The 144,179-nt window shown below is 47.0% G+C and overlaps 1 protein-coding gene and 1 non-coding gene across 2 annotated transcripts; both read left to right on the top strand.

Moving 5' to 3' along the window:
• The first annotated feature begins 33,892 nt into the window (after positions 1–33,892).
• On the top strand, positions 33,893–132,911 carry LOC146207443 (uncharacterized). Its single transcript, XM_084576814.1, has 21 exons — positions 33,893–34,260; positions 89,317–89,512; positions 105,529–106,003; positions 107,279–107,305; positions 107,883–107,995; positions 112,011–112,081; positions 114,124–114,293; positions 115,109–116,962; positions 118,082–118,336; positions 122,563–122,673; positions 123,216–123,308; positions 123,502–123,615; positions 123,958–124,150; positions 124,471–124,563; positions 125,305–125,375; positions 126,534–126,708; positions 127,534–127,710; positions 129,119–129,234; positions 130,012–130,151; positions 130,965–131,118; positions 132,763–132,911. Exons 1-21 carry the CDS (start codon positions 33,893–33,895, stop codon positions 132,909–132,911), a joined length of 5,115 nt encoding a protein of 1,704 aa, XP_084432940.1.
• Positions 63,795–63,867, top strand: TRNAR-UCG (transfer RNA arginine (anticodon UCG)). Its single transcript has one exon. It is a non-coding gene; the product is annotated as a tRNA-Arg (tRNA).
• Positions 132,912–144,179: the final 11,268 nt, after the last annotated feature.

Genomic DNA, 144,179 nt, shown 5'->3' with positions numbered 1-144,179 from the left:
CACTTGGTGGCCTGCCATGCCTGGTATTGCTGCTCTCCCCTTAGAAACAAAGCATAACAAGTCTTCCATTGCTTGTTCTCCGCGTTACACGTCTATATGTACCCATCCCCTTTAAGGCTCTACAGTAAATATTATTTATTTTTCAAAACATGAAATATCGCTCAACTGAAAATAAAGATACCATTGCACACAAATGCATTTCTTCATCATTCAGTATTCAAATAGATACCTAAGGCTTAGAGCTTATTTCATTCGTATTTTTATGCTCATATTTATGCTCTGCCTATATACAGCAGGTAAATAAAGGAAAGGGCGAAAAATATATAAAAAAAAAAAACCACGCACAAGCTGTAGAGGCGTGTTAGCCGCATTTTTCACTTTCTGGTCTTATAAGTGAGGCCAACTGTAGCGCCCCCTTTCCATTGTCTTCACGAGCACATACATGACGACCACGAATTCTGCTTTTATTCTAAAGTCTAAACTTTATTATATCTTTGTTGTGTCGCGTCTGTCGTATTCTTCACTGCACAATGCGCAAAAAATAAAATAAAATAAAGAAATCGAGACAGGAACAACCCCCCCCCCCCCCCCCCCCTTTTTTTTTTATGCCTTGCTCGCATCCACCTGCTAAGCTCTGTCAGCAAGCCGTAACTGCACAACATTCCTATTCTCACTGACTTCTTGCACGGCGAAGGCGCTGTAGTAGAGCGCGAAGGCACATAGCTTCGCAAGGACTGCGCGACCCCATGAGACGCCCCGTGTACGCGACGCCAACCTTACGCCCGCTGACAGAGTGAGCATACAGTATAATGAAATGAGCAAAGAACGTAAGGACGCGAGGGGAGGCAGCTCACTTGGCGAGACTGCGAAGCATGCGTCTCGATCACGAAGTAACGGTGTCCGAGCTGACTGAGTACAACGGGTAAAATAGGCGACCGGGCAAAAAAGAAACAGAGAAAGATATCAAGAGATTTTGTGTGCGTTTTGATTTCGTCGTTGCATAGCGGGCAACGGCGGGCGGTGATTCGTGAACCAAGACGGCGCACATAACAACCACGCCCTTTCCAGGCACGGCCGCACATTCTCCGTCGCAAGCCCATCTCCCCCTTTCCCTCCGTTCGCCCAACGGGGACGGGCCTCCACGGAGCACACAAGAGCAAAGCCGAGATAAACGACTCGAAGGAACAGCGCGAATGTTCTGTCTGGGTACACACATCCACATGCGCGAGTGGTCTCCTGGGCTTTTGTGCGGCGCTGCGTCCGGCGAAAGGGAGGCACCGGGTCGAATATTCATGAAATGGCGATCACTCTCCGCTGCGACCGAACCTTTCGTATCGCGAACACGATCGAGAATTGGCGCTCTCTGCCCACTGGGCCAGCGCTGTTCAGGTAGCAGACGATTTGCGCAACAACAGTGTGTGGGGTGGTGTGTGCAACTGCTGGTTACGCGGCTAATGTCGCTTTGTTTTCCCACGCCACTCTCGGCCGAACAGAAGCGAACGTATACTTGCTTTCTTTCAGGCGTGGCAGTTGTTACCAGCCTTCTATTAGGAAAAACTAACTTGCTTAGCTGCGCTGAAACGGGTTAGCGCATTGTTTATTACACGCTCGCAGTCGAGAACGGCGACAAGCAGACGATATTCTCATTTCTTTTTCCATCTCCCTTTATTTAGATAACTATCCCTTAGGTCATTGCGCGGCTGAGGTGTCGGCCTAAAATGAGGGAGGCCATGGGCCCTTCCTGTCTTTATATGATTTCCCTTCTGTCAAACAACATACGCGAATTAATTCACTTGAAGCCCCTACACTACGTCACCTCTTCCCATCTTAATTTTTTCACTCCCTTCTTCCTGTATTCCTTCAAGGCGTAGTTGACCGTCTCTGCTGAGAGGTGCAACAATTACTGCGTCTTACCTTTTCCCAAGGTCAAATTGTCTTTAATCTGGGGGACCGAAATCGGTCACTGCAGTCTTCTGGAGCTACGCCAATGGACCAGTACATTCACTACACGAATCATAAGTATCGTCGTTAGTTCATCATCATCATCAGGCTGACTATACCTACTGCAGGGCGAAGGCCTCTCCCATATTCCTCCAATTAACCCGGTCCTGTGCTAGCTGCATCCACTTGACCCCTACGAACGTCTTAACCTCATCAGCCCACTAACTTTCTGCCGCACCCTGCGCTTTCCTTTCCTTGGAATCCAGTTTAGTTTCGTGGTTAGTTATGACCTCTTATACAATGAGCGTGTTGTTGCTAATGCGTTAGCAAAATAAAGGTTTATAAATTATGGATTTAATTCACCGTTTGCACACTACGCATTATTGTCTCGCAAGGCTTGAAACGTGTACCTCTGAGCAATGGAGCTTCAGGCATGGTTACCGGCACTGTTAAGGTGTTGCCTAAGCTAGGTCGACTTGCAGTTGACTGTCATTCAGGCAAGGCAGTGAAAAGTATGTGACATTCACACGAACTACGCGTCATTGATTCGAATTGCGCTGTTTACTACTTTGCACCATCACTCGCCGAACGGCGCTATATGCGATAACGGAACGGTTCGTTTGGACTTAAATAAAAATAAAAGCATTGCGAACGTCAGAAGAACTCGTTTAACATCTATGCAGTCCTATCATACCGTAATGAGGCTCCTACTAGGGTTGGTTTGATCCCATTGGAATACAGCTAAAGAATGACCGCAGTCTGCAGTACCGAATAGCGAAACTATGCAATACATGACCAAAACATTTGGTTAAGCTTGTAAGCTTTAAAGGCTGTCAGTTAAAAAAAGGAAAAACTAGAGGAAGAGAGAGAGAGCGACGAGACAGAGAGGTGGGAAGGTCAAGCAGAAGGTAGCGATCAGCTACTCTGCACTGAGGGGAAAGGATGCAGGATCTATAAATGGTAAGATAAAAGAACTAAATTAAGGATGAAGTACAGGAATGGTGTATTATAAGGACTTTGTGTACGGCAGTCATACATCTTCAAGAAACGGAACAGTGCAAGAAACCCATTAATAGAAATATCAAGAAATGTCGATAACGCTAAGGGTCAAAACACAGGACATTGATGATTGCGCGGCAGTGCCCTTTATTGCTATTGCCCTTAATTATGTCGACGCTTCTTGAGCAGTGCAAAGATGCCAGAAAATCTGATCATGGTTTTTGATGCGTGCCCTCTTAACGGCGAGGAATCGATATTTTGGTTATATGAGACGGGAATGATAAGGAACTAATAAAAGGAAATAAAAAAGAAATAGAACATTATTAAAAAGATGCGGGTAAATCTATAGCATGTGCACAGGGCAGCAAAGCGCCCTGTGTAAGAGGGTAAGGTGATGATGTCGCGTTCTTTTACAGATCGCCGTGCTATATCTACGCTACTGACACGAAAACTACTTTGGGATAGCGCGAAAGAAGAGAGGGATCAAAAAAAAAAGGTCACCCTTATTCACGACAAGCTAAAAGTGGATAAAGATATGTTTTTCTGGGATAAATCACAAAATAAACGCGTTAAGATAGTGTACCAGGATAAGAGAGTAGATCAGCAGGACAAAGCATGACGAGAAGTGCAAGATCAGAACAAACGTTTGCGCATAATAAACATCAACGCGCGTAGTTTAGTTAATAAGACAGACATGTTCGAATTAGAGCTATTACATTATGATCCGCACGTTGCAGTAATTACTGAGACATGGCTTCACAGTGATGTGAATGATGAGGACGTTTTCCCTCCATCTTATACTGTATTTCGAAAAGACAGGGAATCTAGGGGTGGTGGAGTGGCTGTCCTAATTAAGAAACAAATTGAAGCTGTTTTGCAAGATGAAGTACATGATATTGAATGCCTGTGTGTGAAACTCTCCTGTTGGGGACAAAACTTTGTTTTATATGCTGTTTATAGACCCCCTAGTTCTGGAACTGACTACCTAACTAAACTAGAAAATCATCTCTTACAGTACCAAAACAGTAAAATTTTATTGATGGGTGACTTCAACTTGCCAGGTGTGGATTGGGAACTCCTTGAGTGTATCGGTGCTTGCACAAAGCAAGCCAGCATATTGTTTAAAATAATGCTTACCCACAACCTGACGCAAATAGTTCATGAACCAACCCGTATTGTCGGTCCCACATATTCATTGTTAGATTTGCTGTTCGTCCGTCGCGACATCGTGAATTTTACGGTTTCTGTGGAACAAGGCCTGTCTGACCACCACTTGGTTAGTGCTTCCTTTCCCCTAGTACGGCAAACAAAAAAGAAACACTTATCTTCACGTTACTTTAAAGATTATTCGCGTGCCAATGACGCGTCTATCATTGAACATCTCGAAACTTCCCTTGTTGATTTCGATGACGCCGATGTCTGCGCACTCTGGGACAGTTTCAAAAAAATCTGTTCGCATTGTATCAATACTTTTGTACCTAACAGGCACAAAAAAGAAAGAAAGGAAACGCCATGGATGACACGCAGTATAGTTCAAATGAGGCGAAGGGTAAAACGGTACAAGAAAAAACGCGCAGATCCTGATGTGCTAAAGGAATTACTGGACAATCTAGCACGTGCCTTACGTGATTCAAAAGATTATTTCTTCAACACATCCCTTCAAAACTTTATAAAAACCGAGCCAAGTAAGTTTTGGAATTACATTAGTGAAAAAAAGAAAGCAGTCACACAAATATTGGTGGACAACACTACGGTATGTGATCCAAAAGCTATTACTGAACATTTTAATAGTTATTTTCAAAGCGTATTTTCTGCCCCGAGCACAGGTACCGACAATAGCCGAGTGTATTACCCCGCCGAAGTGAATTTTATTACTTATCCTGGTGTCCTTTCAATGTTGCTGAACTTGAAAACCAAAACGTCATGTGGCCCTGACAACATTCCAAACGCATTTCTGCGACGCTATGCCGAAACTCTGGCTCAATTCCTCGTAATAATTTTTCGCGCTTCAATGTCATTGGGTAAAATACCCGATGACTGGAAGACAGCCCGAATTGTTCCCGTTTATAAAAAAGGAGACCGTCTTCTCTTGCAGAACTACCGTCCAATATCATTGACGTCCCCATGCTGTAAACTATTAGAACATATAGTTGCACATTGTATGAACGAATTTTTAGAAAAAAATCGCGTGCTATCTAGCTTCCAGCACGGGTTCAGAAAAGGACTCTCGACGGTAACACAGCTAATTACAGTAATAAATTCATTTGCTTCCTCTATAGATAATAAAGGCCAAATCGATGCAATATTTTTGGATTTTAGCAAGGCATTTGACAAAGTTCCTCATGATAAACTAATTTTTAAAATGAAAGAAATTGGCATTCCTGATATTTTAGTAACATGGATTAATGCATACTTAAAAGACCGCAAACAGTTTGTTGAAGTGGGGAGACAACGTTCGGGCTCTCTCCCAGTTTCATCCGGTGTTCCCCAAGGAAGCGTTCTGGGCCCTCTGCTTTTCCTTTTGTATGTCAATGATATTGTTGAAGTTGTTAACCCACCAGTGCAAATTCGATTGTTTGCTGACGATTGTATTCTATACAGAGAAGTTACAAATAGGGAAGATCAATGTGACCTGGACAGTGCCTTGAACAACGTTTCCGAATGGTGCGACCGATGGGACATGATTCTGAATGCTGATAAAAGTGTTTATATGCCGATAACTCGAAAAACCATACGTCATAGCTACACATATAAATTAGGCTCTCTCCCTCTTCAACAAGTATCCAACTACAAATACCTAGGAGTAACCATAAGTAGCAATCTATCGTGGAACTTGCACATAAACAATATCTGCTCTGCTGCATTCAGAAAATTGTGCTGCTTAAGACATAAACTAAAAAATGCTCCTTCTAACATTAAGCTACTTTGTTATTCTTCATTAATTAGACCTAAACTCGAATATGCATGCATAGTATGGGACCCGTATACTAAATCTAACGTAAAAAATCTGGAAAGAATACAGAGAAGAGCTGTCAGGTTTATTTTTAAAAAATATGCAAGGTCTGACTCCCCAACCACTTTAATGGAGACAAATAAAATTGAACTACTTGAACATCGAAGAAGAAAGCTTAGATTAAAGTTTATTTATGAGTTATTACATAACAAACTCGGTTTGGATCCATCATCATACTTAACGCCGGCGACAACCAGACAAACTCGTCAACACCATCCCAGACCCCTAACCCCTATATTCGCTAGAACAGACACTTACAAATTTTCGTTCTTTCCACGCACAATAACAGATTGGAATCAGCTAGTTAATCCACTGTCCCTTGAGTTTTAACCAATTGCTGCTATACTGTGTTGTCTTTTTTTTTTTTTTTTTGAAGTGTTGCGTTTTCTTTTGTACCTTGATTGACTTGTTCACCCACCCTGCTTGGACTCAGTGTCCGCAGTATTTTGTAAATAAAATAAATATCGAACGTATATACACACACGGTGACGTAATTCGTCGCGAAAAGATGTCGCGTTTGCATGCGCGCGCAGCCCGGCGTATTTTTCGCCCAGCTTCTCTTTCCCTGTCTCTACGACTCTTTTCCATCTTCCTCCTCCGACTGGCGTGCCGTTGTCATTGCACGTGTCTTCATGTGTTTTACTTGATTTTCCACGCTCAGGGCGTCAGTATGCAAAATTGCGCACACAGTCTCCAGCCGAGTGCTGCGGTTATCCAAGGATGACCGCTAAAGCCCCTTTAGTGAAGCGCGCTTCATGCGCGCCAAGCTGCGAGAACAAAAGCCCTTGGCGACCGTGTAATCCAGCTGCTTCTCTGAGGACCTCACACAGCTGGCGTCAGCTAGCCAGCGCCCGCATCCACGACGTCATGTACGCATGCTATATAGGTACGCTTCTGGTCAACCAGCGTCATGTCTGACGTATATACTGTTATCCTAACTCATGGAAGCTTCGGCTTGTCACGAGCCGTTCTTTCTTTTCAATTTGATACATCTGTGGTGCACGTGACGTCAGATGAAGCTTCCGCACTTCTTTAGTGAAGTGCCCAGATAGAGTTTAGAGTGAGTCCATCCGCACGCCACGCTTTGTACTGGGCACGAGCTTACGCATCCGCCGTTTTGCGCTACACCGCTCACGCGTGATTCAAATACCCCCCCCCCCCCCCCCTTCCCCCCTTGCACGCAGACGGTTTCGCCGTGAAACAAACGGCGGCTTTGCGAAATATATTCAGTACACGCACGCGGCACTCTTGCACGCATGTGTGCACATAGGCGATGAGATGGGACGAAGATCTCCCAGGCGATCACGCACTTCTTCAAGCTTTGCGAATATTACTTAGGCCGTGTTTCGAAATCCGATGGACGGGAACGCACCACGCGGTGCCTCAAAAACGGAAAGGTGACGTCTTATCGCCGTTTTTCGCCAATGTGCAATATCAACAAACACTATGTGGACACCGTGTTGGCGTTATGCCACTGGCACATAAGCAACTGTTTTTGAGGCAATTCACATTCGTCAATTGAGCTAAAAAGCTCCCTGTACTTTTTTTTTATATGTATAACATCATTTGATACTCTCCTTTTAAAGGGAAAACGCCTGCCATTATGAAATACCCGAACAGTCATTGGTTGGCGAATAGTCATTGGTGTTGTGGTTGGCGTTGCCTAGGGGAGGCAAGTCAGCTGCTCAATCAATATCGATAAGGGGTAATCAGAGAAAGCAAAGAAAAACACAACTGCACGCTGCCGCCTGGACCTGAACCCAACCTCCACATATCGCGTGCAGTATTCTATCAAATGAGCTATACGCTTGTGGTTCTCTAGCTTTCTACTTTCTAGTGTATTTGATAGCTTTGAGAGTGTCCGCCAGCGCCTATCGAAATTGCTTGCCGTTACAACGCATGTACCTTGTTAGGTATAGAGGATACGAGTTTTATGAGTTTTATACTTGCTGTTCAAAGCTCGATGTTCTTCGGCTAAAATGAGCGATAACCTAATGTAGAAATAACGAGCGCGCAAGCGCACATGTTTGTGATATTAAACGTGCATTAGCGAACAAGCACCGCTTGTGGCACGCACATAGCTTGCTGTTAATTACACCGACAGCATGCGCTTTAGATAAAGCGCTCACGTAGCGTGATTTATGAGCAAAGGTGTCGTGACTCCCGTGCGCGTGAAACCATGTGGTTGGCGTCATTCCCAAATATTTCAAGCAGCATTCAAATGCGCGCCAGCACGCGTTTGTGAAAACAGGAAGGATGAAATTCTGTTCCAAGTGTCGCTTTGACCATGCATCTTTTAAATGTCGCGATGTCTCTGTCACCTGGCTTTTTACATGTGCTCGGTGCTTATGCTGCCTTTAAATATAGATCGACAAAACTGTAAAGTTCCGCGCGGTTAGTCTGATGAGAATCATTAATAACCGCCTATTAGCACGACCAGTTACACCTCTTCCAATTAAAGGTCAAATGTCTCCGGAAAAAAGATCAAATGTCTCCGGAAAAAAAAGGTCAAATGTCTCCGAAAAAAAAAGGTCAACTCTTCGAACGAGCCAAAGCGAAACAAGGAAGCTGCGAGCGGAAAATATCGAGCGTGCTTAGGCAGCTCCATAGACCGTTAACTAATAGAGCCCATAGATGCGCGTTGCAAAGTTGGCAGCATTCCCGATATACCCGGCCGCCTTCAAACTGACGAGCTATTAAAACGACCAAGTGCGTTGTGTGCAGTGGTTGCGTGGCGTTACTCAAATCAAATCAAATTTATTTCACATCCATACATGATGTAGGCGGCACAGACAAAAAGCCGAGAAACAATCGGCTTGACAACGGTCTGTGCCCCTTTCGAAGTTTGCGTATACCTAGTAATGTAAAAAAATGTTGACAGCAGCAATCGAACATGATTACACAACGTTATACAATGGCAAACATTTATCAAGTGATGAAAATTAAACCAGCATTTTATTACATGGGTAATAGTATTAATTGTACAAACTCAAAAACTGAGAGAAGACATCAGAGACCAAGTGAATTTAACAACGATGGTAATGAGTAGGATAGTAGATGAGTACCATAATTCGTGCGTGCGCGTGGTACGAACTAGGTTGCAGTATGACGAGTGTTGTGCTGTTTTATGTTTTCGTGCAGAGTTGAAAGGTGTTCAATGAAGTGGCCTCCTCGCTTTTTTTCTGTGTGGTATTGCTGCAAGAAAAATTCATTGTAAAGCAATTTTACAGGGCAGATTCGAAGTTTCTTGAGAAGGGGTTCGGTGTGTGCATCATATTCAGAGTTGCAAATAGCACTCACAGCTTTTTTTTTTTTTTTTGTAATAAAGAAAGTTTAGTGATATGTGACATCGTAGCATTTCCCCAGACTAGGTGGCAATATTTTAGGTGTGAAAAAAAAAGAGGGAGTTATAAATTAACAACTTAATGGAAACTCTTGGTTATGGTCCGCCGAAAACATTAAACGCAGCTTATTTAGCCGAATGGGAAGAGTGGAAATGTTTAAAAAAAATTATTCATTAAAAATGCTTATGTTTAATTTTTGCTCGACAGTGCGCACTGCCAAGAAACCTTCACCGGCCCGCCGTCACTCCTTTGCAATTCGCTCCTGCGTGACAGCCGATGTTGAAGACCGCGCTAAATTACGTTTGCTCAGCTTCCTCGGAACACTTATAGCTACAAATTACAGTTTACTCAGTGCCCGCGGTTTAAACTTACTCTGAGGCGCTGCTAAATGCCAACAAAATAAATGATACTTTGTTAATGTCACAGGTTCCATCTCGGCCGCGACGGCTGTATTTCGATGGAGGCAAAATACAAAACCGCCGGTGCGTTGCGATGCTCAATAGAATCCCAGCGTGCGTTACAGAACCCAGGTCGGTCTAAATTAATCCGGAGATCTTCACTACGGCATCCCTGAGTTAAAACATTTCCCAAAATTGCTTCATTAGCTGGTTTCCTTTCAAGAAGGAGAAAAGAGAAAACGACGCGCTTGAAAGGATGTCACTAAAAAGTAAGAAAAAATGATAAGACGCAGAATGGCGACTTTCAAGCAGCAGAATCCACATCCCAATATTAGTACTGTGTTAGCGATGTAATACAGTATCATATTGGGCCAATGGTTAGTGTCACCTGGGTTGTAATTGACCGAGCATCTGAAGCGTTGCTTGCGCCCTTCTATAGCGTGGAGCGCGCTATCACAGTGCTGAATGTGATGCGCAAATAAACCGCAGATAAGATTTAGAAGTTAAAGCCTCTACAGCGTTTCCTTCACGTTAGAACATTTCAACAGTTATCGTTTTACCTTCCTGCCGGGATATCATGCATACCTGTACCGCACACATGACGCGCACTTACATCCTCAGGCAGGCCCGCCACAGGAGTAAGGGGGAATAGCGAGCCAAAGCGTGCGTTACCTCAGAGGCCCGGTAGTGAAACCAACGTACGTACGTCAATGTAAAAGCGCACTCAGCGGTGGCACTGACATAAGTCCCAAAAATACCACTGCACAACTTATTAGCAAACCAACTGAACGCTAGGCGGCACGTACTGAGAAAGCGTTATCCCGTCCTTTCTCTGCACGAGACGAATTAACGAAGCCTGAAGTACGCGATGCATGCGCGACTGCATGATCGCAAATAGAGGCATCGTCACACGGCCGTCCGACTGAATGGCTGCGCGTACGGCACACACCAACGACACGAGGTTTACAAACGAAAGCCTACTATGACGTCACTCTTGCTGCGAACAGCGTCATCACGCGGGCGTCTCGCTGTTTTTTGACCGGCATATTGTTTCGGCGCTGCGTCCACACGTGTCAGCGTGTGTGCGCTGTTTTTCCTTCCGTCACGCGCCGTCGTGATGTTGAGATCGCTTTGGAAGGGAGAACTCAGGCGGTCAAGTAAGGCAGAAAACGGCGGCGATGACGATATGTGCTCAGCGAGATGTTTTCGTTGATGTCAGGAGTACTTCCGTGCCAGCTTGCGAATATGCATTCGCATGGTGGTGGGACATTTCAGAGAGAGAGAGAGAGGTAGCTTTATTGAAAGCAGGTGTGAAATGTTCGCCCCGGGTGAGCAGCCTCCACAGTCCAGGAAGCATTGGACCCGAGCCATATCCCTATCCGGTCGACGAGGCTACGCTTGTCATCCAGACTGGGGCTTAGCAGTTGGGTCTCCCAACAAAGTCTCTGGTAGTTATGGTACCATGTGGTCATTTGCATCCCCATATCATACGTTTCAGGGTGTTTGGCACATTACAGAATGTGCCTTCTAATTGATATGTGGTGGGCGATGTCTTGTGTCTAGTAAGGTGCCGTGGACGTGAATTTGTTTTTATTTTTCGGAGGGCTACCCAGCCATGGTGGCGCAGTGGTTACGGTGCTCGACTACTGCGGCCAAGGAAGCGGGATCGAATCCTGGCCTGGGCGACCGCTTTCCGACGGAGGCGAAAGGCAAGGCGCCCGTGTGCTGTGCGATGTCAGTGCACGTTAAAGAACCCCAGGTGGTCAAAATTTCCGGAGTCCTCCACTACGGCGTCTTCATAGCCTGAGTCGCTTTGGGACGTTAAACATCACAAACCACCAACCAACAATTTTTCAGAGGGCGATTGCTTCTTCTCTGGTTAGTTTCGGTTGAGGTGGGAAACATTTTCTGTCAAGTCTGTAACGCAGGAGGATATCAGGGTACTTCTTGGGCACATCCTGGGTTGTCAGAAATCTCTCTGGAAGTTGTGCCCGGTTAGCGTATCCTCGAGATGAGTCATCGATGCCTTGTGTCCCGGGATCCACATGCTATCAGCGTCTAGGGGGTGGCGTGCTGCGGTGCGAGGAAGCATTTGAAGTGCTACGCTGGAAATTCTTCCCTTTTTTTAATTCCAGACTGCGCATCGCTGAAGATTATGGCATGTTCATTATACACCGAGAGAGCTAATTAACGCGATTGCAGCCTCTTCTGGTGCGTCAGTGTCAATTGTTAGAATAGTTTCAGATATCGTTTCTGTAAATGTGAAATCCATGACACTAATAAGGGAGTAGGGTTGCCTTCCCCGGTATCTTGCTGCTTCACTGTATCTGGTTTCGAGATCTGTTACGTGCGCTTTGCTGAGGAACTCTTGCCTCGCATCGGTTTTTGTAGTAAGTAAGACGTATATTTCCGGGAGGAGGGCTACGGTGATATATGAACTGATCTCATCCGGGGTCCGCTGCTTTGTACACTTTGGTCCTACGTTGTATTCCAATTTCTTGAGGGTTGCACGTCCTGATTCAGTTAGTTTTAAGCGTTCCAATTGGCTGACTTTGTGGGCCTCGGCAAGCTCTTCCAAAGGCGTTGTGTAGAGGCACGCTTAGATATACCAATGGCAATTTTAATGGCTTTCCTGATGAGAGTGTTGAGTTTTTCAACTTCTGCTTTCTTCAAATTCAAATACAATGTTCCGTATGTTATTCGGCTAATGAGGAGAGCCGGGATGATGTGTACGGTACCTTGTTCTTCACACCATGCCTTCTATTAGTCACGCGGCGCACCAGGTGTGCCACTTGAGTAACAATAACCTGGAGTTTTGGGAGCATTGCCGACCCGAACCACCTTTCAGGATGTTTAGATCAAGAATGTGGATAGATTCGACTTGAAGGATACAGGTTCCTTCAAGAAATATTACCGGACCAAGAATTTCACCTTTCGGGGGTTTTCCTCGAGTTCGGGCTTTAAGAACCAGGAATACAGGTTTCTTTGATGCGCAAGTGAGTCCGTAGTCTTTCAAGTAGTTGGTGCAGTCGACATCTTCTTGGAGGGCGTCTTGTTGCTGTCCTGTGTAGCCGCCTACAACCCAAATTGTGTATCGTCGGCGTGCCGTATGTCGTTGATTCTATCAAGAGCCTTCTGGAGCTTCAGCATAGCGATATTAAGCAAGAAGGGCGATATAACTGAACTTTGAGGGATGTCTTTGTCCGCTGCCTAGAGTTTGTCCGTCTTGATGTTCCCTAGGCTTATATGGAGGCCGTACGATTCGTCAAGAATGCTTGGACGTAGTTGTATGTTCGCTCCTCGTAATTGGTGTCATGCAAGTTGCGAACTGTGGCATGTGCGACGTTGTCAAACGCCCCCTTAATATTCATTGCAAGAATGGTGCTCTTGCTAGTTTTGTCAGTGTGGTCAGTAAGATCATCTTTGAGTTGAGATAGGGTGTCTTGCGCTGACAGGTGTTGTCTGAAGCCGCATAGTGTATTGGGGATGTGTCCTTGATCTTCCAAGTGACTTGTGAGACGTTTCAGGACCATGTGCTCGAAGAGCTTCCCTGCGTATGAGGTGAAGGATATAGGTCGCATGTTCCGGAGTCATGGTGGTTTATTGGGCTTTGGAATCATGATCACACCAGCATGTTTCCACGCTTCTGGTATCTATCTCCCAGCTGTTTTTAATCTGTTCAAGGAGGTAAGTCTTTGGCTGGAACTTCTATTTTGTTAATTATTCGGTCCTTCCCAGTAAAAAACTACAGAAAATTTTCTGGTGTTGCGACAGAATTTCTGTGCGGTTTTTGACGGGAAATTTGTTGTGACAACAGAAATTTCTGTTGTTACAACAGAAAGGTGCAACAGAACTACAGACAACAGAAATATACCATAGAAAATCTACAGAACTGCAGAAACGTACTACAGAACTACAGAAAAATCTGATGGTTACGACAGAACTACAGGATATTTTGTCGTATTTTCGACACAGTTCTGTAGTTTTTTTCGACTGGTGTAGCATTCAGGACAACTTGACCAAGGATGCCAGTAGTTCCGTCATCGCAAAAGGCCAATCCAGAGCCTCATTTCGGCATTCTCGGTATGTTGGGTGAATAATGTGGTTTGGTTCGTAGGTAACGAACTGCCATTGGTGAATCGCTTCTTTTCCTTATTCAGGATTTGTTGCTCTATGTCATTGTGGGCATGTAATATTATAGCCAGATATTATTTTTAATTTCCCGCGATAGATACATGCATGGCACGTTTATCTAAATTACTCCGTCGTCGTCGGTGTCGACGTCAGCGCATATGTGGTAGACATGATTTGGTGTTTGCAGTGATCTATGACATTTGCGGGTGGGCCTAAAGCAAACTACTGTATATTGTGCCATAGTGTATATATTTATTTTTATTTTTACCTACCCTTTCCTTTCTCCCTATCGCTCACCTCTGATTTCCTCTACCCCTTCCTCGCTATCCCTTTATTTCTGCCGCCCCAGTTCAGGTGCTTCAGATATCAGATACCGGGGCTGGCAAACATCTTTTCCTTGTGTCAAAAATACCTGTGTCACCTGTGTCAAAAATACGACAAAATATTCTGTAGTTCTGTCGTAAACGTCAGATTTTTCTGTAGTTATGTAGTTTTTCTGTAGTATGTTTCTGTTGTCTGTAGTTCTGTAGTACTTTTCTGTTGTAACTACAGAAATTTCTGATGTTACTACAGAATGTTCTGTTGTCACAACAGGTTTTCCGTCAAAAACCGCACAGAAATTCTGTCGTAACATCAGAAAGATTTCTGTAGTGTTTTCCGACTGTTAATAAATAACCACTACAATAAGACGGCAGCGCAGAAGAGCGCGAACGATACAAACCGACGAGAAGGTGGGGCTGAGCAGTTCTCCTGTCCCGCCATTCATCCTTAAAAGTTGCCGTAGGGTGCCAAGTGCCATTAAACATCTAAAGTTTCGTTCTAGCATGGTTAGGCAATTCCGGAGGCAGCTTGTCGCTGCTAAAGGGAAGCAGGCAGCAAAATGACGGACTAACCAAGAACAAGTAAAACAAAAATCAGCGAGGAAAAGGAAACGGAAGCGAAAAAGATGAATAAACGCACATAGTAAGCCTGGACAAGAAAAAAAAGGCAACTAAAAACAGGAAACTATTTTCCGCGGAGAGACTGTTGTTGAGAGAATGTAGGCGCGCACGCACGCATCGTACTACTCCAAGTAAAGGCATCAAGCCAAAATTAGACGACAGGATTACCTCTAAACAGATCTTGCGTGTATTACAGCTGTGTCCTCCTCCTCCTCCTCCTAGCCGGAAGACTTCATGCTTCAGAGACGTCGCACGTCGTGTGCTGTTATGTACTGACCGATGTCAGATCACTAAGGCAAAGAAAAAAAAGGGTACAGTGGAAATGGCTCCCAGTTCTTACGCTTTCGGAAGCTTGATTGAAAGGCGTGGAGAATGACGTCATGCAAGAGTGCAGTAGGACGAGACAACGAGGATGTCCTGTCTTCTCAGGGCGAGCTGCGAGCAATACAGAGCGCTCGCCTGCAACCGGTCGGGTCTAGAAATGTATGCAAAATCGCGTGTCTTGCTAGGGGTTGTGTGAACTCGAAACGCTCCCAAAAGCCTCAGCCGTGCCACGCGGTGACATAAAGGTGAGGTATCGTTGGGGTACGGATGGCGCGTGCATGCCACCCTTTCTATCTGTGGAGCAACGTGGGATAAAAAGTGACGGCTAGCTTGCCACAAGCTCCTTCTATTTCGCGACAGGTTTCCGGGCTTCCTGTTGTAAACGGCTGTCCTGAGCTGAGATTGAGACGTTGCAAGACGCGCGCACAGACGCTACTAAGCTCCATCGCCGGCCGCACCGAAAGATTTATTTGTCTTTTTTTTTTTTTTTAATTGAGGAGCTTGTAGCAGGCTGCAAGGAATGGAAGACCTAAAAGCGATGTCGAGGAAAAGCGAGTCAAATCTAGCCAAGCTAGCAAAAGAGTGAAAGGAGTGAAATGAAGCTGCAGTCCGGTTTGCAAAGGTGAGTTATTGTTGCTTCAATCTCTTTTGTCCCTCCAGCGTAATAGATACGTGCGTTGACAGGGATTAAAATGGCTTCGTTTTCCGGTGCAGTAGCCAGCTTCAGCTTAGAAATAATTCTTTATACATATTAGCAGACCTTGCACATCCAGCTTTACGATGAACCAGTGCGTATACAAAAATACACTTAAAAAGCGCCTCGCAACGTTCGGTCATATATGCGTTGCTTCCACACTAACAGCACAAGGACGCGAAGTTTATACTGAATTAGCACCCCCTCCGACCGGAAACCACCGAAACCACAGAGGAACGGTAGCAAGATCCGCAGAGCTGTCCTTTAAGCTAAATACATCAATTTATAAAGTGCACAAATTAAGTGCTAGGGCACTTAGTTCGAATTTGGCCTAACCACGCTAAATCGTCCTTTAAAATTTCCGTCAACTAAGGGGCGAAATCGCGAAATTGACATCAAAACCAGTGCCAGACTGATACCGAAACTTTTTTTTTTTTTTGTTTTTTTTAGGGATGGCGTCTACTAAACGCTAGCTGATTCGAAGGCATGCTATCCGACCGTCTCCCTCGTCCCTCCTTCTACCTTTCTTTTCTCCCCCGGAGCTCCTGGCAACATATGCGAAGTAAACGTGCTCACTTCGTGCCCTACTTTGCTATCAGTGGCGGAAAATATTTTTACTCTTGTTTTCCACCTTTTTTTTTTCTTTTTTTTTTCTCTGCCGCGTTTTCCTCAAACAACCTTCACCGCTTGCCCACCCCGCCTAGGCGATAGCTGGCAGCCGGCAGCAGATGCATAGCACGGCCACCGAGTGGTCAATCTTCAGCCTTCATGTCGTCTCAGTTCTGTTTCCTTCAGACTATATCTTCTTTTGTCATTACTTTTTTTATCGAACGCGTCCGACGCTGTCAGGGTGACCGGGGGAATGTGCAAGCCAGAGTGAAGCCTTGGAACGCCCCCCATTAAACGGTCCTTGAAAACGAGCCGTTCCTCGGCGCTCTGCAGCGGCTAATTGCTTTCCATATTTATGCTGCCCAGACGGTCGCTAAGTATACTGACCGTACGGGCCGCGTTGCCTCTGACGTCGAAGTGGCGATTCCGTCGCCTCGGGGCGGTCCGAAGCCGCCGGCCTATTGACGCTCAATGCCAGAGCTCAGCGGCCGTCGCGAAGCGAAGTCGATCAACGTTAATTCGTTGCCGAGCTTGACGGGTCTCATCAAAACACACACACACACACACACACACACACACACACACACACACACACACACACACACACACACACACACACACACACACACACACACACACACACACACACACACACACACACACACACACACACACACACACACACGCACACGCACGCACGCACGCACGCACACGCACACACACACACACACACACACACACACACACACACACACACACACACACACACACACACACACACACACACACACACACACACACACACACACACACACGGTTCTGACGCATTATTTGTACCGTCACCTGGGGCTTCAGGAACTTTCCGGTATCAATTTAGAAGTCACCTTGCTTTCTGATTCAAATACAAGGTCATATATACATGTATACATAGTACATACTGGTGATCGAAATTTATACACTCCCAGTTTATAGCCTTCCCCAAGCTCACTGTCGTGTAGGAATGTCCGGCTGCAAGGCTATACGCGTGCCCAGAACTGCTGAAAACTGAAGCGAAATGCGACATAAGCAGCCTTTTACAGATTGTTAGTGTCCCAGATAAACACAAGGCGCCCGTTTACAGTGCGATGTCAGTGCACGTTAAAGAACTTCGAGTGGTCGATATAATTGTGGAGTCGTTCAGTACGGTGTCTATATAGCCCGAGTCGCTTTGTGACGTTGAAGCTGACAAACCGAACCGAACTAAATACCAGAGTGTCTGATACTGCTTCGTATAGCGCAACGTCCAACGATGTTGCGTTGCGTGAATAGGATGCATGGACACCTAAAATAGGACAATGCCGTTGCAAACATTGAACGGAGCTCCTGGAAAGGCGAGGGCATACATGTTCACGTCAAAATCAAAGTAGGGAGCACATAGTGTCAAATAACCCTGATTCACCAATCAGAGCACGAACCGAACATTTACGCCTTGCTGTGAGTTGTGTACAATTTTTACGGGAGAAAACAAATGCCTATATGCATTGATTTCTAATATCCCCACCGTGGTGGCAGTGGTTATTGTATTGTATTGGTTTTAATGGCGCATAAGCAGCTAAGGCTATGATGCGCCAAGCACAAAGTTGGAATTTCTGTTTCTTTTATTACGCTTCATTTATTCTACAGTTTGTGTAAGAGGTTTTCTTCCTGTAGAAAACTCAAAACACAAGACAAATCAACAAGTCCATTCTCCTAAAATTCCATCTCCATCTTCCTCCCTTCCCTTACGGTGCGGTTTAGGTGTCCACGGAATAAGTGTGACAGATACCTCGCCTTTCCTTTCCTGCGAACCAATTATTCTTCTTTATTACGGACATTCCGGACGGGAAAAACCATGTCTGAAATTTATAATTGTGAATATATCACCAAGGATGCGGGATCAAATCCGGCCTCGGCGGCCGCTTTTCGATGGCGGCGGAAAGCAAGGCGCCCGTGTGCTGCGCGATGTCAGTGCACGCTAAAGAACCCCAGGTGGTGAAAATTTTTGGATTCCTCCACTACGGCGTCTCTCATAGCTTGAGTCGCTTTGGGACGTTAAGCCCTACAAAGCAAACAAGCATTTTTAGCACCGTTGCGAAGACGTTAGTTGAAAAACAACGGAAAGGAGCTGCTTCTTCCCCGTCGTATTTTAGAAAGCTCAAAGGTGGCTTTTATGTTTTATAAATATGTATATTGCGCACTATAGGATTGCGGACCGAGTACGGCTTAATAAGACATCCGAAACCCATATAGCTTGAGAAAAATGAGCGACTCGAAAACTTGGGCATGTGCGCGGGACCTTGGACAGACAGTTTCGTCTCACTTGTGTTGTTCTATGCAGTTTACACCTGAATAAATAAAATAAATTGGCTTGACGCTTATAAAATATATATGTTCTCCACATCTGAACCTCATTTCATCCACCCTGCCATATCAGACACTCACGCCGTCCTCTTCTTTTATATTATATTATATTATATTATATTATATATATATATATATATATATATATATATATATATTTATTATGTATTTTAGCTTTACTGCATGTTTGCAAATATTCATTGGGTACAATTCCTTGATAGGGTCAAAAACTCACCTCCATGTAGTTTTCCGTATACAGTAAAATTACAGGGTATCTTAGGATAACTCTTAAGAGGTGAACGATGAAAGCCTAGTGGTAGTAGTAGTAGCAACAGCCGCAATCATTAGTAGTCATTTCAGTCATTACTACTTATTACTAAGCATTTTAGTCATTCATAATCAGTTGTAGCCATTAGACGTCGCCGTTAGACATATTAAAAATTACAAGTCATTAGTGGTTATTTTAGTCATTACTACTCATTATGAATTATTTTAGTCATTTCTAATTAATTGTAGTCGTTGCAAGTTGTGTTAGACATATTGGTCATTAAAAGTCTCTAGCAGTGGTTTTAGTCATTCCTATTCATTAAATCACCTTAGCATTTAGCAATTAGCATCTTTAGTCATTCCCAATCAATTGTAGTCGTTACAAGTTGTCTTTAGACATATTGGTCATTACAAGTTATTGCTAGTCATTGCAAGTAATTAGTAGGTCATTTTAGTCATTACTACTTACTAATAACCATTTTAGTCATTCCTAATCAATTGTAGTCGCTACAAGTCATCGTTAGACACATTGGTCATTACAAGTCATTAGTATGCATTATTAGTCATTACAACATCCGCCAATATTTATAACCTCTCTTAATCACTCACTATAACAATAAATAATTTTCCTTCATTAATCTGTCTTCATACGGCGGACATTTCCTGATGGCGCGTCCGGTGGTCACTTCTTGCCGACGCACCGTGAGCCTAACAGGCTTTCTCCTTAAAAATCAGTTGCGACAGGGCTGCTGTTCGGTTACTAGCGTTTCGCCTTATTGCAGTCACTTGTATGTCACATCGGTGTCACTTGGACCGGACAAAGCCGAGAACAGATGCAATAAAAAACAAAACCAGGAAACTGCGTTCATGGAACCGATCCAAAGCGTTGCCCAAGCGACACTGAATACTCTACGATCAGTAATAGCTTCACTGGGCGGACACAAGGCTATCTGTCACCGGCCAGTGGATGCGTAATCTAAGAAGGAAGAGTCCACGCGGACACTTCTCACGGATTCAAAATTCATCCATACCACGAAGGGAGTACCCCAGACCCATTCTCCTCCCCCCTTCCCTTCTTCTATTTTTTTTTTTTTGTCACCGCTTCCGGTTGCTGCTTTGTCCTTGGCTAAGTTGTCTCGTACAGTGCATTTACGAAAAGCCTGCCTTGGCTTCCATTAGGGGTCGATATATGCGTCGCAGCGGGCAGCGAGGGAGTGGCGGCGGCCAAGGCGCTCGAACTTCGGGCAATACAGCACTTTAATCAGCCGCAGCGCAACAGCCCCAGCCACCATGTTGAGCACAGAATACGTACGTACACGTACGTACGGTATGTGTGTACCCCATGCTGCAAAATGGACGCGTGAGACAAGGCCAGGCCTAGAGACGCTGAGAGATGGCCTTCGATTTCGACACAGGTGAGAGAGTAGGAGGTAAGAAATGATACCGACGTGAAGGCAGCTAGCGTGATAAAAAGATAATAATAAAAGTATATGCCTCGAGTAGGGTCTCGAGAGCAGGGTGTGTTCGCTCTGCGGGAGAGAGCGAAGAAAGAAAACGGAAGGGCGAGAGAGAAAAAGAATGAGAGAGGAGATCGACGCCAGAACCAATTAGCCGTAAACTGTCGCTCCTCGTTGTCCAGGTCATTTTTCGTAGTACTTTTTTTGTATGTATTAAGACCTGGCCGAGAAGGTTGACAACATGTTCTTGCTGTGCCCCTTGCCCTGCATGAATAGCGGGGCGTATGCCCTGGCGGAGTCCACCAACCTCCGCTCGGTTCGCTTCTCTGTTGCGTCGTCGCGAAGAACGAGCTGGGCGTGCTTTGCGGGTTTCAATGCTTAGCGAAGTGCATGAGCAGAGGTCATAATAAATGACTCGGCCTCTGAAATGGAAATCATACTGGGTGGGAAACACGGCATTACAAAAATGTCGCTGATTCCTCTACTCACACTGTACCATATATACCGATGAGCTGTTCTATCAAAAACTTTGGAATCGCAGAGTGCGTCGCCTACTCTCCACATTTGGTTGATCCCTTAACCGAGGCATGTGAGGCTTTTGATGACCTTTAGTCACCTCACCTGAAATGATGCCCATCGTTCGCGCCATACAAGCCTTTAAACAACTCCCGTGTAAATAGAACTACAGCACATCCTTTCAATCAGCCCTCCGTTCCATTAAGAATTTCACCCTTCCCTTTGACCACCATGATGATGTCGGCGGTGTCCTTTTTACAATGTCACCCGCCATGGTCACAATAGTCATTCATTCTCTACAGTCTGGTCATTTAGAGATTATCCGAACTGAACATGCCTCATCAGGCTGCCCGCGATTTCTACAACCGGATTCCGGTAATCCTATGGGTCAGCCTGCTTACGAGTGGCGACTTGAAACCAGCACCTTCGGGATGATTTCACCCGTCTTCCGGCGCTGCATCATTTCCTACCTGTAACTGGATATCGTGTCATCCGCAAAGTGCTAGCAAATGTTCTCGCCTCCCCTGCTCCTCTCTTCCCCTAACGCTTTCGCCTAGAACCGTCTTGTCCGAACTGTCCCCCCCATTTATGCTAAACTGGTGCAATCATTATTTTTTTTTTTTTTGCCTCGTCGATATTCAGTCACACCAATTACACTGACCCATCCCCTTGTCTCTTGACGTGCTTGGCTGGAGTCCTCCTCACCGGAGCATCAGCTGGCGTGATCGAACAAGAGGCCGACTTCATTGGTGCTTAATTTTGCAGCCGATTAAAAATTTATTGCAATTACTAGAGACGTTGAAAATATATTTATCCATACGCTAGGCTGGGGGACCCTGGGTTCGAACCTGGCCGCGGCGGCCGCGTTTCGATTGAATTGTAACGCAAGGCGCCCGTGCGCAGTGTGGTGTCACTGCATGTTAAAAAACTCCTAGGTGCACGTGGTTGAAAGTATCTGGAGTCATCACGCTATAACAGCGTTTTTAAATTACAAATTCACTGCTGGGATGCTTTGGTAGAAAAAAGAAAAGAAACGCCACTTTCGTATAGTATTCAATTATACTCTCTTCCCAGCACTGGCCAAGACAAAACAAAACGTACTTCTTGGCATTCATGTGGGGTATATATAAAGGAAAGCTGCAAAAAGTTTCTTGCCAGGCGACTGCATGTGAAACTGTATACGACGGCCAGCGCCACCGAAACGGCCAAACTTTCTTGTGTTCTCCGCTAAAAACTCAGCGCAGAGGCGGCGAGTTCTTACGTTATGCTTGACGCCGGAAACGAAAACGAAAGTACGCTCAAGAGCAGCGTGCTTACGTAAACTTCCCGTAAAAACGCCACGTAACAAAGGCCACTGGGGACAGAGAGCAGGGGAGAGAGGAATGGGTAAAGAAAACGCGGTAGAAAACGAGTCGGTAAGTATAAGACAGAAAAGACAAAGCCTGCAATCGCGGAGGCCGAGTCGGCGAAGACACTTTCTCCGGACAGTTCAGTGCAGCGCCAGGAAAGCTACGCAACGTTCAGTGTACACGCCGCGGTCAACTGCCAGTCTGTTGTTCAGAGCTTAAAGACAATGCGTCCCCTAGGGTATGTTGAATTAGGGGCCAATCAGTAATTTACTAGTTTCGGATGCGAAAGAAAAAGACCGGCGTGGTGGGACCCTTGATTTTTTTTACTACTTGGAGATACACTTCTCGCAGTTTGAGTTGATTGAAAATGTAACTTTCAGCCCATTCAGCGCAGGTCGAACCCTCGACCATTACGAGCCAAACACCAAGCTACCACGGCGTGTATTGGAGGCTGTTTTACGGTATAAATATTAAAAGCATTGAGGCTGAAGTTCGACTTTGAGAAAGAGAAAGAGGCCGTAGTGAGATTTCGACTACCTGAACTTACTGAACGTGAACTGACATCGCTTAGTATTATCCATTTTCGGATAAGAACGTCAAGTGAGAGGTCGCTCCCACTTCTGACATTATCTGAGCGGTACAGCTCGTTCTTACTGGCGAATAATACAGGGAGTGAACTGCTTATTTTAATGAAGTTGTCTGTAAGACTGTACATAAAAGAGGAAGAGAGAGAACTGTTGCTAAGCAGTGTTGTTCCGTAGGTGCGCTTATTTCTTTGTAAATAAACATCTTTTCCGCAGGTGCACTCGCGTGTGTGAGGGCAAGGATGGTGAACCAACAGTCAGCGCTACATGTTGGCTATCCTTTTCATAGTTCCCGCTTACTGCGCTGTTTGACATCTATTCCAGCATAGAAGACTCCAACAATAGCTCTAGGCGGTACAATTAAGCCATGGACTCAATAGGGGCTGCGTTGGCAATGTTGACCCTATATAGGAGTGGTGGATTGCCAACAAACTCCAGTATTGGACCGTGGATTGTGCTGTGATGAATAAATAAAAAATAAAGAAGCTACGCCTTCTCCGCTCCCAAATGCACAGTTCCTGTGTGCGTCGGATATCGCAAACACGAGGCGTACTGGAAGAGTAGAGCTCGACAAAACGGGAGAAAAAGAAAGGCTTTTGAAAAAAGCCTTCGAGCTTAGCTTTGTTCGTACGACAGCAAAGAGAAGAAAGGAACAAATCGCTGCTAAAACAGCCGTGGCATCAGCGCAGGATATGACCAGTATATGCCGAAGGAATAAAAACAAAAGTACGGGAAAAAATGAGAGAAAGAAATATTTAAATCCATGCTCGCAGTACGGCATATTACTGCATGGGCTGTAGCTCCGGCGGCGAATAGGGCGAAGGCTAAACGAAGGGAACGCATGCGTCCCAGTTCTTTTTATCCTTTTTCTTCGCCTCGTTTCGTGTAGTTTTTCAGAAGCGCGGTAGCATTCGAAGCGAGTCGCGCAATGAGGGAAATAGAGAGGAAGGAAAAGAACAAGTACGACATACTGCCGAAGCAGACAATCCACGCAACTGACCTATACGTGTAACGAGCGCGGCCTAAGACAATCGTTTTCTTATCGCCTTATCCACTCTCCTCTCGAGGTTTAGTGGATTCGTCGGTAAGCTAGAGCATCACTGGACTTTTTCGGAGATGTATTATTACCGCGCAAATTCTTGCGGCGCCTCTGCCTTCGCAAGAGGAGGATAGGTAAGCAGTGAAAGGATAATAAACACACTTGGGCCGTTCGTTGCTTTCGGTGGGCCGTTCGTGTGACGCCACAGCGCGCACGCAAGCGGGCGCGTCGTACAATTTGCGCGTGGCGCCTGTGAGCAAAAGCGTGCCGCGAAAAAAAAAAAAAGAATGGTTAGTGGATTTCACAACGCATTTTACGCCGACTTTCGCGCGTTCGTGCGCTCCTTCTCAGAGTTCATTTTGTTGCACCTGACCTGAATTTGTACTGTATTTTTCTCTCCTCCTTATTTGCCTTGAGAAGGCAGACCGCCTGCATCTGCAGCGAGTTGAAGGGCGAGCATAAAGTACATTGCACGTTTCGGATTCAGGTTAATTTCCCGTGCATTATAAGCGTCACTACCAAGCACGGCCGTTATGCACACCTATGATATTTGTTATAAAGAAATACTGCTCACACCAGGATCGGAAAAAATGTGCGAAACACGAGAGAAGTCGTCATACAAATAGGTCTTCTGTAGCACCAATCTTTCGCTCAAGACTTTCACGTAAGGTGACCTAAATAGTACCAAGCGAAGGGAAGCTAACTAGTGACAGGATAGCGTTCGTCACCGTCCCGGCATGCAGGCGTATGTGCGGGCACGGCTGCGTTGCCAAGCCCACACTGTCCCATTGGCCTTATAACAGGAGTGTCCGCGGACCTTGCATAGTATGCAAACTCGTTCTGACCAGCAGTCGTGACATTTCGGAATGCGGTTGAGCTTCCGATGAGCGATTACCGTGGTCGTCTTTCGCTGGCCTTCCGTCGTTCTTTCCAGGAATGAGGCAAGAGGTCTGCCTGCACAAGGGATCGACGAGATGTCGTCTGGCAGTGGGTAAGATAGAGACGTTTTCTTATTTTGCTTTGACATCTTGGCTACATAAATATAATCCCTATTTAAATATCCAGGGACACAATCATAAGTGGTATCGGCCTTCGTGAAAAATCACACGAGAAAGAAAGTATAGCCGTGCACGAAGAGCCATCTCTGTATCTTTAGTTAAAGTACTACGTGAAACGGCCATAAATCCAAGGAGACGAGCGGCGTATTCCATGATATGTTATCGTGGTGATGTCAAATATGTGGCTATTGATGCGTTCAGCAATGTATGGCTTAGCACATTGGCAACATATGCATTTCCTTCTTTAATAATCAATCAATCAATCAATCAATCAATCAATCAATCAATCAATCAACTCATCGATCAGTTAGTCAGTCGCCCAATAAATCAATCAAACAAAATATTAGGCAATGAATCTATATTTTGAGTAGAAGAAATTTAACTGAAAGCAGTTATTGTGGTTCTTCACAAATTCGCGGGCAAAAAGGGACACGGTCCGATATGTGCACAATTGTTTGATAACTTATAGGAGAAAAGCCCGAGCACCGTGGCTCACACGCGCGAACATTTCTTATACGATAATTGGGCATCTAAGCATTTTACTTGACAATTTACTTCAGAAAACACTATAGAAAACCACTTTACTTCGGAACTCCAAGTTAATTTATGGTATAATAACATTATTTGTCGAACTGGTTTCGTGACAATTTCTTACATTTTCTCTGCGGAGCAGTTCCCTTCGTAACGGTGGGCTATATTTCCTTCTTTCTTATTTTTATCTCCTTCGTGTATTTGGCTGCCACATAGGCTGGCAGATCCGGTGACAGCTGATCCTGCTGTTGCTTGAGCTAACCACAATTAATAAAATATTAAATGTGTAGAATCGCTGTGTCTCGGCTGATGTTTCCTTGTGTCTGGTTAGCCAAACGGGCACGGACTGACATTTCATCCTCCAGCATTGGAATCTACGCTTTGATATCATCATTGAATGTAACAACTATTTGGCATATTTGACAACGACATATATCCATCTCATGAAGGCATATACGACAGCGCTGAAATAATTTGGCTAATCTTAGGCAAATCACACGCTGAGTTCTCAAAGCCACTTGAGCCTCATAGAGGTGCTGGAGTAACCAGCATATTGGCATCGTAGAAGCCGGCCTGTCATACCTGCTGAAAGAATGGGCGCAGGCCAATGACGAAACGTTCTTACGTTCAACCAGTTTGCATAGTTGCGCGCTCTGGTCTGCTAGCCAGCAAATGTGAGATGGAGCAGCATGCTGCCCGCTGCCGAGCATGCAACTAAAAAACGAAGGCACAATGGACACGCAGAGTAGAACGGTTACGCATGACTGGCTGATGACTGCATGTATTCGACGCCCATACTGCGCCCGACGTAGCCCTTTCTTCGTACCTTTCAGCTTGCCGCACAGCGGTGCCGGTAGAAGATGGAAGCCAATTAGGCCAAAAAAAAAACTGCTCCGTTAACGCACAGCATTTGCATGGCACGTTTCAAGCGAGACTGTGGCTCCATAACTACAGTGAATGGAGAATATATAGTCTACGGTATCGGCAAATTAACGTCCAAAGTTTTGCCGCCGTATGTATATTGGGTGATTTCTCCCATTCACAACCGTTTACTTTAAGACCTATAAGAGTTACGTATATGCGGTTTTCACAGGTGTACGTTATAGCAAGGCGTACACCACGTACGCGATATAGCTTAATGAGTACACGTTTCTTTTAAACCAAAGTTACTAATCACCTTTTCATTTTTTATTTTAAAGGAAAATATTCAATGGCGAAATTGAAGGCTGTCAGCATAAAGCCTTGTGTGAGCCTCGTTTTTAAATATTCTTAATCGAAAGTGCGGTAGTGTGGAAACTGTGCAGAAAACAGTAAAAGAATACGTAAAAGAAAGAGCAAAATGAGGTATGAAAGTTGGGTTTAGACATTCAAGTAGTGACAGAATTAAGAACATTTCAGAGTTTTTCTTCAGGTCCACTGCCTTAAAGGTGCATAATATATGCCGCTGCTAAGAAAGGAACGAGGAAAATGGCGCTTTGTGCAGCTTATTGTTAATTACATTGAGCAAAAGCTGCCATATTTAAACTAGCAACTTGGCTAGGTACAGACAGGGAAAGCCCCATCAATTGTCTCCCTCTCTGTGGACTCGTTAACCTTGTCGTGAGAAAAGAGAGAGGGAGGAAAAGAAGAGACAAATCGTCTGCGCGATTAAAGGCACATAATTAAGTTCGACGTTTACAAATGAACGTAATGCATAGTTTCAAATGAACCACACGGTCATCACAGTGCACAGAGAACGCGTCCAAAAGTATGTCTCGGTGAAGGGCCTGGTAAGACTACTCCCAGAACTAGCAATGTGTGTTACCGACAAACACATACGTTCCTGGTTTAGACGGGTCTGTCCTTTCGTGACTGCATCCTGTTTGGTTGCTCTTAGTTATGGTCTGCGTGCCCGAATATCATGCGCAATCCACCTTAGCAATGAACTATTACCCCATAACCGCAGGGTGCTCCAGACCGTTGCAGCCAAGGGGCGTTCTCAAAGACGGTCTTCGGCGCGCCGCCGTGCGAACGAGGCGATGGCCAGCGTGAGAAGCCGATGCCGGAACGTTCGTCAGCCGATCACGCGACACGAAGTGAAGAAACGGTCGCAGTGAAAACGCGCGCGTGCTCCTCGCCGTCTATACGGACCTGGCGCACGCAGTCTTCCGTGCACCCTTTTGCAAGAACAGTCAGCACGGACGCGGATGGGTGAAAACGGTCTGGTGCCTCTGCGGCAGTTCTCGAGCAGGTGTTGCCACCGCACGCGGGCCAGCGTCATGGTATGAGTGTTCGTGTGTGCGGTCGCACTTCTGGGGCGGCGAGAGCGTAGACAGCAGCAGCTTTGACCTCAAAACGAAGCGGCGAGAGCGAACCATATAGCAGCAGGCGCGGAACACGCCGAAACGCGATCAGAACAGGGGTGAGACTGCGGACAGTTCGCCGAGAAAGGTGGCGTGTATTTGACCAAACCGTTCAAGGATGAGCGGAAAGTGAAAACGAATTGCCTATATGCTTCGTGTCGAACCATGTACACATTCTTACAACTCGATACGATATAGCAGCGTATGATGGCGACATCGACCGTAAGCGCAAACTGTCTCTCACGCGTTGCCCAGGCGAGCATATAGAGAGTAGTGGAAATACGAAGCGAGAATCTGTAGCAAGAACATTGTAACTTGGCAAGCAGCCTGAACGCAAAACTTTCAAAAAGAGATGTGTACGTGTCACCTGAGCTTGCCCCGCCAACATCAAGTGACACTATAGAATCAGCCTGATTCCGTCCCGGTATGCGATGGCGACATTCCGTGTAAGTCGATAAACATTCGTGACGTGTTACTTGCAACAATGCACAGTCATTCATCACAGTGATGAAATCATGTTTCTTGCGGATTCTACTTTTTTTTTCATGTATTAATCTTCCCAAAAGCCAGAGCCGCGGTGAAAAAAGTTGTGAAACGAGCGTCGCCGATTATTAGCCAGTCGCACGCCGCCGCCGTTCGAGTCCAGCCACACAAGTGGTAACCCTGAGTTCCTGTAGTTACTTCAGTCTGCAGAAGCATCGGTTCAGACAAAATCCTTAAAGCGAATGTAACGTTGCCATTCGAGGATATAGGCCATAGGGCAGTTAAAAATGCGAAAAAGACGGGCACATCCTGAGGCAGGCAACAGACGAAGCAGAAAAAATAACCATTCAACGGTTCGCGATATTTGCTCACTCTGTCTGCATTTCTTTTCCTTTTCCACGTTCGGAGAAAAGAAAAAAGAAGAGAGAGAGAGAGAAGAAAGTATTCTGCGAGGCAAAATCATTTCCGAACGAGGGAGAACAGCGAAGCTCCGACCGAAAGAACACGCGATTCTTCGCAGAGCTTTCCCATGCTGGTTTCCCAGCCACTGGAAAGCAATAAATCAGATGGAGTCAGACGATGCCGAACAGTGCGGCCGGGATGCTCGCAAAGGGCAAGCTTTTACTGCGCAAATGATCAATCCCAGACCTCAGTGAAGAGCGGCTGAAGGCTTTATCTTGTACAACCGAAGCACATTGGATTCTAATTATCATCGTTCTGGGGTGAGCACCTCGCACCTTTTGTCGAAATAATCCAGCTATATAAAGAGCCGGCGTCAGCTGATAAAGGGCAAGCGCCGGACGTTGATTGCTCCAGGTGATGATTCTTGGCGGTTCGGCGCTTCTACTACAGATTCAATAATATTTAACGTCTTTGTAACCGGATAACTAAATTGATTGCTGCTTCAGCCAGGCCTTGAGGATAAAGGAAAGGACGCATGCACCATGGCTGCCTTGGTTTGGTTTGTAGGGTTTAGCGTCCCAAAGCGACTCAGCTGAGTTGCTTTGTTTGAGGGAGGGCTCCAGGCAATTTCGACCACCTCGATTTTTTTAATGTGTGCTGACATCACACAACACATCGATGCCTCTGCGTTTAGCCTATGTCGAAACGCGGATCCCACGGCCAGGATTGAACCCGGGTCTCCAGCTGCAGTAGTCGAACTCCCTTACCACGGAGTCACCACGGCTGGCATGGGCTAAGGTCGGTACTTCGGATAGGACGCCGTTCTTGGACCGTCAACCACCATGCAGAATTTAGTAAGGACTATATCACGTACAGTGAACGTCCTGTGTCTGGTTTGGGGAAATAGCAAGGCTGTTCAAGGGCGCGTGGTCCAATGTTTCCAGGAGCAATGACGATGGGTGAGTGCCCTGTCTCTAGCAGCGGTGTGGATTCGGCTGCTCCAAATCAGGTGTTCAGTCATGGCGGGTAACATGGCATGCTAAGCACAGACTGTGGTTTCGTCCGGCTTGAAAAATTCGAGCACGAAGGGTAGGATTTAGGGTGGTATCGATAAGAAGGCGCTGAATCGTCTGTTGTACTGGGTCAGATGTAAAGGAAAGGGCGGTAGCTCTTTGGTTGAGGCGTTACGGTGGTCTAGTTTTGATTTCAGGGTTATTTCTCCAGAATCGCTGTTAGTGGTGCCTCCCAAGCGGCCGGGTGGTCAACCATGGACAAGAGATGCGCGCATTTCACGGCGGGCCCACATTACCCACGACGGCAGCACGCGCATCAGTGATACCCGGTTGATGCGTAGTGCCGTTTTATCTCACGTTGAAAAAATTCTTGCGATGCAATGATGTGAAGCGGAACATTTGAATTTCTCTCAAAGATCCAATTTATAGTTTTTTTCTTCGTCGAACTTGAAAGAAAATAAATATGATCGTGCATCTAAACGGCAACTGCGTAGAAAAAGAGTAAAATATGCTTCTTAGCCACATTATGGGAGTGATTGCATAATAAAATCAAAATGTTGACGACAAATACACAGCCCATACAAAAATCTCCTCTTGGAATCTTTCGACCTGAACAATGTGGACTACCAAGTCGGCAAACATCTGTGCATGCAGTAATTGCATCGCAAAACTATGTTCAGCTGGCCTATGCGGTTGCTCACAGTTACGTATGTCCACCCTCTCTCAGAAGTTCGGAGCCCAAAGTGTTTGCATCTGAGCCACACCAAGTGGTTCATCGTGCATCCCAGCAGTTTCAAATATACTGAAGGTAAGAATACTTCTGGGTCGATCTGGCCCCGTCTAAAGGATAGGTCTTCCATAAATGCATGCAGCTGGGCTCTGTGCGTTTGACAACGGCAGTGCCTAACAAAGCTCACAAATCTTGACCAAAGATCACAGAGTTCGTCAGAGAAAGCGAGGCTTTGTCCTAGTCATGCTCATCGATGCCCTGGAGGTTTTGTCTGTTTAAAGCATCCTCATGCATCCTCAACATCATCCTCCGCCTGCATGGTGCCTGGTTCTAGACAGACAGGGCATAATGCCCGTCCATTCCGTGCGCTCTTCGTGATGCAGGGTAGCCGTCGCCGTGGTCCGGGGAGCGTGCGCCCGCGGTGGCCGAGCCACGCCGGTGGAACCGGTCCGATTCCTTTGCTGCGCCACGCAACGAGGCAACAGCGGAGCCACTGCCCGCCCAGCCCGCGCATTTGGCGATCATTCGCACGGCCTCCAAGTGCAGCACTGAGCAAAGCCAAAGGCCCCTTCCGTATCCGTCTCCTCGGGCGACAGGGGCAGTGCGAGGTCTGAGACAATTCGTTGAGCTCTCTGGTATGTTGGGTTGGGACAGTGCCGGGAGGCATATGCCGTCCCGTGTAGTACCTTGTTGAATTGACAATCACGAACAGGCTGAACGCCTCTAAGTGTGGCTTGGTATTTGAGCCAGGGTAGGAGAGGAATACGCTTGCATTAGACTGATTGGATGCCGAAGAGAGGAAGTGGTAATCAGGGGTCGGAGGGGTCAGATGGAGAGATAAGGTCTGGAGACTTGCTGGAATAGGGCAGCCCCGGACAGGCGTAGGATATGGGTGATTTTAGACCATTTCGAGAACGCTGTTTCACTGCTGCAGTCATAAACTCTAAAGGAGGTTATAACAGCCAGGACGCAGAACGATAACAGTATTTGAGTCAATACAGACACGTTGCTGAGCCAAATCATATAGCACACATGGGTGATAGATTGTGCGTAAAAATAAAGTGATTGTTTAATTTTCGGCCATGACCAGGATCTTTCATGGCATCATGACCCGGATGCATTTGTTCAGCTTTCAAGTACGGCACTGCCTATCGCAGACCTTAGCTTGATCGCCAGACGGCTGGAAGTTTTCTCATTTTTTACCATAATAATCAAGTCAACACATATATCATTAACATATGCATATCCCCTTGACTTCCAGAAGTTACTGTACTAAATTCCGATACACATGATAGTACCCCTGTTTTGACCTCTGAGTCAGGGGCATAGATTTCACTCACCTGCAAACAGTTGATAACGGGTTACAGAATTCCCAGACAGGCCCCAGGCAGCACAAACATGGCCCAATATTAGCATTTCGGTGGAGGTGGTGAAGTCCGGCTCTGTGAAGTGCCCGACATAACCAACGTAGTGCCAATATTTGTTCCATATTTTGTTTAGCCTGGGACGTAAGAATTAGAAGCCATGCAGTTAGAAGTATACAATCACCAGTACAATTTAAACTACTGCAGATGCATATATAGCAGATGTACTCCGGTTCACCGGATGCCAGCTGTACACACTCAGGGGCACCAACTGCGGATCACTCACCGTGAAGGAGCAGAACATGGCATCAATGAAATTACGCGATCTGTAAGGAAGGAAGACGACGTGTGTTTTCTTCGGCTTTCTCTTTGCTCCCCATGTGCAGCTGCGGTTCGACCGAAGCTGTTTAAGATACCGGCTTAAGTGTCCTGCATATATACTGACGAGCGTGCTACAGTGAACATTGCATGTAGAAGCTCTCCCATATGCCTCTAACAATGAACAGTGTTTTATGTCCCTTGCCTACCTTAGTCAACAGAGGCATGCAAAGGACTTCCTATTTACGTATTTAAAAGATTTTGAACATCTCGGCAAGCTCCAATTCTACATTGCATGTCACCTTCACACAATTTTTTACTCTGTGAGCTCTGGAAACCCATTTGTCGGACTATGCATCTCATCACTTCACGTTATAAGTACATTACTCGCGACGATTCACCTTGGTACGCATTTAATGGCCGCATTCTATCTGCGTCCCTCCTTTATTTCTTTTATTTTAGAAACCTTCCTCATTCCGTCTCTCTCCCCAATTCCCTTTCCTAACCAGAGTAGCATGTTAATGAATTCTAAACGTCGGTCAAGTTCTCTGTTTTTCACTAAACGGTTTCTCTCCCTCTCTCTCTCTCTCTCTCTCTCTCTGACCTTTCTTGAGATTCAGCCTCCTTAGTTTAGGTGTTTCATTCACGCGAAGTCCTGTGGTCCAAGAACGGTTGGAGATTGCCGTCGCATGCTCTGTAAATTTGCGTGGTTGCTCTTTTTCGATAACGAGCGAAGCCATCGTGTGCTTTCTCGCAGTTGTCAGCCAGGACTATATAGCATGGAGATATAAATTAATGCTCGCTTTGCTCTCCATTTTTCTGTTACGTGTCAGAGCTCTCCCATATTTGCCATGTCCGATATTAGAATGTGTTTATATGCAGAAACATTTAAAACCGTTCCGAATGATACAGCTTCAAAGCAAATTTTAAGAAATCATGCACGGCATCGTGTACGCATATTGAGCTGGAGAGGTTAGCGATGCCAGCGTTTATTACAGACGACTCTGTGCAAAATTGGCGGAAATAAAAATGAAGCATACAACCCGGGTGCAGATCGGGTTTAAAAGCCGCGTGGTTTGCGTTTCGCGTGCTTGAGGCATTACTATTGCGAAAATTCGAAGTGCAAAGGAAATACCCAGGTTCGCCAAAGGAAAAAAAGAAATAAAAAAAGCCCCTCGCATCTGTTCTTCGAACTGCTTGCTTTTTGAGCGCTTGGCTTATTTTTACTATCTAGTCCACGATTAGTTTTTATGACCATCTCACTCACAGCGGTGGCTCAGCAGCTATAGCGCTCAGCTGTTAAACACGAGTTTTTTGTATTTGGACACAGTCGCATCAACTGCGCTCTAATCATGCTACACACAGAAGGAAAACAGACTCCTTGTGTAGTGACTCTTTGGTGCACTCAATGGGACTTAAGCAGTCGAAATTTATCCGTAGCTCTCCGCTGAGACGTGCCGTGCGTGCCGCACAGCCCCCAGTTCAATGCTGATATGCATAAGCTCTGAACTTCTGAAGAGGTGTGGGACGCAAGAAGACTTCAACCAACCTAACCACCTTTTCTGCCGTTCCCTGTTCTTTGGGCATTAGAATAGGCAGCCAGTGAAAGAGGAGATCGTGTAAGCACCAGCCACCATCACCGGTGCGATCAGCGTGCGGGCGCATGGGTGAGCACGGAGCAGGCACCCTCTCTCTCCGGCGGGGCTCGCCGGCGGCGTCGGATGCCGTCACCTGGCCAAGGTTGGCCTGGGCGGCCGGGCGAGGCCTCCAGCAGGGCTGCCTCGGACAAGACGCCTTCTCCTCTCTCGGCGAAGCCAGGAAGGTGCGCTCCCTCGCCTCGGAGCAGGAAGACTCGGAGCAGCAGCGGCCAGGCAGGAACAGCCGCTCCCCGCTCGGACCGGACAGGGCAGGACTCGCCCCTCGCACAGCGCTGGAAGAGCGCGCGCGCGCGGCCGCCAATACGCTCGCTTCCGCCGCCGCGGCCACTTTCGTCGCTTCCCCGCAAGGCTCCAAGACGCCGCAGGTCGCACCGTACAGACCGGCGCTGCTGATTCGCTGCAGTTTGGCGTTGGAACCACTAGCCAGCAGAGCTGCAGGAGGGGTGTTTCAAGAAGAAACTCCTGAGGACGGGAACCTCCATCCCGCTCGCGGGACTGTCCTCAGGATCCCCCCCCCCCCCTTTTTTTTTGTTTTTCTACTGGAAAGAAGCCCTTAATCTGACGGAAGACCATCTGTGGCTCACTTAAAAGCTGCCCATTTTTACTTTGTTTTTATTTTTGTTCTCTGCACCGCCACCAAGTCGACGGTCACTCCTGAGCCTTCTTTCGGGCTTGTGAAAGCTCACCGCAATCGACTGGGTCAAGTCCAGGAACGGCAGGACACTACACAGCTGTGAGGCCCTTCACCAAGTTTCCGCACGGGATACGTTCAAGCTCGACAACGTCCATCGTTCGGAATAGTCCCCACTTGGACCTCCTGGTAGTGGACATCCATCTGTCCTGCTCCAACATCCTTCGTATGTCTTCTGGAGCGCGTTGAGTCTGCTGCGGCTTTTCGACAGTGTAGGCTTCAGCTGTAAGCCAACTTTCTGCGAACTCTCTTCTGAAACTCCCCTCTCTGTTGCTTTGTGTCGTGTGTATTCAGTGCCACAGACCTGGTACAGGATAAACAGCTTTCTTTTTCAAGTGTCAACGTTGTTTTCATTTTTTTTTGTCTGCTTTCAGTGTGCGTTTGCAGACTTCTGTCAGTGGCACAGACTTCCAGACGAGCCTATTGCTGCTAGAACATTTAAGCGTTGTGGAGCTACAGTGCTGCAAGAATTTTTTTGTGACCACATAGTGTTAGTAACGGAAGACAGATTCGAGTGTGTTTCCAAGAAACCTGCCTTTAAAAGCCTGTGAAGAGCTTCAACACCAAACTGTCGTGCCTGTGAACGTTTTATTCTGTTTTTCTTCGGTGCCAAGGAAACTCAACTCCTTTCCACAAAGCAATATTCATTGTGGATTTTCTACGTTTTCAGTGACTCTGTGCGCGCACTGAATACTCTGGTCTTCGTGTACGTGTCAAGGAGAAGCTGAGTGTACACGTCACGTGTTTCACTGTCACTCCAGGCCCTGTGTTCCGACCCCTGTGAGGTCCTCCGAATGTGCCCACGCGCACCCGATCGTTCTTGAAAAAAAAGAGAGCGTTAATGCGGCTCGTCAATGAAGTCGGTCATTGTCATGGATTACTGCTGAGGAATAACATATCACCATGAGGACTGAACCGGACATCGAAAAGGTGAGTCATTCCTTTTGTACCTAATAGGCCAATGCATATTTAAGATTGCTCGGAGACGAAGAAAAAACAGAGCGGGAGGGGGGCGGTGATGGGTGAATGAATATTGCAGGAGTTGCGAGCCTTGATGTCTCCCTGGAATTTTTTACTCCAAAATTAGACTATACGTCTTATGTTTGCAGGTGCGTATACAGTCAGATATGCAGTTTGTCATAATGTACTCGATACGTCACTTGAAGAATGTAGGAAATGGTCTGCCACGGGCTATATATGTCACTCTGGACCTGATAACGAGGTCCAGAGTTCGTATATATACCGGGCCGAGATGGCCGCATTTTGTGATATGCAAATAAAATGAGCTCTTTTGTACATATACTTTGGGTACGATTAAAGAACCCCGAGGGCAGTGAAAATTATTCCCTAGTCCTACACTATCTACAGTGCATGGCAGATGACAGCTGATCTTCGGCGCGTGAGAATTCATTATTTTAGTGTTAACTTCGGAGACGACGTAAAAATGCAATGATAACGACTCGTTTTTCAAGCAAGTGCATAGAATGACTTTTCAGAATTCATTCGCACGTGCTCGTGTGCGAAGCACTTTTCATGAAAGTTGTGATGGCCACTTATTAATTATAACTGTTTATGAGGTAAGGAAAAGGTTCGTAACCCTCTCACTTCTCGGTGGGCAAGTGCTTCAACCGCACCGTGAGGCAAGAGCAAAGAGGGGATTAAAAAAAAAAAAGATCGTAAAAATAGAAATAGGTGTCGCAATGAAAGGTTGTGGGCTAATTTCGACTACCTGGAATTATTTGATTCTGACCGATATTGTGCAGCAAGTGGACATCTTTTGTATTTCGCCTCCGTCGTTTCGATCGCGCGAAGTCGAGCATATATCTGAACTCGCTTCAACCGCGCCCAGCCCGTAAACGGCCTTCCGTGACTGCCGACCTCGATCGGTGTTTTTTGGAGAAGAAACGAGTGGCGGAAACTTCGGTAACATACACCGCTCATATATTCGAGTACACAGTGTGGGAATACATATGGTTCCAAGGTGGACCATGCACACATATATGGACAGCTACGGGAAGTGTCCAACGCCGACCACCTATGCATGCACAGCGCGATCCTGTAAGCACAGGATGCCGCATACCCCTTTTCGCTTATGTAATAATCGACAGCGAAAGCAGCCGCTTCACCAGCTGGCTCGACAACGCTTTCCGCATTCGTGACGGGAACGTTTCCGAGACCCGCGCGAGTGCCCGAACGTCGTCGCGGCGTCTGGACGGACGGGTCAGACACAAGGAAGCGTATCGCTCGTTTGCTTTTCTCGTTGATTTGCTATTGTTTGCTTTTCATCTGAATGTCCTTCCGTCGTATGAGGTTTGGGAGCGAAGCTTTTTCGTATTCCTGGACGCTGGCGAGGGTGGACTCGTTTAGGTGACCGTGATAGGCTCAAGAACATGTCACACAAGCAGACGGACTGGACTTCTCTTACAGTAGCGGCAGCGCGTCGTTGATCAGGGAGAGTTGCACATACAAGGGCCATCACACTAATCAGGAACACGAGGTCGTGGAACTGCTGCTCGCGCAACGCCATGCGGTGGACGCATCGTGCGGCTGGCATCATGTCACTGCGTCTGAACTGTTCATATTGTATATGCTTTCTGCAAAGCGTCCGAGTCTTTTGCTGAAAGACATGCAATGATCACGCACTAAAGCATTGCTGCTAACTGTTTTACTCCATTTAGCTCTCAGCACTAACCATCAGAGACAGCCTACGCTTTGTATTTACGCTGATTTGTGCTATGATTTGTGCTCACACTGTGCAGTAAGTGATTACACGGAAGTTGTCTAACGAAGTTACGCGATACGTTGCGCGTTCCTACACTAAATTGGCACGACTTTTGACATTTTTATACATCTATTAAGCGGATCCCCTCCAGCTCAATTATTATATTCCTCTTTTTGCAACCACGTTATTTACACTATGTTGTTTTTGGCTATTTTGCTCATCTATACGCTCATGTATACCCTGGGAGTAACGCCGTGTAAGCCAACTGCTTCAGTTAGCTTGCTACAGAACGCAATACGTTAATTAACTTCCTAATTTTCCTTTCGGGGGTTATATTGTATTTGCAGAAGTGTAGCCCATCCTCCAAACAGTATAGCTGCAAAAAAGAAAAATATATATTTTCTTAGAAAAAAATGTAGCGCGCGTTGCAAAGGACTGCTAATGTCACTCTGATAGACCGCTTCAAACAGTAGCACAGCGCCTGTGACGTAGATCGCTACACCGAGAGATTTCGTCACTCTGTTGATATCACCTGAGAACCAGACGGGTGCCCATTGCGCGCACTCTTTGCGCTTGCATTCCGACTTCAAACTGTGAACTAAACCGGGCGCGCCGCTGGTGCTGTTATTAGGTGAAACCGCCTATCAGGGCCACGTTTGTGGGGTTTGTAACGCACGCTACAATTATTTTAAAGAAAGTCCTTTCTTTTTTTTTGTGGAGGACACGCTCATATTCTACAAGTAAAACGTACACCCTGAAATTAAAATTAAAAAGTTTATTATTGTAATCAATTAACTAGCGAATTACATGAAGCCTTCTGCGTCTTGCCTGGCGTCCGCCGTAGCCCCAAATGTAGGCCCAGGGCAAAAATTAGTGTAAGGTCAGTTACCCCCCCCCCCTCCCCCCGTCTCCCCTTTTTTTTTAAACCTTCCAAAGAAAGAAACACCGGTATATGGCTACACTAATCCTACCGAATGCTTTCGCTGTGAAAAAAGAAAAAAAAGAAAAGAAAGAATAGACTGAAATGAGTAATTACGTGCCATCAATTTAGAGAACAACAACATTAACGTTTGTAGTGCACAATTTTCCCTGTTTCAATGCTTTGTGGAATTAATGGAATTTGTGCACGGGAGCTGTGCACAGCGGAAAGAACAAATTATTGTTTCACAGGCATAGCGGCTAAACCAATCTCCAGAGAGGCTGCGAAACCAGCCACGAACACATTGTGCCAATAGAATTCGCCCCTACATGCGACTAATATTCCATGAAACTGCTTCAGCGATCGCCCGATTTCCAGTCAGAGGTGTCATCAGTACCTATCTATAGCACACTGTAACGAGTACAGATTTTTTGCTACACCTCTTGAGAAAGAAAGAAAGAAAGAAAGAAAGAAAGAAAGAAAGAAAGAAAGAAAGAAAGAAAGAAAGAAAGAAAGAAAGAAAGAAAGAAAAGTTAAGCGGGGATCCAGGCACTGGCAGCGGGCACTGGTGGCGAGCAAGACCGTAGCGGTGGTGGCTTAACTTGTAGACAGCTAGTCCGCCAAAGCACTTCCTCTTTCACAGCGATCTGTAGGCATAATCGGAACTTCTTTACAGAAAGAAAGAACAGAATTACGACTGAGTATCGCCCTGTCCGTCATATCCTGTTCGTCCCCCCGTACCTCCCGACCAATTCGATTGAGGCCACTCTTAAGTGTGCCGACCTTGGCCCCACTTACAGTAGTAGTCAAGTGGCAAGCACACAACGACGAAACAAGCCCTCGTTTAGTGTAAAACCAAATAACTGCCTCTCTAACCGCGCACGCGCCAACATAGTTTGGGCCGTCCGACAGTTTCTCTCTAGAGAAAGGAGAAACCTTGGCGAGCCAAGCGAGCCGCCTAATGAGCTGTCAACCCTTCCTCGTTTCTTCATTCCTTTCCTTCTACGTCGCTTTCGCACCGGCTGTCACTCTCTCCTAGCGCTACGCTGCAGTTCTGACAATGCTAGCGCCCACGTGTTCGCGCACGCGATGTTCCCGTCCCCTCATTACGAATAACCTCAATCCTCAAAGAGGCTACGGTGCTGGCACAGTCGTAACAGCTGACGACACACGCGGCACGCTTGCGGTGTCGACTCGCTTTGCTCGGCGGCAATTTATTATAGCTCGCCCTCTCCATACTTTCTCCGCCATTACTTCCCCATCCTCCTCCCCATTTTACCTTTGTTATTCGTGTCTTAATTCAGAAAACAAAGGAAGCCACGCTGGCTGCCAGTTTGTAATGGCTCTGGGAAAGGAAAGAGTTGCTCGTCGCCAAGGTAGATGTCTGTTCTGTTGTTTGTTTCTATCAGAGCTCTTTCCGAATTAATTAAATAGCGTCGCGCAATGAGGTCAAGTTATCTGAAAGGCGTTGTCCCTGTTTGTGCCGCTCCTGTCCATTTAAAGGCTGCACTGATGAAAGGACCACACATGCACGTCGCGTCACATTCTGTTCAGAATTAAACGCTATGTTCTCGTTCGTTATTTATTAGAGGCGGCGCCATTAACAGAGTGATATAGGATAATTTGTTTCTCTGCGATAATGACAGGCTCGGTACGGAGATTTTCAAGGCTCACAATCACATTTTTAGCGCAACCAATAAGACAACTTGTGGTCACGAGTACACAGATCGGGTAAACTTAATTGCTCTACAGACACACCAGAAAGGGAAGCATCGTGACTCTACAAGTCGGTCAAGCACTACTGCGGTATGCTATAGACATACCAGAAAAGCGAGGCCTCGTGTCTTTGAAGCGTAACTTCTCACTTCACATCGAAATCGTCTCTAAAAAAAGAAAAAAAGATAAGCAAAGCAAGCAAAGGGGGGGTGCGTGGCTTCATGGGAACCGGCATGAACAAGCCAAGCTCTCCTGTAGACGTTCCCTTTCTCGCATATCTGTTGCTTCCGCAAGTGCAGAAATCTTCCATCTGACTGCTGCAGCTCAGTACTACCCAGTAAAATACTCCATTTTATGACTAGCCTTCGGAACTGCCACGTGACATTTCCTCGTGAGTTTCTTTTTCTTTTTTCTTTCTTTCGCGGCGTGATTCGTCCAGTACACTTCTTCATTTCGATGGAGAGCTAAAACTAATTTTTGTTCTTGAGTGCTAACCTAGTGTTTCCTTTTCTCAATGCTTGAGTCTGCATGTTCAGCACTGGCATGAGCTACTGTTACAGGGACTTTTTACCATTCAAAAAGAAAAAAAAAAGAAAAGAAAAACAAGAGCCACAGATACGCTCTATCTTAACTAATAAAATTTGTCAGCGATGAAGACCATTACGTGTCTGTCAGCATTTGCGCCTTGTCTCGTACACGATGGATTACACCTGAGTGTGTGGCAGTAGCACCACTTTGAGAATGTTGATAATATTGGGCGAAGGGGGGGGGGGGGGGGGGGGTGATGCGGAGGTGTACTGGTGGATTTCACGACCATATGACATCGATTCAGCTTACACCTCTTGACATATCATGAACCACTCTTAAAATGACGTATAATTCTGTTCTACTATTTAAGACTCCAGTTGAACCTGAAACATTCCTCGACCTTTTAGGTCGCACTCTGCGATTATTCGAGCACTTTGTCATGCGAATGACAGCTGAGGGTAGCACACTTTGACATCCGCCCAGAAACAACACGCCGAACAAAGCGTCGCAGCTCAGGGTTCCGAGAAAGTTGAATGTGGTTACTCCCACAGCACTGCACGCTTGGGTCAGGCTTGCACTCGTGAGGCGCACCTTTGTAGGGGTTTCTCTTAGTGGTATGGCTTGGTACCACCGCTTCACTCCACACAAGCATGCCAGCACCTGGGAGTTCATATTTAGATTCCACTTCTTTTTCAGCGCCTTGTGTAAACCTTTCGGCACATGCTAATCAGGCTGGCGGACTCATATCATTATTACGAGCGTGTTCCCACCTTATCAAGCGTCTGGAGCTCAGAGCGCATGAGAAGAGTGGAGCATTTAATTTCTGACATGCCCCATTTTTTTTTTTTTTCAGAAAGAATATTGCCGCATGCTTCTCTGAAAAGAGGACAAAGAAGAACAGAGGACAAAGAGGACGAAACTGAGTGTAGCGCGTGAAACTGTTCCAATCAGTGATCGCTGCCTTGTACTCGTTACATTTTCTTTACATTGTCGCAGCATGCAGAACACGAGCTAATTACCCGTCGCTCATGCTAGGCGAAAAAAAAAAAGGGGGGGAGGGGGGGGGGGGGACTACAGCTGGAAACTAATCGGGCCACATTTGCTAACTGTTACATCGAAGTACCCCTTCCCTCACTGAAGTGCCAGATGAGAATTAAAAGGGCAACGGCACGTGGCGGAAAAGCCGATGAAGAGGTAACGATGAGTAAGACTTCCGAAGCCTTTCCTTCCGATTATTCCACACCACTCTGTGTCGAAGGACACTGTTTCCTCGTCGACCTCCGACAGGAGACGCTCGAGCGAAATGCAAGGTTCGGGTCGCGAAAAGAGGCGGTGCGACTCTTGTCTTGAATGCCTGTCCATCAGGGAATCTCTTCTCCCGTGGCACGAGTCAGATTTCCGCCCGCTTGGCTGCTCTCGGCCCTCGGATGTCGGAAGGTCTGGCATGACGCAAGAGAATTTGCATCCTGGAGGAACAGCGTTCACCCCTTGCTAAAAAGACGCTTGCGCACGTGCTCGCCCGTGCGCGCAGTCTCCAGTCAGCCCCCCCGTTTACAACCGACACGCTCGCCTTGGAGGGGGCGGGCCCGCGCGCTACAATGTAGGCCGCGCTCACCCGCTGTGTCAGGTCGCGAAACAACGGCAGAAGCGGAAAGACGTACGCCGCCGCGGCGCTCGTACCTCTCGCTGTCTTGTTCCCACCCGAGTTCGCTTTCTCTCGCGAGCTTTCCCCAAGACCTGATTAGAGATAGCCGCTATGGGCGCTTTCATTTCGGTTGTTCCTGGACTGCATGTTCTGTAATCGATTCAGCCTCGCTCTAACATCTGCCAGCTGCCCTGTTTCGCTGGCTGGGAAGGCGATGGCACTCGAAGAGACGTTAATCCCGGGTTCAAGCCCCGGACCTGAACACCGATATATGGTCGTATAACTTGTCGTGCTAAAAACGATTCATTGTCTACTTGTTATTGTTTCGTCGTTCTTTATCGCAGGTACTATATGACCTCGTAACAAATAACTTAAACCTAAATGATGCGTAATTTAAGTGGTGTAAACATATTCCTTTTCAACTGCGAAGATTTAAGAAATCTGCTAGCATTTGTTTCCGCGTTTATGCTCGCTGTTACTGTTCCTGGCACAAATATCAGGGGAGCTTTCTATAGCCGGTATACAGTAGCCCCGCTGAAACAGTTCCTGGATGATGTCCGGCTTGTCTGCTCGGGGCTTTTGATTCGAACCACTCACACGCGGGCAACCACTGCTCTCGGCAACAGCGCTTTATCTTAATTCAACACAGTATATCTCATTTATCGGCCACGCTTACCAATCGCGGACGCTTGCTGCAGGTATCAGCTTTCGATACACCGCGAGCTTATTGAGGTCTTCATAGCTGTACGTTGCGGCGCACGTCTTCGGTGCATCTGATGATGATGATGATGATGACCTGAGACAAAGTGGCACATACCCACGGCGGGCGATTGCCCAGGGTGCATTGTAGTTTGTAAATAATTATGTTCAAGGACTGGAGTATTCAGATAAATATGGATCGGTGCATCTAAAACGAGTGTAGCGTTTCTATCTTCCTTTTTATCGCTGATTCCACCCCTTACGTAATATACTCCCACTAAGCGTCTTTAAGTAAACGGAATGAAAAACGTATACGAGGTTTTCTGTACGCACATTTTTTTTTTTTTTTTTTTCAAAAGCATCGAGTCCTTGATTATTTTCTACTTCTTCTTCTTCTTCTTCTTGAGTGCAAAATCGGCATCTGCGCAGAATCTTCTGGTTAGACTTCCCTCTCTCCCTTTCTACATCGACAACAAATTTCCTCTTCACCTGTCGCGGCGCTTCATCCTCCAGACAAGCGGGTCAAGTAGTTTAGCCCTAATCGAACGCGCGCTCGAACTTAGAAAGAGAAAAAACATCATTCGGAGAAGAAGCGACACTTTTCTCAGGCGCAGTGTCGAACCCAGAAAAGTGCTCGTGTGGGGCGTGTTCGTACGCCTGCATTTCGCATCACGCGACCTTCTCCGCACCCAGGCGATACTCTTTTACACGCGCATGCGACGGACGGGTCGGGAGGCTCTCATCATCCCACGATAGACGTCACGGGCCGCGGCGCCGGCCGTCTTCGAGTACACACTTGGGCGAAACGCAAGGACTCGCGTGCGGCTGCGGCGTCTCTTATGCAGGCCGTGCCGAGTGAGGCCCTAATGCGGTTGAGACAAGATGCGAAGCCGGGCCAAGGTTGAGCGATGAAAAGCAGGGGGGACGCGAGCTCCGCCCGAGTCGTTTCGGTGGCGGCTGCCGCCGAAGTGTGTGAGACTAGGCGCTGCAGTGATTTCTCATCTTTAAAAGGTTCTCCGAAGGAAGGGAGGATCGAAGGGTCACGCGTGTACGGCTTCACTTCATATGCAGCATCGACAATCGTCGCTCAACGCGCGCAAGACATTAAGGAGATAGGCTGCTATGTGCCAGGGCTAACACGAGGCCATCACTTTGTCCCGTACTCGAGGTATACGTGGCGACATGCATTTGTGGTGGTGTACTAATTACACTTGATATACACGCTTGTGCACTGCCGAAGCGAACGTGCACGTGCAGTGTGTCGAAGGCAGCCAACCAGTCGAAGGCAGCGTAGGGAGCTGTCATGGTTACCACGATTTTTGCTCGCGCGCGCAAATCACGTGGACAACACTCTTGGTGACACTGCGCGGGGCTGTTATAACACTACCACTTACTACTCTGCTCAGTTCAATAGTGACCAGCTCTGTACCTCATGCTTCCATGTTCTTGAGGTAATGAGCACAATAGCCGTCCACAGTCCGCCGGCTATACAGCAGAAAATCTGGATGATTTCGCCACGCCGGTGTATGATGTCATAAAGCATGTATGGCGACATGAATTCTATAATGTGTCATGAATGAAATATAACGTCCCTCCAGCTTAGATGCTGGTGATTCAGTGATTATGGAATGTAGTATGCCTGAGCACTTTAGAAAGTAACCTACTGTGAATGTGTAGAGTCTGTGCAAGCATTACACATAGCCACGACTCATAGTCATAGTCATGACTTATAACCAAAGTGATGACTCATAGTCCTTACACACCGTATCATTACTCAGCACATTATAAATGTATATAACATAATTTAAGTTACAGCGTTTGTACAACACGCATAGTCACGACTTACAGTTATAGTGATGACTAATAGCCCTTACGCAACGTAGCATGTATCAGCACTTTACAAAGAAACTCAATGTAAACTAACGGAATGCTATCGCGTTCTCACCCATAAGCAATCTTCTATCTCTCTGCCGAATTATTTTTCTTTCTTTCTTTTTTTGTCAGGGCCACAAACTTATTTACATTACCTCATCTTGAAGGCCGCAACAATGAATGACATATTTTGTCCCATTTGCAAACTGAGGTGTGAAATTCGCGGACATTCGTGCTGAAGTGCCGAAGCACCGTTATGGCCATTCCACACACTCGCACCCTCTATATGCTAACCGAAAAGCGTCCTTCGGCACCGACCAACGCGCCAGCAAACACAGCGCAGCTGAACAATCGAACATATACTGAAGCGCCGTCACGCTATAGGCTGTAGAAACAAATGAACCCGCGACCAATCTGTCGCTCCGGAGAAAGTTTTCCCATGCAGGGAGCCACAGCCTCCGACGCCGCGTGTTTGCTCTGGCACGTGCGGTTCCACGTCACTACCTTTCCAGATCTCGAGGACCACTCTACGAGGGTGGAAGATGTTTGTAGTGGACAGAGTGTTTGCTCGTCGCCGACGGCTAGCGCTGTGTCAAGCAGCTCAATTTGCGCAGAGGTGCGAGCGGTGGTTACCAAGTGGTTGCCGTTCACGTACGACCGCTTCCTGATCGTTCTGCTGAGAACATTTCTCTTCCTCGTTTAGATTCTTGCTTGTTTTGTCTTTCTTCAGGAAAAAAAAAAACACGAACGTATTTGTAAATATTCCGACACGTGAACTTTGTATAGCTTAAAAATCGTCCACCACGTTATTGTATGTTTTGGCTTTGGCTCTCCTAAAACCTGAGTAGATTATTATATTGCAACTTCCATTTCGACTGCAAAGGGAAACAGGAGATCCGCGGACGTGGGCGAAGCAGTCAGGCAAGGTTAATGGCTTTATAGCGAAACTATAATAGCTCACGCAGCGCCTGTAAAAGCACTACAAGCAGGGCGCATGGTTGTGACGTCATGTGAGTATTGAATTCGCTTGGGGAGAGGCGTTGAACGAACTTCGCATATACGAAGCATCGTAGCTGGCTACGCTTATGCATGTCCTTGCTACCGTCCGATATTGGTTCCGAGTGAACACTTCTTTCGCTCTCTCCATAATGTGTGTAGAGCACGTTGCAGAACCATGATATGCACTCTTCGCCATCTTGGTATGGAATACGATTCACGATCTTCTTCGTGCGTGCCTTTGGCAAGTAAAATGTGAAGATGGTCCACCAAACTTCCCTGTGATCGGTTCCTGTAGGTCACACCTAAAGCTGTGTGTGTGTTATGGCTAACTTGAACTGTCATGACGAAAAACAAAATGCAAGTAGTTCATGCCAGCTGCCACATTACGGAACCGCCACAGCAACCCTCTTAGCGCTGCGTATGCAGCATCAGTAATGCCCCTACTTCAAGCCATGATTTTTTTTCTTCTTTGCGCTACGTTATATTATGATTGAGTCCGCACGGATATCGGACGCAACAAAATGAACATCCTGGTGATTTGCAAAATTACATCACCTATACGCTTTAGCATCGTCGCTGAATTTCTCTGATTTGCTAGTCAACCTGCGTCAGCTAACCGCTGTGACCAAAAAACCAGAAACCGTATAGTGAGCCGATATTGCACGTTACAAAAATTGCTGCAGTCCTCGCAGCAATTTTCCCCAACCATCTGATATATCGATCGCTTAAGCTCAGAGAGAAACATGCATTGGAAGTTAAGGTGCTCGCATTTATTTAAAATATACTATGAACGCAATGGTTGACGCGTGGGCAAAAAAGAAAAAAAAATCGTATTCATTATCGTTCAAGGGACTCAGAAACTTCGAACGAATTATACGCGTGCAGAAATGCTGCGATCCAGAAATGCTTCACTGACTCGACTCTTTTTTTTTGTATTTTTTTTTTCTCATGGCACACGCGCGCGCTTTCTCTTTCATGGTTATATAACGTCCTTGGCGTTCGAAGCCGAGGCATACATTCTATATGCCCACGCGTTCCACGGCTGTTATTTCGGCTTCACCGTCAAGAAACGTGGCAGTGAAAACTACTGCTGCCACTCTGACAGCAGCGGCTACGTAATTCTCGCACTCGGCAATTTAGGCCCATACTCAGCACCTGGGCGGCCAATAAAAAATGGCCGATAAATGAGAGCGTGGAAATTGGCCCCCACCATTACCACCTGTGTGTAAGGTGAGAACATTCCAGAAAGAAGAAGAAAAACAAAGACGGGCTACTGCCAACTAGTCTGCGTCAGAAGCAAAGAACAAGGGCTGTATAAACAGCAGGTTACGCGTTCGTGATACGAAGCCAACTGCACAACGTAAAAGTAAAGGAGGCCTCATGCAGGCGCTGTACGAGTGGCGCCGCTGAAACGGAGTGGCGAGAAACTGAAACTGTCATGGCGGGCGTTATAAAGTGCGTGGCCGCTTTTTTCTGGCGCGAACAATGGGAGCCGTTAGAGATAAAGTCAATATCAGGCGTTTTTTTAGGTCAAGTATGCTTTACATTAGCACGCGTTTTACCTGAAAGTAAAAGTAAAGAGGACCAGCTTACCCTATACATAATGTTATCTCTCGTGTGAAACATGTGTACTTTATGACCTCTTCAAGTTAGGCTCTGTTTTATTTGAATAAGTAGCGCTCACAGACAGCGTGCGCTGGGCATGGACGGAACTAGTTATCTCGCATCAAATCACTTAGTTTGCTGTGGAGAAACAAAGAACGACTCCACGCCCGCGAACGGTTTGCGAGAGTACGTACGTAGCGTTTTAGAACGCTTCTGAATTCTGAACTTTTTCTGAATCCACTAAAAAACGCATTCAGCTGTCCCAAAGCTGTGTTAATGTAGTACCTTTCATTATTAGACAGTAATATGTATGGCGAAAGAAATTTCATAGCCGAAGTTATCGCAAAGCACGGCGTCTTTTTCACCAGTTTCAATTTATCCCCCCCCTCCACCTTTTTTTTTATAATAATGATAATCTTTGAAAAATTCAAGAACAGTAAACACAACAGGGGCAGTATGGGATAACAATTCCATTCAACTGCTTCTGCTTTTTTGAAAATCACTTACCAAAATTCTGTTGGATAAGAAAAATAAATTGAGGACACTTAGTTTCATATTCAATAAGAGTATTGCGCGATAACTTCAATGGTTCGCCTGCAGCTCCCCTTGCGAATAGTCGTTCGCCTACACGTCGTCTGCTACTCACTTAATCACTGATCAATTAATCTGTACCTCTATTATCTCACGCATACTCATTAGCATACAGTCGTAAGATAGCACACTATGTGAGAGACAATTCGACATAAACCTTCGCTTTAACCAAGCCTTACAAGAGTGCCTATGTGGCCAACGGCTATCATGTCTGACTCGGAATCCAAAGAGTCCCGGAGGGTTCGATCCCATCGTCACCTTTCCAAAAGTTGACACTTCCTTTTAACTCGGGCACGTCACGTGGTCTCATGACGCCACACAACCCGCCGACCAATCAACGTCCGGCCATGTCACCTGCCAACTATACCGCTTTCTAGAAGCATATGCCCTGATTTTTCATCATAACGTCGACACCAGATTTTCTGGAGAACAATGCATGTAACGGTTCCGCGTTAAAAACGCTCTCAATCTACGAATCAGTCTACGAATCAGTCTACATCACCGGCTGATCAGTGTGCGCAAGTACCAAGAAACACTCGCGTCTATACAATAAACGAAAGGAGAGACGTAACAGAAACATTGTGCTCTCCTTCATCACCCCCAAAGGGAAGGGCGAAAGTTTCTGGCTCATCTCCTTTTCATATTTTTTTTTTGTTCAGTCATTATTGCCTCTGCACATCTCTTGGCCGAATTGAGGTACACAAAGAAGCATGCCCACTCGTTTCGGGTTAATTTTTAGCGGCGACCGTTAGATTAAGGCAGTCAGAGGCATACACACAACACCGGTGAGGACGACATCGCCCGTGCGCCTAGTCCGAGGATTACTGCATCTGGATGAACGAAAGCGCGAGCATTCTCCTCTCCCGGCTGCACCGTACATGGCACGTGCTCGCGGACAACGTCCACTTCACCGACGGAGGCGGACACATCAGGAAGACGGCTTCCTGGCGCAAGAGGTCAAGAAAAAGGGCCGTAATGAGACGCTCCAACCGCAGCCGTGCTGCATCGGCAGCCTTGCATGCGTTCGCCGTCATATAATCTGCCGCATATCACTTCCCTTTATTTTTATGTTTAACGCTATACAGACGTCTGCGGGACCGTACTCGCAAACCACCGAAAAAGAGCTGGATAAATAAAATAAATGAAATAGACAAGAAATGGAGCGTGAGCGAGTGGACTGGGGTGGAATAACGGTGAAAGTGGATGGCCGGCCGACAAGAGACCCATATGCCCCCCTCACGGTCTCGCGAGCACTTCCTCGACGTGTCGACGACGCGAGCAAAAAAGGACTCGTCAATGTCCACCCCGCATACGCGTGTATAATACGTGCATACGAGGCGAGCCAATGCGTGTTGCGACCTCGTCTTCTGCGTGGCGCTTCTTTTCCATCGTGTGCGTAAATGTGGGGCAGACTGGCGTGTTTCGCACAATGTGGGCGGCAACGAGACGCCACCGAGGAAGCAGCCATGTAGACTCTCTGGCGGGACGAGCGCGGTACGGCGCGTATAAGTGTTTTCTTTTTTTTTTTTTTTTTTTTTGACAGTCGTTTCCCTAAACGCTTCCTCCTATATGAACATCCATATATATGCCTTTCTTGAGTGAATAAAAAAAAATAACATAACGACAACCCCCTTCCCCCACCGCCGCCGCCACCATCTTGGCGGCATAGACCTTGTATGTGGGCCAAGCAATTGTTGAGACTTAATTTACTGAATGGGATATATTGAGCAGACGGGAAATGTTTAAAGCTCCGTCTTAAGTGTTGGCGGATGGCACTTGTTTGCTTTTGTTAAGAAGGGCAAGAAATTCGAACAGAAAAGCAGTTGTCCGCAAAAACAATAACACCCTATCGATAACTGTAGGTTCAGGAGGATTTTTTTTATTTCACCCATGGATCACTTGCACAGGTTTAAAACATGCCACAAGAAATCATTGCGTCAAAGAAAACTTCAAATGTCTAGTCTTTATGTCCTCATTCTTGAGACATTTTTGAGAGGGGCCAAGCATCAGCTACTGTACTTAACCCGTAATTTTTACTTATTCTCTCTGACAATAGGACGCAATAGCCCGCAACCGTATCAAGCTCATCTCAAAGAATGCACCGTCCGCTTTGATGCCAAGACACTATTTCTCGCGAACGCGATACAGTCGACTGTACAGTCGAAACATAGCCGACGGGAACTTAAAATTTGCTCGAATTAACGGGAACCTTGATAGTATTCTTGATGAAGAAGGGGCCAAAACATCCGTTTTAGGAAACCAGAAGTTCAGAATAAAGCAATTGCGAGTTAATATTCCATTCTCTTTCAGAATAAGCATATTTCAGACTTAGATGTTTCTCGTGAGGTACGCAGAGAGGATGATCGAAACCCGTGCTATTAGACTGCTAAGAATCACACTATACTAGGATCACCAAAGCTTAGCATCGGAATTGCGTATGCCGTCGCTCTGATTGGCTAAGCTGTTTCGTGACGTCACAACGCTCCCATCACTGCAGAGCAGCGAGGAATTCGATGACGTAGGTATCAGGTCGACGGTCCCGCAGCGGAGCATGACTTGCAGCTCGCCGTAAAACGAAAGTTTGTGCTCAACTACTGCACTGACTACTAGGCCGTCTTGACGTGCTTGATGCTTCAATAAATTGATGATTATAGAGACTGAATAATCATTTCAATTTCTGCTAAGCAACAGAAAAACAAAATTAAACATGCATGAGCCAAATCATGAAGCTTGCTATTGTTTCTTCATAATCATCTCCTTTTGTAAAACAAAGAAAGAAAGAAAGAAAGAAAGAAAGAAAGAAAGAAAGAAAGAGAATTTGAAAAAAGAAAGAAAGAAAGAAAGAAAGAAAGAAAGAAAGAAAGAAAGAAAGAAAGAAAGAAAGAAAGAAAGAAAGAAAGAAAGAAAGAAAGAAAGAAAGAAAGAAAGAAAGAAAGAAAGAAAGAAAGAAAGAAAGAAAGGAAGAAAGAAAGAGAATTTGAAAAAAGAAAGGAAGTTCCTTTATTTTCTTTTTTTTTTTTTTTGCTACTACTTCTTCCTTTTGATTCAGGTTCGCCATTGTGATGCGAGCTCGAAGAATGTGACCCACGTGTGTGACCTAAGGTCATTTAAGTGCCAGAACTACGAGGCATGAACGACAGTCCGTAATTCGCCACCACCGGCATGGCAGACAGTCCACTTGCACTTCCTATTTTCCTTCCAATCACCTGCCGTCAGATGTTTCACCCTTTCGTTCTCTCCCGTGAATCGGACGACCTCGCTTGCCACCTGGTCAGAGAAAGTGAGCCGTCGAGGGTACAGAGCAATTCGCGACCCGGTGAAGAACTTCCGCCGTACGCCGGAGCAGTTAGCTGACACTGCTTCGCATCTTGTGCGTTGACGGGACCTTCAGCTTCAGTGCACAGTGCGGCAGAAACAGCGGCAAATAACTAAAGAAAAAGAAAAACGTTGTAAAATATAACCGGCAACATATGTAAGCAGCATTACTACAAGCTTGCTCTCGAGCAGCAACTGTAAAGCAGGCTTCACACACTAAGAATTTTGCGCCAGCAAACAAAGAAGCAAAAACAAAGCGAAAAAAAAAATAGATACAAAATTGAGATAGCATATTTTCTACTTAAATCTTGCCACTATGAAGCAACTGTGAGCAAGCATCTCTCTGAAACACAATGCCCTGTCATCGAAGAGTGATGGCCGGAAGGCTAAAACATAGTGTTCAGAACTGAGGTTGGGAGAAGCGGTGAGGGTGAGTAGCATATAACTCCGGTATGTCTTAGCTCACTCCAATCATATGTCTGGACAGAAAGGAGACAGGAGGTGCGCCTATATCGGAGCACGAAGTGTATCTATGTGGCCAACAAGAGGTCATCGTCGACGGCGCCTCAAAACGAGTGCAAAAGTTTTACAGAGTGTGAATGATCCCGGGTAGGAAACGTCTCTAACCACATGCCTGGAAGAGAGCGACTTAATTCGCAGGCGTCAGCGCACACGTCATTCCGAGGGCGCGTACGCTATTTCTGGCGCAACCGCGAAGTAGTGCCGGGCTCTGTACAGCTTTCTTAGCGCCCGCAACGGACTTCCCTTCCAGCGATGGGAGTCACGGTACAATATCTTCCGTTGTGCAGCCATGCGCGGTGGCTGGCTGACGTACCAGACGTTTCTGACACTGACAGGCCCTATAACATGTCGAGACGTCCAGTAAGCAAGCTCACATCGTGTGGCTATATAAGAGTCGCTGACGTCGAGTTGGGAGATCACCGCAAAGATGCGCCCAGGCTGTAGTGACGCTTCTTACGGTGTACCCGCATATATACAGATGACACTCGTCATATTTTGTCCGCGCCTTGAAAGGAAAGGCTACGAGAGGGGAATCTCCAAAGCGTATGGATCTTGTTACAGATAAACATTACCATGCTTATCTCTTGTTGCATTATTTCTAATACGACCTAGACCAGAACCATTACTTAGAAGCGTTTTTTTGTCTCTGCCGTTCTCGCAGATAGGAGAATCGGTGCTTATATAGCGATCTGTGGGATAGCATTTTATTGTCACCCTCTGCATGGAATAGACGCAGCGATTAGAATCTATAGTTCAATGACATCGCCGGTCATCTGACAATATTTCGTCAGATAAATGTGTGGATCGACGCTTAGCGAGGTGCGACGTGCAAAAAATGGCATTAGTAATTTCAAAAGTTATGGCCTCGTCCCTCTGCCGGTATCATCACCAACAACATTATCATCTCTTCACAGGCGAATTATGAGCTTGCTTGTTCGGCCATCAATCCATTGCCAAGAAAATATAGCAAACAGCTCCTCGGAACATCTCCAGCGTCTCTTACACCCTATGCGTTCAACGACGCATCCAAGCATATTGTTTCACGGCCATTGTTGGTAGCGAAATTTGATCGCCACGACGTGTTGTTATTTGTACCGCCGAGCCTGGAACTAATTCACACATTTTAGGATATGCAAAGCTGTTCAAAATTGGGCTAATTGTTTACACTTACATGGTATTGCTTCTTCACGCTTTCCAAGGAGACTTAAACTCAACGCAATATCAATAAAACGACACAAGACACGGCAATGTTTTCTCTGCCTTGCTACACTGATTCTATCTAGGGTTCTTTGAAAAGCCCAAAGCAAGGAATTTTGTAGGGGAAAGCCATATTATGCAAAACACCAATTTTTCTTTGAAAAGACGTCAGAAAAAAAAAAATTATTTCCGTGGGACCCGCCTTCTTTACTCTTTATGAGTGACCCAAATATCTGCCCCTGCACCCTTCACTATAAACCATATTCGAACTTGAAAACACTCGCAAGATTTCACAGAGAGGACACGATATACTGCAAGAAAAAAAAATCAAAGTAAAGAGCACGAGTTGAAAAACACAGGCCGGAAATTGCTTGAGCCGATGCAATAGCCTCATGTCTTGCACCTTTTCCCATTGGTCATACGGTCACTGAACTCATTCCTCCACGGACACTCACGTAGCCACCGTCGGTGTCAACAAAGTGTCAAAAAATATGCAAACCTTTATACTGTGGCCGATCTGTTCCTTTTAAGTGCTGGGGCATCACGCTCGCAAAATGCAAACACTAAGAAGAGATTTGGGTGAACTGATATCTCGGAAAAGATTGGTGCAGGCTGCCGCATGCAAAGACGACCCCAGCGAAGCCTGAGTGTAAAAGCGAAAGTTGGGAAACCTCGAGTTGCCACTAGCATCTTAAGTGTATATAAAGCACTGAAGCCGAACGTCCTTAAAAGTCTACTCACGTACCGCGCGTGTAGAAGACGACGTCTGCCGATGCGTAGGTCACTATAGAGACGCCGCGACCTCTTCAGTGGTAGTCCGGTCAATGACGTGGCCAAGAAGACGTGCTACCTCCACTGCGTCGGCCAATCGAGTGTCTTCATTTATGCCTCGCGCGTAAACGACATCCATCCCTCATTTGTAGGAAAATTTCGCTTAAACCGATAACTTTTCGAACTAGTGTGAGGATCATACAAGCGCAAAAATAGGAGCAGAAAAAGACAGCATCAAATAACAGGACGTAGCTTTTGTAATAAAACTTCCAGAACGATGGTACATTTCAGTAATGTCCCCGTCGGAGCAAAATGACGTCGCCTCATGTGCTATTAACAGCTCTCGCTGTAGGTTAGCTAAAATAGTAGTCGCCTTACCAGGATGATGTGATGCTCAGCACGCCCATCATGACGTAGATATCAGAGACTTAATATATTAACTCCATGTGCCATGATGGAAGAGATAGATAATGAGAACTCTACATGTGCGTAAAGGGCTTTACGCGTATGGAGCCCCTAACTAAAGCCTCTTCGCGCATCGTAAAGCCCCTGCGTGCATGCGCGCGCTCATGAAGCATGCATACATTACATACAGACACAAACTGAAAACAACCCCTGCCCACGATCGCACACTCGAGCACACATGATCACGTTTTAGCTATGAGAAAGAAGGCAAGATAGAAAAAAAAAAAAAAGGAAACCTGGCAGCAGCACTCCCTCTACTTCTCTTTCGCCGATGGCGGCTATCAGTCAGTCACGTGTGAAGAAGCCCGAAAACGGGACGTTCCGTGGCGCGCAAGAGGCCATCTGAAAAAAAAAAAAAAAAAAAAAAAAAATGGCAGCCAATTAAAAGACGGAACTAGAATGAAAATAAAAGCGAGGATTCTGGGAGACGCCGTGAAAGACTTGGCCACCATAAACCAGTTCTTTGCAGCCTTCCGATATGGTATCTCGAAGAAAAGGAGACGGCTCCGCGCCCCGTAAACGAAGCCTGCTGACTTTTTTTTTTGTCTTTCGCACTGGTGCTTTACGAGATTTGTTGCATATCCCACACCCTAGGCTAAGTTAAGTTCGGCTTGTCTGTTTGTTGGCGTTGCGCCAAACCCGTGCAAGTTTGAGGCACCGTCCACCACTGTCCTAAGGGTTGCTGTTGTCGAAACAAATTTTTCGAAAGCTTCTCGAACGCGCTTTGAAAGTAAAAAAGGAAAAAAATACAGCGAAAGAAATTTGGCAGCTAGGCGACACAACGAGGCAGCGGATTTTACGTTGTCGTTAGAGCCTGTCACAAGTGCAAAATCAAGCGATAATTTCGAATACTGTCGCTGACAGAGATTACGTAGCGAAAACTGAATGGAGACTGTCGGCTCCTTTAAATTCTATAATAACGAGCCCCTCATTTCTCCTTCAATTGTCTGCTTAATGTGTGTGTGTGTGTGTGTGTGTGTGTGTGTGTGTGTGTGTGTGTGTGTGTGTGTGTGTGTGTGTGTGTGTGTGTGTGTGTGTGTGTGTGTGTGTGTGCGTGCGTGCGTGCGTGCGTGCGTGCGTGCGTGCGTGCGTGCGTGCGTGCGTGCGTGCGTGCGTGCGTGCGTGCGTGCGTGTGTGTGTGTGTGTGTGTGTGTGTGTGTGTGTGTGTGTGTGTGTGTGTGTGTGTGTGTGTGTGTGTGTGTGTGTGTGTGTGTGTGTGTGTGTGTGTGTGTGTGTGTGTGTGTTCAAGTTTTACACATCTACATATCTACGTTGTAACGAACGAGCACGAATGTTCTCAAACGTGCAGTGCGGACCAAGCAATGTTGGCTTGAGTGGCATTCTAACGACAAATAGTTCCGCTGAAGACAGAGTTTTTGCAAGTTATGAGGCATTGCTATTAGCAGTGGCCCAGCGCAAGCACGAGTCATTTAAGTTATTGTTTCACAAAATGTATGTACTGTGCAGGCAATTGAATTTGTAGTCATCTCATTGCTTTGTGCAGACTAAGTGTGGGCAGACGGACTTCAGAAGTGTGTGGGAATGTTCGAGTGATATTTCTGGTCAAGCATGGGCTTCCTTAGGCAGAAGCAGAGTGTTAAAGCTATTAGCAATGCGCATAATGTACGCGAGGTTTTCTTTTGTACTGCGCACGGAGAGCCCCTGCACTATCATAGATGGCGTTACCGAGCTAGGCCACGCATCCGTCATCAGTTCCAGTAATGCAAATTACAGGTCAGAATGCATGCGAATTAATGGGCGCTGGCTAAATAAGCTCATGAAACAAGTGATAAACTGTATGCATTTCCCGCAAGAACGGTCACGAGACATAGCTATGAGTACGAGCCCAACCACGGCCGCTCAATGGAAGCGCACTTGGTGCGGCCCGTCGCGTCGCGCCTCAATGGCTGGGGAAGCGCGTATTGGGAGAAGTTACAGTTTCCGCCGTCATTCTGCGTGGGGGCGCCACCACTCCAGGACAAGGCGCCGCCAGCACGGACGAGCAGACGACGCGGAAGGAGCGCGCTGGCTGGGTTGGCGCGTGTTATCGTTTTGACTACTCAGCATAACCGCGTGGTTCTGATAGTTCTGCATGCGTGCCATTGGTGCCTGTGTCAACAGCGTCCTAAGCGTATGCAGCACCATGCCAGGCAACTGCTGTGTGCCGCTGTGCACCACGAAAGCAAGAAGAGATCGGTTACCATGGGTTCCCGTGCGATTCACAACGTCGAGCAGCATGGCTGAAAAACATATCTCGGGAAGGTTAGGACGGAAAAGGAAGCCGGTGGGAGCCGAGTGACAAGTCACTGGTATACTCACTGCACTTCACAGATGACGATTACAGGAAGAACATAAAACTGAAGATCCTGCTTCCTTCAGCTGTCCCCTCCGTGTTCCCGAACTGCCCACATTACAAGTTAGGTTACTCACGCGGGCTCATGTTGAGCCAAACAACCTTGAAAAAATTAATGTGCGCAGGTCAATAGCTTTATTTTCCCCACTTGTTATAGCTACACTTCATTTCCTACTGGACAACCCCCCGTGTCATCCTGAAGCATGTGTGTTTCAAGATAGCTGCGCCACGATCGCTTTTATGACGATGATATCAAAATGGTATGCCTTGCCCAACATCGCATAAGTGAAGCCATAGAGACACCAAGAGGAGCCGCTCTATTTGTCAGATGACGAGTGACTCTCTTGGTTAGAGTTGGACTTTGCCATATCGAAGACATTCATGTCCAAGGAGGTACGTCGAAGCAAAGGCTAACCAAGCAAACGTACGAAGCAACAATCATGACAACCAGATCCACAGTGGCGCAAAATAAGTACCTTCTTGATCACATCAAGTATCTTGCAATGTCTTCTGTGTGCCTTACAAGTGCATTTCATTGCGTTTAATCGAATCTTATTTTCAGCTTCCGATACGCCCTAAAGCAGGCCCTCAACAGCAGGCCTGTAGTATCGGTTTTTAGCAGCCTAAGGCAATTCAAAGGCGGGAACGACAGAGGTGACGCAAGGGCTGCAGTTTTCACCTCGGAGAAAATGCTGAAGGTACAACTAGCGAAAAAAAAAAATATATCGACTGAGATACACATTTTGCCATGGTTTATGCAGGTTGGCATCTTGCAAGCATCAGTCTGCAAATGCATCTATCAACAATAGACAGCTATAAAACTTGGCATTCGTGATTATGAAAGTCGTACCTTGCCAACTGCCATATCACGTCTGCTGCCAGAGAGTTTTCGAGTCAGCTTGGATTCATTCATGTGTGGTGTGAACCAGCAGCTGACATAGAGTTAGCACCGATTGAATTTTTGGCTGGTTACCTTGCACGTCCATTTGAAGAGAAAGTATGAATAGTTTTACAGAATCTCATGAAACATTTTTATTTATTCTGTTTTCAGTGCCTGCCCGTGTTTTCATTATTTATATATTACCAAAGTTTAAATAACTTCTAGTGCTTACTTTAGAATGTCAATAATTTTATTTTATTAGTCCCCATCCATTTATTAACTTTGTGCCTTGAGATTCCTGCAAAACCCTGGACTTATCAAAATTCTTGATGATGGACGCCTATGGTATCTGAAAATCACCATGCACCTTTGTTAGCAAGGTGATGAAGTTCCTGCAGGTCATAAGAAGCAGCAAGCTATGCAACATGTTAATTTCATCCCTTCTTCCCTATTTTGTGCAATTTCCAGAGTTGATTTGCGAAAGAAAAGACCGAAGTCACACTAAGGACCTAACTAAACTAATGCGACCACTGCTGACCAACTGGATAGGCAACATCAACCAGACAGAGGAAAAAATCACGCTTGCACATAAACCTTTTTCGAGAAAAGTTCTTCGCTTGTAAAATAAGCTTGCGTGTCTTCTGTGCATCACGCGGCTTCATAATCAAACGAGAAAAAAATTGCCAGAGCCTGCGGGCGTGTCGTTGAACTGGCTGTCTTGTGTTGTTTCTTTTGCAACAGTTTGTGTTAGCTAGCATGTTTTGGTGGTGGTACCCACTTGAATATTATTTCCAGTGAAAACGGAGGAACAGGCTGAACAATAATGTTGAACGCTACGTCCAGAAAAGTCCACGCTGAATAAATGGCCCCAAACCATGTCCCGATTTCAAGGTTGCAATATCTAATACGTTATTACAGTGGTTGAAACGCAACTAAATGGGTGCGCACTCAGCGAAGCACACGATTGCCCCGTTCTCGTTGTAAACGGAAGACCACGAATGACTTGGAAAAGCCTAGTGATGATGACTTGCCGCTATCACCTCAATAGCAAACTTGCACATAGCATCACATACTGAGTGAAACGCCGCTCATAATCCTAAATTGAGCAAGCGCCGACCACGCGGACGCCGAAACGAAAGCACAGCCACGGCCGCTGCGCGCAGCTCTCCGCCCGAACTCGTCCCGGTGCGGTGGCGCCGCAGCGGTGGCGATGAGAACTAGGCGCAATACGGCTCTTCTGGGCGACGCGACGGGCCGCACCCAAGTGCGCCTCCATTGAGCGGCCGTGGCCCAACTTCCCCCGGTGTCATTGAAAGGACTGGTATTTTGAGCAGCGTAAGTGTACACGACGTGACTTTTAGTGCCACACGCCGCCGACTGCGGGAACAGCAGAGCATGCCAACGACAAGACGAGACGACGACCTGAAGCCGGACCCTCGCCGCCGTAGAGATAGAGGAACGACCGCCGGACACGCGGGCGTACCCGGGCTGCTTCTGCTGCTGACCATCCACTGAAAGAGACGGAGAGCGAAAGAGAACAAGTACCCTGAGCAACGCAGCCAGGATAAACGAAGTAAAAAAAATAGAGGTGTAGCGAAGGGACCCCTGGGAGAAGGAAGGCGGGAGAGCAGCCAGGAGGTGAATCTCCGGGTCCAGATTGGAACGTGATGACGCCGACGCGGCATCGGCGCTTATAGGAAGCGCAGCGCACGCGGCACGGAGAAGCCGGAGGAGAGACGATGATGATACGGCGGAGATGAGGAGACGGGCAAGAGGACGCGGAATAATAACGAGGAGAAGCCACGTGCGACAGCGAGCGTCTTCCTAGCATCCCTCTCCGTCTCTTCTTCCCAGGCATCGGGCACGTTTCTCTGGTTCGGCAGAGAAGGGCGGTGGCCTTGAAGAGGACGTTCGCATCCGGTGAACGTCCGTTGCCTATCGTCTTTTCTCCTCACCATCTTACGTTTCCCCTCGCTCGTCGGGATCATCCTCCGCTGCACCGGGCTTCTTTTTCTCTTCCTGCTGGACTCGTCTTCGTGCAGACGTCTGGTTGAGCGTGCGTGCGCGGAATCGGGGAGATGGGCCTCGGCCTAACGTATAACGAAGCGGCGGAACAGCGCAACGGCCCCCACCGTGCAAGGCTGCTTTCCTTGCCTTTATCGCGTCGTGTACATTCGGTCCTTGCCATTGGCCTTTCACTCCTGAGTGCGGGGAAGACAGAAACAAACCGGCACTGTAGTATATACCTGCATGCGGGGCTTCGGTGAAGTCCCGGTTACTCACCTCCTGAGCGCTGCCATTTTGTTTTTCTTTTCCTGAACTTGGAGTAGTAGTTGGATTCGGATGTTGGCGAGCACGCGGACCTGTTTTGTTTCTCAATGGAAAGGAAAACATTTTCCACGAGTGTCTTATCTCAGCTGCCCATCCTAATCGCGCCTTCTCATGGAGCTCCTCGGTGTCGGAGTTCAGCCCGTGAGACATTCTTATCTTTTTAAATGCATAAAACTTATTTCAACGATTTACACACTAGATTTCCGAGGATCCAATACTGTGTCGAATTTAGCGGCAAATTTGTCCAGCCGCACTGCTAAGCTCATCTGCATGAGCGTGGCTCTCGCCATAAGCGTACCGGTAAAGACATGCAGCTAGTTGTTCTGTTCGAAGCCCAATCACGCCAGTCGTAGCCGAAATCGGGAAACATTGATTGCACACTGATCACAACATAGATAGCACAAGCGATCAGCAGACCAGCCTGCTGATGTCGACATTCCAGATCTATATATGGTATAAAATGGGATTATAAAAACGCAGCGTGGAGTGTGCTTTGTTTATAACAGTGCACAACTGTATAGATATGCATTTTTTTATTTTTTGCAAAAGTATTAGTTAGCGTTTCTCGCCTCTGCTTCACCTTAGGAAGAAGACAACCACAACTATATCAACACTTAAACAGGCTTTATCTCTCATCCCCCCCCCCCCCCCTTCCCCTCCCGGTTCAGCATGCCCTTTTCTGGAAATAAAATTCTTCATTCGCAGGACAGCATAAAAGGGTACCATTTTTAAATTGAGGATGCCACATCATTTTTTCCCCACGCCAAATCCTTCTATGCTACAGTTGGCATGGCATACTGCTGCACCTCGCGCTAAGCGTGAGTGTATTGCATTCGCTGCCGCATCTTTCTCCAAGAGTGCGAGCAGGGAGGCTTCGTTATAATGACGTCGAAATGGCCGACGCTAAGTCTAACTCGACGTTCCGAGCAGTTCACATTGCGAACCGATCAAGCGTCCTGGCAGCACGAGGTCCCCGTCAATCCAGTGCATCGCACGCTATGTCCACGGTGCACACCAAGGACTGCGATCGCTGTTGCAAGTGTCCCGCCGGACATTGCCTTGGTTCCGGCGTCGGATGATCAAAACATCACGACGCGTCCTGCTGTTGCATGCACCCCGAGCACCGGAAGATTGTGATGGATCGACAGTCAATTTTCAAAGAGGGAGCGTCCGCTCGTTGCGCTTGGACGAGGTCGGTGGTCAACCTTGCGTGGCTACACGACATACCGCAGTTGACGGGGCGCTCTTCGTAATCCTCTGCATACTATGATGCTTGCTCTTCATTTTCTCGTGTCTTGCGGTCTCTCCCCTTTTCTCCTTTCTATTCTTTTTATTTACGTACGTGGAAGGCAACGTACCACATGGTGTAAATGATTCCTTCGTTAAGTTATAGCTTTATTGAATAACTCATTTCAATGCCACTTCATCAGCGAATCGATGCTCAGCAGACGTTGACCGCCAGCAGTAAGAAAAGGCAGCTAAGATGAATACAGACACATTGCAATCACCCACGTTCTCAACGGTCACCAGCAAAATTCGTCCCTTGTGCAGAGTGCTGCTTTAAACATGACTGTCAGTGAGCTTTAATTGCTGAGGTTGCTCAGGGCGTGCCCATGTGGGCGTACCAATGTGCCCCCAGAAGCAAGTATAGAAAAAAAAAATCCGCACCTTGCCAGCACTGCGTTATACTGGAGGAAAAAAGAAATTGGAGGCTGACTAAACAATCTGGATTTAAATTTCAGACAACAAATTCAGATAGGGCGAAGGATATGTGCAGGAGCAATCTAAGAGGCGTGGAAAAGAGCAGACCGGGAACAAACGCGATTTCAGGCTGTCCCAACTGGAACCACTTAAATAGATTAAGATGGGTACAGACACAGCATGAAATTTGAAGGAAGATAATCGATCTCAAAATGATTTACCGGGTTTGTTGTCGGTCTTTCGTCGGGAACGAAACAGCTCACATGAAAACACAGAAAAATAGGGAGACACACCGCTAGCGATGACTTTCCCCAGTGCGCTATATACTTGGAAACAAGTTATATGTACGCACATATATTCATGCATACCCACTGGCTTTTGATATTTCAACCGTCTCGATAATGGCGCGAAATGTTAGAACTGAGGCGCATAGCTGCGATCCCTGCGGGCATACCAGAGGTGCCATTTCACTTCATTTCATGCTCTAGACGTGTTGTTTAAGCCTTTCGTCGAAGCATATGTGCCAGTCTGTCCTATGAATCTCCCGGAGCGGTTTTTATGCTTTATTGGGTGTTTTCACAACTTTCCTCAACGTACCTGGTGTAGGAAAAAAACAGGTTAGTCCACCTTGGCTTAATATGCGTATACTTTAACCGGCGGGAAAATCGTGGGTATATGGCACCACAACCACCTTTCTTTTTCCTTTTTCTATTGCATGTACAGGAACATATTCCTACTAGTACGTTCAGTTTAAAGCTCGGACATACGGACACTAACAAATACACAGGGTTACCAGCTTTACAGGGTCACTAGACTGTGATGTGATGCTTTTCTTTAAGGCGGAAGCCTTATATCTCTTCTTCAAGATTACGTCATGTACAGAAAGAAACTAGCCGGAGGTGTCCCCTGGAATAATACTACCACTACCACTACTACTACTACTACTACTACTACTACTACTAATAATAATAATAATAATAATAATAATGATAATAGCTTCGCATGGAAGGAAAGGTACAGTATCTCTCTCACTTGTTGTGTGGACTGGTGGCGAGATAGTTTTACTTGGTCAAAGATGCCCTTGCACCCCCCCCCCCCAAAAAAAAAAAAAACAGAAAAAAAAAACAGTCCATCATTGAGAAAGGATTAATTATTTCTAAGCGAGATGCACAAGAGGACATTTTTTTCTTGGTTCCCTTCCACATCCTATTTAACACACCAATCTTGAACTGCTAAAAGTTATTATATTCAGCTTCGTATAATTAATTGGTTTACAGGAATGGAAAGACGCAATATCTGTCACTTTTTTTCTGTTGACTTCTGAACCGAGCGCCGTAAAGGAAGGGAGGAAGGTGGGAGTGAAAGTGCAAATAGAAGAGGTTTCCTATAGTTAAAACGCCTCAATAAACTAAATGTAGTGCCATTTTTTCTCTCCTCTTCTGGCGCTGCCATTCCTCCTCTCACGTTACGACCGTGGCTCCAATGCTCCACCAGAGCATTTCAGCTCGCATTTTCTCGCAACGTGTTCACGGTACATATTACTCGCTGCTAAAACATCAATACAGAATGTTGACAGGGATTTTCCGCCAAAACAGTTTCCCACACGTACACGATTTCGGCGTTGGTTCGACTCGCCTTCACCTCACTGCGTCTGTCGTTCGGCATCCGTTGGCCGATCTGAGTGGCATGCTTAAAAAAAAAAAAAAAAAAAAAAGAAAAAAAAAAAAAAAAGTGTAACTAGGCGGCAGACGGGAACAATTCAGCAACACTCTGGGTATGGCTTCTTTGCAGCTTCGACTGGCTTGTGAGCTGCCGGTAAACTTGAGAAGCGTGGCAGCAGTTGTCTTTTATGTGTTTTCAACTTCAGCTGCTGATCTATGCGCTGAAGCCCAGGACTTCTATTTTTCTTAATCCAAACGTGAAATCGCGCTATAGATTGTAGTACGTGCACTGGGCTTGTATGCACAAGTACGTACTACATATCAAAATGTTATTCAGGCAGACGGGAAGGTCGACAAGCAGCGGAAGAGTGCCAGACGTGACGCTCCAAAGCGCGCCGGATCGAACATCAAGCAGCAGGCAATAACTATTTTATTTCGTTGCCTTCTTCCCAAAAATAACCAAAACGCGTCGTCAGTCTACGACTGGGCGCTGCTGTCAGAGCAGTCCCTGTCAGAGCCAGCATATGCATCCTTAAATTGATACTTCCTGTGTCTAACACTGAGCTTTAAGACTGCAGAGGATAACGGCAAAAATTTACAGTAATTTTGAAGCACTGCGATGAGCAAAGAGGGCATGAAAACTAGAAGAAAAAACAACGCTCGCTCGTCTCAAAACATGAGCGAGATCAACAAAACGTGTTTCTATGCATCAACTCTCGCTCCCGTCCGCGTGGCCTAATGGATAAGGCGTCTGACTTCGGATCAGAAGATTGCAGGTTCGAGTCCTGTCGCGGACGATTGTTTTTTTTTTCTTTGTTTCCAATTTTCTTTTTTTAAATATATATTAGGGTAGACGGCGGCATTTCTATTACTGGGATCCGAAGCCAGTATCAAAATCAGTGTCGCGTGACGTAGTGAGAGAAGTCACGGAAGGAGCTCAGAATCGGTACCATGCAGCCAGCTGTCGTACGAAGCGGGGTCCGTCTAAAATTACGTCGTACAATCAAGGTTTTTGATACATTATCTCCGTGGTGATTCTGCCAGGGCAGCACAAATTTGTTGTAAAATGCGGGTCGTCGCATGACCGGGGGACGTATAATCGAGGTTCCACTGTCTCGTTAAATCTCGTTCGGTGCCCGGGTGCTAAGCTCTCCATTCTATTTCAACCCTGAGGTGACCTCAGGGCCGCCACAACGGAAGCTAAAGCATTTCACACTTAAAAGACAACGTGCCACTGAACCATTTGCTCTCAAAACACAGAGCACTTTTCAGATTAAAATCAGAGCACTTTTCCTCCACTATACTGTCCACTACCTTGACCCACCTAACCCAAGTCTCGGGAGTCGTCCAAACAGGACATCTTGTTTCACACTGGCAAATGACTTGTCAATCGGCAGCCCCCCCGACAGCCCTGTCTTGAACATCTGCCCCATCGCCTAATGAATTGTTTGCATACAGAAAGGGGTTCAGGGAGTTGCCAGCAGATAAACTTGGCAGCCTTCAGAGAGTGGCCACCCTGTTTCCGCCGGTAGTGGAAGCGGTACTCCTCTATGCTTCGCCGTAGCTTGTCTTCCAGCCTGGCAATACACTCGCCCTGCTTCTTCAAGATGAATACGGAAGCACAACTTTCGGCATCATGAAGAGAGTTTAGATCGTAAACAAAGTTGTGATGCGCAATTCCATCAAATTTAGTTTCAGTCCAAAGTTTAGGGGAATCCCCCAAGGTGGAGTAGAATTTGTAACAAGGGAGTGATTACGCATTGACATCCACCTAAGCGCAGTTATACGGCTACCAAGGAAAGCTAAACAGCTTCCTTAGAATCTTGATAGTTAAAGTAAAATCGTCCTGGTTCGTGGTTCGAACCCGGGACCACCGCCTTCCCAGGGAAGTCGCTCAACGAACTGAGATACGGTGGCTAGATCTAGGCACCATAACTGAGCTAACCAGCTTTTCTTTGTAGCTCTATGGCTGCGCTTACATGGATGTCAGTGAGCATAATCCCTTCCTTATTACAACCGTTAGTTTCATGACTTCATAGTTTCAGATAAAAGAGCTTTCTGGAGACTAGCGCCTCTATCGGTCCGTTGTGTACAGAAGGCTAGGTTCGTGGAGATGAGAGGCAAGAATAAAAGGAATAGAAAAATTCAGAGACCAAACCATCTGAGACGCAAAACAGACAAAAAACAAACAAACAAAAACAAACAACTTAAAAACCACCGTTTTAGCAATTACGTACATCCAAAAAGCAGCAGTTACTTTTTGCCGACCATAAATGCTAGTTGGAATCATGTCCCCCTAGCTGCGTTCTTGGAGTTCGCGGCTTTATAACGCACAATACATAGGGCGCCTTTTATTTTATTTTTTATTTTTCTGTACCGTTTTGTAATTTTGAGCACATCTTGCTAATTTGCTTTCCCATGATGATTCGCGTTTCACTTATAACCGTTTTTGCTACACAGCCGCCCATGCCTTGGCCCCACATAACATTGAAATTAAAATAAAAGTGGTCTTGAAGAAGAGAAAGAGCACAAGAAAGAGCGTAACGCCTTCACTGGCGGGTATAATCGATCCACTTATTTAGAAAGGGAATTAATTAATTTTTCATCGGGCACGACGTATATGCCCATTCGGCGTTGTGCCTCCGCTCCTCCATTTTACCGTCAGCATGCTCTAACCAGCCCGTATTCACCCTCTTCGGGAATTCATTTCGATTACACCGGGCACTATCTATCCCTCTCTTTACCTCTGCTATTCTGTTTTACCCTCAAGATGTAGCGACCAGCCCGCATTCGCGCTCTTCTTGAAAACGCACTTTTACGACATTCTTGGAAATTATTTGCCTGCGTTAATTTTTCGTCGGCCTATGCCAAAATCTCTTTTCCAATAGATCTCGAAAATCACCAATGCTGTTCATACAGACAATGTGTGAGAAAGAAAAGCTTATTATTATTATTATTATTATTATTATTATTATTATTATTATTATTATTATTATTATTATTATTATTATTATTATTATTATTATTGCAGTGTATTCGTATCTGTTGTACCTGTGCTTATATTACCAGATGTGAGATTGATAGTTCCAATACTTTCCGTTGTGTTTATTTTAGTGAATTTTTACTCATGTTTATACATTGTATACTAGCTATTCCACTCACTAATGCATTGTATTGTGTGCCATAAGGGCACAATAAAGGAAATGAAAAAAAAAATGAAACTGTGCCCTTCTCAATGGACTGCATAGAGATCACAGGCCAATTTACAGCAAGTTCAACTGTGGCGCGAGCGACAGCCTGGGAGTGTAAACCAACTGCCTAATGAAAGTGCGCCGCTGGACAATGCGGTCGTCGTGGGCGCGAAATATCGTCATCATCGAAACGCGATTCGACAGGTGTGTTTGGCGCCTGGTACATTTCTCTTCGCCCTTTCGCTTTCTCTGTTATTCAATCTCCCTATTCTCTCTATCTCTTGAACTGGTTTTCGCAACGAATATAGCGGAGCAACTTAAACGCAAGATTCCACTTGAAGGCAGGAGGGTGCAGCAGCTCTGGTGTTGCAAAAAAAGAAAAAGAAAAAAGAAACCTAACTTATTCCCGATGTTGATTAGGAGCTTCAACTATAAACGACTAGAAAAACTAATTTAATATGAAAACAGCTCATTTATCTCATTATAGTACCTTCATTCACATGGCACATTCTGCGATGTTGGTGGTAACCGGCGTTCAATATCTGATTTACAGTTGACGCGGACCGTCCCCTCCTCTTAAGTAAACATTTGCCGCGAACAAACCGAACTATACCCCGAGTCCACGCACAAAATACATTGGCATGGACAGAAGCACGGCATGAATCATCCGCATAAAGGCAGGGAACATATCAAATAGAGTTTGCTTTCGCAGTCAGTAACAGTAACAGCCGTAAGTCAGTAACGGTGCATAATATCAGTAACACAAACGAGAAGGGGTGGCAACTGATTCTAATAATACCATGTCGTATATAAAAAAAGAACAAAACAAATCAAGCTTCGGCCTGCCGATATGCTGGCCAGCTACAGGCGAAGCATCTTGAGTGCGAAATGTGCAACAACCTTTTAGACTCGGCGCCCTTCCTTTCGGCAGCTGCGGCAGTGCAGTCTCCCACGACACAGGCGGCCACTGCGTTTCACGGAGGTGCTCTGTAGCTAACGCGGAAAATAAACAACGCTACTTAATCAGGGCACCCGGTCGGCTTCGCAGTGTTCCGCTAACCGCTCCTGCACGTCCTCGGTGAATACAGATCGTAACCCGCGGCTGGCAGGCAGGATAGGCACGGCTTCCGCTGCCATCACGGCTAACGGCTTGCAACGAATACAAATCACCGTCGCCCCGTGCTCTCGAGCAAGAGAGAGTCGACAGTCCATCCTCTCGCGAGGCCATGCCGCGAATGGTAAAAAGCCTAACTGCCGTTGTGCACATTACGGTCGTCAGAGGGGGCGACGCCCAGTCAGAGCACGCACCGCCGTATACCAGGCGATCATTCTCCCGCCTACTATCCGTGCGGTCGCTGGGCGACTGGCGCTTTGAGTTTGCGTTTATGCCCGGCGCCGTCGTAGGCGAATCGCTTTTGTTGGTCTTGCTATTTTATTTCACTTATTCTTTGCTTTCTGCTGCCCGCTGCAGTTACGAAGAAGGACAGTGGGAGTCGGAGGGAGGGGTGGACGTTGTCAGGGACGCCCCTAGATCCACCGCGGACGTCGGGACGTAGGATGCTAGCCATTTTCGCTATCGCCATGGCTAGCGCACCTAGCGCCCTCACACGAGCGACGTGACTCCAACAGGGGACCACGACATTCCATTCCGTCGGCTTGCATGTTCGTTCTAGGGTTGCGTCAACTGGCTTGGCCGCAGCGTGCTCGCTCGCGACCGGACTTTTCAAAACCGAGAGGTACGACCGGTATCGTTGTTGTGGGAGGCATTAGGCATTGTTGAAAACGGATTGAATGCGTGCGAGCGCGCGTGTGTTTGTGGTCACCACGAGCGCCGCCCGTCTCTTGAAGTGACCCGCATGGTGGTGTAAGCTGTGTAGGAGCAAGCTGTTCGCTGCCAGTGAGTGGGTAATAACAAAACGTGGCGTTGCGTGCAAGGGTGATTGGCAAATCGGCGGTGTTATTCGGCAGTCTCCTCTGTAGGACGAAGATGGGCCGTGGTCGTGTGGCGGCGCCGCTTCGTACATTCACTGACGTGCATGCCGGCTACGCCTGCGGTCGGCTCTGCGACCTACACGCGGAGATAGCCGTGCAACGTCGAGGATGCCATATCTCGTCGAAGTGAGTCTCATTGTGCTGTGGAAATCAAGAGAGTGAGAAAGAGGTCGTGGAAATGATTCGCCATGAACGCATTCGCAGTGTGGTTGCGGGTTTTGCGTGCCCTTAGAAACGGATCCGTGACAGCGGATGCACAGGAGGCAGCGCCGTGTTTTATTTTGGGTGCTGTCCGAATTGAAGTGCCGAAAGACCCTATAGTGTTCGATGTCCAAGCGTACTTGTATGCAGCTACGAATGCGAGGAGTGACCCACATGAGATACCCCCCTGTTTCTATTTCCTTACCGTCTTTTGTAAAGGCCGCATTGTTGAGAAACTTAATTCTGTGCGTAGAACCTCGGTGAGTATAGCGTGAGGCAACAAAACACTGCGGGAACATTGCCCGCTTTCCTTTGAAGGGCATCAACGCGATATTTATAACAGAAACTGTTTCTCTGCTTGTTTCGTTCGCTCAGTGAATCAGTGTCACTGTCACCCATTCAGCCAGGTTTTAGAAAAACGCGCAGCAAATAATCTAGCCGCCCAAACCCTTGTTGCCAACGGCTGCTTCACCCGCCAGAGCCCATGCCTTGCAACGGCATGCGTCGATTTGAATTCGAGTTAACGGCGATGCCCACGGCGAGTTTAGTCAATAAATTTTTGTTGGTATTGTACACGCAGTGCCCTTAGTCTTATTTGAGGAGAATTTGCTACGGTCGCTTGGCGCATTTCCTGAGAAAAATAACTGCATATAATCCACCATATCTGGCTTATATCCTCACATCACTTAAATCACTAAGCATAAACAAAAACCAAGCCACGCTTTTGAAAGTTACCTTTACCTTTTTACCCTTTGTTGTGCGCTGTTAAGCAGGAGAAGCCGAGTATTGTTGACGTGATAAGAAATCAGTGTATTCTTCGTTCGAACGCTCAGGCAATCACGAATTAAAATAAAAAAAAAATAATTTCGGAATGAAAAAAGCGTATAGTACGACTTTCAGGTCTTTGTCGTTTTAGAGCGTTACGTTTTAGTTCGTTCCTAGCCTTACGAGGCTGGGACGGTAGGTCAACGCCGCTTGCGGCGGGCACTAGCCAGCCGCCGAACTTTTATCTGTTGTAGGCCGTCATTGCACCTGCCACCACTTAGGTGGTGGATGACGGCTGTTGTTGGCCGGCGCGCGTCTTTCTCTCCCTTTTCTGTTTCTTTCTTCTCTATATTCTCTTCTGTCCACACGAGGCAGCGGAGGTGCCCCGCCGGGGTGGTGCAGTGGTAAGACGCCCGACTACTGTGCCGGAGTACCCGGGTTCGAACCCGACCTCGGCGGCTGCGCTTCGATGGAGGCGAAACGAAGTGGCGTCCGTGTGCTGTGCGATGTCAGCGCACGTTAAAGATCAACAGGTGGTCGAAATTACTCCGTAGCCCTCCACTACGGCTCCTCTTTCTCTCTTTCCACTTTCACTCCCACCTTCCTACCTTCCCTTACGGCGCGGTAGCGGTGTCCACAAAAAACAAGTGAGACAGTTACCGCGCCTTTCCTTTCCTATAAATAAATCAGTAAGGCAGCGGAGGTGACTGTGCCGGAGTACCCGGGTTCGAACCAGACCTCGGCGGCTGCGTTTCGATGGAGGCGAAACGAAGAGGCGTCCGTGTGCTGTGCGATGTCAGCGCACGTTAAAATATCCCCAGGTGGTCGAAATTACCTCGTAGCCCTCCACTACGGCTCCTCTTTCTCTCTTTCCACTTCCTCCATTCCCTTACGGCGGGGTTGAGGTGTCCACAGAAAACAAGTGAGACAGTTACCGCGCCTTTCCCTTCCTATAAATCAATCAGGCAGCGGAGGTGACTCAGCTACAGAGCCAGTAGTAGGCCCGTGTATTTTCTTTTCCTTCTTCCTACAGCCACAACAACAACAACAGCATCACATTAATTGTATCCGATCAGCTCATGCGTTTGAACGTAAGCAAGTGGCGTGAAAAAAGCACAACGGTAACGCCCACAAAATTATTGTTTTCCCGCTGTGTGGCTCTGCGATCGACGCGGGTCGTCCAGAACGATCGACACTGGGTTGCCTTTCGCGTAAGCAAGACGCCATGCATGAGGAGCCGAACAAGTATTTAGTGCTTTCACTTGCAGTGGCTACAGATGCCTCCTACAAATACATGCTGTGTTGCTTTTATTTTAGTGGGAAGGTAATTGTTGTTGCGTTTTTTTTTTTTTGCTATGTATATAGCTGTAATATGAAAGGGAATACGTTATCACCTGTTACTTTATACCCATAAGTTATGCGAAAGCAGATAAACATCCGAAATTAACCGTTTAGTATACAGCCACAGAACCGCAATCAGCGCGATCAATGCCCCTCCCCTCTTTCTCGTTGTGACATCATGAATCGATGCACGTCGTTCTACTAGCAATGAAATGTTACGCGCTATAGCATCGATTTTTGCCAACGCTCTTAATTGTTTGGTTGATTATTTGAGGCATTGGACCAATGCGCCTGTCTTGTGTGTATCGCTAACGGTCTAGTCAAGATGCCTGTTGCTCTTTGGCTTTATAACGGGCAAAAGTTGCCACCACGAAACGGAGGTACTCCGAGCGAGCTCGGTGTGGCGTGCTCATTACCATCGAAGACGAGCGAAACGAAAAGGAAGTCGCGCATTCCCTATTGCTTATAGGCGGAACCCCGCGCTCCGATATCTGAGAGAGTCATAAAGGTAATGCTGCCCTGCAATCATCGCCCCATCGTACGGACAACTATAAGTGGGCCAATGGTAATCTGCGCAAGCCACGAGGAAGAGGACGTGCAATCTGCGGCGCACGCGAGACTTTCCTTAATATAGTTGCACTCCAAACCAAAGATGCATGATGGAACGCTTTGCTTTGCTTCTGGAATGCGCAACAGGTGACGTAATTTATCTTGCAGGAGGATGCTCGCAGACTAGTTGAAGCATAGCTGCCGGACAGTCAGCGCTGAAAGACAACACTTCATAAAATCAAGTTAAATAATATTCCCGTCTTGTCCGTTGGTGGTGGTGGTGGTGGTGGGGGTAGTGGTTGATTTATTATTATTTTTTTTTTTAAATAATCAAAAAGAAGGAAAAGAGTATTGCCGGCCGCGGCAACTGCTATCTAACAAACTGAAGCACTTGAGCTGCGGCCGGCGGGAAGGAAAAGGGGATAGGGAGAGGATAGCAAGGGGAAGTAGAGAGGGGAGCGATAGGAAGAAAGGACAGGGGAGTTTTGTACATTATTTACAAAGTAAAGACGGTCAACGAGTTCGCATCGCTCGCGCGCAAGTGTCCGAGCACTGCCCACAAATGCCTGCGCGCATTTGTGGACAGTGCTCGGACACTTGCGCGCGAGCGATGCGAACTCGCTGACCGTCTTTACTTTGTAAGAAGTTGTATTTTTCAAGCAGTCTTCGCGTGCGTTACACGCGCTCCTTGTGCGTGGGAGCAATCTGCTGGAGCAGGGGTAGTGTCTTATCTCAGCAGATTCTTTCTTTCTTTCTTTCTTTCTTTCTTTCTTTCTTTCTTTCTTTCTTTCTTTCTTTCTTTCTTTCTTTCTTTCTTTCTTTCTTTCTTTCTTTCTTTCTTTCTTTCTTTCTTTCTTTCTTTCTTTCTTTCTTTCTTTCTTTCTTTCTTTCTTTCTTTCTTTCTTTCTTTCTTTCTTTCTTTCTTTCTTTATTACAGAAAGCCGGAGCGAAAGCTAAAAGCTACAGAGCCTGACAAAGGCTTCCGCTCCGGATGACGTTCAGCGTGCAGTTTGAAAAACGTATACAACGTTTTTCTCGAAACGTATTCTCTCAGAATATTCAAACATCCCATCTGTTGCGGTCCTGCATTGGACTCCTTGGCAGACGACGCTGTAACTGGCAAGCACTCTGTGCGCATGCGCGCGTGCTCTCATCCGTTTCGTCTCCGTGATCCTACATGAGACCCTGAACGACTGTCTGGTCAACGCTCCCTTCATATTACTTAAAAAAAAAAAAAAGAAACTGGAGACTTGAAAAGAACTAAACTTTGTGCTTTGAGAAGCCTTGAAATTCCTTTACTGCTCTATAATCAAAGGAAAACGCACACAAACAGCTTCAGGCGATCTCGCTATAGTCTGTTGCAAAGTAGGTACTCTATAGGTATACACAGAGTCTGTGTTGGCACGTGTCCGGGCACATAATTATACTGGCAGGAAAGTAATCATGTCGCCACTAAAGCGATAACAGGGTCCCGCCCTGCAATGCGTACAGGAAAAGTAACACGTGCGCTTCCCAAGGAGCGTATTTATAGCAGCGCGACGCCGGAATTTGGAGCGGACGACACTGTATCGATGCATAATTGCGTACGTGGTAGCTTAGGGGGTGCAGGAAGTGCGTATACACAGGCTTCCGCCAGGTTGGGATTTTCTTGCTACTGCAACAGCTGCATCTGCTACACAAAGCCGCGCCCAAGCGCATTTCTCGCAGCGATTTGTGCGTGCTTAAGACAGAACGAACAGGAATATAGCCAACCAACACAAAATGGAAAGCTGTGCTACTTCCGGGTCCAAGGGGTCCTCAGTGAGTTGCACAGAGGATAATTTGGCGCTTGTGTGTCAGTAAAACAAGACAAAGAAAAAACAACTCCGCAAGATATTTATGCGCTTCATCTGGAACGAAGTGAGGGTGATATACTTTGCTAATCCCCCATTCTTCTCCCAAGAACACCTTATCTTAACTTAAATTTTATGACTACCCGCGGAATTCTCTTGTTCATTACCATGCGATCCTGGTAACATGTCATTTGCATTGGTCAGATATATATGATCGGGTAATCCCGGAGCGGTGACGTCACTGACACTTTTGTTATGCGGTTACGGCAAAAACATATCCCTACCCGCCCCACTTATTTATTCCAATAGAAAAATCTGAGGATTGGCAAATAACGTCTATACATTTGTAGACATATACAGGCTTTTTTTAATTTTGAGCAAGCTCAAAGATGGGCTTTTAAGTTTTAGATGCGTCGTGGCCGTCCGTCCCGCCACTGCATTCGGTACACATCATCGTTGAAATTGGGCGCAGTACAGCCCAACGTTACTATAAAGAAAAAAAGTGGTACAGCCTCTTTACACACACACACACACACACACACACACACACACACACACACACACACACACACACACACACACACACACACACACACACACACACACACACACACACACACACACACACACACACACACACACACACACACACACACACACACACACACACACACACACACACACACACACACACACACACACACACACACACACACACACACACACACACACACACACACACACACACACACACACACACACACTGTAGTAACGTTGGACTGTACTGTGCGCAGTTTCACCGATCAGACTGGTCAGCCTGCTTCGGCTCTGTTGTGTTGTTCTACGCAGTTCACGCCTGAATAAAGAAAGTAACTTGACTCGACACTTATAAAATCTAAGTTCTCCATATATATGAACCTCATTTAATCGACCCTTCCATATCATACAATCACGCCGTCCTCCTCGTATTGGTCTTCTTCGTAATTCTCTTCACCGACTATAGAAGCCGGAATGTGGTCGCATCTAGTCACTGTAAAGTTGCAGGAAATGGCAGTCCGTTCGATTCAGGTTGTGCCCTACTAGCAGTCTGCTCCGGTCTTGACTGAAAAAATATCACAGGCACAAAATGGGACACACTAGAGTGATATGACGGACTCATGTGATCAAGACAGCTTCGGGACCTGTCAGCAGCTAGCCATGATATCGCTACAATTAGTTGAAATTTGACGTTTACGACAAAGCTGTGCAACACAGCTAGTCGCGCGCAAAACCTTCGGCAGCCGTACGACACATACACGCCACACATTCCAACCGCATGCAAGTTAGACCGCGCTATACAAGCTCATTCTACAACAATAACAAGGGGGTATGGTACAGCTTGAATGAAAAGGCCACCCGGACAGATGCCTACAGCGCGCGACAGCGTCCTGAAAAGTGCGTCGCAAGCTCTAATAAACATAGCGCGTCGACTAGGCCAACCCGATTCGCCCCGACTACTCTAGCTATCCACGCCGACTCGCTTCAGTTGTCCCCAAGTCTGCATGGTTGTTCCCGCTCGAACAAAGGGCACTCATTCGGCCCCGATCTGTGCCTCAAGTTGGTCTCTCCTTCGACGAAAGAGAAAGCCGCGTTGTGCTCTCGCGGACCGGACATTGCGCGGCGAGGGATATCGGACATGGCGCTGCGTGAAAATCGGGCCGGCGTTGTCCGCGACTGCGAGAGAAACCGTTATTATGCGCGCAGTGACCCGGCGCGCCTTCGAGCGCTCTTAATTGCTGCCACGGCAAACTCGGCGGCGGCGTACATCTCTCCTTCCTCCCTAGTTCGAGATCGGGCGCTGCTCAAATTACCGCATTAGTGCAGATTCAAGCACACCGAGAGTATCTTTTAGGCGCGTAAACATTTCCGCCTCCTTCCATCCTCGTTACCTACTCACGTTTCGAAGCCTTTTCTTCTTTTACTGTGATGGCAGTAAAGTACCATATCGCAAACCGCAGCAGTCCGTGGCTCAAGAGAAAGGGACTCGGAGGAGTAAAACTGCTCAGCGTAAAAAACTCTGAACTTTACTGTCCACGTGAGAGACCAGCAAAACAAACTTGCCATACCATGCCATACTTAACGCCGAGCTGGATTCGAGTGGATGCAGGCAGTCTCTCAAGTTTGCTTGGTTATCACTGTCTTCATCTCCTTTCATCCATTTGTTCTGCGTCGCGTATTCATGCGGAGGCCGCTGGGATAATAATAATAATTGGTTCACAGAAAGGGAAAGGCACAGTATCTGTCACACTTGTTTCTGTGGACACCTGAACCGCGCCGCGCCGTAAGGGAGGGGAGGACGATGGGAGTTAAAGTGGAAAGGGAGAAAGAGGAGCCGTAGTGGAGGGCTACGGAGTAATTTCGACCACCTGGGGATCTTTAACGTGCGCTGACATCGCACAGCACACGGACGCCTCTTCGTTTCGCCCCCATAGAAACGCAGCCGCCACGGTCGCGATCGAACCCGGGTACTCCGGCACAGTAAAATTTGATTTTGAGGAAATAAACGCCGCCTTACTGTATACCGTCTGAAGGTCTACAAGCTTCAAATGCGCGAACAACTCAACTACGGTGCGACATCCCGGAGTTCTCGGCAACTTTATCAACTCTCGGCGCCAAAGTTGATAATTTTATGTCAAAGTGAAAATATGTAAAACCGAAACGGCAAGAACGAAATGTGAAAGCGAACCTGCAAACGCAAATTTCACGCATCCTATTCATTGCCTGTCGTTGATTTGTTTTTGTTTTTAGTTTTCTAGAATAAAATAGAGAAGTCATGCCCTTGCATAAAAAGACTGAACTACGGTTAATGCATTAGCTTTTCGGGACGTTAACCCCAGCATACCGTACCAATAAAATGTCGGTTAAGTCCAGCGCTTCAGTTAATCTCGTCACATACAGCAAGAATTCGATCTGGGCGACAGGACCGAGGTTCATATTTTGGTTTTGTAAATCGCACTAGCTGTGCAGCGCAAGAAGAAAAAAAATGCAGATTTGACAGACTAGATATAATGGCTACATTGCGCGATGAGTAGCAATCTGATCACTGCAACGTGAAAAAGAAATCGCACTGCATGTCAACTGACAAAAAGTTCTCTCTAGTGGCTTCTAAATGATCACGAAATGTTCAAATGCGCATATTGATGTAAAAATATCGCCTTCTGATATCAGCATGCTTATTTCATACATCGTCTGAATCTATAGTTTCGCAGTTACAAAATTAGTCACAAATGACGAGGCCGGAGGATCATCGTTAGAATCTGGTAATAGCGCATTACAAACCACGAAAGCTAAAATCGCTTTAAAACGCGCAGGACTTGTCCGCACCTCCATGCTGACTTCATAAGCGCCGTAAATACCCAACATACCGCTCGAAAACAGGCCCTGCGCGGTGTGTTAAACTTGATGAAGCAACTAAAATTTTGCTCAGCTACACCCGAAATTCCCTTTTTCAGACTTGTTTCTTTTTTTTTTTCTTCTCTCGCATAAGCTTTAAAACTGCTTCAATTTGCAAAAAAAAAAAAAAAAAAAAAAAAGAAGAAGAAGAAGAATAAGAAGAAGCAAACAGATTTCGGCTCCTGATTCTCTTTTAAACCCGTAAAATTCCTTTTTGGCAAATTTTACTGCTTGAAATTCCCGAAATAAAGTGAGATTTTCCTGTCAGCACATCACTGTGCAGTCTATAGGGACATTTGACGAAACATGCGCGTGATTCCTCAGAAAGAGCCGGCCTTAATCCGCGTTAATACGGTTCCCGCACGTAGCCTGCAGAGCCTTCGGCGACATGCATGTGCTCTCGTTGTTGCATACGCGTGTTTACGCCGTTTGGCATCCAGCGCGGTGAGTAAACTGCGGAGCAATTTAACTCCTTCCTGTACTCGAGCTGGGCGGAGCGCTTGGCAGTTTGCTTATGCCAGACACGTGCGTTCCACGGCGGAAGGCGTTAGCACGCGAAAGGCTTATCGGGAATGCCTGCTCGAGGCGTGCAATATATATCAATGCGCTATCGAGGAACGCGGCGCAGGGGCTGTTTCCTTAACTTTACGAGCCTGAAGACAACGCAGAATGTTACCCTCGCAGCGACAGAATGGTGCAATCGTTGTATCGGGTGCATCAGGCGAACACTGTGCAGTGTTTAGCTTACACGCAATTTGGAGATAACTGGTGATTACTTCTAGAGACAGCGACTTCTTTTCACTTCACTGGCGACTTAGACGCCTCACTGAAACTATCGCCTTGAGGCTAACGATCGTTTCGAGGGGCTCATCTTTTCAGTTATTCTTTCTTTTTTCCTATAGCATCGTTGCGGTACAGAAGTGAGAAATTCATTAGTATTCGTGATGGGGTAAATTACCTATATGAGGTGAGTAATTTGTAACTTTGTAAAGGCCAGTGAAATGGCTTAAATTTGGGGACAGCGCAGCAAGCCGTGTGAAGGAAAACGACAACTGTAACGCTGAGGGGCACAAATGAGCAGAGCGGATCAGGGAAGAAACGCAAGCTCATCGTATTCTAGTCAAAACCGAGTCTAAATCGGCACAGACAAGGATTGCAGTGCAACAACTGAACGTAAAGGATTTCACGAGACGACAAGTGCGTCATAGGGCGTAAGAGAGTCAAGTGGGCGGATGACAGAAAACTTGCAAACACAGAGCAAGAACAGCTTACATAAGACAACGCTCAGTGCATGGATATTGGAGATTGGACATAGATTGATGATGACGGTGATGAATTAAACTTAAAAAGTGTTCAACTACAAGCCAGGTTATCACAACTCGAACCAATGCCTGACTGATTTTTTTCGTTTATTCGTAACTAGGGTATCGTAACAATCGCTGGCTCGCGCTTCGTAACGAAGCATATCCTTCAGCTAAAAAGAAACACAATATCATTTTCGCGCGCCTGCGCTTCGGCTCTATCTGAAACCTCATTTAAACTTAATGGGCTCACACACTGACTCTCCTAAATGTTGGGACTTTCACCGACCGGTCCTTGTAATCATGTCGATCGAAAAATAGTTTTTTTTTTCTCCACTCATTAACCTGGCTGAGTATTTCGCGAGAATCTTTAGAAAGAAAGAAAGGAAACGGGTTTCCCGAAAGCGTTTAAAGAGGCGTTGAGTTCCGCCTTCGGTTATGTACATGCCTCTTCGCAGCCCTATCACACGTGAGAATCGAGAGTAGGTCAGCTCATAGACACCGCGCGTTCTTCGTAAGGCAATCTTCTCTTCTTATTTTTATCGACCGCTGTTCGCTGAGGCGGGGCACGCACACCTCGTAAGTCAATGCGCGGGTGTGCACTCGGAGACACTGATACATCACAGCCGTCCGACCACGCTTCTTGCGCCTAGTTTCCCGCACAGCGCTATGGAAGTTATACGGCAGACTGACCGCAGCCAGAGCGTAAAAACTGTGCTGCTTGTGTCAATTAAACCTTCACATACCAAGGGCTCTGTTTGCAAGATAATGAAGCTCTCTGATGGAGCCAAACCTCTTTCCACTGCTTGGCAGCTTCCAGAAGCCACGGCTCTCATCACATTTGATGGCGCATGATTACCAGAGGCAATCGAAGATGTTTTATGTCGTCTGCTCTTCATTGACGAAGCAGACGGAGTCGTACTGGGGCGTGTACGACGCTCAAGCGCTCTGTCGGGTGCGTTGAGCTACGCATGCGCTATCGAAGCGTTGCTAGTGGCACTGTATATGCTCTGTTTTATGCTGCGCAGTGCAGTGCCATTTTGAGAACGCGCCTCGTATTTGCGACGACAGTGCAACATGAAAGAGCCATAGAGGTCATCATGTGCCACACGTTATAATAAACACGGCCTGATTACTTCAGCGAACAAGCGTCCAAGTCAACGCGCACCTTGAGCGAGGTCGCACTCGCCAGTCGTGTGCGGACAAGATCATTAGGAGATATGCGTGTTCATGCGCGAGGTGGCATCGAAAGACGCCATTGTGCTTGCCTGTTTGTTGGGACATAAATGGGTTTAGCGGAGTATAGTAGGAAGAATTTGTTCCTGCTGAAGAGCGATCAGATAAGGCCACCAATCATACACTTCAGACTGACAAAATATTAGTTAGAATCACGTGTCGAAAAACATATAGCGCATAACTGCTGCTCGTTAAATAATGTGGGCCGGTATATAGGTGGCGGTGTCTGCACATTCATGCGCACTCAGTATGTACACGGGACCTGCTAAAGTCACAGTGGCTTCAGTGCTGCTTTCATCACAGATTCTTCACTTTTATTTTGTTATCAGCACAAATTTTATTTCCATTCGCATTATTTCTTCCCATCTCATTTCACCCACAGCATTGACACGTTAAAAAGATTTACCTCCTCGGCAGTCTTCCTTCAGATCCAAATGTTCTGGAATAAGTTCCTTTGTGTGAGCGATTTGATTCCGTTTCGCATTTCTTCGTAACATGGCAGCGCAATAATAGCCGTGAACTGTCTGCATACCTAAACTATACATGTGAAGATCTCCAATCAAGGGAGAGAAAAGGAAAGGTTTGGTATAGCTCTGGTTTGGTTTGTGGGGTTTAATGTCCCAAAGGAACTCAGGCTATGAGAGACGCTGTAGTGAAGGACTCCGGAAATTTCGACCACCTGGGGTTATTTAACGTGCACTGGCATCGCACAGCACACCGGCGCCTTGCTTTTCGCCGCCAACGAAAAGCTGCCGCCGAGGCCAAAATTTATGTGCTCGACTCCCCGGTGGTTGCTTATCCGAGGTAATTGAGCCAAGCGCAGAAGAAAATATGTTTAGGTAATGCATGGTTAAAGATTGCAAGATAGCGAAACTTATAACCTTGGCCGCGTCGCACGTCCAGAGATAAAATGCACCTGTCGCGGTCGGTCATAATTTTAAATTAAGCAATTTAAATATTTTTGTCATAGTTTCTAACTGTGTCAAAAGGCAAGGCCAGTCCAGAACTGGTAATCTTTTTCTCTTGCTGAGGTGTGAATTTCCAGATACAAATAACCGACAATGCGCGGACCAAGACTAGGGTATGCAGGAGAACATGCTTAGAGATGATGACGTGCTGAGCATGTCCCTTAAAAAAGCTCTAAAAAAACAAAAAAAAAAAAAAGCTGCCAAGGGCGTTAACTGAGAGCCCACGCGTAACGTAGCTGAACTTCATGAGCCAGAGAATAATAAATATCTGGAAGAAATCTCAGGGAAAAGTGAGAATTAAAGGAAAACAAAATGAAGGAAAGAAGGAGAAGAAGAAGCAGGAAGGAACGTTTGCACATGTGTTGAGCTCGAGTTTCTTCCCTTTCCCTTCCCTTCTATTTTTCCCACCTCCCTCCCTCTTTTCTTTCTTTTTTTTTTTTTTTGGTCATTGTCACCATCAATACTAAAAGCGTTCACTAGCACTTGATAACCTTGTCTCAGACATTCCGCATCGACACCGAGCTGACAAATTATGACAGCTACTTCGCCATACGACGCCTATTTAACGACCGCTTAGCTGTCGCCCTTTTTGGTCCACACACTCGTATACACAAACACTCAGAAGAAAGCGGCTACATCGGCGTCGCGCCAAATGCTAACGATGCTTGCGTTGAATTCCCGAGGTAGGCGGAGCACAGCGAATCACAGCTGGAGAGAGCCAGCCTTCCGGACTGATAGGCACACAGAGCAGCCGCCGCCACCCCCTCCTCATGGGGCGCTGGCCGTTCTACCAGCGTCCTTGCCCGATCCCGTTAACCGCTATCTCCGTTCGGTGCTGCTAGCGCTGGCCAAAGGAGGCGGTATAGTAGAGACTGCGCTGGAAAAAACACCGCGCTCGGCGCTCACATGCCCACAGCAGAGGCTGGACGGAGCGCAGCCTTGCCAAGGTCGCTCCGGTATGCGGCCGCTAATCGATTCGAGGGCTTCGCTGGAGCCGCACGAATTCGCCAGCGACCACGGCGGCGGCAACAGCAACAGAAACACGTCGTGGTTCTCAAAGCGAGCGGCTACTGATTGCGCATACGACGGGCAGAACTCGCCGCGTATTTCACTTTTACATGTCATGTTGTTTTATTTTTTCTTGTCGTACAGGGCAGCTGCTGCGCTGGTCGTTGCATTGTTGTTTCTTTCCGGCCCGTTAGGGGCGCCAGGAGTTATCGCCCTGCCATCGCAAAGACTCGGGCGTGGTACGGAGATAATCTGGAAAGCGCTTGTAGTTAGATCGAGCTAACTATCTTATGTCCGGCGCTAAGTTGTGAGACCTTGGACGGCACTTGGTCAGTTGCGCTCTATAATACAAGCCGAACTGGGCGTTAGGAATTCGGTTGGCCAGTGGGCCTTCATTCTGCGTCTTTATTTTTCTTTCATGCCGGCTGCGGTATGCGCTGTTCTTTGGTTTTGTTTTAATGGTAAGCCTTATTAGCAATTTGTGCGCTCGCAGTCATGTATCAAGTCTGGTCGACGCGAGGCTAACCAACAGTGAAATAGAGAGAAATAGAGCAGCACTCCGAGAGCGGCCTAGCGAATAAGGCAACAGTCTACACGTATACGTGTAAGCTTCCAGCGCGAACTGCCCATTTTCAAATTGGCTGTCCTTCACACATAGTATCAGTGTTGTTTTTTGCCACTGCTGTTTTCATTTTTTTTTCTTTTCAAGTACTGCCTGCTGAAGCAACGCCATAACCAGTTATATTCGATTTGTAACATCTGTCTGTGTGTCGCTTTTGAAGAAGAGAGCACAGCACAGGCAAGGCACGAAAACTCTTGCTGACACAAATTTTAGCGTCGCGGTAGCTTCCGCAAACGAAGTTCGGGACCGTTCTGCACTGAAGCGCAGATGCATACATAATCGATTACACGAACTTTCATCTCTTTATTGATCCACTCCCTGAATCTATATCATGTCTCCGTTCTTCATAAGGTGCTACATGCATCGAAAGAAAGCAATCGAAGCCATCCACGAGCCGGAGCTCTCAACCGTCGGTTATACGCACGGTTACGCATCTATAGCCTACGCGAGCATGCCCAAGGTTGCCTTACCCTCGTGTGCACCGCCCACAAGACATCGCGACAACTTCGATGATCTTCATGACGTACGCGTGCGGAGCAGTTGCGGGCCCATTACCGCAGGATGTCATCGCACAAACGACTCCGTGAGCACTGCTTTGAGCCGTCACGATCCGCCGGCCATCATCGCCGTCTGATGCACGGTCGATTGCGCAACGAAGCGGCTACTGTTTCGTGTCCCACCGCGGCGATTCTTATATGGTGCGTCGAGGACGCGGTGTGCACGTACCGTGATTCCACCTCCGGTTCGGCCGTTAGAGATGCCCGAACGTCGCTGCGCAGAGCAAATACGCACCATGTGATTAAGAGCGCGCTCCAGTGGTATGTGCACCGTATAGGCATGCATTTGTTGACCTCAATTGCTGCGCGCTTTTGTGCACATCCGCCGAGACACTTGGAAAAACCAGTGCATGCGTTTGTTACAGGATGCATGTGGTTACGTGATGATTGCGAGTTGCATTCCTGTTACTCTTTAGCAGCGTCAGCGAGCTCGTGCTCGTCGCTGTTCACGATGGACACGAAGGCGTTGCCAAGATACTTTGTTGGGCGAGTTGGTACTTATTTATTATTAATTTAAACAGCGCGAACACGAAGACAAAGGACAAGATAAACGGTGTCTTTTTTAAGTAATCTTTTTGTGCAGCAGGTGAACCCAGGGGTTATTTCACGTGATTGTTTCGTTTTCTTCATGTTTTTTTATTATTTTTTTCTGGGCCTTGGAGTAAAGAGCTTAGGCATAGTTGTGAGTCAGCGCTTGTACTGTGGCTTTCTTTTATCTTGTCCTTTGTCTTCGTGTTCGCGCTGTTTAAATTAATAATGAATAAGTAGGCGTTGCCTTTATCGGTTCCACTGTCTCCAACATCGGCTAAGGTCGCATACCTCTTCAGCGTCAAAATGCACGTCCCCCCCCTTTCTGGGGTGGCGCAGTGGTTACGGCGCTCGACTACTGTGCCCAAGGAAACGGGATCGAATCCCGGCCTCGGCGGCTGCGTTTCATTGGAGGCGAAACGGAGTGGCGTCCGTGTGCTGTGCGATGTCAGTGCACGTTAAAGAACCCCAGGTGGTGGAAACTTCCGGAGGCCTCCACTACGGCGTCTCTCATAGCCTGGGTCGCTTTGGGACGTTAAACCCCACAAACCAAACCAAACCAAAATGCACACTTACGGAAGAATATAAAAAGCGTATATGCTTTGCCACAAAGCGGTACTTGATCAAATAAATGTACCTACTGCATCGTGGACGCGCAACAAGTAACCGCAAAGAACCGAAGCGTCATCTTCTCGAAATTGACCAACAGATTTGTAGATTTGAATCTGCGAAAAGCGTATACGTATTAATTCCCCGCAACCCCTTTATTTACCAAGTCTGCATGTTTTATGCCTATATGGTCCCGGAGTCTGCATGTATCTGACACGGGGTTTTTTCCATAAACCTGCTTCGACTGGCACTGATCGCACTGTTAGAGTGGACGAGAATCATTAACTATAACTGCGATGACTTACAATCGTATTTTAGTTCACTGACAGCTACAGCTGTAAATTTTTATATACCATGTTAACTCTTTCTTATTTTTGTCAATGCACTTTTCGCTTTCTGCGATATAAGTTACTTTGCAATGAAACGAACGACATGAAAGCCATTAACAACGCCGAAAGCAGTTAACGAGGTACCAATTACTGCCCGACTGAGCCGGGCAACTTTAATCGCGTTACGCACTGCATAGCACGACCTTGGCAGCAGTTTATGTGGCTCGCCCGTTAGACGCGTTTCGAATAAACGTCTTTCATGCTTTCGCTACTTACGTTATTCCCCGAGTATGTCAGCCAAGCTTTCTGGGCTCCTTTTAAGGGTCGCACACGCACGCGTATACAATCTGGCAAGTGCGGTAGTTTTTACGCGTTTCCATATTCCGAGACTACCTCCCCACTTTAGGCACCATTTTTGTCCCACGGCCCCCTCCAGTCACACACGTAACAACGTTTACATGCGTAACTTTGTACTTAGCTCGTTTCCACGTCTCGGCATTGAGCGCGACAAAAAGCAGGGGTAACCGGCTACTACTTGAGCATAGTAACCGGCTACTACTTGAGCATACCCCCCCCCCCCCCTCTACACATATTTTACTTCTTATTTCATCTCCGTGAGCCGAGCGTTTGTCTTCGGGAGGGGCGATAAGGAGCAAGGTCTTTCTCCGCGCCCTGCTGTTTCATGGGAGACTGGCCACCGGGAGAAGAGAGACACGCGCACTGGATGGAAGCCTTGATTATAATGATTCCGACCTTGCTGCCGCTTGGCTGCAACTAGATACATGGCAGCCGCTGTAGATATGTGCACGCCGTGCGAGCGCAAGTGCATGCATATAAACTGGACGCTGGCAGCAGTGTGGTAGAAAAATGTCGCTGCTCTGAGCGCCAAACTCGCTTCCGCGATCGGATTTATGACATGGTGACCGAGATGTGAGGCGTTCTCTGGCAATAAATGCTGTAATGGAAAGTCAGAGTGCTAATCGACGTCGTTACTTCGATGTACTGTAAGAAAGTATGTGGATAAAACAAGCTGGATAGGAAAGTGCAATTGTGCATGGGCGTATACGTAAGGTATATAGCTGTTGGAATACTCCTCTCACACGAGCGGACCCCTGTGATCACTATTTTCTTTTTCTTTTTTTTTTTTAAATGAAGCACTGTTTAGCTGTTAAAAACGAGCAACATGCTCAACAACCATGAATTTTAGGAAGGCCTCTTTAGCATATGACAAACTCTTACTCTTCTGCGCATCCGTCCCTGGTTTTTAGTAATAAGTACACATGCTTTCAATATTTATGTAATGTCAATATTACCGAAACTCCGCGGTATTTACGCCCAGTATGTAGCAGGTGCATTCAGCTCAGTTGCGACTGTGATGACAGAATTAAAAAGTGCACCATTAAATTTCAAGCAGTGCATCTTGGATTAAAATCAGATGAACTTCGTCAAATCCGCGTTCCGTAAACTCCTTACGGCAGTTATTCATGGTGTACTAAACAGCGCGAAACAAGACTACAATAAAAAAAAAAGGAAGAGACAGACGAGTTATCCTGTACCGCCCCTGCAGCTTTCAATCTCATGACGGCAGGTGCAGATCAGTGAAAGTTTGCGGGCCGGTAATACGCCCTCGTTTCCGCCCCGAACTTGGCGCGCTTCCGGTGGCGAACTCATGAACCCTCTCCAGCTATATCGCCGCCGAGACAATGCGCTCACGCTGGCGGCAGCGAGCTGAGGCGGAAAGCAACTTACATCACTCTGCAAGCGCAAGCAAGCGCGCGATAGCCCGGTGTGATAGGCAAAGCGATCGGTTCCGTTTTGGCTATAGAGCCGAGACCAGCTCGGAGATCCTCGAGATCGAACTGACCGGCCGTCCACGCAGCCCATTCCATGCAGTGCAGCAACGGGCTCACCCGTAGAGAGAGAACGAAAGCTCTTGCAATGATAGCAGCGGGAACATCAACCTCGACTACTCTCTGCGCAAGCTTCCCTTCTACTGCAACCTATCTGATTTGATAAGGACTAAAGACTCCCTTTTGCTAATGACGGATAGATAAGCAGCTGCTTAGAGGGCTGAAAACGGTTGCCCTGATTTTCCCCGACCTCATCATTTGTACTGGTTCGTTTTCTACATGTGATCGACCGCATATAAACGGCCCACTTCTCCGATCACCACAGTACGCCAACCCACTTCCCTATACTGCTCTCGCCGAACGCGTATATGTGGCTCCTGCCCGGTCCTCCCACGCAGTGCAATGATTCCACGTCGCCGGTTACAAGGCTGCCGCAAGGCAGATCTTTTATCATTGTTCTTTTTGCAGAGAAGAAGGTGCGTGCATCATCGAGCCTGAAAACGAGAGGCAGTGCTGTTGGTATTCGGTGGAAAAGTGTTACAGGGCGCGGCCGCTGGGACATGGCGCCCGGAACGAAAGAACACAACACTCTAGAAAAGATTCGGGCACAGCTTCCTCACCTCGTCTCGAACGCGCGCGGCGTGCGGCTAGCCAGGAAGTAAGTGCCGCCCATTGAACGTAGCCGGGAAGAGCTGCAGGCATCAAGAAAGTGCCCGGAAGAGGGGCTGTGATGAATGAATGGATCGATGGAGACCAGACAGAAACAAAACAGTGGAACTATGGTTAAAGAGTTCTAACGAGCAAGGGAGTATGCGTTCGGTCGACCGTTCGTTCATAATTTATTAAAGCCTTTCAGCGTCGACCTGCTATGCATCCGTGACCGCCATTCTTGGAGAGACGACGAAACGCGCAAAAAGGAAAAGAGAGGAAGCATGGTGCGATTGCGTAACATTGTGTTCTGAATAGCGAGTCACTTTTGCTTTCAGTGTGTACACCATCGATTATGGGGTCTGGTTCCAGCCTACTTGCTTCGTCTTTCGGGCCTTTTGTTTTCTAGGTTTGAGTGTCGCGACGATCAATCACGGCGAAACGCGGGAGTTGCAAGCCCATTACGCGAGGCTTCGACAGCGCTCCGATAAATCGCTTCTGTACCTTTGTTGTGCATTTATGACGATAATGAATGCAATGGTTGGAAGGGACGAGGCACAGAACAACGCGTGGCTGGTCAAGTTGAGCTGCAAGCTGGTCTAACTGCTTCTACTATTCCGTTTTGTTTCGCGTGATTCCCACATATCGCACATCGAGACGAAACTTACTGAACATCGCTCGTGCACACACAAACTAAAAGTTATATGAGACCACGAATTCATTTCAAAATTCTGCTGTGTAAAATGCTTCTCTTCAAAGGCCATTCCAGATGCCCCCTCTTCGCTAAGAGAGAGAGAGAGAAAGGTAGGATTCAAAGCTGCTTATTAAAACAAACCGTCCGCGTATACGCCTTAGAACGATATCATCATGCAGTGTAAAGAAAAAAAAAAAAGGATGCAGTGAAAAGTGTTTTTGTCCTCATAAAATGGCAGTAGTTAACCACAAGTATAATATCTAAGCACACGAAGTGCATGGCATGTATTTCAGGTGGTGTACAAGTAATGGTTTTGTTTTGTTTATATGGTTTAAGGTCCAAACTGACAGGCGTGATGGTCACCGTAATGGAGGTCTCCAGAAAGTTCGACCCCCCCCCCCCCCCCCCCCTCCGATATTCTTTAACGCGCACCGACATCGCACAGAAAACGGGCGATACTTTAGGAATGAGCAACTTTAATGGCCAACTTCTCTGTCAGTGGAAACATTGGTGCGTTAGTGCTTTATTTTTATTGTATCAAACCAATTCGAATCATGACCACGTAATTTACTTTCTTCAGTTTGATTACCAACTATATTCTCTTCAACTAGACGAGGCATAACTTGTCTAATTATTTTCACACGGGTATACCCAATTCACCAGAATCAAATTTTCTCTCATTCGCCCACATGCATGTCAGGCAGTAATAATACCATTTTCGCAAGTCATTGCAAATCGTGCAAGGACTGATATCGCAGAAGCGGTGCACGTGTATACTTGTTCACACCAGCACATATAGAGGCAGGGGGAGACGCCCTTCGGCGCTCAGCAACCTGCGAGAACAGCGAAAGAGCAGCCGCCTGTGTCCGCACACCGTGCCCGTGCTCTTCAAAGGGGAAAGCGAACAAGACCGAGACGGGCCTTGGCCCCGATCGCTGTCCGTTCGCTTTTGTCTTCACAGGTACCGCCGCCGTTTCGGTGGCCGGCTATTTACCTGTCTCGGCTTCTTGCAGCAGTACAGAGAAGCCGGCGCTCCCGCGTTACGGAGCACGCGCGCTGCGCCAAACGCGTCGATTGTCAAACCTTGACGAGACCGCGTCTGCTCAGTGAAGGCGCGCCGTAACACGGCGCGTTTTGGCGTCGCTTTACGGAGGCGTGTTACGTGAAAGGCTTATGCATTCACTTCCAAGTATTTGTAGGAAAATTTTGCTTTATCTTCTGTTTGTTTGTCTGTTTGTAAGCTGGCGTCTTTGTCTCCTCACGAAGGCTTGCACGCGCTGGCGAGAACAAAGTGTGTGAGCGTAGAACGGAGAAATTCGAGTCGACCGCGATTGATAGAACAAGTTTATAGTGCAAGGCTTCGTAAACCCGTTTCGTCCTTCAGTCTAGCAGGTAAGGTAGGTGTCGTGCGGCAAGGACTTTTTCTTTGCATCTGTGCCTTATGAACGAGGTAACGGTAGCCGCCTGCATGGTTTGGCATCAAACTATTATTCTTCAACGTTGCCCACAAGGCACACATCTGAATGGCGACAATGGCGATAGCAGTGGTCATCTGTAGTCAAAGAAAGAAAGAAAGAAAGAAAGAAAGAAAGAAAGAAAGAAAGAAAGAAAGAAAGAAAGAAAGAAAGAAAGAAAGAAAGAAAGAAAGAGAGAGAGAGAGAGAGAGAGAGAGAAAGAAAGAAAGAAAGAAAGAAAGAAAGAAAGAAAGAAAGAAAGAAAGAAAGAAAGAAAGAAAGAAAGAAAGAAAGAAAGAAAGACTCCACCAATGACTCAGTTTGGCACTCAGTCAGTCAATTATCAGTATGTAAATGAATTTTGAGATATAGCGCTATTGCCGTGCGCAGCAAGACAATTAGGAAAAGAGCAGCATGCCTGACATAGTTACCTACGAAGGCAAAACTCGTTTTACACTTTAGGTTATACAGACAAAAACAAAAGGAAATGAAAGATTAAGTGCGGTATTTATAATAACAGTGTATACGTAAGCTTACTCTTGTGGTTAATTAATACGTGAAGGGAATGAGAAAAAAGGTCAGGAAATTGGACAAGAATGTTTATAAAAAGGCAAATGGTAAAGGCAGAGCAGTAAATCATTGAGTTCTCCCCCCCCCCCCCCCTTTTATCTCTCTCTCTCTTATTTTGCTTAGCCTTTTCTTTTTTGCTTTTGCGCTGGATTCCTTCACGCACCACAGACAGTGAACTTTACGTGTTTCAAGGAACGTATAGGTGACTCACGCAGTTGCCCACGTATGCACATGACATCTAATACGTACTCAAAAACAAGTCGCGCAAAGCCAACACAAAGAAGCGCACCCGGAAGTGGTTCGCTTCCAGCACGGTCGCACACGGGTCGCATCCGATGCAAGCGCGGGCATGGGCGGCTTTAACCGCTCCGCTGAGCAATCTCGCGACAGCAGCATTGGGCGCGGGAATCGGCGACAGGCGGACGCGGAAGAGATTCGCCCGCAGATGGGGTGCGCTCCGCGTAGTCCCATCGCTCGCATCATTAAACCACCGCTCTTGGTTCGTACTACATGCATGCATTCCCGGTCGTACTTTGCTGCCTGTCCTGTGAATACTTCTGTTCTTGTAGTTGTTTCTTCGTGGTGTGTTCCAAGTCGCTGCACGGCACCTCTCCGCAGATGCGGCAGTCTTCGCAACAGCGGCACTGCCGCTGGGCCGACGCGGCCGTGACCTTTGCCGGCGAGAGCATAGTACGCACGCCTCCCGGTGCAATTCCGGAAGGCTGTCCGCTCATCATCATCATCAGCCGAACTATTCCCGCTGCAGTGCGAAGCCTCTCCCATACTTCTCCACTTAACCCGGTCCTGTGCTAGCTGCTTCCACTTGACCTCTGCGAACTTATTAACCACACCCGCCCACCTAACTTTCTGATGCCCCCTGCTACGCTTTCCTTCCCTTGGAATCCAATTCGTTACCTTAGCAACCATCGGTTGTCCTCTCTACGCACTGCATGCCCTGCCCACGCCCATTCTGTCCGCTGTAACCCAGCAATTTCCCGCCATAACAGATGTCAAAATTACGGAAGGCACACACAAGCATCGAGATGCGGTAGACAGTTAGGTGGTTGTTCCAGGGAACCATACACTCCCGCACCGAAGCGCACTGCATTCGCACGGCATGCGTGCACGGGGAATTATTCCTTTATAAACATCATTTTCCTTCATTAGCCAGACGCTGAAGTAGCTGAAACAGAAACAAGCTAGTTTCCTACCACTGACGCAGGTATAACTGGGGCGGCCGCAATCCGATAATACGCGCGGTCGCCGCCATGGAGGAAGCGGGAGGGGGGTGAGGGAAGGAGCGGGCGCTGCCCAGCTGCGGAGCTGGCCACAGGGATAACGACGCGAAACGCAGGAACGGGCGCCAAAGAGCTGCGCTCTAAAAAGCACGTCGTCGATTCATTAAAGTTGGCTTTCCCACACTGCGTGCTGCCCCGAACTGGCGTCACTGGTCGCTCAAAAAACAGGGATAAAGCACTAAAATTGCATGTTACTGATCTAAAGATGCATGTAGTACGGCAACACGTTCTACTGCGTAAACCATACTAATTATGGCCATAATACAAAGCTTTAAGGAATTTCTGTTCGGCTATTGTGGGGAATGCAGCATAGCAGTGAAGCCGACTAAACATTTATGAAAGGAGTCTGCTTCGCCGTGCATACGAGAAGCCCGATGGTATCTGCATGCTGCCGTATTTACTCGCATAATGAACGCACAGTATGGGAAGTGCTCGTTTAACAGCCGCTGGTGAAGCTAACACCATGCCGGCAATCATAAATTTTGCAGATTCTATGATTAACGTAACAGGTGCGTCTACCACGCGACCGCATCCTTTGTGAGGGTAAATACTCTATTCTATGTACGAGGTGCTGAGCTGCGAGATTCCGGAGCGTGCAGAGCGCGCCAAGAGCGCGACAGAGACGACGGAGCAGCCGTGACCTTTGCGCGACGCGGACAAGCATCATTCACGGCCGAAAGCATTTAGCGGATCGCTGCTCTTTCCGGGCGGCTTTCCCGCTGCGCTCCAGGCGATGATCAGTCTCCCAGAAGCGGAGGAACGGCGGTGAGGCCGAGAGAAAGAAATCGAAAGAGTCAAAGAAGGAAGGAGGGAAAGACGGCGGATATGTGAACAAGCACGTCGCGCCCACAGAAAAGATCTCGCTAATTCGCGAACGACTCCGCAGGCTGCAGCGCGACACGAAAGACGACGTTTTTCTTTTCCTCTTTTTTTTTTTCTTTGGATTTTGTTTCGTGTCGCAGCAGGCACAGCTGTACGCGGAGTCGTTTACTTGCAAATCCTTGAGAAGTGTACTGTTGAAATGAAAACTGACAAAAAGGCAGCATCACCGAAGCTGTAGGGACACAATATATTGCTGCCCTCACTACTCCACCCGTCTTGGCCCATTTCAACCCATTCGACAATACTGAACTCCGCACCGACGCAAGTGGCCATGACATAGGAGCTATATACTCGTTCAGCGACACGGCCGTACAAGGGTGATTGCGCTTGCCAGCCGCCTCCTCTCAACACACGAACAAAATTATTCTATCACAGAGCGAGAGTGCCTGGCTCTTGTCTGGGCTATTATAAAATTCCGCCCTTATTTGTTTGGCCGCCCTTTTACTGTGGTAACAAACCACCATGCATCGTGCTGGCTTTCCTCTCTAAAAGGTCCTACTGGCCGTTTGGGGCGCTGGGCGCCACGATTACAAGACTATACCTTTTCCGTCGTCTACAAATCCAGCCGGCTTCACCTTAATTTCTTTTACAGGAATCAAAAGTGGGTATATTTTATTTCTGTATCCAGCAGTTACCCACAACTGACTGGAATCGGAAAGAGCGGCTTGCACGCATGCCTTGGCGCTCGCGCGGTGCTTCTTGTAGCACCAACAGAGGTACGTCTGAAACAGCCGTAATCCTGTGGCATGTAATAAAACAACCACATACTACTACTACTACCATCGTACATCGGAAACGAAGCTCGTCGCCAAAGTCGGCGTGATCCGTTGCTCGCAGGGGCCCCTCTACGGTTCAGGCGTTCACATATTTCAGCACCGCGATGCGTATACACTCGGTCCACCCATACGCTCACACGCAGGCGTGGAAAAGTGCATGGGGCCGTAATCTCAGTTGGATGGGCAGGACAAGTCTCTAAAAGTAAATGTTCAGAGTGTGAAATCACCTGTAGGCACTTAAGGCGCCCACAAAAAAAAAAAAAAAAAAAAAAGCTCAAAAAAGGAAGAATGGATAGAAATCCATGAAAAAAAAAAAAGGAAACATTTACTGACCTATAAAGAGAGAGAGAGAGAGAGAGAGAATAAACTGTGCTGGATGCCTAACGAAAGCTAAAATTGAACTCTATGCGAATGGTTACAAATACTAAAATAAGCATAGAAAACGCTAAGGAAAACTATCTAAGGCAATCAATGATGTTCGCTAGTGAAGTATTGACCAGTACCGTGGCAAGGCCTTGCCAGGACTGTATACGATGAAGTTTATTCATGAAACATATGGATGACGTGCTGTTAGTTGAAGTTATAAAGCACACAACCTTTCTTGTTTTAACTTCCTCGAAATGAAATGTTCCTTCCTTTATTTTTTTGTCTTCGCAATTCGGCAGAGAAGAGCAACGTTTCGTTAACGTTCTCTTCTACACGTTCGGTCTCTTAGCGCCAGAAGATTTTAAAGAAGTCGATCGACAGTTGGTATCATGCTCAAGCTTTCGGCGCCAATGCATCGAAAGCTTTCAAAGTGTCAGTTGGCAATGTTGTTTTGCTCGTTCGTCCTTGTCTGCACATTTTTGGGCTGCTCTGATATCATCATCGCAACTAAGAAGGTTGGATACAATAATTTATTAAGAAAAATATTTAGCACGAGTAACCGCCTGGTCAGACAATTGCTCAACTTCAAAAGCTATGCCCTAGCTTCAGCCATGACATTTTTGATTTTGAAATAAATAAATAAACAAATAAATAAATAAATAAATAAATAAATAAATAAATAAATAAATAAATAAATAAATAAATAAATAAATAAATAAATAAATAAATAAATAAATAAGTCCCGAAAGAAGTGCAGCTTCCTTCCTTTATAAAGTGTTCGTTCAGCCTCCCGACGCCTGCAATCATAAGCAGATTCTGGAAACCCTCTGCCCTTTTTTTTTTTTTTTTTTTTTTTTTTTTCTGAACGCCCTGCTTTCCGCGGCATTATAACCGCAAAGAGGCGGCTTCGTCTACTCTTTAAGCCTGTGCCGCCGCACACATTACGACCACAAAAGGAGACTGCGCGGAGTCCACGGTTCACTGCCCAAAGTGATGCGCGCATAAGGCACCGGCGGAAACCAGAGACCAGGCCTCGAATTTTTCAGCTGTCACGGACCACTGCCTCGGCGTTCCCGGCTCTTAACCGAACCGCTCTTTATCCCCGCCCCAGTACTTGGTTCCCACCGCCCCATCTCTCACCGATGCACCCTTCCACTTCCTTCTCACTCTGTCTGCCCCCTACAACCCGTTCAGGCGTAGAGTTGTTGATGATGTTACCGTTGTCGCATTTTATTTTACGACCTTCCCTTTCCGCCAGTTCTGGCGGGCCCTTGCCAACACTACCTTACTTCCGCCTGTGCAAACCGCCGCCCGTTCCTCCTCTGGGCAGGCGGTGATGCGCGCATCCTTTCAGCGTGACAGGCGAGTAATTCGAGAATAATTACGAAAAAGAAGAAACACCCAGCGTTTCACGCTTGCCAGGCCAATCCAGCCTCTTCCTTTGCGCACTGCCCATCTAACCGCTGCAGTCTCGACGAGGTCGTAGCGTTCAGGCTCCAGCAACTCGTACGAAAATGCGGGGCAAAGACCACAACAGAAAGCAAGGTTTCGGCAAGAAGAACAATATTCTGAGGACAGCCTTTGTGGCGGGAAGATGAGCACAGCCAGTGTGCGGCCCTTTCGTTCCGGATGTCCTTTCTCTTTTTCTGTTGCCGTATTCCGCATATGCGCCGCGCATGCCTCACACCTCGGCTTGTTCGAACATCTGCTGTGTAGTCAAGCCCTCCACGACCGCTCATTTCGTGACGCTCACGATGATCGCCTCACAGATACTGCAAGTTATAGGTTTAATATCTTGAAACTGACCGTGAAATTTCCCGTGAAGCTGTAGTGGAAGACTCTCGATTAATTTCAACCGCCTGGAATTTTTTAATGCGAACTAACTCATCGCAGCACGCGGATGCCTTATGCCTTTCACCTCCATCAAGATATGACTGCTCGGTATAGCGACCACGGCCAGTAATACAGACTCCTATGCCCATGCATTTTAGCTCCCCTTATAACAAAATTCACGTGTTCTACAGACCAAAAGGTACACCAAAGGTCAGAAAAAGCAACTACATTTCACATCTAACCAGTACTGCTTTTAGAGGTGACATGACAGGCCGGAACAGTTATTTGTTCTTCAAGGCTGGCGTCTTCATCTGTGAAACTCCACGAAAAAGCTACAGCGAATAAAAGAAACTTCGGAAGCGGAGTTGCTCTGACTGTATAGTCAGGCGGACGTCAGCGTTCAGCTCAGCTGCAGTGCGCAGAAAAACTGATCGTTTTATAGCTTTCTGATTCATGACTATACTTCGTCTCACAAGATGTTTGCAGCACTGCGAAAGGCAGAGGCACCCCGGTCCAATCAGGATCACGCGCACTACAATAGGCAATTGTGCTCCTACGCGCCTCTCGCCCCCCTAGTTGGCGGGGTTGACATTAGGAGCACAATTCTCTAATATTGTGTACAGGGGCGAGATGCACTTAGGAGCACAATTGCAAGGACTCCTCCGCTTTTCGCAATGCTGCAGATATCTTGTGAGACGAAGTATAATTCTTGAGAGTGTGCAGCTTTCCCTGAATTTAGCCATAATATCCACACCCCTCCCCCTTTACACACATACATGTACACATGTTGACCTGTAGCCATGCACTGTGGCAGCCTGGAATATATTTGCAGTGACCTCGGAACTAACTGCACCGCCTACGAGAAGCAAGAAAATAAAACGTTAGTGACAAACAAAAACCCTGGCCGAACCGACTCTCGGTTAGACGATTGTCGATTCCGGGCCTCCCGCAGCGCGACAGCCTTGGCGAAACGACAATATAAAAAATAAAATAAAAAAAGAACCGCGCAGCAGCACCAGCTCTGTGTTTGCCTGCCGTGTCAGTTAGGGAAAACAAATTATCATTACGGCATTTGCATGCCGGACCCGCCCTGGCGAGTGATAGCCGCCATCGGGATCAGGGTAGCTGTTTTCGCATTAACAAGCGGTTTAAATGGCCGCGCGGCCAGCACAGTGAAGGCACCCACCACTGCCGTGCCCGTTCCGAAGGAATCTAGGGCACGCTGCTCGCAAAGTAATTTCTTCGCGCCATATGCTTGCGAGTATAGGTTAAACAAGTCTGCAAGATCGTTTAGCTAATCGCTCACTCGTGGGGACTGATCGATGTTAGAACAAGAAGGACCGCAGCGTAAAAATGATACTGACAAGTGAATGGATCACGTAGTTCCCCAGAAAGGGTGAAACTGAATGTGTGCTCTTATGCGACCTGGAAATGACGACTAAAACTTCCTCGGCTCCTTATGGCATTTAACGTACCCGCCTTAATTTCGTGGCACCTTCTTATGCTGCACATCATGCGCAATACTGAAGGCGTGATGCAGGTAGCCTCGGAATGGAAAGGAATACAATAATTCTATCCACGATTGCGCTGTACTGATATATACAGGCACATGCACACTAGTGTCTTTTTCGTTCCCAGGTCTATTGATGATTATATTGTGGCAGGAACACCATTTGCAGCAAAAAAAAATAAATACGGACACCCCCCCCACACACACATACACACACACACACACACACACACACACACACACACACACACACACACACACACACACACACACACACACACACACACACACACACACACACACACACACACACACACACACACACACACACACACACACACACACACACACACACACACACACACACACACACACACACACACACACACACACACACACACACACACACACACACACACACAAGCGAGCGAGCACGTGGACGCACGCACGCGAAGGCACACAAACAAACCGACCGAAGTCACGCGCAACGCATGCAAACTGCGACCACGCTGGTATAGTGGTGGTCAGGTCACAGCTGGGGTATCTACCACTAATCGTTAAAGCATGGCCGTGGTGAAGCCGGGCCCTCGTGACGAAGGCAGCTCAATTGGTTCCGCTTTCGCTTCCGTGATCATGGAACTGGCGCCACTTGCTGACCGCCAGCAACGAACAACGTGTAACGTAATGGGGATAATTTTTTGGTTGGTTGGTTCATAGGAAGGGAAAGGCGCAGTATCTGTCGCACTTGCTCTGTGGACACCTGAACCGCGCCGTAAGGGAAGGGATGAAGGTGGGAGTTAAAGTGGATAGAGAGAGGGGGGGGGGGCGTAGTGGAGGGCTACGGAATAATTTCGACCACCTGGGGATCTTTAACGTGCGCTGACATCGCACAGCACACGGACGCCACTTCGTTTCGCCTCCATCGAAACGCAGCCGCCGAGGCCGGGATTCGATCCCGGGAACTCCGGCACAGTAGTCGGGCGTCTTACCACTGCACCACCCCGGCGGGGCAAGGATAATTTTTTAACAAGTGATTTCGAAACAGCAAACAAATCAAAGGCTCCATCTTCGTGAACTTCGTGATTATAACCATGCTTTCACATTTCTGCAGTGTAGATTCCACAGTGCTCTCGGATTTCTTTTTTTAATAATTTAGTATGAATGGAACAACCATTCCTCGGCTTTTGGTACTGCGACCTTAGGCTCAGTGTTGGGTTCAACAGCAGAATGTCTTAGCTTTGCTGAGGGTGAGCTTTTGCTGTGACAGGATGGCCGTGAATGAAGGAAAATAGGACGAGAGAGAGAGAGAGAGCTTGGAGATCACTGCAAAAGGTCTCAGTGCATGCCGCGGACGGTAATTAATCTGGCGACTGTAGTAAACGTGGTGACGATGATCAGTTGGTCACGAAATTAATTGGCGAAAAAGTGCACCGCACTCGACGGCACCGTTAGGTGTACGTCGTGGAGGAGGTCAGTTGTGCACTTTAACAGTTTTGCGTCATGAAACCAGTGTGAAGAAAAGAACTTGCTGACGTATGCGCTGCCTCGGTGGTAGCGCAGCATACCGGCACCAGGGAGAGACCTGCGAAAGTTCGCCTCTGTGCTCTCTGCATGGTTCGGCACCATGTTTTCCTTGGCACGCCGACAACGAGGGCTAAAATCATTTCATGCTTAAAACTTGCTGGAACAATAAGTCCTCGTACCTAGAGGTGAGCGACGAGACATCGCCACATGTACCCCATGAACGTTTTTAACGTGCGTGTTTGCTGTGTTGTGCTGTTAGGTATTTTTGTTAGTGAGACAACAATTTTTTTTTCCATGGCATCCCTCCTAAATAATTGGAAACTGATGATGACTTGCATTGTTTATTTATTTATTTTTTTGAAAGGTAAAGTTGGCAGCTTATTGGTGTTATGGATGAGCTCAGAGACATGATAGGACCTAAATATGTTTCTTTGAATATAATTCACTACACATGCTTTCTGCAATATAGCCTGCATTGCGTGAAGTCCCAGCAAACTATAAGTGGACCGTCCCCATCTTAGTTCGCCTTCCATGGGTAAGATATGGAGTATTAAACTAGGATATGCTACACAAACGCATAACTTAGTACTTCCGCATCAACGCATTAATATCGGAAAGCGTCCGTAGAAACGACCTCTGACCCAACTTTTCACGCAATGATCGAGAACCAAATATACAGAATTGCCAACTCAACACGCCTGAAAACCACGTAATGCAGACCGTTTGACTTGCAAATACTTTGCAAAACACCGCCCCTAAGGGCAAGGAGCCGTTTGTGTGTAAAGCTCTCGCAGTCTGTCGCCAAAGGAAACCACGTAAACGTTGACTCGCCTTGTCGGCAGGGCGCAGGAGGAGAGGGAGTCAAGGTAAAATCACCCGTAGACTGCTGCGCGCGGTTTCTCCCTGAAACACGTTTTCCAGACGCTGCGTCCGTACGCTTTCACGCCGTCGACAACGACAGAAAAACCGCCTTGTCCTCATCACGTCACGCATGCGCATGTACTCCACTCTTTCACTTCCGTGCAGCGCTACTTCACCTTTATAGCATCGGAACGTTACGTTCGTCCCTTTGTAAGCACCGCAATAGATAAGTTCAACGATCGAATTCCTTTAGCAGGCACTCTTACGGCAGATCGCTTTCCGAATCCAGTAAATTAGGCAAGATAAACTTCAAAGCGAACCATATTTAAGGTGTGTAAACAAAGGTGTGCCCAGCTTAAGCAAAAACTACAACCTGAGGCATAATGGTACTTTGTGTGAACATACCCTCCTTCTCATGACTGCACGAGTTTCGGGCTGTGAAGCGCTGCACGCAATTAGTCGAACGGCGCGCATAAAGGCCCGCTGTTCGCTCGTCAACGCCCCGTGGCCATTACTGGCCAGCTAGCAAGGGCTCACAACAATGGAGCCAGTCACGCAGCATGAGGCGCGAGCGCGTATTGATACGAAGTGTAAAAGGGGCCCTTGACGGACTCCGGGAGAAGGGAATTCGGTGTGCTCCAGTTTGACCAAAGGCCGAGGTGTTGGCGCTGACGCACAGATTTGCCAGTACAGAACGCGGTGAAGTAGTGCGCTGCTGAGCAAAGAAGCCGTTAGATGACATCAGTTAAAAATCAAGGACACTCAGCTCAGAATTGGTGCCCGTATCAGGATTCCGGCCTTTGTGTATCAAGGCCCCAGCACGATGCACGTTCCTCTGTTGTATGTGCATGAAGCTCGATATTTTGTACTTGTGGCAAATACTATATTACTGCATTATGCCATCACATATATTTACTCTCCATTTCTCTATCTGCCAGCGCTAATAGTAAACTTGATGCATGCTGCTCCGCTTAAACCACTTAGACTCTTAAACCCTTCCAGTATTTTATGTCGGTACAGGTATCTGCCCCTTTCCCCCTTACGTCACCTATTCCCGTCCACTCCATTCATCCATGTTTCACATTTGTCTCACCCACTCACGATTGCTTTCGGCTGGCGCTGACACCTGGAAGACGATGGCAGATCAGCTTTTGCAGATAGTTCAGTTCACAAGATAAAACAATTTAATGCCTTCCCAAGTATTCCGCAATCGCTCCAGTTCAGGGATTAAAGTCACCACATAGCCCACAAGGCAACTGAAACATTATTCTTTTCATAACCGCGAGCAGGACTCCACACTGACGCCCGGAGCTGCGGGCGTTAATGGCTACTAAATTATGTTGACATTTACTACTTTAACCAGCTTTACCAGCTAGTTAATGCCAATGACCATTAAACTGGAACCGTTTTACTGCACACTTCACTGCACACAGGCTAGGTAGGCTCAGCAAAAAAGGCCGTATAAGTCCCCCAGCGTGGCCTCCTACACCGCATGCAGTGCAAACACGCGAAGCATTCCGTGCACTACGAATATCGGGGACAAGCTGCGTAAAGGAGAGCGTCCGTGCCAACGTCGCGTCGACGACATGAACGCTGCTCCCGATCCTCGCACGTTTCGTGCACTCCGTAATGGCCATTGCGAACGGATGGCCGCGGCGTGGTTTCACGGCGCGCCCCTCCGCAAGCCGGGCACTCGAGTTGTGCCTCAGCTATAACCACTCGCGCGGCCAAGACCACGACGCTGGAAAAACTCTCGCGCCGATTATCGACAGCCGTGAGAAAAGTAGGCCAGCTTACACAGCGTCTGGGCGCGCGTTGGCCGGCTAGCATGCATCTATGGTCACACCTCCTCTCCCCCTCTCCCACCCACCTTTCCATCCATCCCATCTTGCTGCTGCTGCAGCTGCCCGGTGCTCCACTAAAGGTATACACGCTCGCACACTTTCTCCGACGCGACCTCCGTTTTCATTTTCATCACTCGGTATTTGTTTCGTGAGCTGCTTCCCCTTCCGTTCATAAGGCGATCGGCGCGCCGACACAGACAGCGGGCCACAGCTGATGGACAGCTTCGTGATGGGGTCGCGTGAATTACGCTCGCCAACTATGTGGCGCGCGACCCGCAAGGCGGGTCATTATTAAAGCGAACCCTTTCATGCCACGTGCGTACACTACTGTCACCTCTGGACATCGCTGCGACCGACACAGACAGCTAAAAAAAAAGAAGAAGAAAACAGAACAAGGAGAGAAAATGGTAGTGAGAAGGGTGTAATAAGGTCGCGAACGACGTGTCTTCGAAGGCGGTAGCAACAACGATCTTGCAAAGACACGAGAGTGCACCTGTGTTTTAGGCAAGCGATTTTCTGCCTGCTTTGCACATAACACCGAATAGCGGACCATAGGATTTCCGGAGGCGAGCGGGGATCTAGTTGTGCCGTGATGAATCACATCACAGACACATTGCGCTAAACTAGAGTCACTGTAGACTAAACGCATACTTACCGCCATCTGACTTCCTGCCCTTCATTCCTCCACTTTCTTCCCTTTCTGTGAAAAACGAAGAAAAGGCGATGTTGTCAAAAGGTGGCCTTGCGTGGCGGTCCCGAGAAATTATTCATTTTATAGATGACTTACCCAAATGTTCCCAGGTGCGGAATCACGCGGAATCACGGTAATCGCGGCATCATGCAGGTTTCAAGAATAATGTCGTGCTTTGCGTGCTTAGTCAGTAAGTATAATTACTCCCTTATTACACTACGTAGCGCCACCAATGGCACCAATAGAGACGCTGTGGCATTGGCGACCGGCTGAGACAGGCCCGAAAATGACAAGCCCGTCTGATTTTCGGGCCATGAGCCCCGACTCCTTATCATATCTTACTACTGATACAGTCCTGCCGACTGAACCGTGCACATCAAGATTACGTCGTACTACCGTCGCTCGCGGGCCAGCGTAGCCTCGGACACTGCGATAAAGCCAGCAACAAGCGTGCATGCTTTGTCATGAGTGTTCGCAGCTTTGCAGTGCTCTTTCGGCGGCACAGAGCCGGCGCTTTGGGCCGCGTGTATACGCCTCCATCTCGGTCGGCCGCGAACCCGGTGACTGCCGCCAAGCGTCGCGCGCGCAGTTCGGAGCACCATATGCATGTTAAATGAGCTCTGTACTCCTAAAGGGCGTGTAACAGGCTAAAGATTGAAGTTTCTCCCTCAACACATGCAGCTTTGTAAATGAAAAATAGAACGTGAAGCAAAAGCTTACCTCATTTGCGAGTAGCGGTGATATCAGTGCCGAAGTCAACATGCAGATCTCATGATCGGAAACTGATTTATCAGCTGTCGCAGGCTGTGGTGGCGAATATGTTGATCTCGCGGTCTAATTCATGCTAGGGCGCCTACACGATGTCGCAGAACGGAATGAAACACTTCTGTAGTTTACGAACGGGTGACAGGTACCCATTATTATGCCATACTTTCGTTAAGGCGAGTAAGGAGAATTGATTATGTTGCCACACCTACACCGTGTTCATCGTTTTTCATCAACCCAGTGACCCAAAGCTCACTGGTTCGTCCCAAAAGACGTGAACGCAATTGCTCGCCTAGATGACATCGCCTTGGCGACAGCGACGTCGCGATGGATTCGCCTGACGGACATAGACGTTAATCTATGCGTAGAGGAGCGGAAGCCGTTTAGATAGGGTGCGTGACGGCGACCGGAGCGGCGCCATCGACCTGGACCCTCCGCAAATCTTTCAGATATAATTTCGTACAGCCATAACTGCACCTGTGTCTTAATTGTTTAATAGGAAGGAAGAACAACCACTTGGAAATATAATTCTGAATTCTTCTATACGGTAGTCTCAGGTACATTGTAACGTACTGCATGTCATATGAGTACATCCTTTCAGTACTGGATAAAAATATGTTTTATCAGTGTACTATGCCAAAATGTATTTCTCAAGGCATTACTGTAACGAATGTAGTCAAATAGCAAATAGAAAGAATGCAACCGCATCCTAGCAGCTTTGTTTGTTGTTGTTGTTGTTGTTGCTGATTTTTCTTTTCGTATTGCTCCGATTTCAAAAAGCTATATTGACATAGGCCCTACAATATTGAAATATATGCAAGGCGGATTACGTTTCTAAACAAAATTAACAAATAAGCTCATGGCGTGGGAAACATATCTGGTAGCCGTGCGCAGGAAACTGAAGCAAGATGGCTCCAAGGTAAAAGAAAATAGTCAGCTTGAATTTGGCAGTTACTGCATTGAAGTTGCGAATGTCCCATGCATGTGTACTATCTCTCAGAAAAAAAAAAAAAATGAAAGCTATTTGGAACACAGGAAAAAGTATACCTTTCAGTCATACTTATGAAGTAATCGTTGGTAGAAAAAGGATGGGTGTTCCCTTTTATACTGGAGCTAACTGTACCTGCTCAGAAGCGTTCCTTTGTTCTGCCCAGTCGTTTAAATGAACGACATCCTGGTTAGTGGTAGAGTAATTATTTCCGGACCCAATTAAACGCCAGAAGTAGAGCATCTTTTAGAAACGACTGAGAAAATAGCTGCGCTTTATATAATGTGCGCGAGTTCTGACGAAGGCCCAACAACGTCGAATTCAAATGTTGACACACACAAAGTTACTTCAAAGAGTGCTGCAGCTCGCGCACCATTGCGCGCTCTCAGCTTCTACAGCGCTGCACACAACTAGAACTAAAAGGAGCTCAGGGGCATATTAGCCTCTTAGGCAATTTAGCTATCATTAATGCCTACTACAGGACAAAAAAATATACTTCAAAGTCACTGCTGAGCATAAGCGTCCATCAGAAGCCTCCCGTTTAATCCCAATAATGATATCAGGTGCCTCCAGTATAATGAGCGACCGATCACGCCGTTACAGCGTTGCGCAACTTGTATTAGAAGAAGGAGCTGTGTGAAATTGAGCTGTTTGACAGCAAGAGGCGACCCATTGTTTTCTTATTTGCTATGAGAGCCTTCAAGTACGTTCAAGTCAAGGTCGCTGGGTGGTTGTTAGTACCTGATAGCAAATCAATTGCTCGTCATGGTTCCGAAATACGCCTGTTACGTAGCCCTACTATTAATTTTTACCTTTCTCGTTCTTCTGGTTGGCTCGTGGCCGTTTCATTTCTTCGCTATAGTTTACGCAACAATAACTTACAAATCATCACTTAATGAAACAAAAAAAAAAAGAAGAAAAATATGTTTACAGCGAGTGATAATGAAAGTGCAATGTTGTGTGAGGCAGACGTGGTGACATGACATGATGCCATGGACAATATGATATGACCACTTTGGATGGGTGATGTGAGCGATCACCATCAGTCATGTGACCTTGAAATGTGATGACGCCACTTCAAGCAGACGACTACAATGTCTCGTGGTGGAAGCGGGTGCAGTCTGCCGTGTAGATCTTAATTGCCTGTAAAAATATATTCAAGAAAACCGAAAACTGTGTTGAGAGCATAAGACACTTATTGGCTAACACTGACACAATGGCGTCTGAGAGGAGAATGTAGGTGAACCCACAGACGCGTTCATTGTCATTTCAATGCTCCATGTATTGACCTTCATTAAAATATCAATTTAAATATAGTCAACTTATGCTTTCTCGTTTCATCCGTACCTCCCCTTCACACTCAAAAAGTGGAAGGATGTGGAGTCCACCGTCGGTATATACTGCCGAGGTAGCGGGTTCATGTCTCGATAAGGGCAAGGCGCAAAATCTTACTCATGTGTTTGAAATAAAGACGAAGCACGTCGGATTTGAACCTCCAACACGTGTCCTCCAGCATGTGAACCTCCAGGACTCCAACACGTGTCGTATATAGTCCACGGGGTACACCTCCGAAAAAGCACCTGGTATTATAAATTTTTAAGGCAATGTATCTACAAGGAGTCATCGCAGAGGTGGTCAGGTCTCGTCAGCGATCAGATCTGTCGCTGACGAGATGTATCTACAAGGAGTCATCGCAGAGGTGGTCAGGTCTCGTCAGCGATCAGATCTGTCGCTGACGAGAGTTGCCACCGACCATGGCATCTTTGACAAATTAAGCTCACTGCACTTGCAGACACAAAGTTTCACTTGAGGCACAGAGGGTTCATTTAGCTCGTTATTACAGCAGATCGTGAGCCCCGCAGAACGTCGGTCAAAAACCATTGATGGACCTATATACGCAAGCAAGCTAACACCCGTAACGCACGTTCTGAACTGAAGCCCCTAAAAGACTTGTATCGTTCGTAAAGGGAAGGCCCTCTCATGGTCTAAAGCGTGACGCCGCGAACCTAAAGCTGCGTTTCCCCCTTTCCTGTTCCCATCCCCTTCTTCTGGAAGAAGAAAGAAGAAAGCATATTGTACTGGTTGTAGAGTCGCGGTTCACCTGTGACACCGACAGAAGAATATACCCACTGAAGCGAGGCATCCTGTATGCCCAGAAGTGCAAGCTTGTTTTAGGTATCCTCCACCCACTCTTCACGTCGCATGACCTTCGCACCGCGTCTATCCAAAGCAGCGCCAAAACAACGGCGATCGAAGACTGCTTTGCACAAGAGCGACATTTCTTTACGAGCTAAGACCGGAAGCTGTTCGAGTGCGGAATCTCCGACCGTAAATGAGGGTCCCCTCGTTAGGGGCACAAGCCTCGTAACACTTGCATTTGTCCCACCAGACGGAGAGGCAAGACTCGACGAATCAGTATTCAGCACCAACGCCTTTTAGCGACCGTGTAGGAGCGCTGTTCTCAACCGTGCTACGCCCATGATTGTCATGCGAGGCACGGCGACCTCATACACGAAAGCGCCTTCGCGTCTAACAGCTTCGTTGCGTGGTGACGCGTTTTTGCTTTATTGTTTTACTGACTCGTTCTTTTCTTTTCGGATGGGTATAGCTTCTTCTATGGCCTAACCGATACAAGAAAAAGGAAATAACTGAGGATATTATACCCGAAGATACCATGCAACGCTTCATATCAATTGGCCTCTTTCGTCATATACATTGGCGAATGACGCATTGAACGTACGATTCAGACCTTGCGACAGCCTAAATTATTCCGTTTTCCTGGCATCCATGTTAAGAGAAGAGGGGGCGAATAAAACACCGCCCATTAGAGCTTCCTGTCATTGTTTTATGACACATGGACCGTTACTTCGTGAAGAGCGATTTGAAAATAAGAATGAGTCTCCAATACTTGCCACCGAAGTCCTCGATCCAACATAAAACGTAAGCAGGTTTGTGTCTCTCCGCCTACGAATTTTTAGCATACTATGACGTGAACGACTTAAGCGGAAAATTTTGCGGCAGAAGGTATGCAAGCTTAGCATATACTAGTGTATCTGAATGTGTAGATTATTTGGAAGCAGGGAAGGGGGTTAATTGTGAAATGTAGGAGAGAAGAAATCGATAGTTTTGAAGTAAATATGAACAATACATCGGGCCAAGCAGAAGGAACATAGTAAAGATGAGAACGGCGAATATTCAGAAGCAAGCAGCATATGAGTGTGGTAGAAGGCAAGAGCTGGAGGAGCAACGTGCAGTGGGCGCAATGTACACGGCTAAAGCAATAGTATGCACTCCAGATGGCTTTCTTTTTTTCTTTTTTTGATGAACCAAACAGCTCTTTGTCCTACACGAAAGCGTTTTATCTGATGTCTGCTTGATGTTAGAACTGTGCCGACTAAAACCACAACTCCTTCCACCCTCCCCTCTTCTCTTTCTCCCTGCAGAAGAAAAAGCCGGCCGATTTCTCATCTTTCCCTTTGCCCGGATCGGGAGGTGGCGATGGAGACTTCCCGGCGGTCGTTGCGGCGGGCAGGCCCTCCGGCACCGCGACCACAACGACGTCGACGACGTCGGCGGGAAGCGGGCTCGGGGCAGGGTCGGGAGCGACGAAGGCGGCGGCCCCTTCGCGGCTAGCGGCGTCCTCCTCCCTGCCGTCGTCGACGACATGCGCGGCCGACGACTTCCTGGCCTACTCGTTCCAGCGCAAGGCGCCCTACCTGGTGTGGGACGACGACCATGAGCGGAGTGGCGGAGGACCCTGCGGCACTCGGCACCAGCAGCACCTGCGCGCCTGCAGCAGCCGACCCTGGGCGGTGCATCGGTCGCGCCGCTGCTGTCCGTGGCCTTGCGTGCTGGTCGCTGCTCTCGCATCGGGACTGCTCTGCGGAGCACTGGTGGCGCTGTGCGCCTACCTCAGTGGTCAGTGCTCTTAACTGATAATCCTCGGCGGTCAGTACTCTCAGCAGGGCAGCGAAAAGGGGGCGGGGGCGATGTCAGATAGTGGAAGGACGGGAGGGGTATGAAACGTATACGGTGTTCTTCTTGAAGGCATATTTATTCGAGCACAAAAGGGAGAGAGAAAAAGAAGGCAGTTCGGTAATTTATGGACTAGTCATCGCGCGTCATAGTTGTTTCATGGCAACATTGTACATGGCGCGTTTGACTGAATCGCGGAATCATCCTTATCGCCATCGTTAGTGCACGCCGACCACCTCCTATGTGGGCCCCCTCAGCCCATGGAGACTTACAGCCTCCCGTTACTATATTAAAACACGTACTAGGAATTTGGATGGTTGGAGCTGCATTTTGTAGAGACTTGCGTTGCTTGGATTAAAAAAAAAAAAAAAAAAAAGAACACTCTGAAGACAGACAAAAACGGTTAAACGCAACTCTCGTAAAATGCGCTCCGACATATAGAGCTGAACAGCGGCGCAAATTTGAGTGCAGCGCGACAAACGCTATACAGTAAGCGTGTCCTCTATTCAACGTTACTAAACACTCTGAGTAATGCCAGCATTTCGCACTATACCAAGCACTAGCGCTGTATAGGGCATACGTCCGGTGAATTTTTGTTCATGAAAAATATAATGAGAAGACAGATGTGCAACAACATGAGAACATAGCCGCGTAATTGGTATTCAATCCGTAGGCCATACCTGGGCCTGGCACGCTGACCGGTTCGTGTCCAACCTCATAATGACCAACCACGTACCGCTATTCGGACGAACACGATTGGCCGATGTATTTGACTGCTGACCAGAAAACTACGTCTTGCCAGCGTTCTGCAGCCATTCATTGCCGCTTGGGTGGGCAGCACGATTAACGGGTGGCGATATATTTTTTTTTTCCTTTTTTTTCTAAAGTATATCAGAATTTACTCCGCAATAGGCGACAGTCGCTTAGATAGTAAATTTAGCTTCATAATACCAATATGCTTCTTATACAAAACGTTGCGGGCTAGTTGGTTCATCGCAAGGGGGAAACAGCGGAAGCTAAACACGGACAAAAAGGGAGGACGAGCGCTGTGTGTGTCTCGTCCTCCCTTTTTGTCCGTGTTTAGCTTGCGCTGTTTCCCCCATGCTTCTTATGTTTAGATTCTTTTCCCGTATTTTGCAAATAGTTGTGTGGACGCCAAGGTACATCGTCACGCTAATTTTTTGTTTACCTTTCTCCCCTACCTGCCCTGTCCTGCAGTGATGGCCAGTCAACATATGCACCCATGTAAGTTTGAGAAAATTTTCGTCAAACATTCGTTACATTGAAGACATTAAAAGATGACCTCTCTTGCCTTCTGTTCATGCAAAAAGGCAGAAGACAACATAAAGCATGTCGCTGGAAACTAAGAGCTGTAATGGTTATGGAAACAACGTACGCGCCTAGAGAGAGAAGAAATGAAAGTGCCTAAAGGCTGGAGAACATGAGCTGTATTGGTATGGAAATAACGCACCTAGAGGGAGAAAAACGAAAGTGCCCGAAGGCTGGAGAACATATCGAGTCGATCACTCACGCCAAGCCTTTTAAAGCCACTTCTCCATCGTACACGCTCTCGGTCGCATTACCATGCAAAGAGCCCCTGTCCTCCAAGTACTGGACGTCCACCAAGCCAAGAAGCGAGACCACTCGCAGGGCCTAATTAGTCTGGCATGGACACAGTATTTCTCTCTCTTTTTCTTGCACCGCACTTGGCTTTTCACAGCCTCGCCTGCCGACGTGTATGTGCTGCGTGTGCTGCGTGTGCGGCCGAGTGAGTTTCTTCAATGGCCAATCTTTTACCGTCCCCCACTCTTTCTGCCGGCAGCCACGCGCCTCTTAGGCGCCGTCAAGGTGATCGAAGGCGACGTGTGGGACCCGAGCCTGCTCAACTCCACATCCAAGGAATTCCGACTCAAGTCGGCCAAGTACGCTAACATGGTAAGCGCCAGGACATGCCAGACAAAAGTGTGAGACAGGGCGGCGCTCCGAACAGTGCGCAACCGTCACAATTTGTGTCAATTGTCCTTTTGCAGCCTTATGCCAGCCGTGCCCGGTCTGATCACTAGAACGCGTTATGACACGAATTCTGTGATACATCTTGAGGCAACAGTCACGTATTCTCACGAGAGGACCGATGCCATGTTACCCAACGTTTTCTGATACTGCCTTTGAATCGTCTTCGCTCCTGCCGACTTAAAATAATATTTTGGCATTTCGTCTAATAGTCTTCGCGTGAAAAGAAGTAAAAATTGCGAGGGTACTTGGACTGAGCAACTCCTCACGATTACTCAATTCGGCATGTCAGATAAATATTGTTTTCAGCTTCAGGCAAATTGCTTAGTCATCACTTAATACGCTCCCAATATAGGCATGCGCGGATAATTGGGCCAGGGGGGCAAAGCAGGAAAAGGACGTTATGTTAACTCCGGGAGTGCCATCATTACATTTTCATGACAGCTTGCAAGATAAGTTACAAATTCAGCAATTTGGTCACTGCTGTCGACAAGTGCAGAACTCTGTTCAAGGGTATATTTTGTACTACGCAGCACGATGAGCTTCGGAACGATGTAGGAACGTTGCTCAAGAGTTTGTTTCATGGTAACATCGGTCATCGGGGCACCAGTTGGAACAATGTGATTTGAAAAAAAAAAAAAAAAAAAAAGTGACACCAAACTTAGTACGCCCTGTACTTCGTCTACATAGTAACAATTAGTTATCAAAGGAAGTTAACAAAATAGCAGCCACCGCGCTTTACAAAAATGTGCAGTAGGAGTGCGTGGAAGCGTGGGCCGCCGCTTTCGTGTAAGTACGTTAACACAGTGCATAGGACGTGCCTAATGAGGCGGTAATGCTAATTCGACACAACACAAGCGCATGGTCGTGATATTCTGCCGATTGTACAATTCAGCAGTGTATTCTCGCGTTACCTAAGAGGCTCATCAGGGTTCCCTGACCAAACTAGCCTAAAGACACGCAGTGACGTCATCAGGCAAGCGTCAGCTGTTGAGAACGGTCAAATGCCGGTCCGTTCGAGAGCAAGACCAGTATAAAATGTGAGGAGTACCTCGCACAGGAGAGAGGCGATTGTGGCCGCAGTGAGAGAACTCAGCAGGTCGCACGTAGTATACAGGGACAGCACTAGTTGTACAAGCATGCTTGTCCTCCGTGTAGTGAGCTATGCTGGCTTTCGCAACTCTCTACACGTATTTGTCCTTGGCACACGCAAGCAGCTCGTTGATACTGCAATTTACGTCCTTGTCTAATAATGCATGTTCCGAATCGCGCTAGACTGTTTCTCGTTAGGCCAGTTACAGCGTCGAGGCCACACCCTTTCGTTAAGAGACATAATAAATAAGCCCAGACCGGTGCAACACTGACTAATTAAAACGAATGTAGCGACAGTGGTCGAATGTGGTCGACGGAGTAGCGTCACCACAAAAAAAGAACTGTAGTATTCAGTGTCTTTAGCATGTTATAGCGAGCATTTTATAGTACATTGATAGCACTGTGCAAGTTAATGACCCCGCTGTCACTTCACTGAGGTTGGGAGGAGGAGAACGGGAATGTGGAGCCCTCAAGTACACGTTCAAAAGAAACTGTAGCTTTGAGTAGAGTGATCGACGCTGTTCAAGGAAGCATATAATATCAGAGCTAAACGTAATCGTATTGTGGAAATCTTCACCGGAAACGATTACCTAAGACTATCAAATGACTACAAATTTCACATAATTTACCATCTGCGCCTAATCTGTACGCTACGTTTCCTTTTTAGCATAACGGCATTAAAGATGAATTTTATAAGGCTTCAATAAAAGGTTTTGCAACGCTGTAAACTTGCCATGTTTTGAATTTCAGTTAGCATGTAGATTTTACGTTTATGCAGAGTAGTGTGCTATACAGAAAGCGTTTCTTTTAGTGTTACTGTGTACATAACCATGGCCGCGCATAACGGTGCTCTGTACATTTCTCTTTACGGTGAATTACTCTATCATTCGCTGACAACATTGACTGCAGATAGGCATACAAGATGAGCAGGACGTGTTATATGTTTTGTCCTATCAGTTACCGTATATAGTCAAAATGTTATAGTTTATTTTGTCACGTCACTGTGCCTGCAAGCGGTTGACTGGGCTTTTTCAAGGTCTATAATTAGCAGCTATTAGCACTTATGGCCATCCAGAAGTAGAAATAAAAAATAACTTAAGCGCAATATGGTTTGGTTTATGAAGCGTAATGTCCCGAAGCGACTCAGGCTATGAGAGGCGCCGTAGTGGAGGCCTCCGGAAATTCGACCACATGGGGTTCGTTAACGTGCACTGACATCGCACAGCACACGAACGCCTAGCTTTTCGCCTCCATCGAAAAGCGGCCGCCGAGGCCGTGATTCGATCTCGCATTAAACGTAATATGACAAATGCTTCTAATTCACTTGTAGACTACGTAATCTGTCAAAAATAAAAGTGCTTTATGGATATTGTCGCAAACTTTATGCGTGCTAGCTAAATGTTTGTGCGTCCACCACCACTGTGCGTGAGGAACGCGAGGTTGACTTTGAACTCCCCACTAATAGGCTACAAAGGCTGATGGCCCAAATGTTTTGTAAATTCTGTTTAGTTTGTGTATTTATACTATTAATTGACAAATGTACACTTATTTACTATCCTCATATTTATTTCGGGACAGCTGTACGCAAGTAACTAACGGAGTTGAAGATGCCAGCTAGTGTTCCACGAACCGGGCTTAAACGGTGGTCGTAAACTTCGTAGCCTATTTCTCCGTCAACTCAGGATAATTGCCTGGAACGCACATCAAGATACATACTCAGTCAGTCACGACATGCGCTAACGGTAAACCTATGGCGCTCCGAACAGCCGCCTAGGGGCATTACGTTCCCGCAATGTTTGCCGAACCCGAGAACGAGGCGGAAATAATTCCGTTCATTGCGATGGCGCTCATGCGCGTCCTTGAGGTACACTAAACTGCTGCCTAGCCGTGTCGTCATACAAATACAGAGCACGTGATTGCGTATTGACTGCATCTTTTATCCTCCTGTCTTTGTGTACATGAGCACACTGAAGTGGAACTGAAGGGAATGTACATTTTGACAAAGCACGAACGCCTAGATAACAAGATGCATTTACTGCACGACAGTGCGAAAGAATGGACAGCCGAACTGTACACAATCTGGAGTTGAAAAGTTTAACTTGAACAAATGAATTCGTAATCAATCGAAAATATAATTATGGAATGCGTTTCTCTGTCATCAGTAAAAAAAGAAGTATACCTTTCCTATGCAACCTTTTCTATGGAATCATTGCAGACACTTTCTTTTTTATTTTTTTTTTTTTACTCTCAGATTTCGCTTCAGTTAACCCTGCAGCTGTTAATAATACATGTAGTACCGCGCGGAAAAACAATGACAGCTGCTGAAACTTTGTTGGAGCAAATGTGAGCATATCTCTTCTCCTTTAAACTATACCGGCAATCGCTTCGCTCTAGCCGCAGAAGTCGTCTGTGTACACCGATTGAAATCGGTCGTCCTATATTCGATTAAATTATATCACCGCGGTCAAAGTTTGAAACGACATGTTCGCTTCGCGTATCAACCTATGAGTGGTCACACTTGCCACAAGCCATGGCTAACGATCGAAGGACATTCGGTACGATTCAAAAAGCAGTTACAAGCAATGCTTAAATGTTGGTCGATAAAAATCGTGCGTGTGCGAGTGCGCGTCATGTTTCCCCGCGTTGCGGCGCGTTTGGGAGAGCCGAATATCTGAGTATGATCAAGGTGCCTTAGCTCGCTACGCTCTCGACGAAGTGCCTTCATTAATGACGACCCATTTGGTCGGAAAGCGGCCTTCGCCTAATGGCTGCCACTGCCCAAAGGAAATATATATTCCAATTGAGTTCTTTACTTTTCTTCTGATTACATTTTTTTTTTTTTTTTCAGATTGAAGCGGCCTACCGGAAGTCGCCGCAGCTCAACAGCTCTCTGAGCAAAATCACAATATATGCTTTCCGGTGAGCCGTTTGCTTTTTACTTTGAGCAGTTTCATATTTCGATGTTGAACTGACCCATAAGAAACGAACTTCTTGATCCTGTGGCACAATATATGTATCAATAAGAACAGCGGCGGTTTATTTCAAGAGGGCGCGGTCAGAACAGTTGGGGACTAAGACAGTTTACGGTTAGTGGAAACTAGATACATTTTTAGATTCATTTATTACTACGATGCTCTACATAACATCCCCAGCATTAATTAGGCTGGGACAATCCATGGAACCTGGAAAACAAATAGGGGAGGGTCCAAATGAAGCCAGAATTGGTGAAGAGGTTTCTATAAGAATGTAATTCAGAATATCGAAACAGTTCTTTAAAATAAATGACTGCTCTTTAAGCAGACATCGCGGGTTGAACACTGGCTCTCTGCGCGAGTCGCGCGCGCTACACAGACACCACAAATGCTCATTGATTGAAGTGCGTTAGAGGGATTCTAGTGAATACGTTGTAGTGTGAGACGTGTAACGTGCGTTCGAGATGTGTACTGAATGTTATGTAATTATCAGTATGCCAATTACGCGTCAGACAATTGCGCGAATTGAAAGGCTGAAACAAATTGAATTAAGTGGTGTGTACGTGTGCGAGTAATAAAGTGGCATATGTAGCGCAGTATAACCTGGCCAGTGATTGGTAATTGGCAACTGTGGTCGGTAATCGGTAACTGTGGTTGGTAATTGGTAATCGGTAACCGTGACTAGTAATTAGTGATTTGTAATTGGTAATCTATTGTGATGTATAATTAGGCCTGTAACTGCTGTCACGTTCTGTTTTTAACCGCGAAGCTTAAAGGGTAAAGACAAAAATTTTCTTACTACATTTATCCTTTAGCTAGAATTATGCGTAAGACATTGGTAAACATGTATCACCACCTGAAATCCGCCGATGTCCAATGAATCACTTATAACTGCACCTCATATGCCACACTGTTTCAGATTCTTTTCAAGTTGCCGAATGAACGTTCCGACGTCACAAGCTATTATGAGATCACGTGACGCATGAAAAAATAGCAACATATTCGCTGTTTTGTACTTTTAATTGTAATCCAACTCTCGCTAAACTGTTCGAGAAGCCGCAGTGATAAGCGATTGGACAAAGCGCTATTTAAATGCAGTTTTTTGTGGGCCTCACATGCTCTCGTAGTAGCTTGTGAGCCGTGACGTCACAACCTTCGTTAGGCAACCTGAAACCGAAACTCTTCGGCAGAAAAACTGAAATTGTACATTAGTTACTGAACGTAGGTGAGTTTCACGGGGTGGCACAATAACCAATATCTTACGCATAATTCTAAAGCAAAAATGCAGTAAGAAAAATCGTTGTCTCTGCCCCTTTAAATTGTCAAGCCTCTCCTAGTCTCTTGCGTGACATTAACACCGAGATAATGTACATCCATCGAATCGTCAGCACATTTCGTTCTGGGCTCGCGAAACACTGTCACCAAGACCTGTCTGCGAAGTACGAATTATCAGTGTTCCGAGAAGACTCTCTTAAACGCTCGGAAAGTATTGGAGCAAGCTTCGGCGCGTGGAGAGAGTGATCGGTATTGCAGTTCTTTTATCACACAGGCACATGCCTGGACACCACCTCTGAAGGGACGCCCTTCTTTGAAGCCACATACATGTGTTACAATTTATAAGGCGTTGTACATTGGTCTTCGACACCCTCGCCTACGGTTCACTGCGTTCTGTCATCACCACCCCTCATCATCATTTTCTACGTATACATGGCATCTCTCTTTCCCTTCCTTCCTGGAGTGGAGTAGCAGGCCAGATGCGTTCCGCTTCGGTTGGCCACTTCCGCCCTCTCCTGCATAGAATTCTCTCCCTCAGAATTCAGCGTTGCATATGGTAGGCAGCCGCGCTTTTTTCGACAGCCCTGAAAAAAAAAAGGGGGGGGGGGGTCAGTCATGGTTCCCTTCGGTATACCAGGACAGATGCCAATTAGTGCAAAGTGCACATAAGAGTCTACTTTCAACTCAGTTCGACTGCTCTACGTCACTGTGCAGGCAAGGGAGCCTGGTCGTTCTCTTCGAGCTGGAGGTCGACAGGAGGCACATGCCCGACGTGGCCGACCTGGAGGGCGAATTCAGGGAGACGCTGAAGCGGGAGGCTGAGAAGGGACCCTTGGGTGCCTTCGGCCCACTCAAGATCGACAGGAACGCCATCCAGCTGACGGGTGAGCACACAAGAGACACTCTTAGGGGCAACGCTTTCAAATGCACTTCGTGCGCCACGCAGACGGACCCAGGAAGGGCACTTAGCCTACATTCACGCACGTTACGGTTGCCGTGGTTAATGGATTTTTTCGCGCCAAATTTACGGTATACCGTGTGCTGTGGGGCATGTCTTCATTGCAACAGTTCCAGTTACGAACATCGATAGCTTTGGTATATGGGCGAATTAGAGTCGCTTTGACCGGGATCAAGTGCTGAGGATGGAACCCCATAGTCACTGAGCCAAAGGGTGGTTCATAGTGGAAATCGGATACACAAACGAACAAGCACTAATGTTTCTTGTGCTTTTCGCACCGGAAATCCGACTTATTTTTTTTTTTTGTTGACCTGTATCTCTTAATGGCGGCAGAGCCAATCCTGTACATTGAAAAAATATGTTTTGTCGATTATGTCGGCGCAAATTGTTATGACATTCGAGTTGCCATACAGCGAAAAAATGAAAGGAAGATATGATCACTTAGAGCGAGCCGTGTGCCAGCAACGTGGCAAGCGAATTTTGTTATTGCAATATTATTCACAAACAATTCAACCTTGTGGCGTCAGGTGCAATTCGGTACTCTTTGTCAGCACAGTTGCCAATAAACAGTTTTTGTGGTTTAATTGTCCTCGCAGTGAGTCAAAACGCAGCAGCGTTCACTACAGCAATCTGTGCTAAATTTTAATTGATCAGAATGCAGTCGCACCACATGTACATTCTGGATGAATAATGATGAGCTTCCCTGCATTAAACTTGTGACCTCATTTTATGCTTTCCCAGAGATGTCCGAAAACAGTTTGCTGCCTTCTGATGACGTGGTCGATGGAGAGGGTACTACGAGCAGCAGCACGGTTGACGACTATGACAGGGACGAAGACCATGCCCACCAAGACTCCGACCAGTGGGTCAACCAGCGCCGACCAGATACTGACGATTACTTTGCCCAACACGACAACGAGAGCTCGCCTGGTTCCAACGGTGGAGGCGCAAACTCTTGGCAGCCGTTCTTCCCAGAGCAGCCTGAAGACGGCGAACAAGCCGAAGGTGACGTCAGTGAAGTCACGTGGGAGAGTGCTCCAGAGCTGTCTGAGGACGATGAATCTCACTTGGACGGCCCGCAAGACAGTCCAGAATTCAACACGAGTCATCAGCATCAGGGAAGTCACGCCATTCCAGTCAAAGAAAATCCAAGTGTAGTCGCCACTACTGAACCACAGGTAGTCACAGTTCCCGCGGAACCGATGAAAGAAGAGAGCCCGCCCGTCAAAAGTGCACCAGTGCCAACGGGATACCCTCGTCCCGCCCCTACTAGTCATGATAGGTTCACAAATAAGCATGGCTCCGAGCTGACAGAGCTTACCATCGGAGCGGGAGTTGTAGTCAAGACGGACAGAAGCCGGCCACCAGCGTCTACAAAGAACATCACCAGACCAGCCCTGCTGAAGCCGCTTCTCGTTACTCCCCACAATCAGGAAACACAGCCATCGACGACTTCAGTTTCTGTTGAGGACACGATCGCTGCGGGCGTTACCACCTCATCACCAGTGCAACAGCCGACGGAGCACGCACGCGTTGACAAAACTGCTATTCCGCCCTCAAATCTGGACGCGAGCAGGGAAGATTCGGCCAGTTGGCCACCGTTAAAGCCCCTCTCCTCTTCCGAGATCTCCGTGGGGGAGACGCTGCCCAACAATAAACCCATTGAGTCAAGCTCCGAAAGGCCGACGCACGGTGTAGGGCAAGCATGGCAGATACACTTAGACGATCCTAGCACTCACGCCGGACCAAACATTGCTCTCAACTATCCACTAAGACCAGGCCAGATGTCGGGAAATGTGGCCGTCGTGCCTCCAGAAATCAAAGTGCGGGAAGGAGCATTGCCTTCCAGTGTCAAGTCATCCGTGGGAGCAGACACTTCCCTTCAGCCGCAGCCGTCCGTTCAGAAAAACAACCATCGGAAAGAAATACCCACGCCTAAGCCGGCCACATCGACAACGGAGTTCGAGATTGGTGTAGGACTTTTTGTCCGACCCCCCGTCGCCAGCGTCAGCGGTGTCAATGGTCAAGGCAGTAAGCGTAATGCATCTCGGGTGCAACAGACCACTAAGAAACCAGAGCCACAGTTCATCGATCTCACGGCCGAAGAGGACGGTCTTCAAGCGGAAAACAAGGGCTGGAATCCAGCCGATTCTGTGCCGTCAGTTGAGCCTTCACCAAGACCGGATCTAAAACCAACAGCCCGACCAGTACCAGGCCAAGTCCACGGACAAGTTTCGGCACCCGTTGCTGATATCGCATTAAACCCGGTACAAAAACCCGCGCCTCAACCTCCGCAGTTCCATGGTCTTTCTCCCTCCGGCGAACCACTTCAGATTCAGAGTGGCATCAAAGAATCTCCGTTCTCTCAAGTGGGCGCAACGCGCGAAGGACACGACCTCAAACTCTCAGACCTTAACATCACTTCGATCTCTATTCACCAGACAGTGAGCACAAGCAGCGGTGACCACTCAGAAGTCCATTCAGTCATCTACTCAGGCGCACAGAACTCCGGTGGCATCGCCAAGTTTATCTCCGGCGACCGACCTTCAAAGGCGGGCACGTATGACTCCAAGTACACGCCCAGCGACGAAAAAGGTGCGGTTTTTGTACTTTCTGGATAAAAAAAAATACATGGGCAGTCGGTCGGGGATGAGGTTATGCAGGATAAGTTACCTCTCTAGAGAGCGATCAGAAACTGCTTCTTAAACAATTTCCGGGCACTCGACATATGCACGCAAAGAATCGCGCATAGCCCTGCAGCTCCTGCGCTTTCTGGAAGGTTTGGGCAGCCGGTAGACGGGAGAGAGCCACTGATGTGGGACTTTTTGCCCGCGGATTAGGCTTCAGCCAGCATCCCACTTTCGGTCCCTGCATGGCCCGCGATCATGCTTGTGAACGTAGCGCTGTGGTGGCTAATAGCCTAATCCGTATATGACATAATCCGTGGTGCCTTTGCCTCATCCGTATATGACCATTTTCTTGAACCTAATACTACAAGGGCTCTTGATCATACTACTTTCGTGCATACCGATTTCAGGCAACTTGACTATAGCGTAAGAAAATAGAAGTCAGCATGTGTCTTGTTCGTACTTTATTAAGCGATAGTTTATACAGCTCGTTCGGTCGAAAAGCCGTCGGCGTAGTAGTAATTATATTGTGGTCGGCACCGTGTGTCGGAAATAATCGGAGGCGCTGTGTAAAAAAATTGCATCAAGGTAATTTGAGGTTGTAGTGATTGATGATTGATTCGTGCGTGAGAGGCGATGACGAATTATTGAAATCATTGTAATTATTTGATTAATTGATGAATTAAAATATGAAAAAAAAGGAAAAGGGGGCTGAAAGGTGTTAAACTGCTCAGAATGAAAAACCAATGTTTGCTAATGCGAAGTATCTGTGTATAAGATTTTAAATTAAAAATGAACAAAAAGGCAGATGAAAAATAAGCACAATAAAGTAAAAAAGTGAAAGGACATCATCCACATGTGTGAAACGCTGTGGCGCCGACCCTTAAATGCCTGAGCTCAAGTGTCCCCCTACTTTTTGTCCCATGTCTTGTAAAATACTTATAAAAGTCTAAAAGGACTGATGTAATGTTAAATCCGGCGATCGGCGATAATGTTATCATTACACATGTTGACACCTGTGGATAAGCTTCATAAATAAAGTGGCATGTGTTACGCGTCTCGTTAATCCGTACCTTGAACGCCGCAGGCGCCGAGTTCTTCGACAAAGGCAGCAAAAACGGCGACAAGCCTGGCTTCCGGCCGTCCGGAACCACGGAGAGCCCGTCGCTGAAGGTGGTGACGCGCGTGTCTTACAGCGTGGTCACCAACACTCCTCTCACCAAGGATTCGTTGCACGACAACGACATCACCAAACACGGCGACGCCAACGGTCTGACTGGCAGCACCATGGCGGACCGCACGTCCACTACGCCGCTCGCAGCGTCGACGGCGCTGAAGCGAGGTGAGCGAATCTATTCGTTTCATCAGCACGGAGATGCCCCGTTGATAACGAGCTCAAGATATAGTAGATGCACGTAGATCCGGCGCACCCCCCCCCCCCTCCTTCAAAAAAAAAAAAAAAAGAGAAAAAAAAATCGGAACGGAAGTGGGCTGACAAAAATATGTGGCTGAAATGAGAACTATGCGAGCATTATACATAAGAAAAACTTTATGCAACTCAACTCAGGACACTGCCACTAGTGCCGTGTCCTAACTGGCTGACATGGCTCACACAGGGTTACGTCGAACAGCGTTGTTGTAGCTGTTGTAGCACTGAATGTATCTAATTCTCTTCCCATCTAATCTGAATTCACTTTCGCTAGTCCTCATATTCCCGTCTCCAAATCCCGACTCTCTCTATAGGACCAGGGATTCATTGGCCCGGATTCCCTTCCGTTTTCTCGGCCATTTTTTTTTCCTTTTATTACCGTTCACGCATGGAGCCAGCTAAACTATAACCAGACAGCTTTTGTTATTTTGCTGGCATCGAGCGTCAGAAATCGAACGGAAAAGTCGCAGATAACGCCAAGAGCATGTCTTATCAGATCAAGTCTAAAGGAAGCATTATACAATAAAAAAAAAAATAGCCCGAGGGATACGAGCGCTGCAGCTGTACCTGCGTATATTATAGCGCTTTGAAAGTGCAGTTGATTACTAGCCCGACTTTACATTGTTTGTTATTACAGGGTTTTTCAGCAGTCGCGTTTGCAGCAGTCACTGCTGCCACAGCAACGACGGAATGGGACGCATACTGTGTACTCTACCGATGCCACTTAGACAAACAAAGCTCGCTAATAACCTCCTCTCCTCACAGCTGACGTAACAGATGAGGTCGGCGTCTTCGTTGGTGTCGTTGAGTGCGTGTGAGTGAGTGAAAAACTTTATTTAGCTCTAGATTGGCTTCTCTTCTGCGGTTTTCAGATGGTTTCGTCCATCTTCTAAGACAAAGGTCGGTTACCCTTAGTCCAGGGCTCCCTGGATGCTGCTGCCAGTTGTGCTCGCCGAATCGGACCTTCTTGGTCGACTCGTCGATCGCTTGAGAGCACTCCCTCCCATTGATCCCCACTCGGTTATCCTCTGGCATGCCCATGTTGTGTGGTACAGCGTGGGTGGTTCTTGGCACCAAGGGCATTTGCCAGTGTACTGTGTGGGATACATTTTGTTGAGTACGTGTAGGTTCGGGTACGAGCCCGTTTGTAGCTGCCTCCACGTGACTGAGTCCTCTCTGCTAAGGGAGTTGTGTGGTGGTGGGTACCGCTTTCTGCAGCCCTTGTAATGGTTTAGTATCGCCGAATAATATTGGGGTACAGGTTCGTTCTCCTCGAGGTCGCCTACGTTGGATGCTCGGTAATAAGTGTACCCTCGAGCTATCCTGTCCGCCTCTTGGTTCCCTGTTACTCCCGCGTGTGCCGGCGTTCATACTATCGTATGCTTGATTGATTCTTCGTTTGGTTGTCGTTGTGTTATGTGGCCCCCAGAATGGAGTATGCAGAGCGCTCTGTGCCCGATTCCGCCGCGAAGATAGTTGCGGCATGCTGTTTGTGAGTCTGTAATGATTGTTAGAGACCGTTTAGATCGATAGCCCTCCGCTGCCGCTAGAGCAACGGCCGCTTCCTCAGCCTCGACTATCGTACAGTCTTGTAGTGATGCGCTGGTGATCTCGCGTAGCGTCGAGTCAATCACTGTTGTTACCACATTGCTGGCTTGAGCGTGAGCCGAACTTTGAAACGATTGGCCTTGCGGTTGGGTAGCGTGTCTCAGAAATTAAAACTAACATTAGCAGCTCGTTTCATATTCACATGCTAAATGGCTCTGACTCGTCCTCTGACTCGTCCTATGACTCGCCACTGCTCTAAAGGAATGCAACCATGCTCGTTCTTTCACCAGCTGCGGAGCAACAGCGCTGTCTCTAGTTTATTTACTCGGGTGCCCGTGGCTATCGCCAGCCATGAAGTGGCTGGACAACACCGGAGAATGTCTCGCCCTTGTCGTGTTCTTACAGGGCGGATTTGACGACCACAAAGTGAAGGCATGCTTTGTGTTGAAACAGCGCAGCGGGACGCGAACAAATGAGGAACAATAAAGGGTGATTTAAGGAGCTGGTTTCCAAATTAGAGATTATTCGAATCACAACTTACATGCCAGCATATCCCATGCAATAAAAAAAAAAATCAGGAAAACAAAAGCCCGAACTCCAGAAACCAAGCACACGCACACGTTGACAATCACGCAACATCACCAACAATATAAGCATGAGTTAAAGTAAAAATCATTTTCTTGGTCCCACATAGATATATATATATGGCGTTCCAACGCAAATACATGCGTAAGAAATGGATAAATCACGAAATAAAGCAATGTGCTAGCTTCCAAGAATACCAAGCCAATGGTGTCACTATACGGTTGCATAACGTCATTTCCCTGCTTGTGCATGCAACTACAAACCTCGATGTCTACATTTTCTGTGTTGTTGTGAAGAAGCAATCGGTTCAATCATCTACACTTACGAATTACGCGATCGGGGACATAACGCAAAATCTAAAACGAGGAAAAGTTCAAGCATGACTGATACTTCAACACAGCATAACGCATATAACTAATAGGATTAGTAAAATAAATCTGAAAGCGCTCGGGCAGACGGACGAGACCAGTGTGCGAGATGAAGGTTTCCCGTCGTTTGCCTCGTCCACTTCTCTCGTCTTTGTCTGCCCGAGCGCTTTCAAATTTATGCTATACCAACTAGCCCAACAAACAACTTTGATAGGACGCTCTGCTGAATGTTTAATAATTTTAGAAAGTACGCTTACACCCAAGGATTTGCAATTACTGCATGCATGAAAACCGAGTCGGAAAAAAATTACAGAAAATTTTATGTTGTCACGTCGGAATTTCTGTGCAGTTTTTAGCAGGAAAACCTGTTGTGACAAATAACTTTCTGTAGTAACATCAGAATTTTCTGTAGTTACAACAGAAAAGTACTACAGAACTACAGAAAAATATGACATTTACGACAAAACTACAGAGTATTTTGTCTATATTTTTGACACTGTTCTGTAGTGTTTCACAGGGTTGGTCAATATGTGAGCTGCCAGCATTGTTTCAAGGGAATCATTAATTCATATATTAACAACAAAAATAATTTTGTTATTTCCACTATGCATATCGCGTTCAAAGACACGCCTGCTGTGAAAGACGCGGCGAAAATCAGAAGAAAAAGTTAGACCGGTACTATTTTGTATAAACAAGACTGATGAGTGCTCAACATCAGCGTTACTCGGGTGAGAAACGAATAAATGCGAGCAAGTGTAGGCATGTTTCACTAACATCAACGACAAAAATCCATTCTGAAGTTTTGCACACAGGTGAGGGGAAATGTACTCATCGGTTTCGCATATCCCCACGCTACACACGGCAAGAATATCTAGCACTGCTAACGGGTCAACACGACAGACGCTGTAGTATTTCGTCACATAGTTGAAGAATACCCCAAGATGATTTCGAAGCTTCAATCACAACATACAACGCACGCTAAAATGGAATGTACCTAACAAAATTACACCTCAGTAATTCGTTGATAAGCTTGATCTGATATTGTACTGAGTTGCATGGTCCACGCCAGGTAGCCGAGGCCAAAGGGTAGACGCTGGCGCTGGCTGGTTCTTCACTACCAGTGCATATACTGCACGGATACTACTCGGCCGGCAAAGTGGCGCTCTTTTGTCTTCACTGGAGAAGCGGGTAATGCACCAGAGCACATATCCATTTTCGTTTCTTCGCCTTCATAACCACTCATTCGTCCAAAACCCATGTCAGCGTGAATTAAGCCTAAAACCTGATTGCTTGGTTACTCACTTTCTATGAGGAAATGCGAACAGAAATATATCCAAGTACAGGTTGGCCCAGAAGACGCATTGAACATTGGGCTGTCCATGATAACAAGCATAGTTCCGACGGAAAGCAACGCTTTCCGGCGTAATAAAGCACCGAATACGAGGCGCGAAACGACGGAGCACAGCAGAAAGCAACTTGCAGTCTAGGTAACTGTGTGATAGCGCTGTTCCCTAGATGCGGCAGGATTTTCCCCGACCACACTCCTTCTGTCACCGGGGTAGAGAGCAGGCCTTCTTATCTAGACGGCATTGATTGTATACGCTCATATGTAATTCTATGGCTGTGCCTTTATCGCAGACTGCGACTACCTGAAGGAGATCAAGTGCAAGAGTGGCGAATGCATCCCCCACTCGGCTCTGTGTGATCGCCGCATGGACTGCCGGGACGGCTCGGACGAGCGCAACTGCTGTGAGTGCCCTGCTTCATTCTTACATATTTATTTCTGCGAGCTAGCTTCAACGTTTTAAGCGCTCTTTATTTGTGCGAAATTAAGGCAACTCCCTCTTTAACGAAGGCAGTGCTTATGATTGTTTTGAACGCCTGTTGGCCTTGATGCACCGTAATTCGGATGACAGCTATACTATGCTAGGCGCCTCGGAACGATAAGGCCAACGAGGCACGTGACAGGCGTTGTACTCGCAAGCTGTCACTCACCGCATGAAGATGGAGGGGCAACTTAAAAACGTCCGCGTACGGTTCGATGCATGTGCATTTAAAAGAACCATAGGGGACCCAAATTAACAGAAGCTTTCCATTATACGGCTTCTCTTGAAGGCCACGAGACGTTAAAATCCACTGCAAGCATTTCACAGAATATAGCCTAAGTCTCTTTACTATAGCTGTGACACAGCTGTCGAACGAAGGGAAGCTGTAGAACATTTTGATTACACACGACGAGAGCTAAGTACAAGTATATAAAACTGCCTTTTGCTTTGTTGTTACCTTCTCAGCTTGCAAGGACTACCTGAAACACGAGCGTCTACAACACAAAATTTGCGACGGCATCCTCGACTGCTGGGACTTCACGGACGAAATCCTCTGCCGTAAGTACCGCGTCAACCAGTCAAACTTATATGTAGGACACGTACGCCACCCGCATGCGTGTAATGTCACCACTGTTCTTTTTGTCTTCTTGTCGTGCAACAAACTGAAGCCGACCCAGTTCGGCCACCGTAATGGGCATTGCCCCTTTCCACCTTCTATACTAACTATGCTTGGGTTTCCTCGCTTTTTCAGCCTGGTGCAGCGCCGAGATGTTCGTTTGCCCCGGAGCCAAGCAGTGCATAGCGCAGCACAAGGTGTGCGACGGCCACCATGACTGCCCCTACGGCCTGGACGAAGTTCAGTGCGGTGAGTGCGGCCAAGCACACGAGCGTTCAATCGGTGGAGGTAGTTTTATATTCACTGGGAATGAGAGCGGTGATAGCACAGTCATGGACGTGTGAGAGTATGCGCCGTTTTATTAGGTTCGTGGCTGAATTAGTCTGTGAATTCACGCCTGCTTGCTTGGACGTTGTATTGATTTGTCTCCCAATATATTCATATTACCATACTTTGATATTTAATCGTCAAGAGGAGGAAGGGCGAGGAATGCTTGTATAGAACCTTTCACAAGCTGTGACCAACGAACGAAGCTCCGCGGCTAAGTATTTCATCGCCTTCTGGGCCGCGCGGTCCTTCTGGCACGCGCAGTTGGGCTGGTGGACGAGGAGGAGGAGGCCACGTCCACGTCCACGTCCATGTCCTCGGGCCATGGGTACCTACAGCTGAAGCGCAACGGCGTCTGGGGAAAACTGTGCGTGGATCAGTTCCCGCGCTACCTGAGCAACGGCACCTGGTCCCTGGGAGAGATTGGACACGCCGCCTGCAACACGCTCTCATACAGGTCACTGCATCCTCACTCTGGTCAACTCATACGGGCATTAAATACTTACGACAGACACGTTAGATGTGCTGTTTTTTTTTAATTTCTTTTCAAATGTTGAAGTCTCGTGCCAGGTTACGTCAGGTAATACGAGCCAGTAAGCATTGAAGGACTTTGGTATAACCGTCCGTTACCGCACCTGTTGGGCACTTGCTTTACGTTTTCTTAATTGTCGTGACGCATGTCGCTGACGCCTGAAATTGTTTCATCGCATAAATCACACGATGTCAAAGTTTAATGCGCTTGTAGTGTTTCAATGTATACTGCCTTTGCATTTACAGGAAAGTTCTCGCTATCCGGAGGTCGAAAGACAAGAAACAAGACGTCGGCAGCCGGTACTTCGAGATGAGACAGGAAGGCGACGAGAAATCAAAGTACGTCGCTATCCCATTATTTCCGCCGCCCCAGTTCAGGTGCTTCAGATGTTAGATAGCATATACCGGGGCTGGCAAACATCTTTTCCTACCTTTTGTATATACAATAAATAACCACCACCACCACCATGTAGAATAAATGCTACACCAAGCTCGATAAAAGTTTCGCTTGGAAATCGTTCTCATGTTTTTTTTTTTTTTTTTTTTTTTTTTTTTTTTTTTTTGAGCGCATGTCGGCCTTGATATGTATCATCAGGGGATCACATATATAGTCCATGTTGCACTTGCGGCATATTAAAATAAAACCATTAGGCGTGCTAAGTAACATTTCTGTCTTTACAGTTTGTACAACTCTTGTGACCGTGATTTTCGAAGCCCATCGCAGAACCGCGGCGTTCGGTGCGCGGTTATTACGAGATGATCGAAGCCGACAGTCATATGACGGTCGCTCCCAATGGCGTTCTCACACCTCTTTCACTGGGGTCCCTGCACTTTGATGAATGCTGAGCTTTCAGTTTCTGTTCAATGGGCTTTAGTGTTTTTTTTTTTTTCTCGCGCTTAGGTGCACACCATTTAATATACTGGCTCATGTAAATTCAATTTCAAGCTCCTGGCAACTCTGTTTTAACAAGCGACGTTTTTTTGCATATTCTATGGAGATGTTGTTGCGTTATTATGTTGAGTGTATACGATAGACAAGGAAGAGAGAGCTGATTATCCTCGTCCGTCGTTTTGTTCCAGCATTGCGCTCATGTACAAAGAGACCGACTGTCCGCGGAAAGAAGTGCTCCACATCAAATGCTCAACGCTCGGTAAGAAAGTCTGCAGCGGCGCCGTGCCGCGGTATTTGGCTTCACCATCGACTGAAATTAAGGCTGTTACGACCTTTTATAGTGGGAAAACCAGAGAGCCGTTATTTCGGAGCGATTACGTCGCTTGTTCGTTTTTAACACGTCCAGAGTTAAGGAGTATTTTGGCGTGGAAAGTGGCATACCTAAGAAAACTGTTTACGTTATCCAAAATATTTCAAGGCTTCAGAAATCAGTGCTTTGCGATGTCATTAAATAGTCATCATCATCATCATCAGCCTGACTATACCCACTGCAGGGCGAAGGCCTCTCCCATATTTCTCCAATTAACCCGGTTCTGTGCTAGCTGCCTCCACTTGACCACAGCGAATTTCTTAACCTCATCCGCCCACCTAACTTTCTGCCGCCCCCTGCTACGCTTTCCTTCCCTTGGAATCCAGTTTGTTACCCTAAGCGACCATCGGTTATCCTCTCTTCGTACTGTCCTGCCCATGCCCATTTCTTCTTCTTAATTTCCACTAGAATGTCGGTAATCTGAGTTATTTCTCTGACCCACTCTGCACGCTTCCTATCTCTTAATGTTACCCCTACCACTTTTCGTTCCATAGCCCTCTGAGTTGTCCTCAACTTAAGTAGAAGAATTAAACAGTATACACCTACAAGCAGTTCCAGCATCTCTAATCAGTATTCTGGCGTTCTCGGACTCACTTTATTAGAAAGTTACAGCAACTGAATCGAATGAGCTGCATGGTCATGTTACGGCCGTTGGAGTTAGCAGCTGACCGAAATGGTAGGATCCACTCGTGACCTTGCGTTTTCCTTTAAGGATGTTGACATAACTATTCACAAAAACCTTCAAAATTTTAGTAGCATCGTGGATGTATGGACGAGACAAACGTGGATAACAATTAAGTGAAAAAAAAAAAAAATGTGCGACAGGAAACGGGAGACATGACAAAGAATACGACGCACACACTGCTATGAGCACAAGAGGAATTTTTTTTTTTTCTGTTGGTTGAACATGATCGCATGCTCGGTATCACAATTAAGCGGAATAGCAGAGCGTTTTCAACAGTAACGATGTGCAATTGTGTCTTTAGCCTGCGTTTTCTAGCTCGTTGAGGAAATCAGCAAAGGTAAACGAGTGTAATTCGTGTGCAGAGTGCGGCATCCGGCCCCTGGGCACGTCCCTGCGCGAGCGGATCGTGGGCGGCCACAGCTCGGCGCCGGGCTCCTGGCCCTGGCAGGTGGCACTCTACAAGGAGGGCGAGTTCCAGTGCGGGGCCGCCCTGGTCAGCGACAGGTGGCTCGTCACCGCGGGACACTGCTTCTACAAGTGGGTGCATTTTCGGCAACACGCGTGCCGCGCGCACTGACCGCGAAACAAAACTGAATTTCCCATAAAAGAAAAAGAAATACACATTGCAACCCTTCACCTCAAACATATCGTCACCAATTCCCTAGCTCATTCACCTATCTCTTACCAATGTTTAGCGTCAAGAGCTAGGCACGGTAACCAGAGAACAAAAAGTTACGGTGCTGTTACTATACGTATAGCGGGTATTTATGGGTCGTTCGCACCGAAAAAAATATGTGGTTTCGCTTGGTTCTGACATGGAACAGTTCTCACCTGGGAAGAGCGGTTCTAAACCCGCCACTGCCGCCGATGTTACGCTATCAGGTGAATATGACTATCAGCCAATGCCGTTGTCAGGAAGGCCTTCTTTAAGGGACATTTACCGATGAGCTGCTTATATCGTACATACACCTCAATCAAGAACGTGTTCGATCCAGTACGACTAAAACAAATGGCGAGATCCAAGTGGGACATTCACTGCTACATCAGCCATGGCAATGCTGCCTAGCCAGTGCGGCTTATGTAGTGCAGTACCGATGAAGACGGGCCTGAGCATAAATAAGGTAGTCTGAGGAGCCAGTTGGTCACACATGATGTTTGAAACAAGAATGCAGCTTAAAAACGAGCACGAGAAAGGCTAGGCCAAGAGCAGCGCCAGTCCTGCCTTTCTCGGCCTCATTTTAACGCTAGGTTCTTATTGGAGGTTAGGCCATATCACTTTTTGTTGGCACGCTTAAGCAGTCGGAAACGGTCGTTCTGGAAACGTGTTGGCAGTGCAACGTTTTTTGTCGCTTGGCGTGGCAGCACCCTGACGTCCCACTGGGTGGCGCGCATGGGGATGCTTCGTCGCGGCACCGAGATGCCCTCCCCGTTCGAGGTGGTGGCGCACATCTCGCACGTGGTCATCCACCCGGAGTACGTGGACAAGGGCTTCGCCAACGACATCGCCATGCTCAAACTTGACAAGCCCGTCGAGTTCAGGTATGCGAATAAGACTGCAGACATCGTCTCACCTGTCTCTCTCTATCTCTTCTCTCGTTTGACTTCATGCTCTCTTTCCTCTGCTTTCTGGAGCAAGCAGGACTTGCATATCTTCCAGTAGGGGTTGCCAACCTATGCCCGTTTTTATTTTCTGGTGTCGGTATTCAAGTAATCAAACCAAATGCAACAGTAATACAGTCGCGGGTTTCGTAAAGTTAAGTTCAGAAGCTGTGTCAGTCTTTAACAAGGTGACTAATTGGATTAGTTGGTGCGAATCTAACTTATTGAACCAGCGAAAGACATAGAAACACACACACACAAAAAAAAAAGAAGTACATGGGACAGCGCTGGACTAACAACTGAGGTTTACTGAAGAAACGACCGGACAATTGAGGAACCAAATAAAGCATGCGTATCAAATGCTCTCAGGAGGACCAGTAAGTATATCGACTCAATACAGTATTGCGTGGACGCTGACTGCCTTGCATCCTAATGTGGTAGGCCTCCACAAGCTCCCTTTCCTGCCTGCTCTTTCTTTTTCCGATTACTGAAATGTTATTAAAGTCAGGAACACAGTTCTCAAATTATCTGCAGTGCATTTCTTATGTTTTTGCGTCTTTAGTTGGTTCAATATCTTAGGTTTGTTTAAGTCTGTACGACCAAAACACCGAAGGTAAATGTGGAAATCAAAATTAGGAACGAATAGGGTAGGTTTCAAATAAAAAATAGCACAGAAAAACGGGAAAGAAAGAAAAGGAAAGATGAACGAAGATTCACTCAGGTTACCGCTTTATCACATAAGAAATATATTTTTTAAATGCACTGCCCGCTTCCCAAGTCTACTAAAAAAGAAAGAAAGCTTGAGCTCACGTGCGCCGACATCGTGCAGTAAATGGCTGCGTGTTGAGTTTCGCTTTCATCGAAATGCGGCTGCAGCGGCCGGAATCGAACGCGGGGCCTCCGGGCTCCGGCTCAGTAGCCAAAGCGCCCTAAGCACTGAGTGACTACGGAGAGTTTTGTTGCTGCAAATTTGTTGCCCCCAGCACATTTGAAGTCGCTGTCGAAACTTCGCCGCCTTATTATGGCCATAACAACCTTCGGCCCGCGGTGTTGTGAGGCTTCTATATGAGCCCCTAGCACTTCCAAGCAGCAGGAAGCTAAGAAAATTGTCCTCACATATTTCATTTCCCGAGCGAAGCAAACGCTGTGCAGGAGCGTGTATTTTCATGGTGAGGCATGCTGGTTGCGTACACTTTCGAGCAAGAAATCATTGTAGTCTTTCTCTATTCTACTTGCTTCCATATGCGCCGGATTCTCGAGGGGCAATATTTAGTATATTGTTATGGTTTTGCACACACCCTTGTTGATGTGCTCCCTTTTTCTTCCCGTTTCCCCTGCGCGGCACCAGTGACTACATCCGTCCCATATGCCTTCCGAATGACGGGGAGACCGTCAGGCCAAGGCACACGTCCTTCTGCGTCGCCGTGGGCTGGGGAAAGCTCCTCGAAGTGGGACGCCTCTTTCGTAAGCAGATATCTATTACTTCCTTTCGTGCACTGAGGTATTTGGACTGACGAGTCCATTGTCGCGTTTTAATACGCAGCATTACGCAGTGACCCTTAGTCAGCCTCGAGCTCCCTTAATTTTAACTTAATATTCGACCAACAGCATTCCCACTTCGAGTTACTGATTAATTCTCTCTCGCCCTACCATTGTTCTGCTGCCCGTCCTGGTTAGCTCAATTGGTAGAGCGACTGCCACGGAAAGGCGGCGGTCCCGGATTCGACCCCTGGACCAGGACGAATTTTTCTTTAACTACGAAGTTTCTGAGGAAGCTGTATAACCTTTCTTTGTAGCCGTATGGCTGCGCTTGGGTAGATGTCAACGAGTAATTACTCCCTTATTACAAATCTACTCCATCTTGGGGGATTCCCCTAAATATTCGGTCAACTTAATTATAACTTTCGATTTACTCGAATCGCCGCTTTGGACCTGTCAACATTGCTCCTATAAAGAAGTGCCTCATTGGGCTGGTTTTAAATCCGGATCTACATGATTCGAGCAGGTGTTTCGCTCCCCTTCCAGCTGGAACTATCGAGGTTAGACGGCATACGTTAAAACACGGCCTAGACGCAGATAGAGTCGTTTCGTTTACATAGAGTACAGCAACATAACGAAGCCCAACTCAGCGCCTGTTCGTTATGTAGTGACCATGATATTGGACTATGAGTCGGCTCCGGATAAGGGCACGGGCACGAAGAGAGAAACTGTATCAATACACTGTTGATTTTATCTCCGCAGCCGACACCCTCCAGGAGGTTCCCCTGCCCGTCCTGACGACCGAAGAGTGCCGCCGGAGGACCCTCTTCCTGCCCCTGTACAACATCACCGAGAACATGTTCTGCGCTGGCTACGAGAGGGGAGGAAGGGACGCCTGTCTAGTGAGTGCAAATTTGCTATAGTATTGCGCCCCGAACAGCGGTTAAAATTAACGTCGAGAGCGTACCTATAAAAATACCTGCCCGCTACCTAGAGCTCTGCAAAATTAACTTATACTGCAGCTGCACAAGCTTTGCTAATTCCAATACATGTGTTATTTGACAGTGCAGTGAGCGCTTGCCTGTTTCTCCTTTTCGCTGTCCTTGTAGCGCGAGGTATGACAACATTGTCCCAACTACCTTAACTTCAGTAACTGCAGTGCTCTGAACGATTAATGCGACGATGGAATTTCAAGTAAGGACTTTCGGTGCCGCGTCGATAGGCCCCGACGTACGTCCATGAAATTTGTGCTATCTATTATTGTCTCTGCTTTCAGCGCAAGAATGGGTTAAAGGGAAGCAAATTTGAAGCGGCGACGAAGCACTTGCAAAAGTCGAATGTGCCACTTAGTCCAAGCCTCCCTCTTAAAGATTTGATCTTGGCTTGCCTGGCGCTCTTTGACTGTGCTGTTTTATTATTATTATTATTATTATTATTATTATTATTATTATTATTATTATTATTATTATTATTATTATTATTATTATTATTATTATTATTATTATTATTATTATTATTATTATTATTATTATTATTATTATTATTATTATTATTATTATTATTTGATGCTAGCAATCGCTGATAATAAGAAATCCCATTAGGCTTAACGGTTCGGTATAGCCTCTGAAAATGGTAATTATTCGTGATCAGCAAGAAGTACCGCGTTTCAACAGGCAAGTAGAATAGGCCACAATTTGTCTCTTCCCCACTTCCAGGGTGACTCTGGAGGACCGCTGATGTGTCAGAAAGTGGACGGCCGGTGGTCGCTGGTCGGCGTGACCAGCAACGGCGACGGCTGCGGACGCCCCGGCAGGCCCGGCGTCTACACAAAAGTGATGCGCTACTTGCCCTGGATCCACAGCACCATGGGTGCGTAATCCGCCGATTCCTCATGATAGTGAATAACGACTTCGCCGCGGCCACAGCTCCTCGTATTACGTGTTATGTATAGGCATTGTGCGCACCGCGATTTAATTTACGCTTCTAGGAACAAAATTAAGATCGTTAACCGGCGACAGCAAGGGAAGCCCATTGCACGCAGAGGACAGAGTCGGTACAAGTTGCAGGCACAAGCTGATCATTGTCAGCAAAAGCGGTTGTATCCGATTCGTGCGGCCCTTGGAGACGTTACGAGCAGCGGGAATGGTATAATATCGAGGTGCCCAGACAGAAATGATCAGTGGTTCCCGCTTGGGGCGAGCCCATACTTCACCGAGATTATTGTTATGCCATGCATTCCGACAGTGCAGGTGCGGCGCATGTATACTGAATATTAGGCTTCCCGGTAAAAAAGTTTCGTTGCATTCCTGAAGACCAGGTTTTTCATATCTGCGAGAAATTTTTGTTGATGTCCGTCTATAGGCGAAAAAAATAATAAAAATGTCTCCCCGCAGCAAGTCTGGGAGACCGCTGTTAACTTCTAAAAAGAATTTATAGCTACTCGGTATTAGGCTGATGGTTCTCTCGGAACCTTTTTTTGATGACCATGCCGCTCTTGCACGCACGCACACACATACACAAGCCCATCAGCATCATCATCATCATCGTGCAACTATTTCAAATGCAGAACACCTTCCCATTCCTCTGTTCTACCAATCAGCTACAGTTAATCTTGGACCGACCTGACTCTACACTGCCGCCTCCTTTTGGAATCCACTCAGTTAACGTCATGGAGCAACCGGCTATCTTTCCTTCGCATTGCATGCCCTGCCCACGACCTATATAGTGATTAATAACTCCCGGTTGTACATTACATATATGTTTCTACAAGCTAGGTATTTCAAATATTTAATGTAATTTTTTCTTTAGAATGCTATGAAATAGCGTGTTTTCATCCGGTGGCTTGTATGGCTAGGCGAGCATTATGCAATTACATAAATTATTAATTACACAATTAATTAAGTGAAACGAATTAATCAACTTTTTTTTTTTCATGGAATATTGCGAAATTGAAGGTCACGAACATCAAAGGTGATCCCGATTTCAAATGTTCTTAATCAGCAACGTGGTTCGAAATATCGATCTTCAAGATACTCATCTGGAACTACGTTCAGAAGACTTTTATACATGACACATTTTTAAATGACGCTACGCGACGTTTTATTTCCCGAAATTATCTTAACTTCTTCTACATCAACAAACACACTATTTGGCGCATAAAAAGCAAATTACGTCATTAAATAAGGACGTCATTGAAGTGGGTTTCATTCATTGCACTTTTAGTGCAATGAATGAAACCCACTTCAACGAGCTTTCAGACGCGTTTTTGACGTTTTATTTAATTAGCCGTTTATTCATTAAGCTCTATGGCATACATAATGTCCGCCTTGCCATACAAGCCACCTGCAAAGACTGCGCTGACGTACGTACCCTGCACGCTTTGAAAAGGACAAATATGTATCGAATAATTCAAAGCACTCGGTATATCTACATCTCGCTGGACAACTGCGCGGAGCACACCGCAGACCATGTTACACGGAACCACTAAGCTGTGGTTGACCAATCCCATTGCAGAGGGCACACCGGTTCCCAAACCACCCGGAACGTGCAAAGGGGTCCGCTGCCGCCTCGGACGTTGCATACCCCAGGGACAATTGTGCGACGGCACCAAGGACTGCTTCGACGGTCGGGACGAAGAGGACTGTCCCTACGGTAGCGGGTGACGTGGCCGCGCCACGTTGTACCTGCCAGTCGCCATGTCATCTGTGTTGCAAGGGCTCTTGCTTTCGGCCAAACTTGCACTGTGATAGTTTACTTCTGATACTCGCGTGTTGTGCCGCCGTGTCGTATATAGTCCCTGTGCCGTGGTCTCGTCGTCGTCCGTGGGCATTCTGTGTTTAGTGCCCCTCTGTGCGCGGTATTACTCTATAACCCTAGTACACTGGTGTCAGGAAAACTTCGAGCTGCGCTGCTCGGTGCCAAGTACCACGCGAGAAGCCCCTACGAGATAAAAAAAAAAAAAAAAAAAAAAAATCGTGCATCCTTTATTCTACCCTTCATATGAAGGGGATTATTGTTGACATTCTTCTTAGGGACTGATAATAGGATGCGAGGGTACCGTACGTTTTCCCAAAGTGGAGGCCACAACACCTGTCATCCCGTCCAAAGCAAATCTGTGTCAGCATTGTCTTCGCTCTCGCTTGATCGTGTTTCCTTGTGACACTATACTAACCATACTTGGTGGTTCATTGCCGCTGCCGTCATAGTGCATGCTACTTATGCTGCCTCTTTTAGTCTCCTTAACACCTGGAAACTTCCAGAACTGCGCGTCCTTAACAAGACACGCTACGCTATTCTTCGTTTTCTCTATTGTACTAACTGCGGTGTAGACTTGCTTTGATCTTTATTTGGCTCTAGCATTTCGAACGTTACAGCTTTGTTGTCTGCGATTGCATAGAATAAGTGGTGCCGCAAAACCATAAGAGCAATTCAACGTACAACTTGATGGTTAAACTGAAAACTCGAGTCTGAAAATTAACCTTAGCCCTCCTGTCTCCAGCACTTTGAAAACCAAAACTTTAAGCTCGGTAGAAGTGTCCTAAAAGCTATCCCAGACAACGCCGTGGTGAACAGTATAGACGGTAGCGTGTGTAGCAGGTGTTAAGAGAAAGAGGAAGTCACTTCTTAAGTACTATGATACATTGCACGGCAGTAAGCCTGCGCCGCGTTGAGGACCTGGTCGGAGGCAGTAGCTCCGTGCCCGAAATTCACGCAGTAGATATGATTTTTCTCGAGGAGTGCGGGCATGGCCACGGAATGGCCGATAAGGGAGAATGTGTGACTGACAAGCTGTTATGCCAGGTATTGCCGGAAATTCCGCGCCCGGTATCCAGACAACAGTGACCCAGGAGAAAGCAAGGGTGCCGAATGCGAATGATGCAAATGATGGGAAAAAATTTAAAAGGAACTCGCACTGCCGTCAGTATCAGGTAGCAATCGTAATAAATCTGCCTCCTTGACCCAATAATTTTCTCCAGCCACGTGCTTTGCTAATGAGCGAATTCAATATTTAAAAAATGCCTTGGCCCTGTATGCCTCTCACCTTCCCTGCAGCACATATTACGGAATCCTCGTGTAATGTCACTATGTGGTGACATATGCTTACCAACTACGACATGGGACACTCGTAACACGCGGCTAATGGTGTGGTTTTGGCATCCACACGTTTTGTAGAATGAACATTACTATGAAACTGCGTTCTGCTAAATCTACTGAAGTACACCAGCGTCATGAAGCACTACTTGCCTGTTCTTCCTGCTTCAGCTGACACCAGTGAGTTGAAGCTGAGGGCTTCACTAACATGCGCGTATTTACAACGCCTATTGAACTCACCCCATCGCTCATATATAGGTCTAACGACGAACTCATTGAAATAACACATCTTCAAGAGCAGCTTAACTAGGTTGGTAAACGAAGAGCAGCTAAACAAGCTTAGAGCAGCTCAGCGAAAATACCATGTTTACATTCCGTACCGCTTTTCTCTAGTCAGCCTGCGGCAACCAATCCACACTCACTCACTAAGCTCATGTAATTTATGTGTTCATGTGTTTCTGTACAGGTGTGAATATGTTATGTTCCTGGTGTTGTCTGTTGCTGTGGTGCGTTTGAATAAAACATAAAGTGGTGACTGCCAGTTTCCTGCTTATTCTTTTTTCTCTGCGCCGGACCGCTCTCAGCATGGTTTATGATAATTACACCTAAATTATTTCTTGCTTTTCGCTGCTCACTCGTATACACGATCGCTCAGTATACTGCTGACTGTAGTTCGATAATGTCAGTGCAATATGGAATTCACACCCATAGAAAAAAATTTAGTCATTTTATACGTCTTCAATTCAAAAAGGGATATCAGTTGTCAATTCACATCGTTGCCAGAAAAATGCACGCTATAAGACTTTAGCAATTCACGTGCAAGGGTTGTCGGAACGAAAACAAAAATGCGCAGCTAAGTGATTGCAGCTTGCATTCGAAAGGGAACTCGCATTATGTATGAGCGAATAATTGCAGTACCACTTTGACCGCATGTAGACTACACAAGAAAAAAAAAAAAAGGAAATATAAAGGCTAGCCTCTAATCCATTGCCTGTGCACCTACAAAGACGCGTCCCTTGCCGAAGGTTTTTCTCATTCGATCTTTCACAGCAACAGTTATTGCCTCAACCACCGACATCATGGTCACGTTGGTACAGCTACGGCTATTCCGCGACGCTCGCTAGCTGAGTTCAATGAACGTGGAAATCGGAAATCTTCCAAATCTTAATTTTGGCTCATGTAGAGTAGCGATATTACATTCTGCATCTTTCATCAGGGTGTACAGAACCAAAGGAGTGCACAATGCAAAAAAAAACCTACATCTCCACAAAAGGCGCTAGATGGCTAGATCCCCAAACCAAGAAAATCCCTGGATGTAGGAGTCCTTACGGTTGGCATCACTGCGCTCGCACGCATGGGTTCGGAGAGGAATGACAAGGCTGCGCATTTACTGCCTCCTACCGCGAGAGGCTCTGGCATAAGCGCTCCGTTTTGAGAAGCGGGCTCGGGAATGTGGTGGTGAAAACTTTATGTGCTTCAATGCGAGCACCCTGTCGACATTTGCGCGTTATGTGAATGACGACAAGCGCCGAGATGATGGCGTTGGGCGGCGACTCAACTCCTGTCGCAACAGCTGCCCTGCTCGCAGGCAAGGCAGGTAGATCGCACCTTGCGAGCGCAGCTAAATTAAAACGGCGGTAAAGTTTGGCGCCAAGCCAAACCTTAGCCGATCACTTGTCTGAGGATAAGTGTAATGGCTTCCGGGTTTGTATTTTTGTTTTCGATTATTTGTCATTTTACGAGAGTTTTGCGCTCTTTTAAGCATAATGTACATTCCCCCTGCAATATAAAAGCCTTCTGTCACTGCAGGTATTTGTGAATAAAAAACACTGGCGAAACTAGGAAGTTAAGCCATCGGCCTCAGCCGGCGGCAGCTTCACACTGAAACTCCCTACGCCCTCGCCACTCCAGCGCGACCCTGCTAGCACTATATGCTCGTCTGAGACGGCAGTTCAGAAAGTTAAAGTTCGTCCTTTATGCGAAGTTGTCGGGGCCGCTGCTGCCAGGCCTTCATCGTGCGCTGCGCCTTCATAAATTCCAAGCCTCTCAATCGGCGGCGAGCAAACATTCGTCTCTGGCACAAATTTCGGTTTGTTGTTTCCTCGACTGCCCGAAGAGAAAACCTTGCCCGAGCTCCTCTCGCGGAGCACTTTCACTTTCGGATTTCAGCCTTTCGATCAGACGAGGAAGAGATTAACGCATAAAGCTAGAGGCGAGGCGGGCAGCAAAGGTTACGAAGTGCCCATTTTTCATTCACCCTAAATCAACTTCGTCCAGCACGATCCATCCTTAATCCATCGCAATCCAAATTAATCTACGTTGATCTAACATAATCCACCCATGATATATCGCAATATGCCTTAATCCAACCCATTCCACATTAATTCGCCTCTCATACCCACCGCCCCGCCGGGGTGGTGCAGTGGTAAGACGCCCGACTACTGTGCCGGAGTACCCGGGTTCGAACCCGACCTCAGCGGCTGCGCGTTTCGATGGAGGCGAAACGAAGACGCGTCCGTGTGCTGTGCGCTGTCAGCAGCCGGTAAAGATCCCCAGGTGGTCGAAATTACTCCGCAGCCCTCCACTACGGCTCCTCTTTCTCTCTTTCCACTTTCACTCCCACCTTCCTCCCTTCCCTTACGGCGCGGTTGAGGTGTCCAAAGCAAACAAGTGAGACAGTTACCGTGCCTTTCCCTTCCTATAAATCAATCATAAATCAATATCATACCCACCAGAATGCATCCTATTCCAACGCAATCCAACATACTGCATCTTAATCAATTGAACGAATCTATCCTTAATCTATCACGCATGATGTCACGTGGACTAAGTCCTGGCTGCTATTATCAGTGGCCTCTGACGGACTCCAGCCACGCGACGACTTGGGTTGTGCTTCGCATTATGGCTCACGTGTTAAAAGGGTCGGGTTTTAACTGGGTAAACCGAATTACGCGCCGAAAGTTATGTAATTAGTGCCAAAGCACTAATCCAGATGTCGCATACCCCGACCAAGAAAATCGTTTTGTGCTTCAGCCTAACTGCCGTAGAAGGGCACATGCAAAATACCTGCCCTAATCCGGCAGCTGTGGCCTACATGAATGAACCAATAGCGCTTTGTGCCCTATGCAAATCGGCGGACCATGACATGCGCTCCCCCGCTTGTCCAAAGAAGAAGAGAACGAGGCCGTCGCGCAAGCCGCCTGGAAAAGAAGATATTCCTACAAGTAATCGCTTCGCTGCTCTTACATGTGAAGAAACCGACTTCCCTGCACTTCCTTTACTTGACCCACCTGCTCATCATACGTCTTCTCAGCATGGTTCATACGCACAAGCGACCCACCCTCGTGGATCAAATGGTACACCAAAACGGCCAGTGCACCAATCACATGTGGATGCCGCAGATGAAGACGCTGTTTTAGACAATGCCATTGCAGAGGCTCGCCAACGTCTAGACGAACTCACCCAGCTCCGAGAACAGCGTCGCTCTCACCCCTCTCGAAGAACTATAATACCTCGTGATAAGTTTTCAAATGAATCACCTCAAATAAGCAACAATCCACAATCACGTGCAGACAACACGTTAACCCCGAATACCCCGACAGTGGATAAAATATTAGCCCTTATGGAGCAGGTGACCTCCCTCATCGTAGAAGCTCTTCGGCCTCGCAATGGATAATGCACTGTCTCTGGTGGTGCAGTGGAATTGTCGAGGCTTTGCGAATAAGGCCTCTGAAGTGAACATCCGTCTTCGCGACAAAAAGCTAAAGGCGTGGGCCTTCTTACTTCAAGAGCATAACTCACTTCCTCGCCTTTCAGGATTCTGCGCTTACCATTCACCTTCCATTCCTGATCGCCGTTGCATCACCTCTTCCCACAGCCCAGGTAAATCTGCAATTTATATTCACACTTCAGTTCCCCACACACCGATCGACCTTTCACGCTGGTGTAACACACGCCAAGAGGTGGTAGCACTCCTAGTTAAGCTTGTACGCACGCCACTTATACTAGTTTCCTTTTATGGCCGTCCTGGTTCCGCATCTCCTAATCTTGGATGGGTTCGTTTTCTGCGTTCTACCTACTCGGGTATCTCTATTCTAGTCGGTGGAGACTTCAATGGCGCACACACCTCGTGGGGTTACCCATCGGATTCTCCCAGGGGTGCACACATCCAGGGAAGCTTTTCAGATAATTCTTTTCACCTTTTAAACCACCCGCATACATCTACCCGTCCACGAGGTGGGCCTTATTCACCTGATTTGACTTGGTGGTTAGGCCCTGGTAGCCCTCGTTGGGCTGTTGAACCAGATACCTGGGGTAGTGATCACAGTCCTATCTTTATCTCTCTCACTCCTTCGCGGATACGTAAAATACGCCGTAGCGTACGAATAACATCTTGGGACTCTGTACGCGCAGACAATCGCTTATCTGATTTCACCCCATCATCAGCATTGTCTACTCTCTCTGCTGTTCTTGCGTCCCACACGATTACCACCACTGTAAATGAAGACGAGCCAAACCCGGACATCCACCTCCTGAATCTTTGGGCTCTGCGTCGCCAGGCAGATCATTATGCTGCTCGTAACCCCGATGACCCATCGGCTATCCCCGCTCTTCACCGGGCTACCGCGCGTGCGAGGCGGTATGAAAAGCGTCTAGCAAGGCAACGTTGGGCTTCATGGTGTGAGCGCCTGTCCTCCAAGCAGAGTAATCGACAACTTTGGAGAGTGTTTCACGCCATGGAGCGCTCTTCTCAAGTTTCTGATTACACAGAGAGCATTCGCCTTGCTATGAATGTAGATGAGGACACATTTGCAAAACAGGCGGCCAGACAGTTTTTTCCCAACTATGATTCCACCTCAACTTCTCCACCTTGCTTACCGGTTACCGAACCCCCCGATGAGATTACTTCTGACCTAACCATGGCAGAGCTGCTGGCCTCCATTGAACGCCTCAAATCTAACTCTGCTCCCGGCCACGACGGCATACCTAACTCCTTATTCCGCAACTTGGAAGGGACTGCTTTGCAGGCCCTGCTTGATGCATTCAATGACGTGTGGCATTCTGGTGTCATGCCGGACGAGTGGAAGCATTCTATTGTTGTTCCAATACCGAAGTCAGGTCATCCTCCAGTTTCTCTCTCGGCCCTTCGTCCAATTTCCCTGACGCCAACAATCTGCAAGCTTTACGAAAACATTCTCGCCACTCGCTTATCGTGGTGGTTGGAATCCCATGATTGTTATCCAGAATCCCAAATTGGCTTCCGCCCGCAAATAGGAACGGAGGACGGTCTTGCTACGTTGGCTGCTGACGTGCTTCACCACTCTCCGCACAGTCATCTTGTTAGAACTGTGATCGCTACAGATATAACAAAGGCATATGATAACATCCTTCACTCAGCCATTCTTGCCTCCCTACAAACTCTTGGTCTTCCTCACAGGTTTCTCCTCGCCATTCACGCCTTTCTAACAAATAGAACATTCAGTGTGCGTGTCCATGGAAAGCCCTTTGGTCACTTCCCCTCAAACAGAGGAGTGCCCCAGGGCTCCGTTCTCGCCCCTACTTTATTTAATGTGGCCTTCATTCCACTTATTCGAGCCATAGAGGCCATCCCTTCTATACGGGTGCTTGCGTATGCCGATGATATAACCTTATGGTGCTGTCACCCAGATACGTCTGTCCATCAGGCGGCCCTCCAGCATGCGCTGGATATATTGACATTTCGCCTCCCTCCTTTGGGCCTAACTCTTTCGCATACAAAATCCTGTTTCATTCGAATTGGAAATAAAGCTGGCTTACGGAAAGCTCCCAATATAAATTTTATGATAGATAATACCCCAATTCCTCAGGTACAAACCGTTCGCATTCTTGGTCTTCTTCTACATTCCTCTGGGACTGGCACACCGTGGCTGACAGCCATCCGTAAGACCGCTCACGCTACTTTAGGTCTCATTCGTCGCATAGCTATGCGCTCTGGCGGCGCGCGTGCTCACACGGCCCGCCAGCTTGTTCGCTCTGTACTCCAGCCACGTATAATATACCAGGCACAGTTTCAACGTCTCACCCGCAGACAGTGGGACTCCCTTGAGGCCATCAATCGTGAGGCTATGCGTGCAATAACGTACCTCCCCCGCCTAACACCCATACCAGTACTTCAGGAGTATGCCCAGCTAAATACGCTCACTGAACTCGTTGATCAGCGGACGGCAAACAGAGCTCGCAAACAGTCTTTACAATTACATCATTTAAAGACACTACCTCCATGGTCGTACTGCCAGCTCACGGACAATCGCCCCACTGCTTCCCCGTCGGTATCATCCGCACATCTGCCTGAAGGGTGCATATTATATACCGATGCATCACATACTGCAGAGCGAGGAGTTACTGCCGTGTATAGTCCCTCTCATCCGCATCTCAACACTCACGTGACATATACCGCGGATACGTGCACCCCTCTGGCACTGGAACTCCAAGCAATTTACAATGCTATACATTCCCTCCCACCAGTTCCTACATTCAATGCAGTTCATCTTTACACAGACTCTCTCACTGCCCTTAAACAGCTTAAGGCCGTTCGACGCACATTCCAAATAACACAGTCTATACATTTGCTATGTTCAAAGTACCCATGTCCTATTCGCATACACTGGATTCGCGGCCATGCTCGCGATCCCCATAACATACAAGCAGATGCTATGACGCATATAAACACATCAGCCGATCCACCACCTTCCCCTCTTCCCCCAGATCCGTTCCTGTCCCACGTTTCCGATTCGCAAGTTCTGCGCCACCGAACACGCGCTCTCATTCCTCCGTGTTCGCACCCTCTCCCCCGTAGTCTTACTCGGCAGGAGGAGGTGACAGTGCGCCGGATCCGGGCAGGGGCGGCTCTGACCCCATCTGTTCGACATCGATGGCGGGAAAAAGACCTACCAGTGACTGACAGGTGCCCTCACTGTGACACTCCACCTGACGTCTGCGATGTGCGCCACTTGTTGTGGACGTGTCCATCAACAACGCACATCAGGCAACGGATAATCATGAAGGTGGGCCTGCGGTGGAATCGCGATAGTGATTATGACAAATGGACAATGGACAATCGCTATACTGCCAACCTTCTCGAATTCATAAGCACAACTGGACTGCACTCCTTCTTTTAACTTTCTATCTCCTGCATCCCATTCCCCCTTTCTCAACTTATGCCTTGTGGCAAACTCTTCGAAAAAAAAAAAAATCGATGGAGCGGACTCGAACTCAGCGAGCCCTAGCGGGAAGTTGGAAAGCCGTATCATCGCAGCCGCACTACTTACGCGCTGTGCACTGCTCCATCCATATCTGTGCGCCAAAACTCGCACGTGCTACTCGGTTTAATTACGCTAAAACCCAGTTCTAGCTTGGGTTTATTTGGTTGTGTTTAATTTAGCTTAGTAGTAATTCACTCGTAAGACGATTTGTTGTAATTCAAGCAGAAAAATGCAGTCGCACACGAAGTCGGTCTCAAATGTTCAACTTTCGGCTGACGCTAGACCACTTTGTCTGTCAGTCACGCCTATCGCTCTTCGGGTAAACATGGTAGATGGCAGACGTAGATGACACTGTCGCCTTCTCACAATCCTGTCGATACCTGCGTGACCAGATGGCCACTGGCTGGAACAGAATGACAGTTATGTTGGCAGTGTATTTTCTTCGTTGAGCGTGTTACAATAATGCGAGGTTCAGTGATTGTCTTTTCAGCACTTCGGAATGCTTGGTCGGGCTCGTTAGCGAATTGTAGGTCAGTTATTCCCCACGTTTATATCAACGTTCTCGAACTCAACCAGCTATGTTCAATGCATGAACTTTTCTCCGGACCAGCCAGAAAGAATAAATACGTAGGAGCGCATTTAAATGCTGCCTGTAACCACTTCAATTCACCTGCCGTATTGGAAGTAACGAAAGCTATACGGTGACCCACAACGGACGTACAGCTAGGTCATAAACTTCCAGGCACGCATCACTGACGGCCGCTTGAAAGCACAAATGTATAGATGAATTAAGGAAAATTAATTACACGGTAATTGGCCTAAGCTATTTCATAATTTTTGAATGCCACAGGGCATAATCCGCGCGCAAATACACAGGCGCATACAATTGAAAAAATTTAAAACTTCTCCATAATTTGTGAATACATTATCATAAAGCAGAACTGTTCTGGAATTCACTTTTCCGCGGCCTCCTACATCTCTGGTGGCTTACACGTGCAATACATAAATAAATACGTTTCGCTGCTAGGAATCGCGATGCTCACCTTTATGCGAGCATATATTTAAAAAATTTTACGCTCACATATCATATATAATACGGCGGGCATTTCAGGTACACAGTGCTCAGCTGGGCGTGCGAGGCCATGAACAGCGAGATAAAGAGATGCGATATATGGAGGACAAAGAAATAATTGGTTGTGGCTTAGCTTAGCTCAGCTATGCCAGGATATACGCAGCGACAGCACGTGTGCCCGGCGCTGGGCTGCCTACTGCTCTCCAATCCAATATAATCCTATCCATAAAGAAAACTTATTGTTGGGCTAGTTATATAGTAGCTGATCATTTCAAATTGACAGGTGCCCTCACTGTGAGACTCCACCTGACGTCTGCGATGTGCGTCACTTGTTGTGGACGTGTCCATCAACGACGCACATTAGGCAACGGATAATCATGAAGGTGGGCCTGCGGTGGAATCGCGATAGTGATTATGAGGAATGGACAATGGACAATCGCTATACTGCCAACCTTCTCGAATACATAAGCACAACTGGACTTCACTCCTTCTTTTAACTTTCTATCTCCTGCATCCCATTCCCCCTTTCTCAACTTATGCCTTGTGGCAAACTCTTCGAAAAAAAAAAAAATTGAAAGGCGCCACGCACACACATGAGGAGAAAAAGAAAAGAAAAACAAGACAGAGCGCGCTCTGTTCCGTTTTTCTTCTCTTGTGTGTGTGCGTGTGGTTTTCGCGCCTTTAAATGTGAAATAATTCCTTCTAATCCAGTGTAACTCAATACAGTACAGTCTAATCTAATCCAATTCAAACCAATCTAATAATATCAAGTCCAATCAAGTACAGTTCATTTCAAAGAAATACAGTCGAACCAATCCTGTTCAATTCAATTCAAGCCTGTCCAATCGTGTGCAATCTAATCCAGCGCAGTATAATGTAGTCCAATCCAATCCTGTCCAATGCTGAATACACGCTCGCCCGAAATACGCATAATCACTACTGTCGTCCTCACGCTAGAGAAGGAGAATTAACATATATCTACTCACTATGTCTAGCTATGTTGTTGTTGCATTAAAGACAACGTTGATTAAAGACGAGGAATCTTCTTCTACTGGTTGCTTCTTGATTTCTAGATGGGACGGCGTCTGCCAGCTGCGGCGGTTGCTAGGCAACTGCTATGTGCCTCCCGCCACGCGAAACTCCTCGTTCGTGGTCAATGTAGCTTTCGGTAAAAAAAAAAAAATGCCAAGGTGCTGCCAAGCAATGCTTTTGGGCCAGCGGCATGTGTGGTTTTAGAAGGCTCTCGAGTTTAGAGAGAGACGACGTTGAAGGGTTTAGTGCAGGACCCCGTCCTGCGCGTGACTGGTTTTGCAGCATTGATTACGCATTTGTTTGGTGAAAAGTCACCATACCACACGGTCTGTTTTGAGCCTGTACTCATACAGCACTTATGGAGTTATTCAAGTCGTCAGGGAAGACTAGAATACTTCTCGTCTTGGGTTTAACCGGATGTCGCAAATGTCCCCACTACAAAACAAAGAGGCATTGCGGCCGTGTGTTTTGGAGGGGAAGGGGGGTTGTCCTAC

Source organism: Amblyomma maculatum, chromosome 1 (assembly GCF_055883805.1).
Source record: "Amblyomma maculatum isolate TAMU_Amacu chromosome 1, ASM5588380v1, whole genome shotgun sequence".
Classification (NCBI taxonomy): Eukaryota; Metazoa; Arthropoda; class Arachnida; order Ixodida; family Ixodidae; genus Amblyomma; species Amblyomma maculatum.
The sequence above is the reverse complement of the archived record's forward strand: the minus strand, read 5'-3'. Positions and strand labels throughout refer to the sequence as shown.

Bases quoted from the DNA above. Each gene is read 5' to 3' on its own strand.
- LOC146207443 (XM_084576814.1), top strand. From the start codon at position 33,893: ATGGGTGAGCACGGAGCAGGCACCCTCTCTCTCCGGCGGGGCTCGCCG. The intron at 106,004-107,278 runs GTCAGTGCTCTT...CCTGTCCTGCAG, and splicing joins GCTGTGCGCCTACCTCAGTG to TGATGGCCAGTCAACATATG. The intron at 130,152-130,964 runs GTGAGTGCAAAT...CCCCACTTCCAG, and splicing joins GAGGAAGGGACGCCTGTCTA to GGTGACTCTGGAGGACCGCT.